We start from the raw sequence: 144,179 nt of genomic DNA on the forward strand, positions 1-144,179 counted from the left end.
GCTGGTTTAACTCAACGGGAACGAACCAGGCACATTTTGCCTTTGTTTTTGGAAACCACATCTGCAGTTCCCTGTGTCCAGCAATATTGACAGGTACATAAATTCATAAGTTGTAGAAGCTGAATGAGGCCATTCGGTCCATCAACTGTGCTCCGCCATTCAATCATGGTTGATTTATCTCTCCCTCCTAACCCCATTCTCCTGCCTTCTCCCCATAACCCCTGACACCTGCACTAATAGACAATTAGACAATAGATGCAGGAGTAGGCCATTCGGCCCTTCGAGCCTGCACCGCCATTCAATGTGATAATCCCCGTTCCTGCCTTCTCCCCATATCCCCTGACTCCGAGCCCTATCTAGCTCTCTCTTGAAAGCATCCAGAGAACCGGCCTCCACCGCCCTCTGAGGCAGAGAATTCCACAGACTAACCACTCTCTGTGTGAAAAAGTGTTTCCTCGTCTCCGTTCTAAATGGCTTGCTCCTTATTCTTAAACTGTGGCCCCTGCTTCAGGACTCCCCCAACATCGGACAACGTGGGATTGTGTTTAAGGCAAGAGATGCACTTGCATCACAAGTCCTACTTTCAGTCTGAACAAGGGTCCCGACCCGAAACATCTCCGAACCCTTTTTCTCCAGAGATGCCGTCTGTCCCGCTGAGTTACTCCAGCACTTTGTGTCTATCCTCGGTATAAAGCGGCATTTGCAGGTTCACGCTTATCGCAATGAAAATCCGTCCACGTTGGAAGATAATTTGCGATTCCATCACATATTATCCCGAAGGCTTGGTCATCTTCTCTTTTTGCATCAATATCTCCAGAACACTCCAGAGCCCAGTTGAAATGTAAAGTCCCCCCGCTGCCAGGCATCGTTCTCTCCCGTTTACTGGTGGAGATGGTTCACCGGCTGCAAACGGAGAATCTCTGTAAACTGAACGGGAATTCCGAACACAAACACTTCCAGCTATTGTGTAGAAAACAACTGCAGATGCTGGTTTAAATCGAAGGTAGACACACTATGCTGGAGTAACTCAGCGGGACGGGCAGCATCTCTGGAGAGAAGGAATGGGCGATGTTTCGGGTCGAGACCCTACTTTAGACTTATCTGCTGTACCCGTCCTTGTAAGCGCCCCCTTTATGAAAGCGATCTGTTAAATCATTGAAGGACAAAAATCAAAATCCACCAGTCATTCCTTGCTCTGCTTCATAAGTGAGAGAAGCGGGATTAATTAGGCCATTCGGCCCATCAAGTCTACTCTGCCATCCAATCATGGCTGATCTATCTCTCCCTCTTAACCCCATTCTCCTGCCCTCTCCCCATAACCCCTGACACCGGTACTAATCAAGAATCTACATTATCTATCTCCTTCGATCTCCCATGGGTTTCGCCTGAAGAATGTCCTCAATCTCCTCCGCACTTGTCAACTAACAGAGTAAGCAAAGTACTTTCCCGCCAATAGAGTCATAGAGCATGGAAATAGGCCCTTTGGCCAACTCGTCCATGCCGACCAAGATGTCCCATCCACACTAATCATGCTCATAAGGGATTGAAGAAGAATTAGGCCATTCAGCCCATCAAGTCTACTCTGACATTCAATCATGGCTGATCTATCTTTCCCTCTTAACCCATCTTAGTCCTACATTTGGCCCATATATCCTTCTAAACCTTGCCTATCCATGTACCTGTCTAAACCTCGTCTAACGCTGGTATACTACCTGCCTCAACTACCTCCAACGGCAGCTCGTTCCACCACCCACACTCTGAGGGAAAAACTTGCCCCTCAGGCTCCTCTTAAATCTTGCCCCCTCTCACCTTAAACTTCCCCTCTCATCTTAAATAGACCAGAGCCTTCCTGCTAACAATGCAAAAAAAAAAACAAACACAAGGGCCATGAAACTAGTTTTCTACACATATCATATTTGCTAAATCGCAAAAGAAAAATCACCTTGTTTATTTTGTAGAGGTGGCACGATGGCGCAGCGTTAGAGTTGCTGCCTTACAGCGCCAGCGACACGGGTTCGATCTTGACTACGGGCGCTGTCTGTACGGAGTTTGTACGCTCTCATAAGTTCATAAGTGATAGGAGCAGAATTAGGCCATTCGGTCCATCAAGTCACAGTTTAAGGATAAAGGGGAAATCTTTTAGGACCGAGATGAGAAAAACATTTTTTACACAGAGAGTGGTGAATCTGTGGAATTCTCTGCCATAGAAGGTAGTTGAGGCCAGTTCATTGGCTATATTTAAGAGGGAGTTAGATGTGGCCCTTGTGGCTAAAGGGATCAGGGGGTATGGAGAGAAGGCAGGTACGGGATACTGAGTTGGATGATCAGCCATGATCATATTGAATGGCGGTGCAGGCTCGAAGGGCCGAATGGCCTACTCCTGCACCTATTTTCTATGTTTCTATGTCCACTCCGCCATTCAATCATGGCTGATCTATCTCTCCCTCCTAACCCCATTCTCCTGCCTCCCCCCCATAACCCCTGACACCCCGTGACTGCCTGGGTTTTCTCTGACATCTTCGGTTTCCTCCCGCACTCCAAAGGCTTGCGGGTTAATTGGCTTGGTATAAAATTGCAAATTGTCCCTAGTGTGTAGGATAGTGTTAGTGTACGGGGGGTCGCTGGTCGGTGTGGACTCGGTGGGCCGAAGGGCCTGTTTCCTCACTGCATCTCTAAACTAAATGATTTGTTATTATTAGTTTCCGGGCCACGTTTGGTGCTGTCCTTCGCTTTTGATAGCATCTTCTAGTTATATTATTTTCAGTGCAGGGGATATTTGCCCGGTAAAATGCTTTTCCAGTGGGATTCTAGGGGTTAATGTCATGCAGCCAAATTTAGCAGCTGCATCAATCACTTTATATATAGCCAGATTCATGAAGCATGCTGCTGCAACATTAAAAATAGTCACAAATAAGTATCTCAGGTTACCGCTGCCTCAGTTGCAGGCAGCATGCGAGAATACTATTAATTATCAATGGTTCTAGACTCCCCTCTCGAGCACTTTTTTGTACAGAATCAGTCATATAACATGGATACAAGCCCTTCGGCCCAACTTGTTCCCTCTGTGCTAGTCCCACCTGCCTTCGTTTGGCCCATATCCCTCTAAACCTGTCCCATCCATGTACCTGTCTAAACATTTCGATAGCCCCTGGCTCAAATACCACATTCAGCTCATTCCATACACCCTTTGTGTGAAAAAGTTACCCCTCAGGATCCTCTTAAATCTTTCCCCTTTCACCTGAAACCTTTGTCCTCTGGTTCTTGATTCCAGTTATTGCGGTTCTCTGTATTACCAAATTGGTGCAGAATTTGCCTGGAGCACCAAGGCAAATTCCTTGTATGTGAATACTTGGCCAATAAACTTATTCATTCATTCATTCGTTCAATTAAAACCTAAAATGAAATCTCCTCCCTCGACTCTGTCCAGGGACCCCGACAGTCCTTTCAGGTGAGGCAGAGGTTCGCTTGCACCTCCTCCAACCTCATCTACTGTATCCGTTGTTCAAAGTGTGGACTCTTATACATCGGCGAGACCAAACGTAGACTGGGCGATCGTTTCACCGAACACCTTCGCTCAGCCCGCCCGAACCTTCCGGATCTCCCAGTTGCCAAACAGTTTAATTCCCCATCCCATTTCCACACTGACTTTCTGTCCCAGGCCTCCTCCATTGTCATAGTGAGGTTAAACACAAATTGGAGGAACAGCATCTCATATTTCGCTTGGGCAGCTTACAATCCAGTGGTATGAATATTAATTTCTCTAACTTCTCTAAGTAAGCCTTTCATCCTCCCTCTTTCTTTCCCTCCCCCAACCAAGTCGATACCAGTTTCAAAGTCGTTGTTGAGCCTCATTGTCTATACCCACCTAGCCCACAGCTATGAATGGCCTGCTTCCTTTATCATTGTCACTTTTTTGCAATATCTTTCATTCATTTGTTCTATATCTCTCCTCATCACCATCTATATCTCTTGTTTCCCTTTCCCCTGACTCTCAGAAGCAGGGTCTCGACCTGAAACGTCACCTCCAGAGATGCTTTTTGTGTCTATCTTAGGAAATCAACAAAATTCTTTGTGGTATTGGAAATAAATTCAGCAAAAGTAGAAACGTAGAGTAAATTGAGTTTTATTTTTCATGTACATAAAGTGACAATGTTTGATATGACCTATTTGTGACATGTTCTCACCAAGGCGAAAATATTTTGCAGTGTAATATTGAAATCCAATTAAAATACACTGAAACCACATGGTAAACATCCAGCTGCATGAACTGACCTGAAAATGGAATCTGGTTTGTAGTTTGAATGGTATTAGACTTACTGAGGCATACTTTAGGTTAAAAAAAAGTCATAATTCATGCTCTATTTCTTTGCACTATTCACACTTAAAAAAAATCTGTGTTGGCAAAAGTTAATTCTCCTGGGATACGGCATGTGATTCACCAAATGCGCTGGAATGGTGAGGCAGAATCTTTCACTACTCTCCCTCCCGCCCCTTTGTGAACTTGCACAGTAGTTGGACTTGCAAGATACAGCGCAGAAACAGGCCCTTCGGCCCACCAAGTCCGCACCGACCAGCGATTCCCGCACAGTAACACAATCCTACACGCACTAGGAACAATTTACATTCATACCAAGCCAATTAACCTACAAGCCTGTACGTCTTTGGAGTGTGGGAGGAAACTGGAGCACACCAGAGAACACCCACGCAGGTCACGGGAGAATGTACAAACTCCGTACAGACAGCACCCGTAGTCAGGATCGAACCCAGGTCTCTGGCGCTGTAAAGCAGCAACTCTACCGCTGCGCCACCGTGCCATTCTATAGTCCTTGACAGAAACTATAGAGTTCTGGGAGATACAAGGGGAACTGTATCGGGCTTCCCCCAATATAACACACACAAAAACCTAATGATACAGAGCCCATTACATTTCCAACATTAGACTCAAGATTCAAACTTCTGTTTGTTGGTGACTTTCATGCTTTGGAATGGGGCTAAACATTGCCATGCAGCCAAACAGATAGACTTCTGTCAAACCACAAAACAAACTCCAGTTGGTCATGAAATGATGTCAGATATTTGTGGAGAGAACTTTAAACATCAAATGGCTTGTTTCATTCAGCATATCTAAATAACCATGAGAGAGACTTAACAATTCTAACTGGTGATCTTATAGAGATGTAGTGTATAAAAGCACGAGAGGAATAGATCGGGTAGATGCACAGAGGAGGGGAATCGAGGACCAGTGGACATAGGTTTAAGGTGAAGGGGGAAAGATTTTATGGGAATATGAGGGGTGACTTTTTCACACAAACGCAGGCAAGTGTAGATGGGACATGTTGGTCGGTGTGGGCACGTCTCTTGCCCAGAAAAGGGTAATCGAGGACCAGAAGACATAGGTTTAAGATGAAGGGGGAAAAGATTTTATAGGAATACGAGGGGTAACATTTTCACAAACGTGGGCAAGTGGGTCTAGTGTTGGTCAGTGTGGATAAGTTGGGCCGAAGGGCCTGTTCCCACACTGTATGATTCAAACAGTAGTATCTACATGTATGAATTGTATTTAATCCAAACCAATCCCACTCTAAATACAGTATTGGCAACTACCAGGTTTCAATGCCTCCCAGAAAATTATACAGGGACAATCGCTGAAATCATTCATTTTTAGTTTCATTTATGCATTTATGGCCAATGATTAAAAGTCTCAGGGGATCGGCAATAACAAGATGATTTCATATGAAACAAAAACAAACCAAAAATGAATCAAACCATAACAACAAGGAGGGGGGGGGGTGGTGGGTCGAGTGGATGAGGAGAGGATGTTTCCACTAGTGGGAGAGTCTAGTACCAGAGGCCACAGCCTCAGAATAAAAGGACGTACCTTTAGAAAGGAGATGAGGAGGAACTTCTTTAGTCAGACAGTGGTGAATCTGTGGAATTCATTGCCACAGATGGCTGTGGAGGCCAAGTCAATGGATATTTTTAAGGCGGAGATTGACAGATTCTTGATTAGTTCGGGTGTCGGGGGTTATGGGGAGGAGGCAGGAGAATGGGGTTAGGAGGGAGAGATAGATCAGCCATGATTGAATGGCGGAGTAGATTAGATGGGCCGAATTCTGCTCCTAGAACTTATCATGACGCTCTCTGTCAATGGGGATAAAGAAACCACTGGAATATTAATGCATGCCCAATTTGTCACATGTTCTGATTCCTGTATGAGATCCTGGCATTTCTGGAAAGGTCGTCTCTTCCTTCCTGGAGAGTGAGATTAGAACTTGTTTGCCAAGTGTCGAGTTTTTTCTTGCAACATATCACTTAGTCCACACTACTAATATTACACTACCGAGTTCCGAAAATCCCATTTAGCAGCACACACTATTTTGTTTTGGATGCCTTCCATTCTTCAAGATACTCTATTCTAAATTCTGTCTACAGGTATTCTTGCCGTCACTTTTTCGACAACGATTAAATGCGAAGAGGACAGCGTCTCTTCTCAATCGATCCACTGCAGCTGCAGAGTCTGTGCAATGAAAGCGAACATGTCGGACACCTCCTGAATGACTTTAGCCGTGGGTTTCCCCGCGCCGTGCCCGGCTTTGGTGTCCACGTAGATGAACAGGGGGTTGACCTGACTCGGGCTTCGCCCCACCACGTGCTGCAGGGTGGCGATGAATTTCATGGAGTGGAGAGGGACTACCCGGTCATCGTGGTCTGCGGTCATCAGCAGCATCGCTGGGTACTGTATCCCCTCACCGGCCGGCACCTTAATGTTGTGAAGTGGAGAGTATCTAAACAAATAAAAAATACAAATACTTTCAGAGTGGTAGAACGCAGAAACAGGCTCTTTGGAGCATTGAAGGTACACAAAATTGCTGGAGAAACTCAGCGGGTGCAGCAGCATCTATGGAGCGAAGGAAATAGGCGACGTTTCGGGCCGAAACCCTTCTTCGGACTGGTCTGGTCTGGTCAGCCCCTTACAGGAAGGAGTGTGGAGGCTTTGGGAAAAGGTGCAGAGGAGGTTTACCAGAAGGCTGCCTGGAGCAGAGGAAATAAGCTACAAGGAGTGGTGGAACAATCTTAAGATTGTTTCCTCTGGAATTTGGGAGGTTGAGGGGACGTGTCAGTCATACAGCGTGGAAACAAGCCCAGGGGCCCAACTTGCCCACACCGACCATCTACAACAGTCCCACCTGCCTGCGTATGGCCCATATCCCTCTAAACCTGTCCTATCCACCATGTACCTGTCTAAATGTTTCCTTAAAGAAGTAATAACGGCGCATTTGTATATCAGTAAAAGGATTGGTCTCCTAATTTGAGGAAGGACATCCTTGCTATTTAGGCAGCGCAATGTAAATTCACGAGGTTAATGGCCGGGCTGTCATATGATGAAAGATTGGAAAAACAGTGCTTGTATTCACTGGAATTTAGAAGGATGAGGGGGTATCTAGATTCAAGATTCAAGAGAGTTTATTGTCATGTGTCTCAGATAGGACAATGAAATTCTTGCTTTGCTTCAGCACAACAGAATATAGTAGGCATAAATAAATACAGAACAGATCGGTGTGTCCATATACCAATGAATATATATATATATATATATATATATATACACACACACATAAATAAACAGATAAAGTGCAATGGGCTATTTAACGATCAGAGTTTTGTTTGAGTTGAGTTTAATAGCCTGATGACTGAGGGGAAGCAGCTATTCCTGAACCTGGATGTTGCAGATTTCAGGCTCCTGTACCTTCTACCTGAAGGTAGCGGAGAGATGAGTGTGTGGCCAGGATGGTGTGGGTCTTTGATGATGCTGCCAGCCTTTTTGAGGCAACAACTACGATAGATCCCCTCGATGGTGGGGAGGTCAGAGCCGATGATGGACTGGGTAGTGTTTACAACTTTTTGCAGTCTTTTAAGCTCCTGGGCGCTCAAGTTGCCGAACCAAACCACAATGCAACTGGTCAGCATGCTCTCTATTGTGCACCTGTAGAGAGAATCCTTGTTGACATACCGACTCTCCGTAATCTTCTCAGGAAGTAGAGACACTGATGTGCTTTCTTTATAATTGCATCTGTGTTCTTGGACCAGGAAAGATCCTCAGAAATATGCACGCCCAGGAATTTGAAGCTCTTGACCCTCTCCACCATCGACCCGTTGATATAAACGGAACTATGGGTCCCCATACTACCCCTTCCATAGTCCACAATCAGTTCATTGGTTTTGCTGGTGTTGAGAGCCAGGTTATTGTGCTGGCACCATTTGGTCAAATGGTCGATCTCCCTTCTATACTCTGACTCATCTCCATCAGTAATAGATCCCACAACAGTGTCGTCAGCGAACTTGATGATGGAGTTCGCACTTTGACCGGCTACGCAGTTATGAGTATAGAGTGAGTACAGCATATGTTATAGAAACATATAAAATTATAAAAGGACTGGACAAGTTAGAAGCAGGAAAAATGTTCCCAATGTTGGGGGAGCCCAGAAACGGGGTCAGCGCCTAAGAAAAAGGGGAGGCCATTTAAAACTGAGATGACAAAAAATGTTTTCACCCAGAGAGCTGTGTATTTGTGGAATTCTCTGCCACGGAGGACAGTGGAGGCCAATTCACGGGATTAATTTAAAAGAGTTAGATAGAGCTCTTGGGGCTAACGGAGTCAGGGGATATGGGGAGAAGGCAGGCACGGGTTACTGATTGTGGATGATCAGCCATGATCACAATGAATGGTGCTGGCTCGAAGGGCTTAATGGCCTCCTCCTGCACCTATTTTCTATGTTTCTAAGCACAATTACCCCAGTCAGTACAGAGTCCATACGCAGGAGGCGCCATTTATTGTCCCAGCAGCAGCCGGCCACAAAGGCCCGTTGCAGCCGTCGCCTCCATTTCAGTCGTCCCGCGAACCATTGTCCCTCTCCTTGCCCAGCCTTTTCAGCCCCTGTTCCCGGGACCTTTCTCTGCTCTTTTTCCTCGATGCTTCATGCATTACATAGCTTCCTCCTGTAGTAATCTCCATAGTCAGTGGAAAGAGAAACAATCTTGTTTGCAACATCCGCACATTTTGCATTGCAGGAAAAGATAAAAAGGAAGTGGTGGAAATTAGCAGCAGGGCGGCACGGCACGATGGCGCAGCGGTAGAGTTGCTGCCTTACAGTGCCAGAGAATGCCAAGAACTTCAAATTCCTGGACGTGCATATTTCCGAAGATCTTTCCCGGTCCCAGCACACTGATGCAGTTATAAAGAAGGCACATCAGCGCCTCCACTTCCAGAGAAGATTACGGAGAGTCGGTATGTCAAGGAGGACTCTCTCTAACTTCTACAGGTGCACAGTGGAGAGCATGCTGACTGGCTGCATTGTGGCTTGGTTTGGCAACTTGAGCGTCTAGGAGCGGAAAAGAATGCAGAAAGTTGTGACCACTGCCCAGTCCATCATCGGCTCTGACCTCCCCACCATCGAAGGGATCTATAGCAGTCGCTGCCTCAACAAGGCTGCCAACATCATCAAAGACCCGCGCCATCCTGGCCACACACTCATCTCTCCATTGCCATCGGGAAGAAGGTACAGGAGCTTGAAATCGGAAACATCCAGGTTCAGGAAAAGCTTCTTCCCCACAGCCATCAGGCTATTAAGCACGACATCAAACAAACTCTGAACAATAACAGCCTATTGCACTTTATCTGTTTATTTATTGTGTATATATATATATGGTCTATAGTATATAGACACACTGAACTTTTATTTCCTGTTGTGTATTATGTTTACATATTCTGTTGTGCAAGAATGTCATTGTCCTATCTGGGACACATGACAATAAAACTCTCTCGACTCTTGAGACCCGGGTTGGATCCTGACTATGGGTGCTGTCTGTATGGAGTTCATACGTTCTCTCTGTGACCGTATGGGTTTTTGCCAGGTGCTCCAGTTTCCTCCCACACAGCAAAGACATGCGGGTTTGGTTAAATGACTTCAGTAAAGATAGTAAATCGTCCCTATGTGTCGGATAGTGCCAGTGTACCAGTAGTGCAGTGTGGTAGTTGCTGGTCAGCGTGGGCTCGATGGGCCGAACTGCCTGTTTCTGCGCTGTATCTCTAATGGTATCCATCTATCTGTGATCGCTGGTCAGCACAGACTCGGTGGGCCGAAGGGCTTGTTCCCACACTGTGTCACTAAAGTCTAACTACTTTCCTTACAAATCCTCTAAACCAGAGATCCATAGTTGAGTTCCTGTTGATGAGGTGATCATCCAACTACCCTGGCCCGAGAAGGACACATGGTACTGGGGTTACCCAGCGGGACAGGCAGCATCTCTGGAGAACATGGACATGCGACGCTTCGGGTCACGGCCCTTCTTCAGTAAGCCAGCACCTGCGATCCCTTGTTTAAGCATTTTCGCCTGCCCTGGCCAGTGAGTGGATTTCAGAGATTCCTGGCCCGCGTGGCACACAGAATATACTTCCCGAGCCTTTCGAGTGTATCGGAGAAGTTCGACCTACAACTTACTTGATCAGGTAGTTGAACTGCTCCTTGACCTCTGAGCAGCCAAAGTCAGTGGTCCAGGCGTGGCCAATGGTGAACTTGTGAAACTTGAGCATATCCATGACTCCCACCTGTGCCACGGCGCAGCCAAAGAGGTCGGGACGTTGATTCACGCAGGCCGCTGTTTTAATGGAAACGATAAAGAATCGTGAGAGCGGTAACTATTAACCAAGGTTCAAAAGCACTGGAATGGAAAACTTCACTTGGAGAATTTGTTCTCAACGCATATATGGACATAATTCGTGATAAGGAAAATAAATAAATGACAATTGAATGCAATTCAGGATCTACAGCAGAATTGTATAGGACTGTTTAGGAAGGAACTGCAGATGCTGGTTTATACCGAAGATAGACACAAAATGCTGGAGTAACTCATCGGGACAAACAGCTACTCTGGAGAGATGGAATGGGTGACGTTTCGGGTTGAGACCCTTCTTCAGCCTGAGAGTCAATGAGGAGGGAGACAGAGATGTGGAAGGGTAAGGTGTGAAAACACAGATCAAAGGGGACGATGATCAAGGAAATGTAGAATGGCACATTGTTAGCTGAGGGGAAGTTGACAACGAGGCATACAATGAGTAGTACTTAATCAGGAGGACAGTGGAACTAATCAGAGAACTAGGATGGGGGGAGGAGAGAGAAAGTAAGGGTTCCTTAAAGTTAGAGAAGTCAATATTCACACCGCCATTTAAAGTTAGACCAAAGGACCTAGGAGGGAGAGATAGATCAGCCATGATTGAATGGCGACTAGTCTTGATGGGCCGAATGGCCTTAATTCTGCTCCTATCACTTATGAACATGAACTTTATTTAGGAGATAAGGAGATACAGTGCAGAAACAGGCCCTTCGGGATGTGGACAAGGAATTGTCGACATACATTTGGATGTCAGGCTTATCACATGAGGAATGATTGAGCAGGTTGGCCCTGAAACATCAGAGTTACAAGAGCAAGATCATTTATTTCAATGTAGGATTCTGACAGGGCTTGACAAGGTAGATGCTGAGACATTGTTCGATTGTTTCAGAAAAGGAAGTGGCCATTAAAAAGGAGATGAGGAAGAATATCAGTTACCACAGCCTCTTTACTCCAGAGGATTATATCTAACATACATTTGGGGATTTGAGAAGAATCAAAGATACTAGAAAAGATGCAGGTTAGAAGTTGAGGCCCACAAAGTTTCCCAGTGATCGAAGTCACGCGCGCGCACAAATAAATGAACATACCCACTAAGAGACCACCATTGGAGCCTCCATTTATGGTCAACTTCTTTGAAGTAGTGTAGCCCTCCTTGATAAGAACTTCAGCAGCACATTGAAAATCATTGAAACAATTTTGCTTGTTTTCCAGCATGCCACCTGCAATGAAAGCACAGAAACATTGAGACTTGGTGACCTTTCTCCCCGTCAATATCATTTCTGTAATCAATTAAGGAATTGCCCAATGCATCTGAATATGTTTCTTGTCCGCTCCCAGGTGCAGTCCAAGTCTGCAGCATTCGAGTCAAATGATCCCGAGCAGTGGAAGAAATCTATCTGCAACCTTCACAGAGCATTAAGGTGGCCACGAGGAAATGCTGAATCAAGCTGGAGCTGTGATGCAATGAAATTGAGTTGCTGCCGTACAGCGCCAGACCCGGGTTCCACCCCGACTGCGGGTGCTGTCTGTACAGAGTTTGTACGTTCTCCCCGTGACCTGCGTGGGTTTTCTCCGAGATCTTCGGTTTCCTCCCACACTCCAAAGACATACAGGTTTGTAGGTTAATAGGATTGGTAAATGTAAAGATTGTCCCTAGTGTGTGTGTGTGTAGGATAGTGCTAATGTGTGGGGATCGCTGGTCAGCGTGGACCCGGTGGGCCGACGGGCCTGTTTCCACGCTGTATCTCTAAACTAAACAAAAAGGATAACCATAGACTGCGGCAAGGATTGCATTCTATAACGCACTACAAAGCAAAGGTGGGCAGTGCTGCTGGCATCAACGGGTGGGCCCAGATGAACATAACGCACCCAATGCCCAGTTTGAACAGCTGATCGGCGAGAAGAAGCGCCATCATCCCCTCCTGTCTTGGGTGTGCCTGTACCAATGGTTACTGTGGCCTTCCTGAGAGTGAAACCGTGGATAGCAACCGGTGGTCCCTGACGGCATCCTCAGGACCTGAGCAGTTCAGCTAGCGGAGGCATTCGCAAACATCTCCCCACTCCATTCGGAGGTCCCCACCTGCTTCAAGAAGACCACTATTACCTTGGTGCCCTAGAAAAGTAATGTAGCGTGCCTTAGTAACTACCATTTTAGTTTCGAAGGATGAGGGGGAGGGGGGGGGCCTTGATGAAACTTACTGAATGGTGAAAGACCTGGATAGAGTGGATGTGGAGAGGAGTGGGAGAGTCTAGGATCAGAGGTCATAGCCTCAGAATAAAACAACGTACCTTTAGAAAGGAGATGAGGAGGAATTTCTTTAGTCAGAGGGTGGTGAATCTGTGGAATTCATTTTGGAATCTGTGGAGGCCGTCAATGGATATTTTTAAGGTGGAGATTGACAGATTCTTGATTAGTAAGGGTGTCAAGGGTTATGGGGAGAAGGCAGGAGAATGGGGTTGAGAAGGAAAGATAGATCGGCCATGATTGAATTGGGGGAGTGTACATGATCGGCCGAATGGCCTTAATCCACTCCTCCAACTTATGAACTCATCCAATGGCTCTGACATTCACCATCATGGAGTGCTTTGAGAGTCTGGTGATGGAGCACATTGGCCTCCCAGCCAAGCTTGACCCACTACTGTTCCCTTACAGTCGCAACAGATCCACGGCAGACACCATCGTCCTGGCCCTCAACTCATTTCTGGAACACCTAGACAACAAGACTGTGAAACAAGATTCGGAAACTCCAAGCCGCTGAGAGTGTTCTCCGTTCTGACGCCGGAGCTCCCATCCGATCATCCCAGCGAGAGGGAATGAAGGCCCCCACCACAGGTGGACGATGACTGAACTTTATTGCCTTCCATCACAGTGGGAAACGTTGATTCTGCTGTGTGTGGGGATGTTCATGTTAAACTCTATCGTGTGTTGTGTTATTTTTATTCATATAGCTGTATGGTAACTCAAATCTCACTGTACCAATTGGTGCATGTGATAATAAATGTCTCTTGAACTCTTGACATTAGACTCTGACATCGACCATAGCTCCCGATTCAACGCCATTAACTCATCCAAACTCATCATTAATCTCCTGGCCCTCGAAATCAGTAACCACCTCTGCTACTGGATCCTCGACTTTCTGACCCACAGACCAATTCAATGTTACTTTGAGTCACCATGTATCTGGCGCAGACTAAGTTACAAAAGTACTCATTAGCGTCCCGATGGTCCCTCTTTGTTCTAGGCGGCCCCACCCCGCTGGGTTCCTCCTTTGTTCTCTAATAATAAAACAACTAAAAAATGTACTTCTGAAATGTCCCAGGTCCCTTGGAGCGCAGCAAGCCGAGTGGTGATCTTATAGAGGTTTAATTTAGAGATGCAGCATGGAAGCTGGCCCTTTGGCCCACCAAGACCATGCCGCCCATCGATCACCTTTTCACACTAACTCTATGTTATCCCACTTTCTCACCCACTCCCTACACACTAGGGCAATTTACAGAGGCCAATTAAGTGGGATAGATGGAATTGCTCTGCTCGGAGCCAACACAGAATCGGTGGGCCAAATGGCCATCTTTCTGTGCCACAATGATTCTACCATTTCCAAATTAAACCCATTTTGGACTAAAATCCCACAGCACAAACCTACTGCTTGGAGTGGCAGACAAGACTCTGTACCAAACATTGCTAAAATACATCTCTTGATGCTGCTGAATGGCATTCTTGCCATAGAGGGAGTACAGAGAAGGTTCACCAGACTGATTCCTGGGATGGCAGGACTTTCATATGAAGAAAGACTGGATAGACTTGGCTTGTACTCGCTAGAATTTAGAAGATTGAGGGGGGATCTTATAGAAACTTACAAAATTCTTAAGGGGTTGGACAGGCTAGATGCGGGAAGATTGTTCCCGATGTTGGAGAAGTCCAGAACAAGGGTCACAGTTTAAGGATAAGGGGGAAATCTTTTAGGACCGAGATGAGAAAAACATTTTTCACACAGAGAGTGGTGAATCTGTGGAATTCTCTGCCAGAGAAGGTAGTTGAGGCCAGTTCATTGACTATATTTAAGAGGGAGTTAGATGTGGCCCTTGTGGCTAAAGGGATCAGGGGGTATGGAGAGAAGGCAGGTACAGGATACTGAGTTGGATGATCAGCCATGATCATATTGAATGGCGGTTCAGGCTCGATGGGCCTAATGGCCTACTCCTGCACCTATTTTCTATGTTCCTATGAACACATCATCAGTGATGTAACCTGGGGTCATTGGGTGTTTCGGGTCTTTCAACATCAGCCACCCTTGCCCAGGCGACCCAGCCGTGGTTGATCAGACCATGACTTGTGTTCAGGTGGCATTCGCTCCCCCCCCCCCCCCCACCCATGGACCTCCTCTCCTGATCCAGAGCCATCTCGAGGCTTCTGTGGTGTTCTTGATGGCTCTTCTCCTCGCCATTCCATTGATGCCCAGTGCACTCAAAGCTATGTAGAGCGATTGCCCTGCAAAACCTCTGTAGCCAACCTAGACCTCATTAAAAATCACTGAAGACCCAGTTGCAAAGAATGCACTTGGTATTCATAGAAAATGCATTGTCACCTTTTTACAGTAGATTACATTTCACAATATGGATAAAATTAATGTTGGTTTAATTTTATTCTGCAATTAACTTCTCAACTGTCTAATAAAGCCATGCAATTAGCTACTGGAGATTAAATGCTGAAAAAAATGGGGGAAAGTACAATTAATCAGGAACTTGTTTGACAGCTTGGACCAGTGTGCAAATTCAGAAAATGATTTGTGGTCAAAACTATCAAGACAAAGAGTAATTAAAGTCAAGTAAATAAAGCAGCTGAATATCTTTAAGGAATAACAGCAGATGCTGGAAAAATCAAAGGTACACAAAAATGCTGGAGAAACTCAGCGCGTGAGGCAGCATCTATGGGGCGAAGGAATAGGTGACGTTTCGGGTCGAAACGTCACCTATTCCTTCGCTCCATAGATGCTGCCTCACCCGCTGAGTTTCTCCAGCATTTTTGTCCGCCAGCTGAATATCTTGCACCTTCTCGATAACAAATCCACCTCCTCTTATTGATGCGAAACATCCCAAAGGCTTTATATATGTAGGAAGGAAATGCAGATGCTGGTTTAAACCAAAGATAGACACAAAATGCTGGAGTAAGTCAGCGGGACTGGCAGCGAAGGCATGGGTGACGTTTCGGGTCGAGACCCTTCTTCGGACTTAAGAAACTGAAGAAAGGTCTTGACCCGAAACGTCACCCATTCCTTCTCACTGGAGATGCTGCCCTTCCCGCTGAGTTACTCCAGCATTTTGTGTCTATCCCAAAGGTGGTATTAGCTTTAGTTTAGATTAGAGATGCAGCACGGAAACAGGCCCTTTGGCCCACTGAGCCTGCGACGACTGGTGATCACCCCGTACACTAACACTATCCTACACACTAGGGACAATTTACAATTTTACTGAAGCCAATTAGCCTTCAAACCTGTACATCTTTGGAGCGTGGGAGGAATCTGGAGAATCGTGAGAAAACCTGTCGCGGGGAGAACGTACAAACTCCGTATAGGTAGCACCCGTAGTCAGGATCAAACCCGGGTCTCTGGCGTTGCAAGTGCCGTAAGGCAGCAACTCTACCGCTGCGCCACAGTGCAGCCCTTTATTTTAAGTTTATTATATTATTTTAAATTATAATCGCATTATTTTAATAAAGTTGAGACCGCCTGATGCTTTTGTTATTCTTTATTTGAATTTTTCTGGTAACTGTCACGTACCTGTTGGATCTTCCTAATCAAGAATCTGTCTATTGGCAAGTAACATCAAAGGTTTGCAGAGAGGATTGTTTTTACACCTAACCCAACACAGCCGCATATATGTACCAAGCCTCGCACTGAGGCTACCATACAGTAAGATGCCTGTCATCGATCAAAAAGACCAGTGCAACCATAAAATAAAAAGTGAATCTGCACTTCTCCGGCCCTTCTTAGAAACTAATAAAAATCCAAATGCACTTTAGGGTGATCAAAGTGCTTTTGCAATGATACCATATCGGGAAAGGGATCATAAACCTGTACTTTCGACTTTAGAAGGTACACAAAATTGCTGGAGGAACTCAGCGGGTGCAGCAGCATCTATGGAGCGAAGGAAATAGGCGACGTTTCGGGCCGAAACCCTTCTTCAGACATAGATGCTGCTGCACCCGCTGAGTTCCTCCAGCAATTTTGTGTACCTTCGATATTCCAGCATCTGCAGTTCCCTTTTGAACACTTTCGACTTTAGAGGTACAGAGCAAAAACAGGCCCTTCGTCCTGCAAGCCCATGTCGACCAACGAACGCCCCGCACACTAGCACCACTCGACACACTAGGGACAATTTACAATTTTACCACAGCCAATTCACCCGCAAACCTGCACGTCTTTGGAGTGTGGGAGGAAACCGGAGCAGCCGGAGAAAACCCTCACACGGTCACAGACAGGTCAGTATCAAGGATACAAGGCTCGCACCAGACACCTGAAACACGTACTTCAAGTTTCATCTCAGCAAAAGAAAACCAAGGGAATGGAACCAAGTAGTCTGGATGGAACCCGGGTCTCTGGCGCTGTAAGGCAGCAACTCTACCGCTGTGCCACCCTGCAGATCATTCAAGGCAGAGATAGATAGATTCTTGATTAATAGGGGTGTCAGGGATTATGGGGAGAAGGCAGGAGAATGGGGTTGAGGGGGAAAGATAGATCAGCCATGAGTGAATGACAGAATAGACTTGATGGGCCGAATGGCCTAATTCTGATTTTAGGATTTATGGTAGGATCACAGGCTTTCTACTGCCCTGTGCATTCTCCACTGCCCACACATTTACCCGCCCTCATGCTCTAAGAGATTGAAACGCTCAAAGCTGATTTAAATAATTCAGGATAAAAGGTATGGATAACGCATCTCGGATGCCGCTTTTCCATTTTCATATCATCGGCTGAGGTTTCCCATGAGTGAGTCTTATTTTTCAATGAATAGATCTTCGATTTCCTTGGTTTTCTTTTGCTGTGATGGAAATTGAAGTACTTGTTTCAGGAGTCTGGTGTGAGCCTTGTGGACAATGAAGCTGCCCATCAGAACCAGAATTGAGTGCAATTAGAATCTTAATGTCGAGAACATTGGCCTTGTTCATATGTTCATGAGCAGAATTAGATTTTAATTCTGCCCAATCTTAGATTAGATTAGATTAGATTCAACTTTATTGTCATTGCACAAATACGAGTACAGGTACAACAAAATGCAGTTTAGCATCTAATCAGAGTGCAAAGTAGTAAAATACTGGTTAAAACAATATGTACAATGTGGATAAGTTGATTTAGTACATAGGCAAATAAATATATACAGATAAAAGGGTATAAAAGATAGCTAGCGTTGGGCCTGTGAGTTCAGCAGGGTAATGGTATTTTGGAAGAAGCTGTTCCTCAGCCTGCTGGTGCGAGACCTGAGGCTCCTGTACTGCCTCCCTGATGGGAGGAGGGCAAATAGTCCATGGTTGGGGTGTGAGGGGTCCTTAATGATTTTGCCAGCCCGTCTCAGACACCGTTTTCGGTGGAGGGCATCCATGGCAGGGAGCGGGGCACCAATGATATGCTGAGCGGTTTTCACCACCCGTTACAGTGCCTTCCTGTCAGCTGTGGTGCAGCTGCTGTACCATACCGTGAAGCAGGTGGTCAGGATGCTTTCGATGGTACAGCGGTAGAAGTTGGACAGGATCTGGGGGGACAGGTGAACTTTCTTAAGCCTCCTCAGAAAGTAGAGGCGCTGCTGCGCCTTTTGAATCAGTTTGGTGGTGTTGAGGGACCAGGACAGATCCTCTGAGATATGTATCCCGAGGAATTTGCAGTTGGAGACGCGCTCCACCTCAATCGAGTCCACTCCGCCATTCAATCATGACTGATCTAACTCTCCCATCAACCCCATTCTCCTATCTTCTCCCCATAACCCTCAACACCCGTACTAATCAAGAGCCTGTCAATCTGCTCCTCATAAATTCCCATTGACTTGGCCACAGCCCTCTGTGTCAATGAATTCCAGATTCACCACAATCACCACCACAATTCCTCCTCATCTCCTTATTAAAAGTGCGTCCTTTTGTTCTGAGGCTTTGGCCTCTGGTCCTAGACTTTCCCACTAGTGGAAAAATCCTCTCCACACCCACTCTATCTAGGACTTGATGAAACAATAGACTTCTCCTCATATCCCCTGACTCCACTATTTTAAGAGCCCTATCTAGCTCTCTCTTGAAAGCATCCAGAGAACCTGCCTCCACCACCCTCTGATGAGCTGATGATAATCATCATTTGCTTTCTTGGCCAGTGGAGTTGAAGGATGGTGTGGAACATTTCGAGTGCTCTGAGGTACCCGATGTAGTTGTCTTCGTCACTGAAGCATTTGGGGTTTCTGGGTTGGGGATGGGGAAGAAAAAAATTCACTGCTTTTCAGTAGACCCTTTGAGGCGAAGTTTCAGTTCAAGACCCTTCTTCAGACTTTACCCTTCTATATCTCTAGACTCCCTCTCCCCTGACTCTCAGTCTAAAGAAAGTTCTCGATCCGAAATGTCACTTATTCCTGCTCTCCAGAGATGCTGCCTGACCCGCTGAATTTTGTGGCTATCTTCGGTGTAAACCAGCATCTGCAGTTCCTTCCTACACATTTAGAGTTGAAGTCCTGGATAGGAAAGGTTTAGATCAGGGGTGTCAAATTCATTTTAGGCCATGAGCCCCGCCGCCATCTTGCCTCTTTTGACGGCCATTGCCCGGGGCAACCGTCCCCTTGGCAACCACGGGCCAATCGCGGAGCAGCGGACGGGAGCGCCCCCTGCCGGCACAGACAGCGGTGGGAGAGAGAGATGGCAGCGAGAGAGACAGCGCAGCTGCTGTACAGATACATAATAAATGGTCATGAATATACAGGCAAATGGGACTAGCTTAGATCATGCCGACCCACATCATGGTTGGCATGGACAAGTTGGGATGAAAGGCCCGTTTCCATGCTGTAAAACTCTATGACTTATCCTTGAAAGATTATATTGGTAAAGTGGAGTGGCAAATACCAGTGTCAATGCCTGCCTTTGCCAGGAGCTGGCTCCTGAACGAGGGAGGGGGTTAGATAAATCAATGGTTCAAGAATGAAGGGAACTGCAGAAAGTGGTGGACATTGCCCAGTCCATCACCATTTGAGGTATTTGAGGGAGCACTGTCTCTAGAAGGCAGCCAATATTGTAAAAGACCCACGCCAGGCCACGCTCTCATCTCATCACCACCATTGGGAAGGTGCAGGAGCCCAAAAACCGTGACCTCCAAGTTCAAAAACAGCTTCTTCCCATCGACATCACAATCTTGAAACACACTGCACAATCTTGATCACAATCCTACCCCAGCAACGAACTACTACTGTTGACTTTGAGGATTGACACAAAAATGCTGGAGTAACTCAGAGGGACAGGCGAGAAGGAATGCGGATGGGGAAGATTTTTTTTTCTCTCTGGAGAAGGAATAGGCAACGTTTTGGGTCGAGACCCTTCTTCAGTCACTCCAGAGAAGCGGCCTGTCCTGCTGAGTTAATCCAGCATTTTGAGTCTATCCGGTGTAAACCAGCTTGTGCAGTTCCTTCCTACTTTGTATATGTTGTACTTCGACTTGCACTTTGTTGGCATGGCTATCTAGTGTTATTGGTAACTTTATATTGTACAATTCTAGATGTATTTAATGCAGAGTGGCGATAATGTGAAGCTGCAGCAAGTAAGAATTGCAATGTTCTGTTCTCAGTGCATATGACAATTAAACACTCTTGATTCACATGTTCTCGGACCTCAATGACTTCTACCATGAGTGCTGGCAGAGGACCTTTGCATTGAAGATACTTACCTCAAGGCCCATTCCTTCATAAACATCAGTGAACAAGATGCCCGGGAGCCGTGGCATCAACTGTGTGCAGATGCACGCATTATCCCTCTACTACACCTTGATGACTGATATTGGAGTGACTGTGAAAGTGGTAAAAGTCGAATATTAATTCCACTTTCCTAGGAAACTTATTGGAAGCAAGGTCAATATAGCCGTGCTAATGGTGAGCAATGCACAGAGTCAGGCAACTTCTGTGGAGGAAATGGATAGGCAAAGTTTTGGGTTGGGACCCTTCTTGTATTGTGGTATGGCCTGAGCTAAAGGGAGAGGTTGAACAGGCTGGGACTCGATTCATTGAAGCAGAGGAGAATGAGTTGTGTGATCTTATAGAGGCGTATAAAGATGTGAGAGGAATAGATCGGGTAAACGGACAGAGTCTCTTGCCCACAGGAGGGGAATCGAGAACCAGAGGACATAGATTTAAGGTGAGGGGGGAAAGATTTAATAGGAACCTGAGGGGTAACTTTTTTTTTTTTACACAAAGGGTGGTGGGTATATGGAAAAAGCTGCCAGAGGAGGTAGATGAGGCAGGTGCTATGCAACATTTAAGAAACATTTAAACAGATATATGGATGGGATTAGAGGTATATGGACCAAACGCAGGCTAGTGTAGATGGGACATGTTGGTCGGTGTGGGCAAGTTGGGCCGACGGGCATGTTTCCACACTATATGACTATGACGCTAATTGAATTACTTGATTGCTCAGTCCAGCTATGAATGCAGATTTACTGACAGGATATCTAATTCCTCCAACTGGACCAGTGATGTTCGACTTCAACAATGACTGCACAGCTTCCAGAGAGATTTAATAATGCATGGCTTTAGGAGTTTTAGAAACAGATATACCAGGAAATAGCCCGAGCTGCTGGTCGCTGTAAAAGCTTAACAGGTTTTAAAAGCTTAGCAATCTATTGGGGTTTAGGAGAATGAGAGAGGAGTTGATTGAAACATAAAAGACCTTTTGGGGTATTGCAGGATGGACATGAAAAGGAATTAAAAACTATGGCTTAATGTTTTAAGAGAGCACCCACTTACGACACATGAAATATTTTCTGAGGAACAATTGGGACGCACTTCCTCAGAGGTTGGTGAAAAAAATTATTTGCAAGAAAGTTAAGGCAAAGGCAGATCATTTAGTTGCTTCCAATATGACGCCCAACCCAGGCGACTATCTGTGTACAAGCCACAGAAGCAGATCTACAATCACATATTACAATCGCTCCGCAAGTTTAAATCTCTACTCCTGCAGATCATGTATCTATACATTGTAAATGGTTTCATTGGAATCATGTTTTGTCTTTCCACTGACTGGTTAGCACTCGGACAATAAACTAAATGTTGAGATTTAGTTTAGTTTCATGGTATAGCATGGAAACAGGCCCATCGGCCCACCGAGTCCACGCTGACCAGTAATCACCTGTACACTAGTCCTATCCTACATACTAGGGACAATTTACCCAAGCCAATTAACCTACCAACCTGCATGTCATTGGAGTGTGAGAGGAAACCGGAGCACCGGGAGAAACGTGCAAACTCCGTACAGACAGCACCCGCAGTCAGGATCGTACACGGGTTCTGGCGCTGTAAGGCAGAAACTTTACCGCTGAGTCACTGTACCGTTCCTGATTCCTGAAAGGCAGGGGAATGATACAGCATGGAAACAGGCCGTTGGATGGCCGTGTCCACAATGACCATCAAATGCCCTTTCACACTTGTTTGACATTATCCCATTCTCTCTGTAAGAAAAATTGCCCCCAATATACAGGGAATGGGTGAGAGAATGGGATAATGTCAAACAAGTGTGAAAGGGTATTTGATGGTCATTTCGACTCGGCGATCCAACGGCCTGTTTTTACAAACGTTCTTACAAATCCCTGACAAATGTGCTGATTTGTAGGTTAATTTGACTTAAAAAAAAAAAAAAAAAAAAAAAAAAAATTGTGATGAGGGAAGAAATTGGATTGTGATGTGGCAGGAAATGTGAGCACCTAGAGGAAACCCACGCCGTCACTGGGAGAACGTGCAAATTCCACAACAGCACCCGAGATCAGGATTGAACTGGGTCTTTGGGGCTGTGAGGCAGCAGCACCTACTGTGCCGACCTAGATTTTTAATAGGCAAAGGAATGAATGGATATTGCAGGGAGGCAGGGCCACAGAGTAGAGGTTGCAATCAGATCAGACAGGGCTGTATTCAGACCGACTCTATGGCTAAGTGGCCAGACGTATATTCCTATATATTTCAGGAGAGGAAATAACCCAAAATAAATTCCCTGCCACAGAGAGCAGTGGAGGCGGGTTCTCTGGATGCTTTCAAGAGAGAGCTAGATAGGGTTCTTAAAAATAGCGGAGTCAGGGGATATGGGGAGAAGGCAGAACGGGGTACTGATTGTGGATGATCAGCCATGATCACATTGAAGGCGGTGCTGGCTCAAAGGGCCGAATGGCCTCCTCCTGCACCTATTGTCTATTGTTACAGTTGTGCAAGATGTTGATGAGACTACGTTTGGAGTACTATGTTCACTTTTGCTCACCCTGCTATAGGAAGGATGTCTTTAAGCTGAAAAGTCTGCAGAGAAGATTTAGGAGGATGTTCCCAGGCTTGAGGGGCTGAGCTATAGGCTTTATTCTTTGGAGCGCAGGAGGCTGAGGGGCGATCTTATAGAGGTATATGAAATCTTGAGGAAGATAGGGCGATTGCAGTCTTTTACCCAGAGTAAGGGAATCAAAAACCGGGCTCTTTTTTTCCACTCAGAGGGTGGTGGGTATGTGGAACAATCTGCCAAAGGAAGTAGTTGAGACATGTAATATAACAGGATTTAAAAGACACTTGGACAAGTACATGGATAAGAAAGATTTATGAGGCCAAACATGGGGAGTTGGGCTAGTTTAGATGGGGCATCTTAGTTGGCATGGATGAGTTGGGCCGAAGAGCCTGTTTCTCCCGCTGCCTGACTCTAAATAAACATTGTAGACTTCCGAAGGAACAAAGAAGATCACTAGATTTGAATGAATGGTGTTGAGACTTATTGTGGAGGATATGTTGTTGCTTATACTCACTGATTGAATTATTGAACTTTTATTTATTATACATTATATGTGTGTGTTTACAGGCCTGTTAAGCAGTTACAAGTCTCTTATGGTCTCTGGGCCGGGAAGTTGAGGGGGGGGATCTTATAGAGGTGGAAAATATCATTAGAGGAATAGATTGGGTAGACACACAGAGTCTCTTGCCCAGAGTAGGAGAATCGAGAACCAGAGAACAGGTTTAAGGGAGGGGGGGGGGTGGATGGGAAGATTTAATAGGAACCCGAGGGGTAACTTTTTCAAGCAAAGGGTGGTGGGTGTATCAAACGGTAGGTGAGGCAGGTAGTATCGCAACGTTCAAGGGCCTGTCCCACATAGGCGACTTTTTAGGCGAGTGCTGGAGACTCTGCGCTGTTCGCCGGTGGCCTCTGGTGAGTCTCGTTCATGGTCACGAGGAGTTCCCGCATTCTGGGAACTAGTCACGGCCTCAGTATGGTCACCGCAAATTTTTCAACATGTTGATAAATTTTCTGAGGCCAAAAATTGGTCGCTATGAAGAAAATCGATAATCCTGTAGTCGTAGGTGCAGTTGTAGTGAGGTCGCCATGTAGTTATGGGCAGTCGAGGTAGTCGTAGGTAGTTTTAGTTAATCGCCTTTCCTGACCGGGCATTTTCATTGACTCATTGGGGAAAAAAAACGCCAGCACAAGTTTTTAGAACCAAGGATAACCGACCGGTAATGTTAAATTCCCACCAAACTTCATAGCTGAGTATCTCTGGCTTATTAAAAGTTGCCTGGCTTCGTAAAAGTGTCTCCATTCCTTCTCGCCCCTTCTCCCCTCCCCCCTCTTTTAAAGGACTTAGCGTACACTGTGCTAGCCGCCTTAACCTTCCTGTGTGTCTGTATCACCTTGGCTTTGCACCGTGTGAATTTCAGACAGCGCTCCCCCGCTTTCCCTGGCCCCCGCCTTTGCGACGTGTTTGTGTGTGTGTGTGTGTGTGTGTGTGTGTGTGTGTGTGTGTGTGTGTGTGTGTGTGTGTGTGTGTGTGTCCCACCCTGACAGTCGCCGTTCCAGTTCCCAGTTTCTCAGGCGAGTGCCGCAAATTTAAAACACTCGCCGGCAGTCAGCTAAAAAAAATCGCCTATGTGGGACAGGCCCTTTAAGAAACATTTAGACAGATACATGGGTAGGACGGGTTCAGAGGGTTATGGACCAAATGTAGGGAGGTGGAACTAGTGTAGTTGGGACACGTTGGCTGGTGTGGACAAGTTGGGCCGAAGGTCCTGTTTCCCTGCTCTCTAACCATCTATAATTTGAGGATTCAGTTGCAAGGTGGGTGCTGAGTCCTTGGTACAGTAGTTTGGGAGTTTCCTTTGTAGGTTTCAGAGAACAAGTAAACACAAAACTTAATTAAGATGCATGTTGGATTATTTTACGACTATTATTGCACAACACATGTTTACTGCCAAGTTATTGCAGTCAAACTAATGCTCTAATTGCAGCTATCTGCTTTGTAATTAAACTCAGCTCTTGACAAATTATATTAAAAAGAACAAACATTAATTACAGCTAGTAATTTGAGAACAAATCCAATTTGCATAAAACATACAAATATTCCATAATTTGTTTCTGGAATGTCCACAAAATATTTTTTTTTTGCATTTTCCAGTTTTATTCCATATTTATAGTTAGCACACCATTTTCCAACAGTACACATATGACACAAGAGATTTTACTGTGGTTATTTTTTATTTTTTACACAAATGTCATAAGTGATAGGAGCAGAATTAGACCATTCGGCCCATCAAGTTTACTCCACCATTCAACCATGGCTGATCTATCTCTCCCTCCTAACCCCATTCTCCTGCCTTCTCTCCATAACCCCTGGCACCGGCAAACATGGGCCCCACAGCCACGCTTTCTACCGGACTTACACAACATCGCACGAGACCTGGGTACCATCACACGAGGCTCAGCGGTGGGGGGAGCGCGGGATTATTCTCGATTAGCACGGACGTCAGGGGTTATGGGAAGGCAGGAGAATAAGTGGTAAGCCATTTAGAACAGAGACGAGGAAACACTTTTTCACAGTTGTGAGTCTGTGGAATTCTCTGCCGGTTCTCTGGATACTTTCAAGAGAGAGCTAGATTAGGGCTCTTAAAGATAGCGGACGGAGTCAGGGGATATGGGGAGAAGACAGGAACGGGGTACTGATTGGGGATGATCAGCCATGATCACAGTGAATGGCAGTGCTGGCTCGAAGGGCCGAATGGCCTACTCCTGCACCTATTGTCTATTTTCTATTGTCTAATCAAGAATTTATCTATCTCTGCCATAAAAATATTCATTGATTTGGCCTCCACAGTCGTCTGTGGCAAAGAATTCCACAGATTCACCGCCCCCTAACTAAAGAAATTTCTCCTCATCTCCTTCCTAAAGAAACTCCTTTAATTCTGAGGCTATGACCTCTGGTCCTAGACTCTCCCACTAGTGGAAACATCCTCTCCACCTCCACTCTATCCAAGCCTTTCACTATTCGGTAAGTTACAATGAGGTTCCCCCTCATCCTTTTAAGCTCCAGCAAGTACAGGCCCAGTGCCCATCATATGAGGGTAATGGGTGCCTGGATCGTGCTGCCACTGGTGGTGGTGGTGGAGGCAGATACGATGGTGGCACTTAAGGGACTTTTGGATGGACACATGGATGTACGAATGAAGGGGTATGTATCAGGTATAGGTAGATGAGATTAGTTGATCTTGGCATCATGCTCAGCCCAGATATTGTGGGCCGAAGGGCCTGTTCCTGTGCTGCATCGTCTGTAATCTACCATCAACCCTAACGTAAAAGACTTTAATTGAGAATATCGACTCGGATAACGGTATTAAGGGAGAGCTGCACTTTTGAATGAGCTGATAAGCCATATGCCTTCACAGATAGGTTCCTGGCCAATATTTATCTTTTGAGTTTAAAATCACTAAAGCTGGTTATCAAGTCATTATCGCAGTGTTTAATGGCACCTCTCTGCAAACTGGCTACTGCATTTCCTAGATTACAACAGAAACAATGCTTTAAAAGGACGATCAATCATTTTGGAATGTCATGGGATCGTAAAAGCACATTGTAAAATATTTTTTGGCAAACGTATCTTCAATCACTTAATACCAACGCTTTGAATTCCACCCACCCAACCTCCAAACCACCCCCTTTCTTCAATTCTATCACTTTTTGCATGCTTTGTTCATTCTTCCTAATACAAATTTATTTGGCTGGGCATCGAGATTTTTTCATTGATTTTATGTTGTTTCCATGACCTTTAAATAAACTAAAGTGAAATGTATAAAGTGCCTCGTGCTAAAGTACGACGTATAAATACGTTGTGTTTAAGAAAGAACTGCAGATGCTGGAAAAACTCAGCGGGTGAGGCAGCATCTATGGAGCGAAGGAATAGGCGACGTTTCGGGTCGAGACCCTTCTTCAGACTTGTTCAGAAGGGTCTCGACACAAAACGTTGCCTATTCCTTCGCTCCATAGATGCTGCCTCACCCGCTGAGTTTCTCCAGCATTTTTGTCCACCGTTTATGTATAATACGTTGTTCTGTTGAATTTTCCCTCTGAATTTGCTTTGGGTTCTGTCATTTTCCAGACTTCAATTAAACAATAAATATATTAGAACTGCATTTTTTTCTCCAAATCTGCACTAAACATGCATCCAATTCATGCAAATTTCATTCCACACAGGTTTACCATAGAAATTGTGTACCAGTTGATTCTAGAGCACACCTCCAGATTCAAGGAGTTTCTTCCCAGCTGAATCAGGCAACTGAACCATCCTACCACAACCAGAGAGCAGTCCTGAACTACTATCTACCTCGTAGGTGACCCTCGGACTATCCTTGATCGGACTTTACTGGTTTCACCTTGCACTAAACTGCAGTTCGCTTACCACCACAACAGATCAACGGTGGATGCGATCTCGCTGGCCCTCCACTCCGCTCTGGACCACTTGGACATCAAAAACTCGTGTGTCAGGCTGTTATTCATCGATTACAGCTCGGCATTTAACACAATCATCCCCTCCAAGCTGGTTACCAAACTCGCAGAACTGGGTCTCTGCGCATCCCTCTGCAATTGGATCCTCGACTTCCTCATTCACAGACCACAGTGTTCGTATTGGTGGAAATGTGTCAGCCTCGATAACAATCAGCACGGGAGCACCTCAAGGCTGCGTGCTCAGCCCCCTGCTGTACTCACTCTATACTCATGACTGCGTAGCCAGTCACAGTGTGAACTCCATCATCAAGTTCGCTGACGACACCACTGTTGTGGGACGTATCACTGATGGGGATGAGTCAGAGTATAGAAGAGAGATCGAGCAACTGTCCATATGGTGCCAGCGCAATAACCTGGCCCTCAACACCAGCAAGACCAAGGAACTGATTGTGGACTTTGGAAGGAGTAGGAGGGGGACTCACAGCCCCATTTATATCAACGGGTCGATGGTTGAAAGGGTCAAGAGCTTCAAATTCCTGGGCGTGCACATCTCTGAAGATCTTTCCTGGTCCGAGAACACTAATGCAATTATCAAGAAAGCTCATCAGCGCCTCTACTTCCTGAGAAGATTACGGAGAGTCGGTTTGTCAAGGAAGACTCTCTCTAACTTCTACAGGTGCATGCACAGAAGAGAGCATGCTGACCGGTTGCATCGTGGCTTGGTTCGGCAATTTGAGCGCCCTGGAGAGGAAAAGACTACAAAAAGTAGTAAACACTGCCCAGTCCATCATCGGCTCTGACCTTCCTTCCATCGAGGGGATTTATCGCAGTCGCTGCCTCAAAAAGGCTGGCAGTATCATCATAGACCCATACTATCCTGGCCACACACTCATCTCCCTGCTACCTTCAGGTAGAAGGTACAGGAGCCTGAAGACTGCAACAACCAGGTTCAGGAATAGCTACTTCCCCACAGCCATCAGGCTATTAAACCAGGCTCGGACAAAACTCTGATTATTAATAACCCATTTTCTGTTATTTGCACTTGATCAGTTTATTTATTCATGTGCGTATATATTTATATTATGGTATATGGACACACTTATCTGTTTTGTAGTAAATGCCTACTATGTTCTGTGTGCTGAAGCAAAGCAAGAATGTCATTGTCCTATACAGGGACACATGACAATAAATTCACTTGAACTTGAACGTGTACCTGTACACTGTGGCTGGCTCGATTGCAATCACGTATTGTCTTTCTGCTGACTGAAACTGGATTTGTGGAGAATGATGGTGTTGGAACTGCGTTGTTTGATAAATTGGGAGAGATGCATTCACTGAAACTGTCAGACATGAGATTTTTGCAATGAGGCTGTTTTCACTTGTTCAGTTTAGAAATACCGTGCGTGGAAACACGCCCTTCGGCCCACCAAGTCCGTGCCGACCAGCGATCCCTGTACGCTACCCTACACCCTAGGGACAATTTACAATTTTACCAAAAGGTTATTCTGGAAGTTGGACTTCTCAGGAAACTTCAATATCAAAATTGTGAGAGCAAAATAACAGAATAATTTAGCCCAGAAACAGGCCCTTCGGCCCACAATGTTTGTGCTGAACACGGTGCCTGGTTAAACTGATCTCTTCTGCTTGCACATGATCCAAGCTGTTTAATGCGGTGAAATGCATAAAGAACAAGATATACTCAAAAAATAAATAGAAACCATGCAGTGTAGTCTGCAATCAATGACAATTAGTTTAGTTTCGAGATACAGTTCGGAAACAGGCGCTTTGACCAACCAGTCCGCACTGACCAGCAATCCCCACACATTAACACTATCCTACAAACGCTAGGGGCAACTTATACATACTAAGCCCATTAACCTACAAACCTGAATACCTTTGGCATGTGGAAAGAAACCGAAGATCTCGGAGAAAATCCACGTGGTCATGGGGAAAAACATATACGAACTCCGTACAGACAAGCACCTGTAGCCAGGATTGAAGCTGGGTGTCTGGCGCTGTGAGGCAGTAACTCTACCGCTGCAGCCCTTTCCAGTTGCAGAATAAAGTACTCAGATTGATATCAAGACTGATGAAATAATTAGTTTCAATAAAATCCCATGGAATTGTGGAGAGAGAGGTTACTGGAACAAATGATGAACGAGGAGGAATTCTATCAGCGTGAAAAAAGGCTCCGACCCGAAACGTCACCTATTGCCTTTTCCCAGAGATACTGCCTGACCCGCTGAGCGACCCCAGCAATTGTGTCTATCCTTGGAGAATTGATTACAATATTGAGCTAAATGGCTATTCCACACTCCTACATCCTAAGTCTAATCCAAATAGGATCTGGAAAGATTTGTGTATTAAGCAATTCAATTTTGAAAAAAAAAACCCATACTAATTTAGAAATCAGGCAATATATGAACTGCTTACTAAGGTAAACAAACAAACAATCAATCCTTCCTACATTTACATGTCCATACCCAAACTATTTAATGTTGTGGTGCTGAGAAGCATTGCAGAGCAATTAGTACATCAGTAGATCACAAAATTGATTTTCCATTCCAGGTCTGTACACTGTATGGAAATGTAATAAGGGATGAAAGCTCCATAAACTATTGTAGATGACACAAACGTGGGTGGTATTGCAGATAGTGCAGAAGGTTGTCAATAATTACATCAGGATCTTGATCGGTTGGGGAGGTGGGCTGATGAATCGTTGATGGAATTTAATACTGAAAAATGGGTGTTGTTGCATTTTGGGAACACTAACAAGGGCAGAACCTACACAGTGAACAGTAGGGCTCTGGGGAGCGTTGTGGAGCAGAGGGATCTAGGAGCACAGGTACATAGTTTGTTAAAAGTGGCATCACAGGTAGATAGGGTAGGCTGTCCTATCCATATATCTGTCTAAATGTTTCTTAAACTTTGTGATAGTACCTATCTCTGAACTAACTCCTCTGGCAGCTTGTTCCATACACCCACCACCCTGCGTGAAGAAATTACCATTCAGGGTCCTATTAAATCTTTCCCCCGGCACCTTAAACCCATGTCCTCCTCGTGCGTCTACCCAATTTATTTCTCTCATGATTTTATACACCTCTATTAGATCACCCCTCATTCTCCTGCACACCAAGGAAGAGCTGTAGCTTGCTCAACCTCTCCCTATAGCTCAGGCCCTCTAGTCCCGGCAACATCCTCGTAAATCTTCTCTGCACCCTTTCCAGCTTGACAACATCTTTCCTATAACATGTTGCCCAGATCTGGTCACAATACTCTAAGTGCAGCGCCAACAACATTTTACATGACTGCAAAATGACCTTCCAACTTCTATATTCCCAAATGACTTTCCTTCTAATGCACAATACGCTACAAAAAGGCATGCTGACTACTGATAATGCAGACCGCTTATACTTACATCCATAATGCAGCAGATATTATATATATATATATATAGATAACATTTATGTTTACTGTTTAATAATTCTGCAACAAGGACAGGTGACGAAAATCAATGCAAAAATACCAAATTCAAATGTATGTGAAATACATACTAAACAAGCAAAGCACAGAAATGTACCACAATTGTTTGATCATTTTAAAAGCTCGATAACCAGCAGTAAGCATAAATTCTGACATTCAAAACGATTTAAGGCACAATTCCAGGAATGACAACGTTTGGTCGAAGATTGACACCGGGACAAAATGCTTGCGGGCTGTACGAGATTCTATAAATAAAATCTAAAAAGGGAACAGTTATCATGGGGGGAAAAAATCATCACGGGCTTGGAAGTAATAACTTTCAAACCCCGAGATCTGGGAGGAGGTGGCTAAGCGTGCGAATGAAAGCAATTTAATTGCTTGCAGGGGTGTTTAGCAAAGCTCTTGATGAGGCTGAAATTAAGACTTATGAATTACACAATTAATTGCTGAAATGAATTAAGAGTGGATTATCAAATGAAATGCACAGGATTATCAAATGAAATACACAGGAAAGCGAAAGGACTGTCATTGAAAGACAATACAGAGGCATGCAGTTTTATATCAAGCATAAGGAACAATATAAACTGTAAAATGATTGCACAGTATTTTCTGATAACTATTCCATCTTCTAGGGAAGAAATGCAGATGCTGGCTAAAATCGAAGGTAGACACAAAATGTTGGAGTAACTGAGCGGGTCAGGCAGCATCTCTGGAGAGAAGGAATGGGTGACGTTTGCGGTCGAGACCCTTCTTCAGACCCCTTCTTCGAAGGGGTCTGAAGAAGGGTCTCGCCCCAAACGTCACCCATTCCTTCTCTCCAGAAGGACTGAAGAAGGGTCGCGTCCCGAAGAGTCACCCATTCCTTCTCTCCAGAGGTACACAAAATTGCTGGGGAAACTCAGCGGGTGCAGCAGCATCTATGGAGCGAAGGAAATAGGCGACGTTTCGGGCCGAAACCCTTCTTCAGACCTCTCTCCTTCTCTCCAGAGATGTTTGCTGCCTGGCCCGCTGAGTGACTCCAGCATTTTGTTTCCATTCCATCTTTCAGGTTGGCGGAAAACATGATTTAGTATCACATGGCTATGCAAAGAAATCAGAGAATAAAGAAGCAACACAACCTCCACAGGAATATATATCAGGCATGTTATTAGGCAGTAAATAATGTGTCATTTATATCAACTGCCTTACCTTTGTGCCAGCACTCTCCATATTCTCCACCTCCTCTGATATTAGCAATAGCTAATACACCACCAAGATGCCTCACAAAAATAAGCCTCGAAACACTGCAAAAATTAAAAAGGATATCTTAATTTTTAGAATTATTTCTGCAATATTTAAAAAAAATGTTTAGCATCAGAGTAATGGCAAATTTCCAACTTTTCCAGCGTCCTCTTTTCCAGTTGCCATGACTACACAGGTAAGTAGGAGGGGAGCTTCGACCGCCGGTCCTGCGGTCTGCTGAGCTTCTGGCTGCGGCGCGGCCTTTAAATCTTTACCCGCCGGCCTGCGGCCAACACCAACCTAAAGCCGCGGTCTCCGGTGGGGAAGAGCCGACTCTGGACTTACCTGGACTTTTACCTTGTCTGTACATCTGGACGCCCGCAGCGACGGCTGTGGAGGGTTGAGGTCCAGACCACGGGGGAAAATGGAGGAGGACTGGCCAAATTTTGTGCCTTCCACCACAGTGCTGTGGTAGATGTTTGTGTTAAATTTTTAGTGTGTTTTGTGTGTGTTCTTTATCATTGTACCGCTGCTGGCAAATTAATTTCACTTGCACTTTATGTGGAATGTGACGAATAAAACTGTATTGTATTGTATTGATCTTACGCAGACCTAATAGACCAGATCTTCCAGTCGTTATTCCCAGTCTATTAGGTCTGCGTAAGGTTGGTTACTCTATTGGTTGTTTATTGAAGTAGCTTTACAAACAAAGAGATGAATGTACCAAGTTTTCCGTCTTCAGTATGCAAGTTGTGGCTGACTGTTCTGTCCCTGGTCTGGTGAGAACTGTATGCTCACCCTGTATGCTGCCACTTCCTGTCCCCTGTGCCCTTACATATACACCACCCTGTGTATTTAATGACTGCCCCCAAGTGTCCAAAATAATACGGCAAGATATAGCTGGACAAAATAATATAACATGCCAACAGTAGCTATCCTAAATATAAATGTCTCTTACAATCAGTTTCCTTTCTAGATGTTTAATATAAAATAGACTCTGGCAAGCCTTAAGTGTGGGCAACTCTAATCCTCGTATATGTGTCGGAAAGAACTGCAGATGCTGATTTATACCGAAGATAGACAGAAAAGGCTGGAGTAGCTCAGCGGGTCAGGCAGCATCTCTGGAGAAATAGGAATAGGTGACGTTTCAGGTCTCGACCCAAAGAACGGTTCCAACCCAAAACGTCACCTACTGCTTTTCTCCAGAGATGCTGCCTGACTCACTGAGTTACTCCAGCATCTTCTGTCTTATAGTTTGGGTAATCAAACAGAAAAATATAGTCTTAAGAGTACAAGCCTATGGAAACAGTTTTCAAGGCACAATGCGGGGCCAAGCAAAAGATGGCTATCTTAGATACTACAATGGGATTATTAAGGAAACTTCATAGTGAAGGCTATTCTTGGGAAGAGTAATCATAATATGATAAATTTATAGAATTATATTTGGTTTACAAGAAACTGGATTTAAAACTTTGGAGGCAAATGTAAATAAAGGCAATTACATAGAAAAGAGGAAATTGTCTTGAGGGTGGGAAGATTAATTTTAGTGAGTTTAAAAGTTCATGTGCAGGTAAGGAGGTTATTTTCAGTCGCAACAGCCTTACCAACAAGTAAAAGGGAACAAGTATTTATTTAGGAAGAGTATTTAGGAAACAGTAAATCATAAATCTTAAGTTTTAAGATAGTTATGAATAAGGATCACTCTGGACCTTGTGGGGAAAGTACAAAGTTGGGGGAGGGAATATTGCAACATTATGCATATAGGCAGCACAGTGGTAGAGTTGCTGCCTGACAGCGCCAGAGAACTGAGTTCGATCCTGACCATGGGTGATGTGTGTGTGTGGAGTTTGTACTTTCTCCCTGTGACTGCATGGGTTTTATCCGGGTGCTCCAGTTTCCTCATACATCCCAAAAATGTACAGGTTTGTAGCCAATTCCTGGGATGGTGGGACTGACATATGATGAAAGAATATGTCGACTGGGCTTGTATTCACTGGAATTTAGAAGGATGAGAAGGGATCTTAGAAACATAGAAAATAGGTGCAGTAGTAGGCCATTCGGCCCTTCGAGCCTGCGCCGTCATTCAATATGATCATGGCTGATCATCCAACTCAGTATCCTGTACCTGCCTTCTCTCCATACCCCCTGATCCCTTTAGCCACAAGGGCCACATCTAACTCCCTCTTAAATATAGCCAATGAACTGGCTTCAACTACCTTCTGTGGCAGAGAATTCCAGAGATTCACCACTCTCAGTGTGAAAAATGTTTTTCTCATCTCGGTGCTAAAAGATTCCCCCCTTATCCTTAAACTGTGACCTTATAGAAACATTTAACATTCTTAAAGGATTGGACAGGGTAGATGCAGGAAAAATGTTCCCGATGTTGGGGGAATCCAGAACCAGGGGTCACAGTTTTAGAATAAGGGGTAGACCATTTTGGACTGAGATGAGGAAATACTTCTTCATCCGGAGAGTTGCGAATCTGTGGAATTCTCTGCCACAGAAGAGAGTGGAGGCCAATTCACTCGATGTTTTCCAAAGAGTTAGATTTAGCTCTTAGGGCTAAGGGAATTAAGGGATATGGGGAAAAGGTAGGAACGGTGTACTGATTTTAGATGATCAGCATGATCATACTGAATGGCGGTGCTGGCTCGAAGGGTCAAATGGCCTAATACCGCACCTATTTTTCTATGTTTCTATGTAATTGGCATCTGTAAATTCCCCCTAGTGTGTAAGACAACATCGAAGAAGATGGTACTGGCTCCCACCAATTGGTAGAACATCTGCAGCATCTTACTGCAGATGTTGAAATAGCAGTCTCCTCAGAAAGTACAGATGGCTCTGTCCCTTCTTACACAGTGCCTCAGCATTCCTGTACCAGTCCAGTTAAGTGTCTAGGTAAACTCCAAGGTACTTGGTAAGCGGCACATAGCAAGTCATGGACTGATACAGCGTGGAAACAGGCTCTTCGGCCCAACTTGCCAACACCGGCCAACATGTCCCAGCTGTACCTATCTAACTGTTACTTAAATGTTGGGATAGTCCCTGCCTCAACTACATCCTCTGGCAGTTTATTCCATACACCCACCACTCTTTGTATGAAAAAGTTACCCCTCAGATTCCTATTAAATCTTTTCCCTTCACCTTAAACCTATGTCCTCGGGTCCTCGATTCACCTACACCAGAGGCAAGAGACTTTGTGCATCTACCTGATCTATTCCTCTCATGATTTTATACACCCCTATAAGATCACCACTCATCCACCTGCGCTCCAAGAAATTTGAGTCCTAGCCTACTCATCCCTCCCGCTATGACTCCCTATACCCCCCCCCCCCTATAGCTCCTCTATAGGGAGGGACAAGGATGGCAAGGTAAGGATACCTTGGATGACAAGATAGGTCGTAAATTTGGTCAAAATGAAAAGGGTAGCACGTGTGAACTTTCAGAAAGCGTGATCAGATATGGATTATAAAGAACATAAAGAAACCAGGGAAGATCTCAAGGGGCGGCACAATAGCGCAGCGGTAGAGCTGCTGCCTTACAGCGCCGGAGACCTGGGTTCAATCCCAACTACGGGTGCTGTCTGTTTGTACGTTCTCCCCGTGACTTTTCTCCGAGATATTTGGTTTCCTCAGACATTCCAAAAACATACAGGTTTGTAGGATAATTGACTTGATATTTGTAAATTGTCCCTAGTATGTGTAGGTTGGTGTTATGTGCAGGGATCGCTGGTCGGTGCGGACTCGGTGGGCTGAAGGGCCTGTTTCCGCGCTGTATCTCTAAACGAAACTAAACAAGGAATTAGGAAGACTAAAATGGGTCATAAAATGTCCTTGGCAAGTAGGGTTAAGAGAATCCCCAGGCATCTACATGCAAAGTTAACTAAGGGCAGTTTAGTTTAGTTTATGGTCACGTGTATCAAGGTACAGTGAAAAGCTTTTGTTGCATGCTGTCCAGCCAGTGGAAGGACAATACATGATTACAATCGAGCCATTCACAATGTACAGATACATAATAAAGGGAACAAGGTGAATAGCATTTAGTGCAAGATAAAGCCAGTAAAGTCAGATCAAAGATAGTCTGAGGGTCTCCAATGAGGTAGGTCAGGACTACCCTCTTGTTGTGATAGGATGGTTCAGTTGCTTGTTAACAGCTGGGAAGAAACTGTCCCTGTATCTGGAGGTGTGTGGATAGGATAGGGTTGTAGGATCTACTGAATCCCACGACAGAAAGCAACGAACAAACAACACTTATCTGAGCCAGCCACCTTGTGTCACGTTTATTCCAAAAGCCCCCTTTTACCTACATTCTCACCGTTCATAACCCGTGTGCAGTTCAGGCCAATTAGTGCGCCTGACCTTGGAGTTGTTATTGAGTTGTGGCTGGGCCTTCTCGTGAGGCTGGTGGCGGGTCGCCAGCGGTGACAGGCTGTATGCAATGCGTGAAGACTCCACAGCACCACCCAAGGATGAAGGAAGGAATTTATACTTGGAATCATACGTCGATTTGAATCGAGTCCGCGATAGATTCCGGTCCCCCATCCCATGTTAATATTCTGTTATTTATATTGTATCCTTGTTTATTGTTATTTTTTATTTCTAATGACTGAGCAAAAGATTTTTTTTCCATACTCAGTATTGTCAATGACATTAAAGTGAATGATTGTGAATTGAATTGACAATGGTCGAGGTAGTAATAGGTGCAATCTCCCTAAGGAGATATGTGATAGTGATCAACGGGGGTTACTGATTATAGGTTTTCTATGGAGCATTGGAGGCTGAGGAGAGACTTGATGGATTTAAACAAAATTATGGGAGGTACAGAGAGAGTAGTCAGTCTAAACCCTTTTCACCAGCGAGGAAATTTCAAATACTAAAGGACATAGAGGGGAAAAGCTTTTTATTTATACCACAAGTGGGGTAGAATGCCTTCTAGACTTGCTGCCCAGGGTTGGTGGTGGACACAGAATAATGAAAGGCCTGGATAGAGTGGATATGGAGAGGATGTTTCCACTAGTGGGAGAGTCTAGGACCAGAGGCCACAGCCTCAGAATAAAAGGACGTACCTTGAGAAAGAAGAAGAGGAATTTCTTTCGTCAGAGGGTGATGAATCTGTGGAACTCATTGCCACAGAAGGATGTGAAGCCCACGTCAATGGATATTTTTAAGGAGTAGATTGAGATTCTTGATAAGTACGGGTGTCAGGGGTTATGGGGAGAAGGCAGGAGAATGGGGTATGAAAGGAAAGATAGAACAGCCATGATTGGATGGCGGAGTAGACCTGAATGGCCCAATTCTGCTCCTGTAACAGCAATGGCAGGAAATTTTGGGAATAATCCGGATGATGCAGGATCTTTTCATTCCAAAGAGGAAGAAAAATTCTAGGGGGAGAAAGAGGTGACCGTGGCTGACAAGGGAAGTCAAGGACGGTAGAAAAGTAAAAGAGAAGGCGTATAACATAGCAATGATCAGTGGGAAGCCAGAGGATTGGGAAGCTTTTAAAGAACAGAAAGATAACTAAAACAGCAATACGGCGAGAAAATATGAAATACGTAGGTAAGCTAGCCAATAATAATATAAAATATAGCAAGAGTTTCTTCATTTAAATACATTGTAAGAAAGAGACAAGAGTGGACGTTGGACTGCTGGAGAATGATGCAGGAGATATGATAATGGGAAATAAAGAAATGGCAGAGGAGTTGAATAACTTTTTTGCATCAGTCTTCACAGTGGAAGACACCTGCAACATACCTGAAGTTCAAGTCAGGGGGTGGAAGTTATTGGAGTGGTTATTACTAGGGAGAAGGTGCTTGGGAAGCTGAAAGGACTGTAGGAGGATAAGTCACCTGGGCCGGATGGACTGCACCCTAGGGTTCTGAAAGAGGTGGCTTTAGAGAGGCAATGTGGAGGCAGTGACTGTGATATTTCAAGGATCACTAGAGACAAGTTTCTGTGGCCAAGTTGGCAGTTGATACGAAAATAGGTGGAAGGGCAGGTAGTGTAGAGAAAGCAGGGACTCTGCAGAAGGACTTGGACAGGTTGGGAGAGTGGGCAGAGAAGTGGCAGATGGAATATAGTGCACCAAAGTGCGGAGTCATGCATTTTGGTAGTAGGAATAAAGGCGTAGACTATTTTCTAAATGTGGAGCGAATCCAGAAATCGGAGGTACAAAGGGATTTGGGAGCGCTGGTGCAGGATTCCCAAAAAGTTAATCTGCAAGTCTAATCGGCAGTAAAGAAAGCAAACTCAATGCGAGAAGATAGACACAAATAGCTGGAGTAACTCGGTGGGATAGGTAGCATCTCTGGAGAGAAGGAATGGGTGATGTTTCGGGTCTTTTGTGTCTATCTTTGGTCTAATGCAGCATCTGCAGTTCCTTCTTATATCAACTCAATGCTAGCATTTATTTCAAGAGGGTCTGTATACAAAAACAGGGATGTAATTCTGAGGCTCCATAACGCGCTGATAAGGCCGCATTTTGAATATTAGGAGCAATTTTGGGCACCATATCTGAGGAAGGATGTGCTGGCTCTGGAGAGGGTCCAGAGGAGGTTTACAAGAATGATCCCAGGAATGAGGTTAACCTATGATGAGCGTTTGTCAGCACTGGGCCTGTACTCGTTGGTTTAAAAGAACGAGGGTGGACCTCATTGAAACATACAGAATAGTGAAAGGCCTGGAATGAGTGGATGTGGAGAGGATATTTCCACTTGTGGGGGAGTCTAAGACTAGAGGTCGTAACCTCAGAATTAAAGGACGTTCTTTTAGGAAGGAAATGAGGAGAAACTTCTTGCACCCGTGACCACACTGTGACCCCTACCTCTCGTCACCGGGACACGTGACCCCCCAAGAGCTGAAGGTTATGTATAGTGCGTGGCCCACCAACCAGAGCCGCCACATTGAGTAGAATTAGGCCATTTGGCCCATCAAGTCTACTCCACCATTCAATCATGGCTGATCTATCTCTTCCTCCTAACTCCATTCTCCTGCCTTTGCCTCATAACCTCTGACACCGGTACTAATCAAGAATCTATCTATCTCTGCCTTAAAAATATCCACTGACTTGGCCTCCACAACCTTCTGTGGGAAAGAATTCCAGATTCACAACTCTCTGGGTTAAAAAGTTGTTCCACCTCTCCGTTCTAAATGGCCTACCCCTTATTCTTAAATTGTGGGCCCCTAGTTCCGGACTTCCCCAACATCGGGAACATGTTTCCTGCCTCTAGCCTGTCCAATCCCTTAATAATATTATATGTTTCAATAAGATCCCCTCTCATCCTAAATTCCAGTGTATACAAGCCCAGTCACTCCGTTCTTTCAACATATGACAGACCCGCATCCCGGGAATTAACCCTGTGAACCTACGCTGCACTCCCTCAATAGCAAGAATGTTCCTCCTCAAATTGAGACCGAAACTGCACACAATACTCCAGGTGTGGTCTCACCAGGGCCCTGTACAACTGCAGAAGGACCTCTTTGCTCCTCTATTCAACTCGGCTTGTTATGAAGGCCAACTTTCATCAGGCAGGTGTATACACAGGAATTGAACGATATGCTAATATGCAGGCAGAAGGGATTAGTTGAACTTAGCATCATGTTTGGCAGACATCATAGGCAGAAGGTTCTGTATTGATCTCAGGTAATGTTGCATATTGAGCAAGGCTGGAATCAATAGTTCATGTCAAAACTGCAGATTTCTAGGCTAATTTAAATAGGTAATGGCGGTGACATTTTAAAGTGTGTTATTTTTTCTTTTAGTATTTTTTATTATTCATTAAGAGGGTCATTGTTTCTAGGTACTGGACAGGTTGGATTTCATATTATTATGGGCACACTTACTGTCAGATTTAAACTCAATATGAATTCTCTTTTATGAGCTATTAACACGACATGAAGAATGCTCAGAAATATTTTCGCAGATGGTCTTCATACATTTCGTTAAGATAAACACTGGCATTAATCTTGAAAGATGCGAATTGTTTGAAGGTTGCATGACCTTTTGAGCAAAGTATTAAAAGTTTCATGTGACATTTCCATTGGTAATATGTTCCAGCTGTCAATAATATCTCTGAGGAACATCAGCAAAAGACTCCACAGCATTCCTTTGTGCAGGTCTTTCACAAATCTTATCAGTTGATGCCAGTGAAATGCCATTTCATTTGGATGCACAGAATTCATTTGCGATGAACTAAATAACTGCGGTTGGGGTTATTTAATGGAATAATTAAAATGCATACTTTGTTCTGGCAGAAATACAATTCAATATTTACTTAATATTCCAGTTAAAGGTCAGCATCATTTTCATGAATTTCGTCATGTAATAAAAAGTAAAGTTTTGGAGGATTATTCATAAGTGATAGGAGCAGAATAATCACATCTACTCCACCATTCAATCATGGCTGACCTATCTTTCCCTCTTAACAGCATTATCCTGCCTTCTCCCCACAACCCCCGATAGCCTGTGCAGGAAAGAGCTGCAGATGCTGGTTTAAATCGAAAGTAGAAACAAAAATGCTGGATTAACTCAGCGGGACAGGCAGCATCTCTGGAGAGAAGGAATGGGCGACGGTCTCGACCTGAAACATCATCAATTCCTGCTCTCCAGAGATGCTGCCTGTCCCGCTGAGTTACTCCAGCATTTTGTGTCTGCCCCCAACACCCTATTCTATTATTCTATTCGCTGGCAGCAGCACGATGTTTTGCACATTCAAAAAAATATATAGTAATGACGGTGAATGGCAGTGCTGGCTCGAATGGCTGAATGGCCTACTTCAAAGCTCATTCAAAGTGTATATTATTCTATTTAAAGTTGCCCTCTGTGGAATATGATTTAAATTATAATTTCATGATTTGTATACATCTGCCTCCATGCCGATTTTGTAGTAAATGAATACACCTGGAAGTACTGGTCTAAATGTCCATTATTTCTGCACACTTTAATGTTTTCCGTTTTGTTGTAAGGTCTCTTTTCACGGTCAAAATATCTTAAATTCCCCAGTCTCTTTTCATGAATTAATTTCAAATACGAGTCAGAGTGCATGGTTATATATGCTGCTTTCATATTGAAATATTGAGTAGAAAAGTTGGGAGGTCATGTTGCAGTTGTATAAGCTATTGGTGAGGCCTCGTTTAGAGCATTGTGTTCACTTCTGCTCATCATGTTAGAGGAAGGATGCTGTCAAGGTGGAAAGGGTGCAGAAAATATTTACGAGGATGTTGCCAGGACTCGAGGGCCTGAGCTATAGGGAGAGGTTGAGTAGGCTAGGACTCCTTGGAGCGCAGGAGGATGAAGGGCGGTCTTATAGAGGTGTACAAAATCATGAGAGGAATAGATTGGGTAATCGCAAAGAGTCTCTTGCCCAGAGTGGGGGGATTGAGAACCAGAGGACATGGGTTTAAGGTGAGGGGGGAAAGATTTAATAGGAACCCGGGGAGTCACTTTCTTTTTACACAAAGGACGGTGGGTGTAAGGAATGAGCTGCTGGAGGAGGTAGTTGAGTAGAGGTACTATAGCAAGTTGGGCTGGAGGGCATATTTCCACGCTGTACTACTCTATGACTCTCTATATGTGAACCGATACAGGATGCTGGCAAATTATTTGACTTTGAAAGCTATCGAGAATACTTGTCACTTTCCAATGGTGGTTACTGAAATAATGGTTCATCTCTTTTTTCTCTCTGGTCTTTGTCCAAACATTTTTGCCCAATTTCTGGTTTTTGTCCAACCCATCCAACCGCAATCCTCTTCTCTTCACAATCTGGTAGGCGGCGCGACTCTCGTCTGCAGCGGCCTCTGCAGTCCGTCTGCGTTTTTATTATTTTATGTCTATGTTTTAATGTAGTTTTTGTTATTTTTGTTGGGGTATGTGTGTGGGGGGGGGGGGGGTGGGGTGGTGTGGGGGGGTTGGGGGTAACTTTTAAATCTCTCCCTGCACGGGAGACCCGACCTTTTCTTTGTCGGGTCTCCGTTGTCGTTGGGGCTGCAACGAGGAGCGGCCTCCAACAGGAAGACCGGGGACTCTGGTGCCAACTACTCACCTCACCGTCGCGGAGCTGGCCGAGTCCAGAGCGGGTGGAGCTGTGGTGGACGCTGCTGCGGCCCGACCCCCGGAGATTCGGTGGCTGCAACTGCGGGTTTGGCGGACGGCACCGGGAGCCCGCGGGTACCTGGAGGGAGACCGCTTTTCAGGGCTCCCGCAACGGCGACTTCTCCCGCCCGAGTTGCGGGGTTGAAGAGCTCCTGGAGCGGGGCCTACATCACCGCCCCGCGCGGCTTGGAATGGTCGCGGGAGTTTGCGAGCGCGCGCCGGGGGCTCTAACATCTAGACCCGGTGTGCGGCCTTGCATCACCCGGCGTGGCTTAAATGGCCACGGGACAATCGCCATCGCCCGCCGGGGGCTTTGACTTTGACTCTGACATCGGGGGGGGAGTGCAGTGGAGAGAGAAGTTTTTTTGGCCTTCCATCACAGCAATGTGATGGATGTTTATGTAAAATATGTTGTGTCTTGGGTCTATTTGTTTGTAATGTATGGCTGCAGAAACGGCATTTCGTTTGGACCTCAAGGGGTTCAAATGACAATAAATTGAATTGTATAATTGTATTGTATTGTATCTTGAAGGATTTTATTTGTGATTTATGTATAATTTATATTTTGTGTGGTGTCTGAGTCCATATGTGTGTGGTGCTGCTGTAAGCAAGTTTTTTTTTAAATTGCACCTAAATCCCACTGTACTTCTGCATATATGACAATAAATTTGACTTGACTATTCATTTTTATTGACATCAAATAAGTCTTTACCTGAACACGTAATCCAGCCAATTATTTTGAGAATATAAAATGAAACAGAGTTAAAAAAAAAACTAGGCTTACATTCACATTTACCTCAACACATTGAGTTTTATAGTTCTACATGAGAATATTGTATACATAGTCTCAAAAAGTTAATAAGCGATAGGAGAATTAGGCCATTCGGCCCATCAAGTCTACTCCGCCATTTAATCATGGCTCATCCATCTCCTCCTCTGAACCCCATTCTCCTGCCTTCTCTCCATAACCCGTGACACCCGTACTAATCAAGAATCTATATTTCTCTGCCATAAAAATATCCATTTACTTGGCATCCACAGCCTTCTGTGGCAATTAATTCCTCAGATTCACCACCCTGACAAAATAAATTCCTCCCCATCTCTTTCGTAAAGGAACGTCCTTTAATTCAGTGGCTATGACCTCTGGCCTTAGACTCTCAGTTCCGTTCTACCCAGGCCTTTCGGTAAGTATCTAAGTTCCTCATCCTTCTTAACTCCAGTGAGAAGAGGCCCAGTGCCGTCAAACGCTCATCATATGTTAACCCAGAAAGTTTTGCCGCAAAGATTTTTTCAGATATGCTTTATTAATATTCAAGGTCAACTTCACTTTCCTTGGCACGGAGATGTAAGCATGACCAATTATGTGCCTTAAATGCTGGAACAAAAACAGATTTCACAAACCTAAATTTAATTAATTATGCTTGTCCTGCAGTTATTACTTTACTTAGAACTTTGTGTTATTTTCTTGATTAGAGCGCTTGGTCACATGCCGAGTTATGAAAAAGTGACCCTAGAGAATTCCTTTGTTTTTAGAAACTAACTAAATATGACATTGGTTCTCATACAACTATACTCTTTGCAAGTCAACCAAACAAAAAGCTCAAGGACAAAATACAACCTCGCGTTTCCTCTTTTTGCCACGCCAATTTATCATGTGGCATATTTTAGCAATCATGCCCAGTCTCTGTGGGACTAGATCTAAATTTTGACTCTTTTCATTTGCCTTCCCATAACACATACTTTTTCTTTCAACGATGAATCCAAGAAAGGGATTTTTAACACATTCCAATTAAAAAATTCTAAAGACCCTTCAGGTTATTTCTAAAAATATCCAGTGACGTTTACATTGGAGGCTATTAACATTTAAACAAGACCAAGCTCTGTTGGCCCAACCTCCCCTTATAGCTACTCCCCTCTAATCCAGGCAGCATTCTGGCAAATTTATTTTGCACTCATCCCAAAGCCCCCACATCCTCCCTGTAATGGAGGTGACCAGACCGCATGCAATAGCCCAAATGCGACCTAACCAAAGATTTATAAAGCTGCAAAAATACTTCCTAGCCAGTGCAGTGTACCCAAACGTACAACATAAGCATGCCATATGCTTTCTTTACGTAAGAGGGGGGGGGTACAAACCTTAACCCCTTGATCTCTCTGCATACTAATGCTGTTAGGTCCTGCCATTAACTTTAACTTTACATTTGACCTCAGAAGGTGCAATACCTTACCCGTGCCTGGATGAAATTCCATCTGCTAGTTCTCCCCCAATATCTCCAACCGATATACATCCTGCTTGGGATATACATCCCGCATGGGCAGTCTGTACCCCAGCGCCTGAATATTGACTTCTCCAATTTCCGGTAGCCCTTTGTTGTCTCCTCCCTTTCTCAGCCCTCTGGCTCCTCCTCTTCTGTTCTTCTCCCCCCCCCCCCCCCCACCCTGCATCAGTTTGAAGAAAGGTTCCTTCGCTCCATAGATGCTGCCGCACCCGCTGAGTTTCTCCAGCATTTTTGTGTACCTTCGATTTTCCAGCATCTGCAGTTCCTTCTTGAACGATATACATCCTGCGGTATTTTTTGACAGCCTTCTTTACTTTCCACAACTCTGAAAAATGTTTTGCTGTCCACAAACTTACTGACCAGTCCATCGACATGTTGGTCAAAGTCATTGATCCATATCACAAACTTGAGACTTTTAGACTTTAGCGTGGAAACAGACCTGCCAGCCCACTGAGTCCGCACTGAGTCCGCTCCGACAAGCAATCCCTGTACACTAACACTATTCTACACACTAGGGACAACTTACAAAAGCCAATTAACTTACAAAGCTGTACGTCTTTGGAGTGTGGGAGGAAACCAGAGCTCCCGGACAAAACCCAACGCAGTCACAGGGAGTACGTACAAACTCCATACCTGTAGTTACATCAAACCTGGTTCTTTGGCGCTGTAAATCAGCAACTCAACCGCTGCCCCACTGTGCTGTAATGGAGGACCCAGCACAGATCCAAGTGGAACACAGAGTTGCAAGAAGAATAACAACTTTCCACTTCTACCCTCTGTCTCTCTCACTGGAAAGCTAATTCCGAATTCAAATTACCAAGGCAAGGTGGATCCCATTCATCGTAATCTTCTGGATCAGGCACCACGAGGGACCTTTTTAAACGCCTTACTAAATTCAACCTTACGTGCATCCATTATAAGGTGCAGCTTTTAGACTTTAGCAATACAGTGCAGAAACAGGTCCTTCGGCCCACCGAGTCTGCGAGGACCAGCGGCCAACCCCATATGCTAGAACTATCCTGCACACAAAGGACAATTTAACCAATTTTTTTTTACCTAGACACCTGTACGTCTTTTGAATGTGGGAGTTAACCGGAGCACCCGGAGAATACCCACGCTCCCCCCATCGCCATCAAATCATATGGAAGCACTTTTATGGACCCAATGATTAACACATAGGAGCCATGCTTGTATCTAGATACAGATTCATTACCAACCTGTAGCTCGGTGTAAGTGATATATTGAAGCCTCCGTATCCATAAAGAAATGCAGGGTGAGATTTGTCAAGTTTTATTCCTTTCTTGTGGACAATAAACATGGGTATTTGAGTCCCATCTTGGCTTGGATAGAAGATCTGCATAGAATCAAAAAGATATAATAGAAAACATTTTGATTAGAATTAAAATGTAAAATAAGGTCAATCTCAGAAGTAGCCAACCTATTTATCCATTTCTACGACAAACTGTTTTATTTCTCTGTAGAATAGATGATGTAAGTTGTTATTATAAGCCACATAGATTTTAACTTTGTTTGCACCTCAAGTTACTGAGCCTAATCCGTTTTACGGATTCTTATTGTGGAATAAAACACTGCTGAGATTTACCCTCAAAAGCAGGTCACTCCAAACCGCTCGGTCCTCAAAACCAAATCAAAGCCAGTCATGTAGAAATACAAGTTAAACCCCTTTCCCACTGTACAAGTTCATTCAAAGGGTTCTCCCGAGTTTGCCCTGATTCGAACTCGGAGATTTACGGTAATGGCCGCTCGTCGGTACTCGGGGCTCTCGTGGACATTTTTCAACATGGTGAAAAATTTTCACGAGTCTTCCCAAGCTTACCTGCCGTTAACGAGTCTTCCCGAGTACCTGCCATTAGCGTTACGAGATGTCCCCGAGCTCCGACGCACCCGCTACGTTCATTCTCCGTGCTTACGAGTTTGATTTATTTTTCAAACTCGGAAGAGCTCTTGAATTAACTCGCATCGTGGGACAGGGCCATTAGTATCCAAGAATGGAGCCATACGAGGGCTCCAGGATATCCCACGGATGTAGATCTTGACCCAAGACGTCACCCATTTTTTCTCTCAAGAGATGCTGTCTGTCCTGCTGAGGTACTCCAGCTTTTTGACCCTGGGTTACAGGGTTCGATCCTGACTACGGGTGCTGTCTGTACGGAGTTTGTACGTGCTCCCCACGCACGCGTGGGTTTTCTCCAATATTTTTAGTTTCCTCCCACACTCCAAAGAAGTGCAGGTTTGCAGGTTAATTGGCTTTGTATAAATGTAAATTGTCCCTAGTGCGTGTAGGATTGTGTAACTGTGCGGGAATCGCTGGTCGGCGCGGGCTTGGTGGGCTGAAGGGCCTGTTTCTGTGCTGTATCTCTACACTAAACAGCCCTGTAAACCCAAGGCCACTTTTGCAAAAATATAACATGTTTATTTACTTGCTTGAGGTTAAATTCACCAGCTGTCATTAATTGAATTTGAACCCTTGTAAGGGTTCAAAAGTCTAGAATATTAGATTCTGAATATGAGAATAGCAACTAAATCACAATGTTGCTTGCCATCTAAGTAATTAACTCATAGTTTTCTTTTGATAAAGATTTTCTCAGAAGGTACTTCTTGTCCTTTTCCCATCCCCATTGACGTAAGTAGGGCTGAAGAAGACTGGTGTTGCTGATAGGCAATCTTGAAATGCTTCTGACCGGGGACTTCTCAAAGCTTTCCCATCAGAGCGCTCAGTCATAGAATGCAGTACTTTTGTTTTGTTTAGAGGCACAGCGCGGAAACAGGCCCTTCGGCCTGATCAGTCAGCGAACAGGCCCTACGCCCACCTGCGATCCCCGTACATTAGCAACATCCTACACTCTAGGGACAATTTATAATATTTACCTAAGCCAATAAACCTACAAACTTGTATGTACTTAGAGTGTGGGAGGAAGCCGGAGAAAACCCTCCCAAGGTCATGGGGAGAACGTACAAACTCCGTACAGACAGCACCCATAGTCAGGATTGAACCCGGGCCTCTGGCGCTGAGAAAGCAACTCTACCGCTGCGCCACCTTGTTGCCCTTTAGTGGTGACTGGAGCAGCTTTACAAAGCTGTATTTTTGGACCACGTTCGGTACTACTTGGGCAAGTGTCAGGTTGAGGTGAGGGGGAGCAGGTTTAAATGTGCCACTCCTAATACATTATCACCATTTTCATGGGGAGGGAGGAACGCATTATCATGAGATTCAGTAACTAAGCTTATCTAGGGCACAGCAAAAAATGAACAATGCATTGAAAGCCATAATTATACAGCATGAAAACAGGCTCTTCAGCCTAACTTGTCCACACCGACCAACATTATCTAAACTCGTCCCAACTGGCGGTGTCTGGTCCATATCCCTCTGAACCTGTCCTGTCTATGTACTTGTCTAACTGTTTCTTAACATTGTGATAGACCCCGCATCAACTTCCTCCTTTGGCAGCTTGTTCCATACACCCTTTGTATGAAAAAGTTACCCCCCAGGTTCCAATTAAATCTTTCCTCTTTTACCTTAAACCCATGTCCTCTGGTTCTCGATTCCCCGACTCTGGGCAGAAGACTCTGTGCGTCTCCCTGATCTCTTCCTCTCATGATTTTGTGCACCTCTATAAGATCACCCCTCATCCTCCTGTGCTCCAAGGAATAAACTCCCAGCCAGCTCAACCTCTCCCTATAGCTCAGACCCTCGAGTCCTGGGAAGATCATCGTAAATCTTCTCTGCACCCTTTCCAGCTTGACATCTATCTTATAACATGGTGCCCTGAACTGAACACAATACTTGAAATGCGGCCTCACCAACGTCTTATATAACTGCAACATGACCTCCCAACTTCTATACTCAATACTGTGACGGATGAGGGCCAATGTGCCAAGTCTTTTTTGACCACCCCATCTGCCTGTGACACCACCTTCAAGAAGCTATACAGCTCTATAGCACTCCCCAGAGGCCTACCATTCACAGTGTAGGTCCTGCCCATGTTAAGACTATCCCTTAATCATTTGCTACTTGGTGAACTTGGTAAGCCATTTAGAACGGAGACGAGGAAACACTTTTTTACACAGAGAGTTGTGAGTCTGTGGAATTCTCTGCCTCAGAGGGCGGTGGAGGCCAGTTCTCTGGGTACTTTCAAGAGAGAGCTAGATAGGGCTCTTAAAGATAGCGGAGTCAGGAGATATGGGGAGAAGATTAGGACAACCCTGCTGATCACCGTGCAGCGGCAGGCAGTAGGCAGAAATGTTCGGCGAGCTTTTGTAACTTAGCCGGCAGCAAAACATGGTGACACTTGTGCACTGCCTAGGTGAGGTCTGCCGTGTATGCAAAATAAAGCATTCCACTATAGTGCAGTGTAGGTTCACCAGATTGGTCCCTGGGATGGCAGGACTGTCATATGAGGAAAGATTGAAAAGACTAGGCTTGTCTTTACTGGAATTTAGAAGGATGAGGGGGAATCTTATAGAAACATATAAAATTATAAAAGGACTGGACAAGCTAGATGCAGGGAAAATGTTCCCAATGTTGGGCGAGTCCAGAACCAGGGGCCACAGTCTTAGAATAAAGGGGAGGCATAAGTGGAGGAATAAATTTAAGACTGAGATGAGAAAAAACTTTTTCACCCAGAGAGTTGTGAATTTGTGGAATTCCCTGCCACAGAGGGCAGAGGAGGCCAAATCACTGGATGGATTTAAGAGAGAGTTAGATAGAGCTCTCGGGGCTGGTGGAATCAAGGGATATGGGGAGAAGGCAGGCACGGGTTATTGATTGGGGATGATCAGCCATGATCCCAATGAATGGCGGTGCTGGCTCGAAGGGCTGAAAGGACTCCTCCTGCATCTATTTTCTATGTTTCTATACTTAGGTACATGTGACTAAAGACAAAGTATCATTGAATTGAATCACTAAATGTCAAGGATAGTTGGTCAGCCTCTGATGTTGCTGTAGGCAATTACGTGTATGTGTGCATATGACAACTTGACTTGTTTGAGATGATTATTGTGGCATGAATGTTATTTGCCAATTATGAGCCCCTGTCTGTATGTTGTTCCATGTCTTCCTGCATGGAAGTAAAAGCTGCTTCGCTGAGCTGCAAATGGAACTGAACACTATGCAATTGTCAGTGATATTCCCAGTTCTGCCCTGACGATGCTATTGTGAGCGAGTGCTGCTGCATGCACTGTTGATGACAGCTTCTGTCACTTTGCTGGCAATTGAGGGTAGATTGATTACACAGTAGTCAGAATGATGGGACAACCCGTCCCTTCCCACCCAAACCATCCCCCCCCCCCCCCCCCCCCCGGGTACTTTCCCCAGCAACTGCAGGAGATGTAACACCTGTCCCTATACCTCCCCCTCGGCTCCATCCAAGGACCCCTTGCAGTCTTTTCAGGTGAGGCAGAGGTTCATTTGCACCTGCTCCAACCTCATCGACTGTATCCGCTGTCCCAGGTGTGGACTCCTGTATACCGGTGAGACTAGGCGCAGGGTTGGCGATTGTTTCGCTGAACACCTCCACTCAGTCCGCCTCGGCCTACCCGATCTCCCGGTTGCTAAACACTTTTAACTCCCCCTCCCCCTTCCCATTCCCACACTGACCTTTCTCTACTGGGCCTCCTCTGTTGTCAGAGTGAGGCCCAAAGCAAATTGGAGGAACAACACCTCATATTTCACTTGGACAACTTACAACCTAGGGGCATGAATATTGATTTCTCCAACTTTAAGTTGGAAAAACCCTTGTTTTCCCTCTCTCACCTGATTGTATGCCTTGTTGTCACCTTCCCCTCAGCTAACAACGTGCTACATTTCCTTGGTCATCGTCGGCCCTTTGATCTGTGTTTTCATACCTTACCCTTCCATTTCTGTATGTCTCCCCTGACGAGCATTTTGTGTCTATTTTTGGTGTAAACCAGCAGCAGCTGTTCCTTCCTGCTGATTAGATTTGTTCTGTTTTGTGTGCTATAACTAAGGTGGGGGGGGGGGGGGGGGTTCTGGTGAGGGGATATTTAGAAAGTTAAATGGAAAGGACACAGCAATAGTTCTGGGTAACTACATGATAACCAGAGTCCACTGGGAAGGGGCTACGCACACAAACAGAATATCCTTCCAATGAATCAGGGAAAGATCTGAAAGCTATTCACGTGACTGGAGATATAATTTGTAACAAGATGGTTAATCTAACAGGACAAACAGGAATTAATTGATTAGAGCCTTGCAGCTTAGAAGCAGGGCCTTTCGCCCAACTTGCCCATGCTGACCAAGATGCCCCATCTTCACGAGTCCCACCAGCCTGCATTTAGCCTACATCCCTCAAAACCGTTCCCATCTATGAACCTGTCCAAATGACATAAGGTCATATGTGATTGGAGCAGAATTAGGCCATTCGACCCATCTAGTCTACTCTGCCATGCAATCATGGCTGATCTATCTCTCCCTCCTGACCCCATTCTTCTGCCTTTTCCCCGTAACCTCTGACACACATACTAATCAAGAACGTGACTTTTAAATGTTGTTCTAGTACGTGCCACAACTGCCTCCTCCGGCAGCTCGTTCAATACATCCACCAGCCAGTTCTCCTCAGGTTCCTATTAAATCTTTCCCCTTTCATCTTAAGCCTTTGTCCTCTGGTTGATGATGCCTCTACTTTAGGTAAAAGGCTCTGTGCACTTACCCAATCCTGTGGGACAGGCCCATAAAAATGACTCTCAAGGGCCATGTGCTGTACGGTTATAGCTAGCTGCATATCAAAGGATGACTCAAGACCCTTGCACTGTATGGTTTATAGCTAGCAGTACATCAAAGGATGCCTATCAAGAACCTTGTGCTGTGCATCAAAGTATGTCTATCAAGAGTCTTGCGCCACACGTCCATAGAAGTCCAAAGATCCTTGTGCTATACAGCTATCTTAATCTTTGTCATACTGGAGCTTCCACAGCAGGCTGCTTTAAGATTTACTATTGCACAGAGTGGACAGTTAATTAATAGTCTCACAGTTAACGTGCCTTTCGGAATCATAATATGATTACATTTTATAAAAATATTACAAATGATTCAATTCAACTCAAAACAACGGTCTTAAATCTCAACAGTGCAACCGACCAAGCTAAGCCATGAGGTTGGAAAAATAGATTCAACAGCAAGACCATAAATATTCGCTGGTTAGTGCTTTATAAGTATACTTCTCCAAGATACAAAACCCAACAGCAAAAGTGGTTTCCGTTGTGGTTAACAAGAGAAAGTTGTAAATAGTAGATTGACACAAAAAGCTGGAGTAACTCAGCGGGACAGGCAGCATCTCTGGAGAGAAGGAATGGGTGACGTTTCATGTCGCGACCCGTCTTCAGACTTTTTTTATAAATAGTATTAGATTAAAAGAAAAACGTTTTTAGATACAGCTATCAGGTATGGAATTGGGAAAATTTCAGAAGTTTAGTTTAGCATTGTCACATGTACCGAGGTAAAGTGAAAAGCTTTTTAGTTGCGTCCCATCCAGTCAACGAAAAGATTATACATGATTACAATCAAGCCGTTCGCAGTGTGCAGATACAGGATAAAAGTTTATTGCAAGTTAAAGTCCGATCAAAGATAGATCAAAGGTCTCCAATTAGGTGGATGGGAGGCCAGGACCCGTCTCTAGTTGGTGAAAAGACAATTCTGTTGCCTGATAACAGCTGGGAAGATGCTGGGCAGCAGATGAGGTAACACTTTTTCACACAGAGAGTTGTGAGTCTGCGGAATTCCCTGCCTCAGAGGGCGGTGGAGGCCAGGTTCTCTGGATACTTTCAAGAGAGAGCTAGATAGGGCTCTTAAGGATAGCGGAGTCAGGGAATATGGGGAGAAGGCAGGAACGGGGTACTGATTGCGGATGATCACATTGAATGGCGGTGCTGGCTCAAAGGGTCGAGTGGCCTTCTCCTGCACCTATTGTCTATTTGACATTGATAAGAAAGGGTTAAGCAGAATAAAGAATGATCTGGCAAGAAGCATACGAGTGAACTGCAAAAGCTTTTATGTATATGTAATTAGAGAAGGGATAGCAAAAGTTATTACAGATTGAGAGGAGTAATTGCATTGGGGAATATAGAGATGAACAGAAATTAAACAAATATTTTGCATCCGCCATTACTAATGACATGATAAATCACCTAGAAATAGTGCAGATAACAGGTCTGCAGTGAATCAGTTAATCAAAATTAGCATTAAGGTCAGAAGTGATAGGAGTAGAATTAGGCTATTCGGCCCATCAAGTCTACTCGGCCATTCAATTATGGCTGATCTTTCTCTCCCACCTAACCACATTCTTGCTCCTTCTCCCCATAACTACTGACACCTGTATTAATCAAGAATATATCTATCTCTGCCTTAAAAATATCCACTGACAGTGCCTCCACAGCCTTCTGTGGCAAAGAAATTCACAGATTGACAAAATAAACTCCTTCCTAAAAAAATGTACTTTAATTCTGAGGCAATGACCTCTAGTCCTATACTCGCCCACTAGTGGAAATATCCTCTCCACATCTACTCTATCCAAGCCTTTCACTATTCTGTACGTTTCAGAGGTCCCCCCTCATTCTTCTAAAATTCAGTGAGCACAGGCCCAGTGCCGACAAACGTTTATCATAGGTTAACCTATTCATTCCTGGGATCATTCTTGCCAACCTCCTCTGGACCCTCTCTGGAGCCAGCACATCCTTCCTCAGATATGGTGCCCAATTAATGCATGGAGAAAAAACATGTCCAAAATTAAAGGACTGAAAGCCAATATATTCTAAGGAAGATCATTATCTTCACCCCAAATTTTTGAAAGTGATGGCTTAGAAGATAGGTGATACATTGGTAGTCATCCGCCAAAATTGGGGAACATGGAAAATAAGGGAAGTGGGTAGTGTTAAGATGGATTAGTAAATTGAAAATTATGTTTTCTGATGTTTTAACTGGCAAAATAGTTGAAAAGCACGGAATGTGTGGTATTTTGTCTATCAAATGGCCTTCTGTAGGGTACCACTTAAAAGGTTATTAAGTAAAATCACTTTTCATGGCACTGAGATTATTTGCTGGTGTGGTTGAGAATTGGTTGATGGACAAAACAAAACCGAAGGAAAATGTGGTTCATTTTTGGATTGACATTCATGGTTTGGGAACAGCTCCATCCAAGGCCGCAGGGAGTTGCAGAAAGTTGTGGACACAGCTCAGTCCGCCACGCAAACCAACCTCCCTTCCATTGATTCCATCTACACTTCACGCTGCCTCGGCAAGGCCACCAGCATAATCAAGTGCTAGTCTCACCGCGGTCATTCTCTCTTCTCCCATCAGGCAAGAGGTGCAGAAGTTTGAAAACGGGTATCTCCAGATTCAGGGACAGTTTCATCCCAGTTGTTATCAGGCAACTGAATCGTCCTCTCTCGAACTGGAGAGCGGGCCTGACGCCACAGCTACCTGATTAGAGACCTTCAATTTATCTTTAATTGGACTTTATTTTGCATTAAATGTTATCCCCTTAATCCTGTATCTGAACACTGTGTAACCATGAATAGACTTTTCGCTGACTGAATAGCACGCAAGAAAAAAAGCATTTGACTCTATCTTGGTACACCTGATAATAATAATAAATTAAACTAAAGAATCTGAATAACATCAGGCAGCGAAGGCAGCAATTTGTCATCTTTGCATTCTCTGCCACTGAGTAAGAACATGGCCCATAATTTAACTGTTAAGGGCCTGTCCCACTTATGCGACTTGCCGGCACCCATCATAGTCGCAGCAGATCTCCGGATATTTTCAACACGTTGAAATTCCAGCGGCGACCAGAATAAGGCACAACTTTTTGGGCGACTACTCATGACCATACAGGCATCCCCCCTCGACAAATGGCCGCCGCTGGATTTTCAACATGCTGAAAATTTTCGTGGACCTGCTGCAACTCACCTATTTCTTTGGATTTCCTGATTGTCTTAATATCTATCGATATTTTTCCTAAATATACTCATTTTGAGCAAGGTTAGTTGATTCCACGAGGGCATGAACTTAAACATGAAAATTCCAATAATTAATAAAAAAAGAATGTTCTACTAACCTGAACAGTCTTATAATCAGATGGATTAAATCCTTTCACTGTTACTTCTTTAAAAATTATTGGCTCCAAACTGTCTTTGGTCAGATCACAGTGATAAATGATACCTAGAACAGATTTTTCCAAAATCAGCTTCAAATGCCATAGGAATAATTTAAAATACAAAGTAAACTTGAGTATTTTAGATTCTTACAAAATTAACTGCCAGCAATTTTCTTTTAATGCTGAATACTTTCCCGACATTGATTTAAAAATTGTTGCAGGTTACTTTGTAGCTTGTAAAAAAACAGAACTATTTTAAAGCCTATAGGCTCCAAACAATATAGACGGGGACATGATTTTTGCACTATTATTGTCTAATTATTTGTTCTTTTTTAAAATACATACTGAACCTCTGTTGTCTATTATGGGTTTTACAGAGTACTATGTTTACATATCTGCTGTGCCACTGCAAGTAAGAATGCCATTGTTCCGTTTCGGGACGGATGACAATAAAACACTCTTGACTCTCAGCTCTAACTTTTTTTTAACACAACCCACAATTGCAATGTTTACAGAAGATAATGCAACATGATATCACAATATTATTTTACAAAAAAATCCCAGTTTTTGTATACAAGCCCACTTGAAATAAATGCTAGTTTACACCGAAGATAGACATAAAATGCTGGAATAAATCAGCGGGTCAGGCAGCATCTCTGGAGAAAAGGAGTAGGTGACTATTCTGATCGAGTCTGAAGAAGGGTCTCGACACGAAACGTCACCTATTCCTGTTCTCCAGAGATGCCTGACCCGCTGATTACTCCAGCACTTTGTGTCTACCTTTTCACTCTACCTTGTGAGATAATACACTTAATTCAGTAAGTTGACAGCATTACGATCCATCTGCTATCCTGCCCTGTCCACATCCGATTGCAAAATCTATACATTTTCCTTGAAGCCAAATTTCCCATTTAGCTTTAACATCAGTAACTTCATCCTTTCAATAAAGTTAATGAATATTCATGGTAATTAGCTGACTTCCAAGCACACAATTCTTTTTTCCCCAAACAGCTGTGACATTGCAACCCGTAGTTTAAAGTACTTTGGAATGCAGCTAATCAATGTAATAAAACTAAATGTCACAGTATGCCGCTACAATTTATATGCCACGAGTTCTATTATAGTATTTAAACGATTCATTTACTCTTTTTAAGAATTGTAACATTTTATCATCACTGAAGAGAATGTTGCAATTAAGGAAAAGACCACACTGTGCAGGAAGCAGCAATGTACAAGGCACGTCTCATTTGTGTGTCATTACGCAACATCATTTACGTGTCCTCTCCCCACTTGCCTTCAGAGATTGAGATGAGCCACTGCCTTAACTGTGACCGACACAAAAATGCTGGAGTAGCTCAGCGGGACAGGCAGCATCTCTGGAGAGAAGGAATGGGTGACGTTTCGAGTCGAGACCCTTCTTCAGCCTTAACTGTGACAGTCCTTCTGCACATCCACAATGTTATTGCACGAGGAAATCTAAAATTTGACCCAGCAATGGCGAAGAGGAGGCAAGATAATTTCCAATCGGTATGAAGGGTCCCGACCCAAACCTTCACCTACCCAGGATCTCCAGATTTGCTGCCTGACCAGCTGAGCTACTCAACCTCTTTGTGTCATAAATTCATGTTCATAGGTTATAGGAGTAGAATTAGTCCTTTAAGTCTACTCTGCCATTCAATCATGGCTGATTTAGCTTTCCCTCTCAATCCCATTCTCCTGCCTTTTCCCTTACTAATCAAGAATCCTTTTATTTCCAAGTTTAGTGGTTGAGTTCCAATGGACGGATGACCCACGTTTCTCAAGGTTGTGGAGACCAGGGTATAGGAAGTGCTGCCAAAGGAGTTTTGTTGAGTAACTGCAATGCATTATCCAGATGGTACACACACTACAGCCACATGGCTACTGGTGTAGGTAGGGAACGGTTAGGTCGAAATATACAGAATTAGAGGTTACAGGTTTAAGGTGAAGGGGAAAAGATTTTATTAGAAGCCGAGGGGTAATTTTTTCATGGAAAGTACTGCCAGAGGAGGTAGGGACTATCGCAATGTTTAATAAGCAACTAGGCAGATAGGACAGGTTTAGAGGGATATGGGCCAAGCGCAAGGCAGGCGGGACTAGTGTAGATGGGACATGTTGGTCGGTGTGGGCAAGATGGGACGAGGAGCCTGTTTCCAAGCCGTATGACTGTGTAACAAATAAAGTAGAACGATCTATCCTTGTTCCTCCAGTGTTGCTGGAGCGGCACTCATTGGGTAATGTGGCAGGTATTCCATCACGTTGCTGACATACAGTGGGTGACCAGGCTGTGAGGAGTCACTCACAGTAGGATACCCAGCCTCTGACTTGACGCAGCTGTAGTATCCATGAGGCTGGTCCAGTAATGTTTTTCATCATTGACGTAGAGAATGGTTCAGTGGAGTTTACTTGTCACATGTGGAACTGCAGAGTGAATTCTTTTAGCATATATTTCACATGCGGTGCCGCCATGTTTTGGCTCCTTTTCCAAAGTCAGGTCAGCCCGCACGCTCGGTCTACTGGATCGCTGATTCAGTACTTGCTGCCTTACGGCTCCCGATCCAGGTGAGCCCCAGGCTCCTGCAGGGCCTCCCTCCGTCATCTATGAATGGATCGGCCCGTGAACTGACGCCTTTCTCCTCTCGTCGCCTGGCCATCTTTGTGTCCCGGGCGAGCCTCCTGCAGCTGACCTTGAAGGCTCTGGAGGCTTTACCTCGGTTCACCCTCCTACCGGCCCTCGCTCCTCGCGTCCGACGTCTCCAGCCCTCGCGGTCCGCCGAGCCCACGTGTTTTCGGGACGGGTTCCCGGTTCCGCGGCTGCAGCACCTCAGGAAGGTCTCTGCCACGCAGCGCCTTGACAACATACAAGCTTGTGATGATAAATGGCAAGAAATTTTCCGAATGTCGACAGTAGAAGATTCAATGTTGGCAATGTTGAGGAAGGAGAAAGGTGGGTTATTGGAATGACATTAGAAATGATCATCACCTCGCACTTGGTAGTTGGGGAAGTTTCTTGCCACTTATCATCACAAGCCTGGATGTTGTCAAGGTCTTGCAGATTAACCAGATTGCATTTTCCATGCTTTTTGATGGATAAAACAGAACCATATTGTTGTATGGGTGTCAATGTTGAAACCTGTGGGTGGCACAGCTGCTGCCTCAGTGCCAGAGGCCTGGGTTCGATCCTGACTGCGGGTGCGGTCTGTGTGGAGCTTGTGCTTTTCTCCCTGTGACTGTTGTGGGTTTTCTCCGGGTGCTTCAGTTTCCTCCCACATCCCAATGACGTGCAGATCTGTACGTTAATTGGCTTCTGTAAATTGTCCTCAGTGTGCAGGATATGACCGGGTGATCACTGGTCAGCCAGCGCTCGGTGGGCCGAAGGGCCTGTTTCCATGCTATGGCTCTAAACTAAACATCTGCGTCACATCTGTGTCAGGTCTCTTCAAGTCGAGATCAGACTGAAGAAGGGTCCCAACTCAAAATATCATCTATCCATTCCCTCCACAAAAGTACCTCTAGCATTTACTTCTGGAGTCATGGAGAGAATCGTGAGTTATACAGTGTGGAAACAGGCCCTTCGGTCCAACTTGCCCACACCGACCAACTTGTCCCATCTTCACCCATTCCACCTGCCTGCGGTTGGTCCATGTCCCTCTAAACCTGTTCTATCTATCTAGGTCCTGTCCAAATGTCTCTCAAACATTGCGCTACTACCTGCCGCACGTGAATCTGCTTCTTCACTAACCTGGTGTCAGGAAACTTGTAAACTGATAGAAGATTTCAGTGTCCTTCTTTTGTCCGCTGTACCCCACAACGCTGCCCACTTCCAAAGGAAAGGTCTTCAAATGAGCTCCCGTGGCCAAATCGTGTAGCTGCAGGACATGCTTCACATGGTGGAGGTAGCACAAAACCAGATAGTTTTCCCTGACACATCCGGACCATTCTGAAAACATAGATGAACAGTAAGATGCAACGCAGAAAGAAAATGGTACATAATTATCAATAGTAAGCTCGTGAGGCAACAATCTAAAAATGACGACTGATGTCTAGGGATACATCACTAGCTCTGGAAACCTGCATATAGTTACAACCTATAACACAAGTAAACAGGAATCAGTGATGAAGATTAGTAGAAGGAACTGCAGATGCTGGTTTATACCAAAGGTAGACAAAGATTTCTCGAGAGGTGCTGCCTGACTTGCTGAGTTACTCCATCACGGTGTCGATCTTCAGTAATTAAGAATGCTAAAAGCCTCACTAATTTTCAGATGTATAGGTTTCAATGTCAGGTTAAACCAAGATCTGTGCCTCACAGTCCACATTCATAAATTTGTATGTCTTCGGAACAGAATTAGGCCTTTCGGCCCATCAAGTCTACTCTGCATTCAATCATGGCTGATCTATCTTTGCCTCTCAACCGTATTCTCCTGCCTTCTCCCCATAACCCCTGACACCCTTACTAATCAAGAATTTAAAATTACTTAAAAAAGCCGCTTTAAAAATACCCAATGAATTGGCCTCCACAATCGTCTGTGGCAAGTTCACTTGGAAGATGATTAAACAACCCCAAGAATAATTAAAAGGCGATTTGCTTTTTATATTCTGGACATGGGTCTTTTTGCCTATAACATATCACATCTGAGTTTAGTTTAGTTAAGAGATACAGTCCCTGCGGCCCACCGAGTCCGCACTGACCAACAATCCCCGCACATTAACATTATCCCACACACACTGGGGACAATTCTGCATTCATACCAAGTCAATTAACCTACAAGCCGGTGCCTCTTTGAAGCATGGGAGGAAATCGAAGATCTTGGAGAAAACCTACGCAGTCACGGGGAGAACACATAAACTCCGTACAGATAGCACCCGTAGTCGGGATCGAACCTGGGTCCGACGCTGCAAGCGCTGTAAGGCAGCAACTCTACTGCTGTGCCAACTAACGAATAGCCAAATAGCGCGCTGCACGCCCAAGCCATACAGTCATAGGATTTTGAATTCTTACTGGTGTTGGGGTCCCTGCAATGGCAAATCATTAATTTGGGGACTTTGACAATGATTAGTGCTGGTACTCCTGTTGTTTGGGTTGCATATTAACAACTTGGATGTGAAGGTAGGAGGAATAATTGTTAAGTTTGCAGATGAAACGAATATTGGAAATGTCGTGGACGCCGCTGAAGGTTGTCAAAGGTTAGAACAGCTTATAGATCAGATTTAGAGTTCAGAGATACAGCGTGGAAACAGGAGTGGCCGGGGCGGCGACACAGGCCAGTGCAGCATCGGCAGCCCAGCCTGGCAGTCAAGGGCAGTCCATTACAACTGAAATCCATGCCGAAGAGGTCCGTAACAAAGAGGTTTACTGCATTCTTAAGGGCCTGTCCCACTTGGGCGACCTAATCCACGAGTTCTGGCGAGTTTGCCCTCGACTCATACTCGCAGCATGGTCGACATGAGGTCGTAGGAAGTCTTTATAACTCTCCTTCATGCTCGAAACCGGAGCTCCGGGAGGAAACCCACGGGGAGAACGTACAAACTCCGTACAGGCAGCACCCGTAGTCAGGATAGAACCCGGGTCTCTGGCGCTGTAAAGCAGCAACTCTACCGCTGCGCCATCGTGCCGGACAATTAACCCACCAACCTGCACATATTTGGGACATGTGAGGAAACTGGATCACCCGGATGAAAACCCACACCTTCACAAGGAGAACTGGCAAACTCCACATTGACAGTAACCCATTGTCAGGATTGAACTCGCTGAAAAATTGTTTGGCGCTTTGAAACACTATCTCCACCACTGTGCTGTCCCCAGGGCTTGGGTTAATGGATATTGAGATGCTAACGTTTATTGAATGGGTTGGATGAGTTGAAGGCACAGATAGACATATGAAAACATGATGAAGCTATAAAGAAATATGGCTTAAAAAGCTCAACTGGAATTTCCTCAGGCAGCTGAGGAAATTCAGAGTCTCTGAGGATCCTTCAGTGCTTCAACTCTGGGGCTGTAGAAAGCATCCTTGTCCGGCAACATCACAATCTGGTTGGGGAACTGCTCTGCCTAGGACAGGAAGGCTCTGCAGAGAGTAGTGCGTTCGGCCAAACGCACTATGGGAACTTCACTCGCCACCCTGCAGGACCTATACATCAGAAGGTGCAGTTCCAGAGCCAGCAACATTATGGGGGACCCTTTCCACCCCAGCAACGGACTGTTCCAGCTGCTACGGTCAGGCAAGCGCCTCCGCTGTCATGCTGTGAAAACAGAGAGGATGAGACGGAGTTTCTTCCCACAGGCCATCAGGACTGTAAACTCTTATCTCACCAGGGACTAATTTACTGTTGTGTTGTGTCTTTTTTAAATCGCTGTTTTTTTTGGGGGGGTTTTCTAATTTGTAAATACTGATTCTGTTCTATTCAGTTCTGTAGTTTTTTGCACAATCCGCAGGCATTGCCACTTTCATTTCACTGCACATCTTGTATGTGTATATGACAAATAAAGTTGACTAGACTTGACTTGAAGATTTCACAGTTCACAGTGATCGGGCTTTTGAATAAAATAAATAATCCAGGAGAAATGTAGCTGGAATTCACTGACTTGGGGAGAGGTGAAGGCTGAAACTTTCAACACCTATGAACACGCATTCGAGGAAGCACTCCCTGCTTGGATCTGCAGTGCTATGAACCTTATGCTGGAAGACAAGATTGGAATTTCAATACTGTGATCTACACTGACATGGTAGCCTGCATAGTCAACCTGTGTCAGACATTTTCCATCATTCTGGTTCTAGTTTTTAAATCGTTGCATCAGTGAACAATTCGACTGTAGGAAGGAGCAAAATGTGTTCAATGACTCGCGGTTTTTAATCTTTCCATGGAAAGTCACCCTTACGAAGATAGACACTGGAGCGAAGTTTTGGGTCGAGACATTTCAGACCCGAAACATCACCCGTTCCATCTATCTGTCTGTCTCGCTGAGTTACTCCAGCATTTTGTGTCTATCTTTGGTGTAAACCAGCATCTGCAGTTCTTTCATACACAAGTCAGATTAGACGTTCAAAGGCAATTAACGTTTTGATGGGCAATGCCAGGGTAGTTACCGGATACACGATCATCTTTAAATTTCTTCATAACCTCAATTCAGCCCATTTGGGGAAAAAAAAGTCATGCGTCTATGTGAATAGTAGGTCATTTAGCCCCTGAAGCCTGCTCTGCCATTCATTGGATCACAGCTCATCATTAACACTTGCCTTGTGTTCCAGCACAGCTTTCATTCCAAATTTGCGGTCAGAGTCCCTGCATTCTTAAATCCTGTTCCAAGTTTTCCTAAATATATTATCAAACAACTCTACTTCTACTCATACATTCCCTTTTCCCAATTCCACAATATGAAGGTATTAGATGGTTCGCTGGGCAGATGAGCAGGAGCCAGGGGTAATGAGAAGAATAGGGTTGAGGGGGAAAGATAGGTGGCAGAGTAGATTTGATGGGCCGAATGGCCGCATTCTGCTCCTAGAACTTCTGAACTTACGAGTGTTTCTGTGATCATAAATTCAAAGGGTGGTGCACCGGTAGAATTGCTGCCTAACAGCGCCAGAGACCCGGGATCGATCCTGACCATGGGCGTGGTCTGTACCGAGTTTCTACATTCTCCCGGTGAGCGCGTGGGTTTTCTCTTGGTGCTCCAGTTTCATCCTACAATCCAACGACGTGTGTGTTTGCAGGTTAATTGGCTTCTGTAAATTACTCCTTGTGTGTAGGATAGAACAGGTGATCATTGGTCGGCGCAGACTCAGTGGGCCAAAGGGCCTGTTTCCACTGAATCTCTAAACTAAAATACTTTCAATATCTCCCTTGTCAACCAGCTAAAAGCTTGGAGATGATTATGGAATATGATATAATTCATCTTTCATACTCCCTCATTTAATTTCTAATTGTAGATACATTTTAAAGATGGCTCGGTTGAATTACATGGATGTGAAAAAGGAAATTTTCAATTTTGTTCCATTATTTAACAATGAGTGGCCTCTGTAAAATTGGAGTGGATGAGAGAGTTGGGGTAACATAGAACTAGTGTGAATGGGTGATCGATGGTCTGTGTGGGCTTGATAGGTCAAAGGGCCAGTTTCCATGTATCTCTAAACAAAACTAAAATGTGATCATATAAAAATTGTACTGGTAATGTTCCATTAAACGGTAATTATTATAAATAGAACTGTAATTTTTAGTTTTTTGTTTTAGATACAGGCCCTTCAGCCCACACCAACCAGCGATCCGCACACACTAACACTATTCTACACACACTAGGGACAATTTACATTTATACCAAGCCAAAAGAGGAAGAAGTTTGGACTTTATTGCTTTCCATCACAGTGAGGAACGTGGGGAATCCGCTGTGGTGGATGTTTATGTTAACTTTTATGTAGTTCTCTGTCTTTTTGCTTTTTTTTAAAGTGTGGCTGTATGGTAATACGAATTTCACTGTACCTTATTTGGTACGCGTGACAATAAACTGACCTTGAAACCTTGAACCTACAAACCTGTACGTCTTTGGAGTGTGGAATGAAACCGAAGATCTCGGAGAAAACCCACGCGGTCACGGGGAGAAGGTACAAACTCCGTACAGATAAGCACCTGGAGTCAGGATCGAACCTGGGTCACTGGCGCTGTAAGGCAGCAACTCTACCGCTACCCCACTGTGCCGTAATATTTCACTAAAATTATTACACTCAGTGCAGTTATTTGCCTGTAAATTAATAGATATATTCTTTGAGGTTGTATTAACGGAAAGAGAAGAAACAAAATCAGTGAGTGCTATCCTGGATGGTTGCAAAACTGGAAGTAAAACTAGAAAGTGTTTACCAGCCGAGCCCTGATACATCATTCAGCTGGATAGATATGTAACGTGCAATTTTCATTATTCGTTTTCATACAGCCCACGCACCATGTTCACAAAAATGTGCATGAAAAGACTAAACAAAAAAACAATTATACCTACCAAGTACATCCTTCTGCTGCTCTGCAATTAAAGTTGTCCATTTCGAAGGGTCAGGGTCACTGAAGTCAATATTAATTAAGCTATAACAAGGAGTGTCGAGGTTTGTTTTGAATGTGAATACTGTTCCTTCATTGGTGACATATTCATATTCTGCATCAAAGTTATCCACAAGCTTGACCCAAGGCAGGACTCCTATTAGAACAGAACTTGATTAATTCATGTCTCTGACAAGGTGTTTTTCATATTAACTGTTTTCAGATAAAGATGGGAGACAGTAAATGGAAATCAAAAACATTTTGATTGCTATAAATCTGAAGCAAAAACGGAAAATAGTGAGAACACTCAGCAAGTTTGCATGTGTGAAACAAAGGAGTTAACCTTCATGGTTCAAGATCCTTTTAGTCGTAACAAAAGCTTTTCACTGTACCTCGGTACACATGACAATAAATAAACTAAGAGATTAAAGAAACAAACTAAGGAAACAAATAACAGATTGATTCCTGGGATGTCAGGACTTTCATATGAAGAAAGACTGGATACTCGGCTTGTACACGCTAGAAATTAGAAGATTGAGGGGGGATCTTCTAAATGGCGGTGGCGGCGTGACTCACTGTTGCAGCGGCCCCTACAGCCTGTCTGTCTTTTTTTTATTTTTTGTCTAGTTAAATGTAGTTGTTTGTGTTTTTTAATAGTGTTTTTAACTGTGTATATGTGGGGGGCGGGGGAAACTTTGTAAAAATCTCTTCCCTGTACGGGAGACCCGACATTTTTCCTGTCGGGTCTCCGTTGTCGTTGGGGCCTAGCACCGTGGAGCAGTCTCCAGCCTGAACGACCTAGTGGCTCCAGTCACGGAGGCTGCGGAGCTGCGGACTACTCACCATCGTGGGGCTGGCCGGCATCGGAGCGTGGGGAGCAGTGGTGACTCGCTGCTGCGGCCCGACCACGTAGCTCGGAGGCTCCAGCTGCAGCCGCAGGTCCGGTGGACTGTCGGGACATCGGGAGCTCGCGGGTGGAGAGACCGCTTTCCGGAGCTCCCGCAACGAAACTTCTCCAGCCCGTGTCGCGGGGATGGAACGACCCGGAGCAGGGCCGTACATCGCCCGGCGCGGCTTCATGGCCATGGGACATTTCAGCGCCCGCCGGGGGCTCCATCTTTGTGACATTTAGACCGGGAGCGGGGCCGTACATCGTCCCGCGCGGCCTAAAATGGCCGTGCGACTTATCATCGCCCGCCTGGGGCTTGGACATCGGGAGAGAAATGGAAAACAGGGGAGAGAAAAGACTTTGCCTTCCATCACAGTGGGTTCACTGTGATGGATGTTTTTGTAAATTGAATTGTGTGTATGTCTGTAGGAAATTGTCTTTGTTTGTATGGCTGTGGAAACGGAGTTTCGTTTGAGCCTCACTGAGGTTCAAATGACATGTAATAAATATTGATTGATTGATTGATTGATCTTATAGAAACTTACAAAATTCTTAAGGGGTTGGACAGGCTAGATGCAGGAAGATTGTTCCAGATGTTGGGGAAGTCCAGAACAAGGGGTCACAGTTTAAGGATAAAGGGGATGAGAATTTTTTTTTTTACACAGCTAGTGATGAATCTCTGGAATTCTCTGCCACAGAATGTAGTTGAGGCCAGTTCATTGGCTATATTTAAGAGAGTTAGATGTGGCCCTTGTGGCTAAAGGGATCAGGGGGTATGGAGAGAAGGCAGGTACAGAATACTGAGTTGGATGATCAGCCATGATCATATTGAATGGCGATGCAGACTCGAAGGGCCGAATGGCCTACTCCTGCACCTATTTTCTGTTTCTATGTTTCTATTATTGAGCTAGAGACAATGTACACTCAACCACTAACTTGAAACAGAGCAAAAACAATGACAATCCATATCATTTACAGAGGGCAATTCTGAGGTTAAGTTTTGCAAAACTGTGGCAAAAATTGTTTTATCTTAGAAAAAATGAGCAAAACAGTTAGCAGATGAGTAATAATGATTTCTAGGGCCAAACATGTTCCAGAAAACAAAATATTAAAAATATTTAGTTTTGTTTAAAAATACAGCGTGGAAACAGGCCCTTCGGCCCACTGAGTCCCCAACCCGCGTCTCTGGTGCTGCAAAGCTGTGCCACCGTGCCGCCCTGTTAATGCTGAGTCTTGAACGATTAATTAATCGGATGTATAAATAACTGAATCAGAGACAAGTAGTTCCAAGATGATACAGGTGACCCCACATTAAGGGCGTTTACACCACATTATGTTCACACTGTACATTGGGGATGGAATGATTGTAATCGTGTATAGTCTTTCTGCTGACTGGTTAGTTAGCATGCAACAAAAACGCTTTGTAATGTTGGATGCAATGTTGAGGCTGTGGCTCCACCTGGGGGTTAGGCCATTTACTGTGCGAACCCTCGGCATTCGGAGGCAGGGTCATGTGACTGGGTATGGCTGGAAGGAGTCGTCGTAGGGTTCAGGGGTGTCCCCTGGTACATACAGTGAATCACGGGGTAACGTTCCCCCATTCGCGTGTGTACTGTTCTCTTTACTTTGCCAATAAAGATCCCTTTGTTTCACCACGCGTGGCTTGTTTATTCGCCCGCCATATTGGTGACCCCGATGATCCAAAGCGGTCAATTTGGATTTGCATTATGGACGCAGCCAGCGATCAACCCCAACAGCCCTAAGTTGCTGTCTCCCTTAAGCTGCCCGTGTTCTGGACATCGCAGCCCCAAGCGCGGTTCCCGCAGGCCGAGGCACAGTTCCACATTCGCCGCATCACGGCTGATGACACTCGGTATTATTATGTGGTCGAAGCGTTTGATCAGGAGACGGCCGGTCGTCTGGTCCATTCCCCATGCGCGCCGCCGGATGAGGACAAATACGACGGCCTCAAAGGGCTACTCCTGCATACCAATGGGCTGAGCCGCTGGGACCGCACAGTGTGGACAACGCACATGGGCGGACTCAGCGATCGCAAGCCATGAGTGAGATGCTCACCCTTATGGACGGTCATCAGCCCTGCCTCCACTTCAAACATGCCTTCTTGGAATGGATGATGGATGACATCCACCTGCTTCACGCCGGTGAGGATTTTGGTGAGCCCTTGCAGCTAGCGGAGCATGCGGACGAGTTGTGGCAGTCCAAGCAGCAGGGCCGCGGTTCGATCGATCAAGTGTCGGCTGTGCCTTGGAGGGCCCAGCGTCCACCGGGAGCTCGGCTGCGCCGCTTGTCCCGGGCGACCCCGGTAAGGGGAAGCATTGTGACTACCACCATCGCTGGGGTCCCGCGGCCCGTCAGTGCCGCCCGCCCTGCTCGTATCCGGCAAACGCTGGGGCCGGCTGCGAGTAGTTGCTGCGGCGGTTGGCCAGAAACACCGCCTCTATGCTTGGGACCGACATTCGGGATGACGGTTCCTCGTTGATACGGGTGCGGAGGTTAGCGTTTTGTCCCTATCGGGGGTCGACACTCGTTCCGGCAAGTGGGGGCCTTTTCTAACTGCCGGAAATGGCAGCTCCATACGGACGCATGGGGTTCCCACTCATCTTTGCCCCGCCATTTTAGAAACATAGAAAATAGGTGCAGGAGTAGGCCATTCAGCCCTTCGAGCCTGCACCGTCATTCGATATGATCATGGCAGATCATCCAACCCTGCCTTCTCTCTCTCCATACCCTGATCCCTTTAGCCACATCTAACTCCCTCTTAAATATAGCCAATGAACTGGCCTCAACTACCTTCTGTGGCAGAGAATTCCAGATTCACCATCTTTGATTTTCTCATCTCGGTCCTAAAAGACTTCCCTCTTATCCTTAAACTGTGACCATAGTTCTGGACTTTTACGGTGGCCGGCGTCTCCCAGCCGTTGCTGGGCGCAGATTTCCTCCGGGCTCAATTCCTGTTGGTGGATGTGAAGGGGCAATGCCTCGTTCGTCTGCCGCATTTCGTGCCACAGGTTCTGGGGGAGGGGTCCTGAGGCGCCACCTGGGGGTTAGGCCACTTCCCTGCGAACCCTCGGCATTCGGGGGCAGGGTCACATGACTGGGTTTGGCGGGAAGGAGTCGTCACAGGGGTATGCCCTGGTATATATAGTGATCCCCGGGGTAACGTTCCCCCATTCGCGTGTGTGCGGTTCTCTTTACTTTGCCAATAAAGATCTCTTTGTTTCACCACGCGTGGCTTGCTTATTCGCCCGCCACAAGGCTCTATAAGGCGCTGGTAATGCCACATTTGGAATATTGTGAGCAATTTTGGGCCCCATATCTGAGGAAGGGTGAGCTGGTTCCAGAGAGGGTCCAGAGGAGGTTTACAAGGATGATCCCAGGTTAACCTATGGTGAGCGTTTGTCGGCACTGGGCCCGTCTTCACTGGAGTTTAGAACAACGAGGGGGGACCTCATTGAAACATACAGAATGTTGAAAGACTTGGATATAGTGGAGATGGAAAGGATGTTTCATTAGTGGGAGAGTCTAGGGCTAGAGGTTTTAGCCTCAGAATTAAAGGACATTCTTTTAGGAAGGAGGTGAAGGAGGATTTTCTTTAGTCAGAGGGTGGTGAATCTGTGGAATTATTTGCTGCAGAAGTCTGTGGAGGCCAAGTCAGTGGATATTTTTAAGGTAGAGATAGATAGATTCTTGATTAGTACAGGTGTCAGAGGTTATGGGGAGAAGGCAGGAGAATGGGGTTAGGAACGAGTGATAGATCAGCCACTATTGAATGGCGGAGCAGACTTGATGGGCCAAATGGCCTAATTCTACTATTCCTTGTGACCTTTTCACTGTACCTCGTTACACATTCCAACAATAAACTAAACTAGCCTGAAACTAGTTTCCGAGTTATGAATATTCAATATTACTGAATTCATAAATCATTACCCTAAAATATCACCTTGGAATAAAATTTGCGCTCTCACAATGTGTGAAAAAATGTAAATAAAAATCAACACCAACTTTATTTTTCTCAAATCGTGTCTCCTGACACAAACACAGATGACATAGCCCATTTTCTAGAAACACAACCCAGCCCTCTCCCTGCTAACGTGGAGGTCTGTATAAATCTTGATGACGATGAAAACTGCGATAGGCAGCATTAAATACTGAAATTTTACTTGTTTCTCTTTCCACAGACGCTGTCTGATTTGAGTATTGCCTGTGTTTCCATCTGTAGTTCAGACTTCCAGCAACTATAATCTCTTCTTATAAAGAGATTATTTGTTTTGACAGACATGTTACGATAGCTGCATTTATGATGAAAATATAGGACATGTTACATTTGAGAGGAGAATTAAGGGCCTGTCCCACTTACGCAACCGTTACAGGCGACTGCCGGCACCCGTGATAGGTCTCCTATGGTCGTGAGAGGTCATGAGAGGTCTCCTAAGGTCGTGAGAGGTCACCCGCGACATGTCGCCAGGGGTCGCCTGTATGGTCGTGAGAGGTCTCCTATGGTCGTGAGAGATCTCCAAAGAGTCGTAGCGTCTTTCTGGTCGCCGCTGAATTTTCAACATGTTGAAAATTTCGGCAACCTATCACGGGTGTCGGCAGTCGCCTGTAAAGGTGGCGTAAGTGGGACAGGCCCGTTACAGAATTCCTGAGGGACCTGCATGTTGCAAACTAAAACATTTTGAGTTATTTACCTTCGATACCATCAGGTAACTTTTTCAGATCACAGTACCAAAGTCGATTGACTGGGTCACAGCCTTGTCGAATAGACAAGAGAACATATTGCCCATCATCTGATATCTGTATAAGAGACAAAGAATAACTTATGAGGAGGTCACATTAGGATCTGTTGCAATTAGGTGAATTCATTATACAGTCCTCCCATTTCAGCGCACCATAATGTTTGGGACACAGCAATGTTAAATCAAAGTACTCATGTTTAGTATTTTGTTGCATATCCTTTGCATGCAATGACTGCTTGACGTCTGCGATTCATGGACTTCACCAGTTTCTGGGTGTCCTCTCTGGTGATGCTCTGCCAGGCCTGTATTGCAGCCATCTTCAGCTTATGCTTGTTTTGGGGGCTAGTCCCCTTCAGTTTTCTCTTCAGTATATAAAAGGCATGCTCAATTGGGTTCCGATCGGGTGCTTGACTTGGCCACTCAAGAATTGACCATTGAAGCTTTGAAAAACTCCTTTGTTGCTTAAGCAGTATGTTTGGGATCATTGCTGTAGAATGAACTGCCAGCCAATGAGTTTTGAGGCATTTGTTTGAACTTGAGCAGGTACAATGTGTCTGGACATTGTGCCTTCCCCCACAGTGGTATCCATTGTTGGGGGGATGATTTTTTGTCTGTATGGTAATCCTGTTAGTCTTTGTCCAAGATGGCTGCCATGAAGGGAGAGTGGACGCTGGCACGCTTTAGCTGCCGCTGCTCTCTCTTCACATTGTTTTTTTGATTTTTTGTTTTTGGACTGAATTCTGTTTTTAATTTGTGTTTCTGTGTTGTCTTTATTATTATTTATTTTATTCTGATTATATGTTTATATTCCTGTTAATCTATGTAAGGTGTCCTTGAGATGTCTGAAAGCCGCCCAATAAATAAAATTTATTATTATTATTATTATTAAACACTTCAGAATTCATTATGCTACTACCATCAGCAGTTGTATCATCATTGAAGATAAGTGAGCCAGTACCTTCGGCAGCCATACATGCCCAGGCCATAACACCCCCACCACAGTGTTTCACAGATGAGATGGTATGCTTTGGATCTTGGGCAGTTCCTTCTCTCCTCCATACTTCGCTCTGTCCATCACTCTGATATAAGTTAATCTTCGTCTCATCTGTCCACAAGACCTTTTTCCAGAACTGTAGTTGGTCTTTGAAGTACTTCTTGGCAAACTGTAATCCAGCCATCCTATTTTTGCGGCTAACCAGTGGTTTGCATCTTGCAGTGTAGCTTCTGTATTTCTGTTCATGAAGTCTTCTGCGGACAGTGGTCATTGACAAATCGACACCTGAGGAGTGTTTCGGATCTGTTGGACAGGTATTTGGGGGGGTTTCTTTATTATAGAGAGAATTCTTCTGTCATCAGCCGTGGAGGTCTTCCTCAGTCCCTTTGTGATAAGAAAGCTCACCAATGCTCTCTTTCCTCTTAATGATGTGCCATGTGTCCCAAACATTATGATGCCCTGAAATGGGGGGGGGGGGGGGAGACTATGTATAAACACAGCTGTAATTTCGGGGTGGGAGATTGTAATCTTCACGTGGTCTGCACTGTTTCGACTATTGCAATTAACTGGATGTGCACAGGCAGAAGATCAAATAGAACAAGTTGTCCAACATCTTTAGGCTGTGCAAGCAACACGAAAGAAGAAGATGTAATTTCCACACGGTGAAACCAAAAATGTATAAAAATACCCTTTAATAAAATCTGACAATGTGCACTTTAACAACATGTGATTTTTTTCTATTACAAATCTCAAACTGTGGAGTTCAGAGGCAAATAAATACATGACGGGTCTTTGTCCCAAACATTATGGAGGGCACTGTATATGACCAAAATATTATTGTGAGAAGAGACTTTTAGATAGGCAATTGGATTTGCAGGGCATGGATATGGAAAATATGCAGACAGATAAAATGTGGTCTTGGCAGCATGCTCAGTACAGATATTGTGGGCTGAAGGGCCTGTTCCTGTGCCATACTGTTCTATGTTCTGTCTAACAACCATTTTAGGGTGACCTTTATAGCCATAATACTGTTTTGTATATTTACATTACATTTATTTTAAAAATTCTGCTTCCAGGCATGAATGCAATGGCTTTTATTTGGAACTACAGCACCTAATCAGGTCGCAGCAAAAAGCTTCAGGTAGTGTTGTGTAATTCAGAAGGACTAGGGCCATGCACTGATACTGCACTTCAGATATTCTTTACTCTTATAAAGTCAAAAGACAAAACTGTCAAAAGGTTTGCAATGAACCTTTACAATGAACCTTACAAAATGAACAAAGTATAGCAAATCACAGTAACATTTTAGGAGATATCATTGTTTAACAATACCTCAGTTCCACCCATCCATTTTGGATAGTCTGGAAATTCAGCACATAATATATCTTCAGATTGTGGAAATCCTAGCTTGTGGTAATACAATTTCTGGTGAAGGTTCATAGAGGTTTCGGTACCTGATAAGAAGAACGGGAAGAGATGAAGTTGCCATTTTCTTACCTTGTAATCCAAAGTTTTCATGCATGCAATACAATTATTTGCCGAGAATAGAACAGAGCAGTACGTTCCTTTAGGAAGGAGATGAGGAGGAAATTCTTTAGTCAGAAGATTGTGAATCTGTGGAGTTCACTGCCAGAGAAGGCCAGGTCAATGGGTATTTTTAAGGCAGAGATAGACAGATCTCTGATTAGGTAGACAAAAGTGCTGGAGAAACTCAGTGGGTGCAGCAGCATCTATGGAGCGAAGGAAATAAGCTTCTTCAGACTGATGTAAGGTGGGGGGGGGGGGGTGGGGGGGGGGGGGGGAGAAAGGAAGAGGAGGAGCCCGAGGGCTGAGGGAGAGCTGGGAAGGGGAGGAGACAGCAAGGGCCACCGGAAATTGGAGAAGTCAATGTTTATGCCGCTAGGGTGCAAACTGCCCAAGCGGAATATGAGGTGCCGCTCCTCCAATTTCCGGTGGTGCTCACTCTGGCCGTGGAGGAGGCCCAGGACAGAAAGATCGGATTTGGAATGAGAGGGGGAGTTGAAGTGCTGAGCCACAGGGAGATCAGGTTGGTTAATGCGGACCGAGCTGAGGTGTTCGGCGAAACGATCGCCAAGCCTACGCTTGGTCTCACCGATTTCTGATTAGTATGGGTGTCACGGGTTGCGGGGAGAAGGCAGGAGAATGGGGTTTAGAGGGGAAGATAGATCAGCCATGATTAAAATGCGAAGTAGACTTCATGGACCAAATGACCCAATTCGATTCCTTTCACTAATGAACTGATGAATCGTACAAATTCATTTTATGTTTTTAAACAGAGATGGTAGAGAATATTAGTTAAGATTAGTTTATTGTCATATACACGGGGCTTTTATTTTCTCCACCTTCAAATAGTTTCCACACAAAGCTGTCAAAATAACATCTAAGCTTATCATTATTTTATCTTTGTCACATCTGGAAACTTTGACTTAAAGGAGTTGCACATATTAAGCTGATTTGTTTCTTGATCATTAAGCCGAGTTGAAATAGATATTGAAAATGACCGCTCAATACATTAACCAAATGTTACCATATTGCCACTATTTCCTTTTCATTCAATTTGATACCATTTGAAAATATGTTGTCAGATTTAATTTGTATTTGTCTAAAAAAAACGATGACGTTTTCTGTTTTTTAATATTGGTTTTAATAGATCTCATCTTACCATCAATCTTTCCATCTTGTTTTAAGTAACAGTTATAAAACATTCCTTTAGCATCATGGGTCCAGGCCATACAGCTGAACTTCACTCTCTCCAAGGTGTCTGGGAGTTCTGTAGCACCATCGACTTTTAAGAACTTGATCGTTACCCAATCTGACCCACTTGTACTCAGCCCGTATGCAAAGTATTCGCCATCTTCGGAGAATGCATATCCTGCAATCAGAAGTGTGTTAAATTGAAACAAATTACTGAAACAGTCAGTACATGTTCAGCAATTGTGCACAACAAATGCTCTCAGAGGAGAGCAAGCAAGTCAGTTTATCTTTGGACAGATTTCATTTCACCTGTACAGTTTCAAATTTGCAAATATACTTTCTCCTATGAAGTGACATCACAGGTAGATCAGAGTGGTCTAAAGGCTTTCGGCAGATTGGCCTTCATCGGTCAGTATAGAAGCTGGGAGGTCATGTTACAGTCCGAAAAATACATTGGTGAGACCACATTTAGAGTATTGTGTTCAGTTTTGGTCACCATATTATGGGGAGGATTTTGTCAAGCTGGAAAGGGTAAAGAGAGATTTATGTGGATATTGCCAGGGCTCGAGTTCCTGAACTATAGGGAGAGGTTGCGCAGGCTAGGATTTTATTCCTAGGACCGCAGGAGGATGAGGGGGAATCTTAGAGGTGTAAAGAATCATGAGACGAATAGATTGGGTAAATGCAGAGTCTTTTGCCCAGAGCAGGGGAACTGAGAACCAGAGGACATAGGTTTAAAATGAGGGGGAAATATCTAATAGGAAGCTGAGAGGCACCTTTTTTTTTGACACAAAGGTGGTAGGTGTATGGAACGAGCTGCCAGAAGAGGTAGTTGAGAAAGGTTCTACCACAATGTTTAAGAAACATTCGGACAGATTCATGAATAGACAGAGAATCAAAGCTGATTCTTGTTATACCCAACCGAATAAACTCATTTATCTACCTTACAACAAAAATCTCAATTTTTAAGTTGGTCTTCAGAAGATTTAAAAATAATGAGCAAAATTACATTTGCATCATTCCAATGTTTTCCTTTTGCAAGAAAGTCAAAATTAAAAAAAAAACCTCAGATCAATCCTACATACGTAAAATTAATAACCAGTGACGACAGAACAAAGATCCTTAGGATACACCATAATTAGTACGGGTGTCAGGTGTTATGCGGAGGGGAATGGGGTTAGGAGGGAAAGATAGATCAAACATGATTGAATGGTGGAGTAGACTTGATGAGCCGAATGACCTAATTCTGCTCCTATCACATATATATGAACATTAATTCCTCTTCCAACAAAACTTAAAAACTCGAAACTCCCTTTCTTTGTTCTTTAACTACATCTCACAGTGCTCAACCTAGCCTATTAGTTTGATGTTCAGAGTCGTACAGCAATGCTGACCAAGATGCCCCATCTACACTAGTCCCACCTGCCCGCGTTTGGCCCATATCCCTCTCAACCTTTCCTATCCATGCACCTGTCCAAACGATATTTAAATGTGGTTATGGTACCTGCCTCAACTACCTCCTCTGGCAGCTCATTCCCACCAACAGTCTAGACAGCAGTGGTCAGAATAGGCTGCACAGAAGAACTCAATATAGACTTTAATTTCAAGTTGATTTGAACTCACTGGGCAGTGTACAATTATAAATGAACCCACCACAAGAAAACAGATGAAATTAGCGACCCTTTAATTTTACCTCCAGTAGACAAAACTTGATGAAATTACATAAGGCAAATGACAAATCTACCAAAGATTTACGAGGAAATCTGGAGGTAAGTATTTTTATCCTATCTACACAAAATTTGACAATTAAATTACAGAATGCTAAAAGTAAATTGTCCAAAGATTTACAAGGAAATCTCGAGTTAAGTATTTTTAATGACCTTTAAAAAAAGCAGTTTCATTTCATTGGAAACATGTAATTTTATAACTGCGCCTAATAATATAAACCATTAAGATGAATATTTTCATTCTTCAGAGACTGAATTAAAGAGCTGAAGCAACTCTGCTTAGACAGTTATCAAAAATGAAAACTTGCCAATGCTGCATCAATTAGTTCTGATTTGCATCAATCTGCAGTATGCATGGTTAAGCATATATGTTACCATGGTCCAGGATTTATTGACACAGGTTGATCATATGCTGAATAATCCAACCACATTTTTGGCAACTCTGCCTAGACAGTTATCAAAAATGAAACCTTGCCAATGCTGCATCAATTAGTTCCGATTTGGCAATCACTTGACATGATGAAGAGCAGCAGAATTTAAGGTAGAGTGCAGTCAAATACCATCGAGGTTAATTCGTAAGACAGCATACAGCTGCTTGCTGCACTTCTGAACTCTCATCGTCACATTTGGCATCTGCTTCGCACCATGTATATTAAGAACTCTGATGAAGGAATAAGTTAGAAATTCATTTGAAAATGCATTAAAGTGAGGTAGAGCATTAGGAATTGTACTGTGAATTACATCTGGCGGTGCAGCAGTAGAGTTACTGCCTTACGGCGCCAGGGACCCAGATTCGATCCTGACCACGGGTGCTGTCTGTACGTAGTTTGTACGTTCTCCCCGTAGGTTTCCTCCCACACTCCAAATACACACAGGTTTGTAGGTTAATTGGTTCAGTATAAACGTAAATTGTCCCTCGCGTGTGTAGGATAATGTTAGTGTGTGGGGATCACTGGTCGGTACGGACATGGTGGGCCAAAGGGCCTGTTTCCTCGCTGTATCTCTGAACTAAACTAAACATTAAGACACTGTACAGTACATTAAGAACTGTAAGAAGGAACAAGAGGTTCCGATCCGAAACGTCACCCGTCCTTTTTCACCATACAGGTGCACAACCTTTTATCCGAAGATCCAAATAACGAAAACCTCCGAATAGCGGACATTTTTTCGGTCCTTGAAGAAAGGTCCTTGAAAACGTTCACCGAGGGCGGCCCGCAGAGGTGACAGCGGAACCTCCGGTCGGTCCTCCAACAAAGGGGAACTAAATCCCCATTCATAAAAGAAAAGGTGAGAGTATATTGGGTGAGTGTATATTGCGCGGGAGGGTAGGAATCGTGGTAAATCATTGCTTAAATGTTAGTCAGTTAGTTTGGTGGGCTTTTGGGGGGAACTTTAATTCTTAGTCCCCTACCTGGTCGGAGAAGCGGGGAGCGGGCAATGCCTTACCGGGTCGCCGTGCAGTAAGCTCCGGACCCCTGTGCCGCGGCTCCCAACATCGTGGAGCTGGGGCTGTGGCCGGCTGCGCTGGATTTGGATTTGTAGCGCCGCGCAGCCAGGGGTAGAGTTCGCCGTGGTCGGAGCTACAACCGGCGCCGCCCGTGGCCGGACCACCGCAGCCCCAGCTCCACGATGTTGGGAGCCGCGGCCCACAGCGGTCCGGGCTGCGGTGGTCCAGCCACGGGCGGCGCCGGTTGTAGCTCCGACCACGGCGAACTCTACCCCTGGCTGCGCGGCGCTACAAATCCAAATCCAGCGCAGCCGGCCACAGCCCCAGCTCTGTGATGTGGGAGCCGCGGCACAGTACTGCACGGCGACCCGGAAAGGCATTGCCCGCTCCCCGCCTCTCTGACCAGGTAGGGGACTAAGAATTAAAGTTCCCCCCTTCACCCCCACCACATAAAATCCCTCCAAACTTACTGACTAACATTTAAGCAATGATTTACAATGATTCCCCGGTCTCCGGGGAGGAGGCAGCCGCTCCAGACTTTCCAAGCCGCCAGCGCTACCTACCTAATCTACGCTAAAAATCTTCCATTCCGAAACCCGAAAATGTCCGATATCCGAAATGTGTCTGGTCCCAAGGCTTTCGGATAAAAGGTTGTGCACCTGTATAACCATATAACAATTACAGCACGGAAACAGGCCATCTCGGCCCTACAAGTCCGTGCCGAACAACTTTTTTCCCTTAGTCCCACCTGCCTGCACTCACGGCGGCGCGGCTCTGGCTGCAGCGGCTCTCCGGCAGTCCTGTTAGTTTTGTGTTTTTTGGTTGTTTATTTTCGTTTTGGTTAGTCTAGTTTTGGTTTTTAGTTTGTGTTTTGGGGGGGGGGGGGGGGGTTGAAACGGGGCTTGCTGTCTCTCCCTGCGGGGGAATGCGACTTTTTTGTCGTATTCCCCTTCTCTGCCTCCGTCTGCGCTGAGGCCTAATGGCGGAGCTGGCGACCTCGAGGCTCAGGAGGCAGAGCCCGCCAGGACTCGCACTGAGCTCGCTCCCGTGAGGACGGCCCGGCTCGGGGCTGGAACAGGGCTTTCGTGAGGGGCTGTGACGGCCGGCCCGAGGAAGGAACGGTGCTCCCGTCGGAGTAGCCGAGCTCGGGGAGGTACGGCGTTCCCAGCCTGAGGGAGGAGCGGCGCCCGGTCGGGGCGGCCCAGCCTGAGGGAGGAGCGGCGCCCGGTCGGGGCGGCCCAGCCTGAGGGAGAAGCGGTGCCCGGTCGGGGCGGCCCAGCCTGAGGGAGAAGCGGTGCCCGGTCGGGGCGGCCCAGCCTGAGGGAGGAGCGGCGCCCGGTCGGGGCGGCCCAGCCTGAGGGAGAAGCGGTGCCCGGTCGGGGCGGCCTGGCCCGAGGGAGGAGCGGCGGCCTGGCGCGAGGCTGAGACGGTGGCAGTACTCACGTGAGGGCGATCCGGCTCGGGGCTGGAACGATGCTCCGGGGGCTGGGACGGCAGTTCTGGTGGCGGTGGCCTGAGACCGGGGGTTCGGCCGCGGGCCAGCGGCTGCGTCAGCAGGTCTGGTGAGCGGCAGCTTCGACTACCCCGGGCCGCGGTGTTTGAGCCGCGAGGACAGGTTTTAACATCGCCCGGGGGGTATCGCCTCAGCGCAGAAGGAGAAGAGGAGGGAAGAGACTGCAGCCCTAAGGCTTTTGCCTCCATCACAGTGAGGAGATGTTGGGTGGATTCACTGTGGTGGATGTTAATATGTGTTTATTGTTGTTTTTTATTGTATTGTATTATATGTATGACTGCTTAAATTTCGTTCAGACTTCGGTCTGGATGACAAATAAAAGGAATTCAATTCAATTCAATTCAAAAAAATTCAATACCATAACCCTCCATTCCCTTCTCATCCATATGCCTATCCAATTTATTTTTAAATGATACCAGCGAACCTGCCGCCACCACTTCCACTGGAAGCTCATTCCACACCGCTACCACTCTCTGAGTAAAGAAGTTCCCCCTCATGTTACCCCTAAACTTCTGTCCCTTAATTCTGAAGTCATGTCCTCTTGTTTGAATCTTCCCTATTCTCAAAGGGAAAAGCTTGATCACATCAACTCTGTCTATCCCTCTCATCATTTTAAAGACCTCTATCAAGTCCCCCCTTAACCTTCTGCGCTCCAGAGAATAAAGACCTAACTTATTCAACCTATCTCTGTAACTTAGTTGTTGAAACCCAGGCAACATTCTAGTAAATCTCCTCTGTACTCTCTCTATTTTGTTGACATCCTTCCTATAATTGGGCGACCAAAATTGTACACCATACTCCAGATTTGGTCTCACCAATGCCTTGTACAATTTTAACATTACATCCCAGCTTCTATACTCAATGCTCTGATTTATAAAGGCTAGCATACCAAAAGCTTTCTTTACCACCCTACCTGTTCAACTGTATTCTTCAATTCCCTACCATTTATCATGTACGTCCTATTTTGATTTGTCCTGCCAAGGTGTAACACCTCACATTTATCAGCATTAAACTCCATCTGCCATCTTTCAGCCCATTTTTCCAAATGGCCTAAATCACTCTGTAGACTTTGGAAATCCTCTTCATTATCCACAACACCCCCTATCTTGGTATCATCTGCATACTTACTAATCCAATTTACCACCCCTTCATCCAGATCATTGATGTACATGACAAACAACAAAGGACCCAACACAGATCCCTGAGGCACCCCACTAGTCACCTGCCTCCAACCCGACAAACAGCCATCCACCATTACCCTCTGGCTTCTCCCATTCAGCCACTGCTGAATCCATCTTGCTATTCCTGCATTTATACCCAACAGTTTAACCTTCTTAACCAACCTTCCATGAGGAACCTTGTCAAAGGCCTTACTAAAGTCCATATAGACAACATCCACTGCTTTACCCTCGTCAATTTCACTAGTAACCTCTTCAAAAAATTCAAGAAGATTAGTCAAACATGACCTTCCTGGCACAAATCCATGTTGACTGTTCCTAATCAGACCCTGTTTATCCAGATGCTTATATATATTATCTCTAAGTATCTTTTCCATTAATTTGCCCACCACTGAAGTCAAACTAACAGGTCTATAATTGCTAGGTTTACTCTTAGAACCCTTTTTAAACAATGGAACAACATGCACAGTACGCCAATCCTCGGGGACTATTCCCGTTTCTAATGACATTTGAAATATTTCTGTCATAGCCCCGGCTATTTCTACACTAACTTCCCTCAATGTCCTAGGGAATATCCTGTCAGGACCTGGAGACTTATCCACTTTTATATTTTTCAAAAGTGTCAGTACTTCTTTTACTTTGAAACTCATAGTATCCATAACTACTCTACTCGTTTCCCTTACCTCACATAATTCAATATCCTTCTCCTTGGTGAATATCGAAGAAAAGAAATTGTTCAATATCTCCCCCATCTCTTTTGGCTCTGCAGATAGCTGCCCACTCCGTTTCTCCAATGGACCAATTTTATCCCTCGTTATCCTTTTGCTATTAATATAGCTGTAGAAACCCTTTGGATTTACTTTCACCTTACTTGCCAAAACAACCTCATATCTTCTTTTAGCTTTTCTAATTTCTTTCTTAAGATTCTTTTTACATTCCTTATACTCCACAAGCACCTCATTTACTTCATGCTGCCTATAATTATTGTAGATCTCCCTCTTTTTCCGAACAAGATGTCCAATTTCCCTTGAAAACCAGGGCTCTTTCCAATTTTTACTGTTTCCTTTCAACAGAACAGGAATATAAAGATTCTGTACTCTTAAAATTTCCCCTTTAAATGTCCACCATTTCTCTTCTACATCTTTCCCATAAAACAAAATGTCCCAGTCCACTCCTTTTAAATCATCTCGCATCTCATCAAAGTTAGCCTTTCTCCAATCAAAAATCTCAACCCTAGGTCCAGTTCTGACCTTCTCCATAATTATATTGAAACTAATGGTATTGTGATCACTGGACCCGAAGTGCTCCCCAACGCATACCTCCGCCACCTGTCCCGTCTCATTTCCTAACAGGAGGTCCAGCACTGCCCCTCCTCTAGTAGGTAACACCAGAGACGCTGCCTGACCCGTTAAGTTACTCCAGCATTTTGTGTCTATCTAAGTGGTTATAACAACTGTGTGAAAACACCAAGTATTTTGGTGGCAAAAACAGGAAAGCAGACTATTATCTAAATGGTGGCCGACTAGGAAAAGGGGAGATGCAGCGAGACCTGGGTGTCATGGTACACCAGTCATTGAAAGTGGGCATGCAGGTGCAGCAGGCAGTGAAGAAAGCGAATGGTATGTTAGCTTTCATAGCAAAAGGATTTGAGTACAGGAGCAGGGAGGTTCTACTGCAGTTGTACAGGGTCTTGGTGAGACCACACCTGGAGTATTGCGTACAGTTTTGGTCTCCAAATCTGAGGAAGGACATTATTGCCATAGAGGGAGTGCAGAGAAGGTTCACCAGACTGATTCCTGGGATGTCAGGACTGTCTTATGAAGAAAGACTGGATAGACTTGGTTTATACTCTCTAGAATTTAGGAGATTGAGAGGGGATCTTATAGAAACTTACAAAATTCTTAAGGGGTTGGACAGGCTAGATGCAGGAAGATTGCTCCCGATGTTGGGGAAGTCCAGGACAAGGGGTCACAGCTTAAGGATAAGGGGGACATCCTTTAAAACCGAGATGAGAAGAACTTTTTTCACACAGAGAGTGGTGAATCTCTGGAACTCCCTGCCACAGAGGGTAGTCGAGGCCAGTTCATTGGCTATATTTAAGAGGGAGTTAGATGTGGCCCTTGTGGCTAAGGGGATCAGAGGGTATGGAGAGAAGGCAGGTACGGGATACTGAGTTGGATGATCAGCCATGATCACATTGAATGGCGGTGCAGGCTCGAAGGGTCGAATGGCCTACTCCTGCACCTAATTTCTATGTTTCTATTTAGGTGTCAACACACATATCTCTGCACATCAGTACAAAAAACACTCAAATGTCAACATTCTATTCATTTTATTATCTCAAGGGAGTTCAAAAGTTTAGAAAACACATTAAATTTGTTTTGTATTCTTACAAGTTTAGAAGGCCAAGGGGTAATCTACCTGAGGTCACTAAAATAATAAAGGGTTCAACATCTATGGATATCTGTGGTAAAGGAATAGGTGACCTTTTGAGTCAGAACCTTGCTCCAGACTAAGGAAAGGTCACCTATTCCTTTTCTCCAGAGATGCTGTCTGACCTGTCTGACCTGCTGAGTTACTCCAACATTTTGTGTCTATCTTCGGTATAAACCAGCAACTGCAGTTTCTTCTTACACAGATAATAAATCCAATGGTTTGGATTTTCATCTTAAAAATGTTATAAATGAAAAACAAAGACCAAAACATTTCAATATAAAATAGCTTGAAAACAAAGCTTAATTTCAACAAAACATTAAATATTCGTTTTATGATTTAAAAAAAAAAGATATGAAGGAAAACATTTAGCAAATTTCAGAAAGCCTTTAATGCTAACCTCTTAAAGCCACAGTTCCGTCTTCTGAGAATTTATTGGGATCAAGGAAAACCCGAGGGTCATCATCTAGTGACTTCTGAACATACATCACACTCTGATTCTGCAAACCAGTGTTGAAGAAGTGAAAATACCTGCAAAAGAAAATTTATGAATACAAGTTCAGTTGGAGAAAACAGTTTCGCTGAACACTTGCGCTGTTCCGCCAAGGCTGGTTGGATTTCCCGGTTGCTGACCACTTTAACTCCCTTTCCCATTCCTGTCCCAAAAATTTGGCAATGGAGGAGGCCCAGGAGACCAAGTAAAGCCACGCACAAATTGGAGACACAGAACCTCATTTGGTTTGGGTTGCAAACCAATGGTATGAACCATTCCAAATCCAACAGCACTCATCTTCCCCTCCAATTCCGAATCCGACCTTCCTGTCCTGGACCTCCTCCATGGCCAGAGAGAGCACCACCGAAAATTGGAGGAGCAGCACCTCATATTCCACTTGGGCAGATTGCACCCTAGCGGCATAAACACTGACTTCTCCAATTTCCAGTAGCCTTTGCTGTCTCCTCCCCTTCTCAGCTCTCCCTCAACCCTCAGGCTCCTCCTCTTCCTTTCTTCCCCCCCCCCCCCCCCTCCCCCCACATCAGTCTGAAGAAAAGTTTCGGCCCGAAACGTTGCCTATTTCCTTCGCTCCATAGATACTGCTGTACCTGCTGAGTTTCTCCAGCACTTTTGTCTACCTTCGATTTTCCTGCATCTGCAGTTCCTTCTTCAACAAACGGTATGAACAGTGAATTCTCCAATTTGGGGGACTCTTCTTCAGACTCCGACCGGCAGAGTTACTCCAGCAATCTGCATCTATCTCTGGCATATGCCAGCATCTGCAGTTCCTTTCTACACGTTTATGAGCAGTGACTGGGTATTAGCTGTTAACTACTTTCAAAGAATTATGATCGGTATTTCAGTGTCTACATTCAGGGACATGCAAATGTTTTAAATTAAATTTCACACTGAATACATTTTGAATCCTGAAAATTAGCAGAGTGAACTGCGGGGTCAGATATACCACATTTGGCATAAAGCCGAGGGATTGGATACAATATGAATCAGATCAGTATGTTTGGGTACTGCCCTGTGTCTCAGTGCTCTGTCAAGTAAGGAACCTGAAGGTCATCTGAGCTAGTGTTTGACCTTCAGCTCATGCCTGACTTCAGCACCAGAAAGCAAATGATAGTAACTGGGAACAAGCAGATCCATCACTTCAGTTAGCTGGCATATTTCTACAGAATCAGCAGATAAAGATAGCCTTTCGACTTAAAAGATACAACGCGAAGCCAGAGTCTGCGCTGACCATCAATATCACCAGGACTATCCTACAAACAAGGTACCAATTTACAATTTTTACCAAAGCCAATTAACCTACAAATCAGTACATCTTTGGAGTGAGGGAGGTAACCGGAACAACCGGAAAAAAACACGCCGTCACAGGGAGAACGTACAAACTCTGTCAACATCCGTAGTCAGGATCGAACCCAGGCCTCTGGCACTGTGAGGCAGTGACTCTGCCGCTGTGCCACCACACAGCTCAACTCGAACCACTTCATCTATGGTTCTTTTTAAAAAGCCAAATAAACACTTGGTTTCCTGCTCAGGAGCTAACAAGAATTTTGACTTTATGAATGCACAAATCTGGGAAAAAATTTATTAAGGTATGATAATCATCATATAACTAAGCACATCCATGCAAAAAATGTATGCATTGTTCATTTCTCTCCAGAGACGCTGAGTTACTCCAGCATTTTGTGTCCATGGTAAACCAGCAGCTGCAGTTCCTACCTACACATGCATTGTTCATTGTTGTTTTGGGACATATGACAAGGGCACACCCTTAGTGTTGGAGTAACTCACTGGGTCAGGCAGCATCTCTGGAGAAAAAGGATGAGTGAAATTTCGGGTCTGAACCGAAATGTCGCCCATCCTTTTTCTCCAGAGATGCTGCCTGAACGGCTAAGTTACCTCAGCACTGTGGGTCTATCTTCGGCATATACCGGCATCTGCAGTTCTTATCTTGACCCGTGCCATATCAGAAAAAAAATTGCTGTTTCAGTGTGCGTGGTTTTAAAATTTGCGTACAAAAGATTCCCCATAGCGCTACGATTTTTCGCCACCTTACTCGCCATTCACCTGTGCTGCAAGTCAAATAAGTTTTGTTCCGATCGGTGAAATAGTACAAAAGTTATGAAGGCTTAAAAAAGGCACCCGCTGTCAATCATGGCGGCAAGGAGAAAAAAAACCGGAAGGAGCGGAGTGTGTTGAGCAGCGTGCGGTGAGCGTGAAGCGTGCGGAGAGTGAGCAGCGTGTGAGCAGCGTGCGGGCTGCGTCCGCAGCGACCAGCACGACGAGCCGGAAGGTGCTGAGTTGAACTGGAAGCCTCTGAGTGAAGCCGGAGTGGGACGGGTGAGGGCGAAAGCTGAAGGTGCGGGGTGAGCAGAGTGCGAGCTGCGTTTGCTGCGACCACCCCCCTCCCCACGCACCCCTTTCCCCTCCCCCCACCCCTCCTTCCCCACACCCCCCCTCCCCCCCCTTCAGAATGATGTTATATTTCACAAGTTATTGACACATAACTTTAGAAATCCCCACTTTGAGAACAATCACTTCAAGCGCTGTGACAGTTTGTGGTAGATTCTGGCAGTTTGCAGCTATGATGTCGCAATAGGATCTCATTTACATAAGCTGCCCGTCAACGATGTTCCACCCAGTGCAATGAGAGATTTGTTACATTGTTGGAACGAGAGGGAGGGAGTCGGGGAGGGGAGGAGAAGAAATGTTATTTAAACATTGTGTTTAGTGGGGGAGTGCAATAGGGGAGAGCTGAGGGAGGGAGTGGAAGAGGTGAGGAGGAGAGGGGAGAGAAGAGGGAGGGTGAAGAGGAGGGGGAAGGTGTGTATGAGCTGTTCCTGCTAAGTTGGGGGCTATGGGTGACTGGAGGAATATTGCATTGGGGGTACGGGTGAGTGGTGGAATTTTGCGTTGGGGGAACAAGGCCCAACGAGTCCCACTTGGTCTAGTTCATGTTTTGATTAGATCTCCCAAGCCAATAAATTGTTTCAATTTCATCACAGGGCCTTTCCGCTGACACAGACAATGGCAATGGTCTTTCTTGAGATCCAGTAAAATGAGAAACACAATTTAAAAACTTAAGACTCGAAAAGCATGGAAACAGGCCTGTCGGCCCAACCTGTGTATGTCTACCAATATGCCACATCTACACTAGTTCTACCTGTCTGTTTAGTTTAGCTTAGAGTTACAGCGCAGAAACAGGCCCTTCGGCCCGTCAAGTCTGCACCATCCAGCGATCCCCGCACATTAATACTATCCTACTTTGAATATATAATTTTTAATATATATACCGAGCCAATTGACCAACAAACCTGTACGTTTTTGGAGTGTGGGAAGAAACCGAAGTTCTTGGATAAAACCTACGTGGTCACGGGGAGAACATATAAACTATGTACAGCCAAGCATTGTAAGACAGCAACTCTACCGTTGCGCCACCGTGCCGCCTGTCTTTTACCCAGGGCAGGGGAATCAAAAACAAGAGGGCATATATTTAAATTGAGAGGGGCAAGATTTAATACAAACCTGCAGGGCAAGGTTTACTCAGAGGGAGATGGGTATATGGAATGAGATTATAGGACGATTATTTGTTATTTCCAAGATTAAATTATAATACTGCAACACTTTTTTTGAGCATCAGCAAAAGCATTTTGTTTCAGGGAACATTGACCATTTAAACTGACCATTTTCCGTTGGCTTGGCACTTCATTCTACACTATGACTCAATCACATCTCTGCTTTTCAATACATAGAGACAGAGTCAAACAGCGTGGAAACAGGCCCTCCAGCGTGGGTGCCCACGCCAACTAACATGCCCCATTTACACTAATCCCTGCTGCCTGCGTTTACCCATTTCCCTCTACACCGTTCCTATCCACGTACCTGTCTAAATACTTGTTCAACATTGAGATAGTCCCTGCCTCATCTACCTCCTCCGGCAGCTCGTTCCATACACCCACCACCTTTGGGTAAAAAAGTAGCTCCTTAGGTTTTGAATAAATCTTTCCCCCTCACCTTAGATCTACGTCCCCTGGTTTGCAATTCCCCTAAGGTTGTTTCCATAAGGGCTCTTATTTTAGCTCCTGCCTCTGACCCCTCTGTTTCTGTCCCATGCCTGGTGGTATTGGATAAGTTTGTGCCTGTAACATTGTCGTGTTTAGAGGATGTGGCTAGCCATATTAAGCCATCGGGTTCCCCTTGTGACGCTGTCCCTCCTCATCTTTTTAAAGAGGTTTTCCCTAGTATAGGTCAGTCGGTTCTTGCCATTATCAACAGCAGCTTGTGTTCTGGGGTTGTCCCCGTAAGTTTTAAACGTGCAGTAGTGCAACCACTACTTAAGAAACCTGGCCTGGATCAAACTGTTCTGGCCAATTTTAGGCCGATCTCCAAGCTGCCTTTTATCTCTAAAATTCTGGAGAAAGTTGTTTATGCTCAGCTAAAACTCTTCTTGGACGAGCATAATATTCGGGAGGTTTTCCAGTCTGGGTTTAAAACTATGCATAGCACAGAGTCAGCATTGCTAAGGGTTTTTAATGACATCCTCCTAGCTAATGATTCTGGTAATTATGTGGTTCTTGTCCTGCTGGACCTATCTGCCGCCTTTGATACAGTGGACCATGGTATCTTAATATCTCGGTTACAGTACCTAGTGGGCATTTGTGGCAGTGCCCTGGGATGGTTCAGGTCTTATCTGGCAGACAGAACTATGTGTGTAAGCCTTGCTGATTTTGAATCCTCCTCCGCTCCTCTGTCATATGGGGTTCCACAGGGCTCAATTTTAGGGCCCCTGCTTTTCTCACTGTACTTGCTTCCTCTGGGTTCCATTCTTAGAAAGCATGGCATCTCTTTTCACTGTTATGCTGATGATAGCCAGCTATATATGCCGCTGAGGAAGGAAGATGCTTTCTCTGTCAAATCACTTCTGTTATGTCTTGATGACATTAAATCCTGGATGGCCCTAAACTTTCTAGGATATAATGAAAAGACAGAGGTGATATTGTTTGGTCCCAATGGCTGCCGTGAACCTCCCCCTGTTGACTTGGGTCCCCTGGCACGGTATGTGAAGCCAACAGTTTTAAACCTGGGTTTTAGGATGGACAGTGATTTTAAATTAGATCATCAAATAGGCGCGGTGGTAAAGTCCAGCTTCTTTCACTTAAGGCAGCTGGCAAAGGTGAAGCCCATTCTTGAGCGGCAGCATTTTGAAACAGTAATCCATGCCTTTATTACATCTAGGCTGGATTACTGTAACGCACTCTATTTTGGAGTTGCTCGATCTTCACTGGCTCGTCTCCAGTTGGTTCAAAATGCTGCTGCTCGCCTTTTAACTGGAACTCGAAAGAGGGAGCACATAACGCCAATTCTGGCCTCCCTCCACTGGCTCCCGGTGTACTTTCGAGTTCATTTTAAAATTATTTTATTTGTTTTTAAATCTTTAAATGGGCTCGCCCCGCCTTACCTCTCTGAGCTGCTTCATCCATACGCTCCTGCCCGGTGCCTCAGGTCAGCTGATCAGCTGCTCCTGGAGGTACCGAGGTCTAAGCGGAAGCTCAGAGGGGATAGAGCCTTCTCTGTTGCTGCTCCGGCACTCTGGAACACCCTGCCGTTGCACATCAGACAGGCCCCCTCACTGTCCATCTTCAAAACCAGTCTTAAAACACATTTATATTCCTTGGCTTTTGACCCTGCTTGAGACTTTGCTCCTGTTTTAGTGCTTTTAATGTTTTTAATTTTATTGCTTTTATTCTTTCATTTAATGTTTTTATTGTCGTGTAATAATTTCTTGTCCATGACTAGTCATGTACAGCACTTTGTGGCAACAGTGGTTGTTTTTAAAGTGCTCTATAAATAAAGTTATTATTATTATTATTATTACTCTGGGCAAAAATACATTTACCCGATCTATTCCAACTTTGTGAAATTGGCATACAGTCAGAATGGTTTGTGATATTATCTGTCTTTGTTCCGCAGTCATGGGAATGAACAGGACTGTGGAACAAAGACAGATTATATTACAAACCACCTCAATTTTAAAGAAAAATTACTTTCATGTGATATTACCATAATGGATATCCTGAAACCATTTGTCAGCACTAAATATCTGTGGATAAACACAGTAAATTTACAGATTCATACAATCGCAGAAAACAAATCTGGCAGTAAACCCCAAAAAGGTAACCGATACAGAAAGTGGGTTAAATAGCCAAGCAAATCTGTTTAAACAGCAAAGCAAATATACATCAAATACTACGAGAGATCAAAAGAGCGGTTAAGAACTGGACTTTTTTCACCAACGTTGCTACCTGTTAAATGGGTATATTCATGTGATAGGAGCACAATTAGGCCATTCGGCCCATCAAATCAACCCCACCATTCAATCATGGCTGATCTATCTCTCCCTCCAAACCCCATTCTACTGCCTTCTCCCCATAACTCCTGACACCCACAATAATCAAGAATCTATCAATCTTTGCTGCAAAAATATCTATTGACGGTCCCGACAGCAATGAATTCCATAGATTCACCACCCTTTGCTTTGAAGCTGTAACCAATGTGGGCCTCAAGGTTAAAATAATGACAAAGATAGACACAAAATGCTGGAGAAAAGCCCGTCCCACTTACGTGTCCTTGGCAGGGTAATTACGCGACCTCATGGTCGCGTTGAGGCGCGATGGTCCTGTGAAGGTCGCGGGTGACTTCTTGCGTCCGCACAGCCGTCTGGAGAGCGTGACGTCATTTGAAGATGGACACAAAATGCAGGAGTAACTCAGCGGGACCGGCAGCATCTCTGGATAGAAGGAATGGATGACGTTTCGGGTCAAGACCCTTCTTTCAGACTGAAGTCCCGCTGAGTTACTCCTGCATTTTGTGTCTATCTTCAATTTTCTTGGCCCCGCTCTGGGAGTAGAAGTGGGGGCGGATCGGGACCGCAACGGCCGTGAGCCCCAGGCCGAGCTCAGCGATCGTTTGCCTGCTTCTGCTGCTGTTGGAGGTGAGACGTTGCGTCTCACCAGGGTCTTGGGCCTGTCCCACTTTGGCTGTCAGTTACGCGACAGGCCGGTGACGCGCGAAGATTTCATTCGCTACAAAATTTCGGAGCCGTGCACAAGTCCATACCCCTCCGCGCTTCTCAGTGGGACCGGCCCCGCGCGGCCACACGATGCCCGTGCGCCTCAACGCGACGACGAGGTCGCGTAATTTGCGTGCCATGGACACGTAAGTGGGACAGGCCCTTAACTCAGCGGGTCAGGCAGCATCTCAGGAGAAAAAGGATGTGACATTTTGGGTCCGGACCCTTCTTCAGACTGAAGGTAGGGGGTGGGAGCAGGAGGTGAAGAGCTGGAGATGAGAAAAGACCAGGACCACAATTGACCTTAGGTAACGGAAGGTAAGAACTCAAGAGAAACAATGTGGAAAACAGTGAAACAGTGGAAGAACGACCAGGAAGATGCTGCCTGACGAGTAACTCGATGAGTTCCTCCAGCACTTTGTATCTATCTTTGGTATAAACTAGCTTCTGCAACTCTTTGTTTCTATAAAATAATGGCAAGATGGGGACTATCTGGAACATGGAGCCAAGCATGAAAAATGAAGTTATTATTCAAACCAGCCATTTGATAATTAAATAGATAATAAAATAACTTTATTTGTACAGCACTTTTCATACAATTGAATGCAACCCAAAGTGCTTTCCTCAAAAACACAGGTCTAAACAAAAATACAATTTAAAACAGTAAGGAGACAGTTAATAGCATAAAAAGCACAGATTTATAAAAAAATAAAAAACAAAAAACTGAGAGTGTAAAAGGACAAAAAACAAAACACTGAGGTCAAATACAGCCCCATATACTATATGAGCACACAAGTTGCTGAAGGGTAAGTTGAGATAAATATCATAACATATCCTAAATATCAGGCTTTCCACACCACCACCTGGTGACGTGTGGGCAGCCATGCTAGTTAGTTCAATATATGATTCGGAGCCTGCAGTACACATTTGGATGGTTTCTGTATGTATCCAAATTAAAGTACTTGTTATGATATATAATGACTCTGTATCATTAGTACTTTGCACATGGTTAAGCTGTCTCTGCCTTGTTCATTCTTGCCTGGGTTAACTGGGAGATAAGGCCTGAGTGCTTCGAACCTGACCTTGTAGTGCCATCTGCTGCTGTCTTCGGTCAAGTTTGCCATGGATGCAAGAGGCGTAACCATTTCTGGGGATGCTGTGGATCCCGACCTAACAGAGAGCAGACAAAGCAGCCCAGAAATTTGCTGTGAGCAGAGCCCGTCAGACTTGTCCGATAGCAGCATGGACGAGAGGCCAAAGGTCGATGAAATGTGTACTGCAGGCTCCAAATCATATATTGAACTAACTAGCATGGCTGCCCGCATGTCACCAGGTGGTGGTGTGGAAAACCTGACATGGATTATGGATCAGGTCATCAGCAGCAAAACCAGACACGGATCAAATCAGCAAAACTGTTTGATCTACACAAGAGAATAAAGGTAATTTTCACAATGTCATCAGAAGTAGTAAAGTCAGTTAAAAGCTTGATTTAAAAGAGAAGTTTTTAGCGACCGTTTAAAAATGTTAATTGAGTGGGCGTCCCTCATAGCTCTGGATAAGGTATTCCACAGCTTGGGCACGTAATGGAAAAATGCTGCTTCACCAATTTTCTTATTGCTGCGGCATTGAGAGGCTAACAGGCCAGCATCAGAAGACCTGAGCGCTCGAGTAGGGGCATCGGGACGGAGGGACTCTGTAAAACATGCTGCTCCTAAGCCATTTAGGGCTTCATGGACAAGGAGGAGAAATTTATAGTATACCCTGGATCTCACAGGGAGCCAATGAAGGAAGTATAATACTGGGGTGATATGTTCCCTTTTCTTGGTATTTGTTAAAAGCCAGGCTGCAGCATTTTGAATGAGCTGTAGCTTGTTGGTGGATTTAAGGCAGACCGGTAAATAAGGCATTACAGTGGGCAACTTTAACTCTTATGGTTTTATGGATAGGTTGTTGGTCCAAAAGATCAAAGTTGAAAGGATTTGGGGCAGCACAATGGCGCAGCAGTAGAGCTGCTGCCTTACAGCGCCAGAGACCCGGGTTCGATCCTGACTACGGGTGCTGACTGTACAGAGTTTGTACGTTCTCCCTGTGACCGCATGGGTTTTCTCCAGGTGTTCCGGTGTCATCCCACACTCCAAATGACATGTAGGTTTGTATTAATTGGCTTTGGTAAAATTGTAAATTGTCCCTAGTGTGTAGAAATGTGCTGGTGTACAGGATGATCGCTGATCAGCACAGACTCAGTGGGCTGAAAAGGGCATGTTTCTGCACTGTATGTTTAAAGTCTAAAAGTACATTGTACATTCGTAACACATTCCTAAACTGGCAGATGCTGCTTTATAAAGTACATTCAAATACTTTGCCCAAGATGATGCTCCACTGGACATAACGCAGCTAAAGCTACAATGTATTTAGATAATAGGATCGAAAGAGAAAAGTGCACTTGCTGTAAGACAATAATTTTTTTGTGTAATTGCACCTTCGTTACAGCAAGCAACCAAACAAGAAGAGACAGCCTCCAGAACAATGCGTCACTGCAAAGTAAACACTTCTGAATAAAAGATTCTACATGACAATAGTTGTAAAATGTTCCAAAAATAATAGACACCAGGCACACCTAACTGCAAAAAATGTTTTCATGCCAAGTGCTAAAAATGGATTTTATGACATTTCAAACAAAACTATAATATTGTGTACCTGTAATATACTACTGTTTACTCCCTCAATAGGAAGAATGTCCTTCCTCAAATTAGGGAACCAAAACTGCACACAATACTCCATGTGCGGTCTCACCAGGGATCTGTACAACTGCAGCAGGACCTCCTGGCTCCTAAACTCAAATCCTCTCGCTATGAAGATCTGGGAGTAAACACACGCAGGTCACGGGGAGAACGTACAAACTCTGTACAGACAGCACCCGTAGTCAAGACTGAATACAGGTCTCTGGCACTGTAAGGCAGTACCTCCACACCACTGTGCCGCCAGAAGCAGTTGTTTCTTTTAGTTTAGTTTTAGCGAGGAAACATGCTCTTCAGCCCACCGAGTCCTCGCCGACCAGCGAACCCCGCACATAAACAATATCCTACACACAACTAGGAACAATTTATAATTTTACTGAAGCCAATTAACCTCAAAACCTGTACGTCTTTGGAGTGAGAGAGGCAACACGATTACCCGGAGAAAACCCACGCAGGTCACGGGGAGAATGTCCAAACTCCGCACAGACAAGCACCTGTAGTCAGGATTGAACCAGAGTCTCTGGCGCTGCAAGGCAGGAACTCTACCGCTGCATCACCATGCTGCTTATGGGGGTAATAGGTACAAGTATAGGTTGGACAGATTTGGATTGTTTTCTCTGGAACGCTGGATGTTGAATGATGACCCGATAGAAGTACATCAAGTTACAAGAAGCATAGATAAGGTAGACAATCATAACCCTTTTCCTCGGGTGGAAATGTCAAGCACTAGAGGGCATAGCTTTAAGGTAAGAGTGGCAATGTTTATAGAAGATGTGTGAGGCAAGATCCTGAGGGTGGTGGGTATGTGCTGTGGTGGTGGAGGCAGATTCAATAGTGGTGTTTAGGAGTATTTTAGATAGGCACATGGATTGAATGGAATCCAATACTTTATATGCAGGGAACAGAGAGATATAGGTCACTTGCAGACAAAGGAAAGTAGTTTATTTCAGCTTCATGCTCAGCACATTCTGTTCTATGTCCTCATGCTGACCTGTCACTGAAAATGAAAACACTTAGATCAGATGGTATTGATAGAAAGAGAAACAGAGGTATAATGTTCCTATGTCAGAAAAGGAAATGCAGACCTAGAGATGTATAATATTATAAGAGATCATATGTGATTGGTGGGCCAAAGGGCCTGTTCCCCCTCTGTATCTCTAAAGTTTAAAGTCAACTATCCCTGTGTCTTGACTGATGATGTTGATCTGCTGAGTTCCTCCAACAGTTTGTTTTATTTGATACCATAAGTGAACTGGCCTGATATTTTGTCATACGAAGACACAAAATGCTGGAGTAACTCAGCGGGCAAGGCAGCATCTATGGAGAGAAGGAATTGGCGACGTTTCGAGTCGAGACCCGTCTCATACATTTTTCCATTTTTTCCTATTGCCGAGAAATGGAAGTTGCTTTGAAAATACAAATGAGCAAAATCACCTCAACTTGCTCTGGGATGTAATTAAAACCCAGCACAGAAAATACAAGTACTTTAGCACTTTCCAACTGTACCTTGGCCCTTTTCGAAAATGGCAGCTATACTTTGGATAATCATACAGTTCTGTCATTCTTGCTTTAAACTTCCCTCTGACTGGGCACTTCTCCAAAAATGGCAATGTCAGTTTATTCTGAGCTTCCACATAACACTAGAACAATTGGACAAAAAGAGAAAGTGAAATAAGATGGATAAGAAATAAGATGGATAAGAAATAAGAGTGAACAAAATACAACATGCACTATTGACCACATATTACTGTCATTCTTTACAAACAATAATACCTCGTTTGTTCATTACATTCGCAAATTACAGATCAGAGCCATTGATGGCCTAATTTATGTACGTTTAACATTTTAAATAGAATTTGAAATTATGCTGTGGCCAATTCAACATTCAAAAGAACGTCATATTATCGCAAAATGATAACAATTCAGGCTCAATATTCAGCATAAAATATTTAACACTTCAGGGAAAAAATTCCATATTAGTCGCATTTAGTCCACGACTAGCAAACATGACAAATACACATGCTCAACACAAACATATTTGATCTATATATCATTGAATCATAGATAGAGCCATGGAGTGATACAGTGTGGAAACAGGCGCTTCAGCCCAACTTGCCCACACCAGCCCAACTTGCCCACACCGGCCAACATGTCCCACGTGCCTGCATTTGGTCCATATCCCTCCAAACCTGTCCTATCCATGTACCTGTCTAACTGTTTCTCAAATGTTGTGTTAGTCCCTGCCTCAACTACCTCCTTTGGCAGCTTGTTCCATACACCCACCACCCTTTGTGTGAAAAAGTCACTCCTCAGATGCCTATTAAATCTTTTCCCCTTCTGTTTAAATCTATGTCCTCTGGTCCTCGATTCATCTAATCTGGGCAAGGGACTATATGCACCTACCCGATCTATTCCTCTCATGATTTTATACACCTCCATAAGATCACCCCTCATCCTCCTGCACTCCAAAGAACAGTCCCAGCCTACTCAATGTCTCCCAATAGCTCAGACCCTCGAGTCCTGGCAACATCCTCGTAAATACTTTCTAAATACCTTAGCACAGTACCTCACAAATGCAAAACACTACATACTAAACAGATTCAGTCTAGGTTATTGTCACATGGTACAGCGTACCAGGTACAGTGAAACCATTTGATTAACAGTGAAGAGCAGATTAATATGACACTATTTAAAAAAAGAGATAAAACATACAAATGTAACTGTAACAAGTTAAACATTTAAAAGCAAATAGGGGCAATGTAAAGCATACGAGATCAACAGTAGAAATCTCTCGGATTGATTAAATTATGGTCATAGAGTGAATTGAATTGAAAATTAAAAATATAGTAATATGCTGCATGGTTCTTTTTAGTAGAATAACGATTCACATAAACAGTAGTTACAACACCAAAGCATCAAAAAAATCAGCGCCTCTACTTCCTGAGAAGATTACGGAGAGTCGGTTTGTCAAGGAGGACTCTCTCTAACTTCTACAGCTGCACAGTAGAGAGCATGCTGACCGGTTGCATCGTGGCTTGGTTCGGCAACTTGAGTGCCCTGGAGCAGAAAAGACTATATAAAGTAGTAAACACTGCCCAGTCCATCATCGGCTCTGACCTCACTTCCATCGAGGGGATCTATCGCAGTCGCTGCCTCAAAAAGGCTGGCACTATCATCAAGGACCCACACCATCCTGGCCACACACTCATCTCCCCGCTACCTTCAGGTAGAAGGTGCAGGAGCCTGAAGACTGCAACGACCAGGTTCAGGAATAGCTACTTCCCCACAGCCATCAGGATATTAAACTCAACTCAAACAAAACTCTGAACATTAATAGCCCATTATCTATTTATTTGCACTATCAGTTTATTTATTCATGTGTGTATATATTTATATAATGGTATATGGACACACTGATCTGTTCTGTAGTCATGCCTACTATGTTCTGTAGTAGCAAAGCAAGAATTTCAAGCAATTGAAGCAAAGCAAGAATTTCATTGTCCTATCAGGGACACATGACAATAAACTCTCTTGAATCTTGACATATTAGAAACATAGAAATTAGGTGCAGGAGTAGGCCATTCGGCCCTTCGAGCCTGCACCGCCATTCAATATGATCATGGCTGATCATCCAACTCAGTATCCCGTACCTGGGCCACAAGGGCCACATCTAACTCCCTCTTAAATATAGCCAATGAACTGGCCTCAACTACCCTCTGTGGCAGAGGGTTCCAGAGATTCACCACTCTCTGTGTGAAAAAAGTTTTTCTCATCTCGGTTTTAAAGGATTTCCCCCTTATCCTTAAGCTGTGACCCCTTGTCCTGGACTTCCCCAACATCGGGAACAATCTTCCTGCATCTAGCCTGTCCAACCCCTTAAGAATTTTGTAAGTTTCTATAAGATCCCCTCTCAATCTCCTAAATTCTAGGGTATAAACCAAGTCTATCCAGTCTTTCTTCATAAGACAGTCCTGACATCCCAGGAATCAGTCTGGTGAACCTTCTCTGCATTCCCTCTATGGCAATAATGTCCTTCCTCAGATTTGGAGACCAAAACGGCACACAATACTCCAGGTGTGGTCTCACCAAGACCCTGTACAACTGCAGTAGAACCTCCCTGCTCCTATACTCAAATCCTTTTGCTATGAAAGCTAACATACCATTCGCTTTCTTCACTGCCTGCTGCACCTGCATGCCTACTTTCAATGACTGGTGTACCATGACACCCAGGTCTCGCTGCATCTCCCCTTTTCCTAATCGGCCACCATTTAGATAATAGTCTGCTTTCCTGTTTTTGCCACCAAAATGGATAACCTCACATTTGCAGAGAGTTGTAGAACAAATGAATGAAAGATATGCACAAAAGTAACGATGATGAAGAAAACAGGCCATTGTTAGCTGTGGGCTGGGTGAGAACGGGAACTTGGTGCAACTTGGGTGGGGGAGGGATGGAGGGAGGAGTGCAGGGGTTACTTGAAGTTAGAGAAATCAATCTTGTTTACTCTAACTTCAAGTAACCCCTGCACTCCCTCTCTCTCGATCCCTCCCCCACCCAAGTTACACCAGCTTCCCGTTCTCACCGAGGAAACAGCTAACAATGGCCCGTTTCTTTAATCATCGTTACTTTTTTGCATATCTTTCATTCATTTGTTCTACATCACTGTCTTTATCTCTCGTTTCCCTTTCCCCTGAAGAATCTGAAGAAGGGTGTTGACCCGAAACGTCACCCATTCCTTCTCTGCAGAGATGCTGCCTGTCCCACTGAGTTATTCCTGCATTCTGTGTCTATCTTCGGTTTAAACCAGCATCTGCAGTTCCTTCCTACACATTCAACATATTGCATGCCAGGGTTTGACCTACCTCTCCTCTCTTCCAGCTTTCTTCCCTTCCCCACTAAAATAAAGGGTCTTGACCCAAAACGTCGCCTATCTATGTTCTCCAGAGATGCTCCCTGACCCGTTGAGTTACTCCAGCACTTTGTGTTATAAGATGTGTATCTTGATCGTCTCTGATCAAGTCCATAAAATTTTAAATGGATCTAATCATAAATAATAATTTAAGCCTGGGAGTTCAAATGAGCACATTGCACAGGCATGGCTCACCCCCAAAATATCGAGTCTCTGATCTTAACTGCGGATTTTAAAAAAAGTACAAAAAGTGCCAGCAGAAGAAATTAGCATATTAATTCTGAAGAGGGAGGTCTGAAGAAGGGTCGCGACCCAAAATGACACCCATTCCTTCTCTCCTGAGTTGCTGCCTGTCCTGCTGAGTTACTCCAGCATTTTGCATCTAACATCAATGTAAACCAGCATCTGCAGTTCCTTCCTACACGTATTAATTCTTAAAATGTTTGTATGAAATGTTTTGCTCCTACTTTGGAGAATGCTTTGATTGAAACAGTTAGTAATTTGTTCTGCAATATGTTTGACCTTATTTAAACCCCAGATATTTAATTACAAAAGAGAAAAGCAAACTTGCTATTACATCAGTTCAATACGTCAAACTGACAAGATAGTTGTGTGTGGGTTACAGCTGATGCGTGATCCAGAAAGGGAAATGGATGGAGTCCAATATATACAGAATACGAAATAAACCAAAAAACATTGGCACAGCGGTAGCGTTGCTCCCTTACAGCGCCAGAGACCTGCGTTTGATCCTGACTATGGGTGCTGTCTGTACAAAGTTCGTACATTCTCCCCATGACCCACGTGGGTTTTCTCCGTGAAGCTTTGGTTTCCTCCCACACTCCAATGACATACAGATTTGTAGGTCAATTGTCTTGATATAGATTTAAATTGTCCCTAGTGTGGGTAGGATAGTGTTAGTGTGTAGGGATTGCTGGTCGGTGTGGACTTGGTTGGCTGAAGTGCCTGTTTCTGCAGTGTATCTCTAAACAAAACTAATGAATTTAACCCAGCGTGTTTGTGCTGGTACATTGGTAGAATTATCCAATTAGTTTTAGTCCCTCAATCTTCACCTGGAACCCAGACATATAATTCAATTCTATTTTAAGCATCTTTAAAACGGCTTTGAACACTTTTCCAGGAACTGTAAATCTTAATTTTCAATAATGATGAATCTAAATTTAGTTTTTTTCTTTCCTCAACAAAAAACATAAATCTAAAATGCAAACTTAGACAAACTATATATTCAATAATGATTGTATTTAAATGTTTTAACGGTGTCTACATTGTCACGTGTGTACCATACAGCTCAGCACGACTAACCCAGTGGTGCATAAACAAAATCTCCCGGTTAGTACAGATGTACAGAACAGCTCCATATGGTCCATATGCAAGAGCGGCCATTTTACAGTCCCAGCCGCAGCTGGCCAAAGGCCTGTTGCAGCCGTCGCCTCCATTTTGATTGTCCTGCAAACCAATGTCCCTCTCCACGCAGGTCTTGTACACACCTGTCTTTCATTATTTATAAATCCTTTCAGGAATGTATTAAAAATGATAATTTATTTACCTTAGTCTCATCACTATCAGGATTTTCCAGCCATCTATAGGGGTCAGCAATTTTACAGCCATGATAGTCATCACTCTGTCAACAGATAATAACAATAATTAATGAAATAAATCCTCATTATGGCACTTTAATTTTGCATACTTGTAGTCATAGATTCATACCGCATGGAACCATGCCTTTCAGCCCACTCCGACCAACATGCCCAATCTACACCCGATCCACATGCCTGCATTTGGCCCATATACCCCTCTAAACCTGTCCTATCAATGTACCTGTCTAAATGTTTCTTAAATGTTGCAATACTACCTGCCTTAACTACCTCCTCCAGCAGCTCGTTCCTTATACCCACCACCCTTTGTGTAAAATAGTTTGTTTCAGTTTAGTTTCATGTAACGTGTACCGAGGTACAGTGAAAAGCTTTTGTTGCGTGCTAACAAGCCAGCAGAAAGACAATACATGATTACAATCGAGCCATTCGCAGTGTACAGATACATGATCAGTGAATCACTTTTAGTGAGAAATGTTGCTGTAGGAGTAGAGATTTAAAAGTGAGGAGCAATTGTAATATGTGATTGTAGATCTGCATCTGTGGTTAGCGCACAAATAGTCGCCTGGGTTGAGTGCCATCTTGGAAGCAACCCTCAGGTTCCAATTAAATCTCTCCCCCCCCCCTCACCTTAAACCTATGTCCTCTGGTTCTCGATTACCCTACTCTGGACATAGAAACATAGAAAATAGGTGCAGGAGTAGGCCATTCGGCCCTTCGAGCCTGCACCGCCATTCAATATGATCATGGCTGATCATCCAACTCAGTATCCTGTACCTGCCTTCTCTCCATACCCCCTGATCCCTATAGCCACAAGGGCCACATCTAACTCCCTCTGAAATATAGCCAATGAACTGGCCTCAACTACCTCTGTGGCAGAGAATTCCAGAGATTCACCATTCTCTGTGGACAAGTGTCTACCCGATCTATTCCTCTCATGATTTTGTTTCTTTAAAATGATTTTTTGCTGATCTAATAATTCTACACAAACACTTACTGATTTTGCAAATCAAAATGTTTACAAAATCTGTAATATTCAGATACACTCAACTAAATTCACATTTTTGTAAAAATATTTTCAGTGTGGACTGCATAAAATGTAGTAAGCATCAACCTAGCAATTTACATAAAAAGAGTTCCTGGATTTCACACCAATGCCTGTGGTCAAAGTAAAGTTTGCTCCATTTATTCACCCCTTTCTTTTCTCCTCTATACTTCCGCCACTACTACCCCCTTCTTGTCAAGGACTAATCCACGTCAAGAGATGCCATTTCTCCACCTTGGAGACACGGCCCAGAAAGTTAATGGATTAGGTATAATTTAAATATGAACGATAAATTAGTCATAGAATTATACAGTATGGAAACAGGCCAGCTTGCCCACACCGACCAACATGCCCCATCTACACTAGTTCAGTTTATAGATACAGCGCAGCCCGAGTGAGCGCCAACCAGCGATCCCCACACACTAACACTATCCTACACACTAGGGACAATTTTCATTTACATCAAGCCAATTAACCTACAAATCTGGACGCCTTTGGAGATGTACTGGCCTGCCTCCTGCCCATATCCCTCCAAACCTATCCTATCCATGTAGCTAAGATAGACACAAAAGGCTGGAGCAACTCAGCAGGTCAAGCAGCATTTCTGCAGAAAAGGAACAGGTGGCATTTTGGGTCGAGACCCTTCTTCAGACTCTGCAGTTCCTCCCATCTGTATCCATGTAGCTGTCTAAATGTCTCTTAAATGTTGTGATAGTACCTATTGATTAATAGTCTGAAGAAGAGTCTCGACCCAAAACATCGCCTATTTCCTTCACTCCATAGATGCTGCCTCACCCGCTGAGTTTCTCCAGCATTTTTGTCTACCTATTGGTTACATTAATTAGTTAGCATATATGAGTTTTCAAATTAAAGACATGTTTTTTTCCATGTATTATGGTTGCTTTCAATTACAACATTAGAAATTTGCAAGGATATGTTTAAAACTACAGGAAAAAAAGGGTTTTCAATGATGGTTCAAACAGTATCACAGTCAATTTCTGCCTCAACTATAATGGATGCACTTAGATCTCTGCAATTGGTTTTGATTTTATGCACTGAATTAGTTATCTATTTTCATTGTTGACAAACCAATGGTGTTCTGAAGCCTGGCAGATCTTTCTAATAGTCACTCCAGGAACAAGATGATAGTTTGAAAGCTCAGTGTGCCAATGTTCAAGGATGATATTTTCTTACATGTAATCAGTGCAAGATAACATCTAACAATCCTATCAAGTTACAAGGATATGTGTAGGGAAGAACTGCAGATGCTGGTTTAAACCGAAGACAGACACAAAAAGCTGGAGTAACTCAGCGGGACAGGCAACATCTCTGGAGAAAAGGAATAGGTGATGTTTCAGGTCGAGACCCTTCTTTAGACTGAGAGTCAGGGGAAAGGGGAACGAGAAATATAGACTGTACAGGAGCAATTGCAGAGGGCGTGCAGCATGAGAGTGTTGCAGAGCTCTCGTCGGAGAGAAGAGAACTTCTTCAAAGTAGGCATACCTTGAGGATAGTTCGCAGTTGAGCAGACAAAATGTGTAGGGAAGAACTACAGACGAGAGCAACACTCTCTGTTGCTGCACCCTCTCTGTGATTTCTCCTAAGTGCCAACTATATCTCTTGTTCTGACTCTTCTGACTCAGTTTGAATAAGGGTCTCTACCCGAAATGTCACCTATTCTTCAGAGATGCTGCCTGACCTCCTGAGTTACTCCAGCTTTTTGTGTCTGTCTTAAGTTACAAGGATAGATTGTATAAGGTCTGCTACTGCCTTGCCATGGTGGATTGTGGACATGCAATTAACAAGCACCCTTAGTTCCAGAGCCTTTCTGGATTATCCGTTTTGCCAGATCAACAAAGGTCTTGGCCTCCGAGATATCGGTCTTGACATTGGCTATGGGAACGGATCTGCCGGCTCCGGCCGGTCGGGAGTCACAGAGCCCCGGCCGCAGGGGGCAAAATAGGCCATGGCTGTCGGCAATGGGAACTGATCTGCCGGCTCCAGCCGGGCTGGAGCTCCAAATCCCCGGCTGCAGGGGGCAAATTTGACCCGCTGATCTGCGCGGAAGCTCCAGATCGGGAACGACTGCCTCACCCAGCCTAGGCGCCACAATTTAGGGGGGGGGGAGGGGGAACGGACTTCCACGGGGGTGGGGGGGATTTAAAGTGCTCTCTGTAATTTTGTCCAGATTAAAGAAACAACCATTACTGGAAAATGGATGATGGACCTGGATGGACCTATAGATTATCTTTGAGTAAAACACAAAAGCAAAGTATATACTGGATATCTATTATGCTTGCAGAAGATAGCTAACATTTTGAGCAATCCAATTTTTTCATGAACTGAAAATCATGAGAATATTATAAAATGGGAAAAGAAGGTTTTTCTTAATTGATTGCCGTTTCATTATCTGGACATTGCTGACATGGCAAGCTTTCATCCAGTTGGCCAAGACGGTCTGAGCATGTGTTCAGCAAAACAGTCGCCGAGTCTACGCTCGGTCTTGCCGATGTCAGGAGGCTATGATCGGGAACACCACATGCAGGAGATGATGTTAGAGAAGGTGCATGTCTACCCTGGAAGGGCTGCTGGGTTCCCTGGATGAAGGCGAGGGAGACTGTATAGGGATAGGTTTTACATGTCCCCGACAACTCTTATTCTCACCAACTTCTACAGATGTGCTGCCGCGTAAAGCATTTTATCGGGATGCATCACAGCATGGTTTGGGAACAGCTCCATCCAACACTGCAAAAAATTGCAGAGAATTGTGGACGGAGCCCAGAACGTCAACAAACCAACCTCCCTTCCATTGACTTCTTTTATACCTCATGCTCCCTCGGCAAGGCCAGCAGCATCATCGAGTCGCAACCTGACCATCCTTCTTCACCCCTCCCATCGGGCAAGAGGTTTTGAAGTGAGAAAACGCACAACTCCAGATTCAGGGACAGTTTCTTCCCAGCTGTTGTCAGGCAACTAGAGAGCAGTCCAGAACTACTTTCTACATCATTGGAGATCCTCAGACTATCTTTAATCTGACATTTCTGGCTTTATCTTGCACTAAATGTTATTCACGTTATACCTTTTATCATGTATCTGTACACTGTGAATGGCTCGATTTTTACCATGTATTGTCATTCCGCAGACTGGTTAGCACGCACCAAAGGCTTTTCACTGTACCTCAGTACACGTATCAATAAACTAAACTGCATATCAGTTGATGGAAAGGGTTTAATGCTCAATGGAATGACAGTTGCTTGGTATAACAGATCAACCTAACCAAAATAAAACTGAGGGGAAAAAAGCATAAAAAGCAATAAAGTGCATCTGAAAGACAAAGGTTTATGAATAATGAAGGCTGATAAAGGTTGTGGAAAAGATGAGAAAATGGGTTGACTGAAGATCTGTGGATCGGGCATTAAATTAGCATTGAATGTTGATGCAAAGAATAACTCCTTCGAGAAATGCTGATTTTCCATAGATGTTTTGTTTAGTTCATTGCCATGTGTAGTGAAAAGCTTTTGTGCCGTGCTATCCCGTCAGTGGAAAGATGATTACAATCGAGCCATTTACAGTGAATCGATATATAAGGGAATAACGTTTAGTGCAAGGTAAAGTCTGACCAAGGATTGTCCGAGGGTCAACAATGAGGAAGATAGTAGTTCAGCTGATTGAAGCTTATCGGCCTATTGGGCATTCATAGGTTTGACCAGAAGCAACAATTTTACATCCATAACATTGGCTTGTCTGTCGCTTCTGATCATTATTCCAAATTATATTTTCAATTTGCATTTCAGATTTCTAGTTATTATTCCTATTTTAATTATACCCTGGATACTTCCTTTTTATAGAGTCTGAAGAAGGATCCCGACCCGAAACATCACCCATTCCTTCTATCCAGAGATGGTGCCTGTCCCGCTGAGTTACTCCAGCATTTTGTGTCTACCTTGATACGATTAATGTTTTTTCATGTCTTTATTTTCAATAAGGACAAAACTTTGAAATACTAACTGCCCACTATTGCTGAATGGCTATATTCAAATCTTTCTGGATTTGTTCCAAAAATCCACCACTAGTTGTGCACGTTTTTGGAGCCCAGCACAGTCTGACGTTATTCAATTAGATCGTTTTTGAATCAAACTTTTGCGACATCTACCTGCCTTTGATACATATTTCTAAACATCATCCCAGCTTCCTTTGAAGGCTCAGGAAGTTGGGCATGTCCCCAACAACTCTCACCAACATCTACAGATGTGCGTTTTATCAGGATACATCACAGCATGGTTTGGGACCAGCTCCGTCCAAGACCGCAAGAAATTGCAGAAAAAGCCCCGGCCATCACACAAATCAACGTCCCTTCCATTGACTTCATTGACACCGCACCCTTCCTCGGCAAGGCCACCAGCATAATCGCACTCCCTCTCCTCCCCTCTCCCATGGGGGGAAAAAGGCATAGACGTGTGAAAACACGCATCTCCAGAGTCAGGGACAGCTTCTTCCCAGCTGTTATCAAGCAAGTGAATCATACTGCCAACAACAAGAGCGGTCCTGAACTGCTATCTACCTCATTGGAGAACATCAAACTATCTTTTAATGTACTTTACAGGACTTTATCTTGCACTAAATCCTATTCATGTTATTCCCTTGATCCTGTATCTGTACACTGTGAGTGGCTGGATTGTAATCATGTATTGTCTTCCTGCTGACTGTTCAGCACGCAACAAAAGCTGTTCACTGTACCTCGGTACACGTGACAATAAACTAAGCTAAAACAAAAATCAACCATGTCTTGTACATTTCTCGTCACCAGCTTCCTTAGTCCAACAAAAGAGATGCTCCCAGATTTCACTCCTGAATGATCAAGCTCTAATTTGGGCTGGATCTGCTGATTAAATTAAATTTACCCGTTCTTTATCAAATACTTTTGTCATTCGAAAGAGCCCATGGGGTACCCAGAACTATTTTAGTTTAGTTTATTATTGTCGTTTGTACCAAGGTACAGTTAAAAGCTTTTTGTTATGTGCTATCCAGACAGCGAAAAGACTATACATAATTACAATGACGCCATCCACAGTACACTTGCAGGATAAAGGGTGTCATGTTTAATGCAAGATAAAGTCCAGTCTGATTAAAGATGGTTTGAAGGTCTCCAATGAGGTAGACGGGAGGTCAGGACCACTCACAAGCCATCAGCACCTAAGTTAAAGAGAAAGGTTGAACAAGTTAGGTCTTTATTCTTTGGAGCGCAGAAGGTTAAGGGGGGACTTGATAGAGGTCTTATGAGAGGGATAGACGTGGATAAGCTTTTTCCATTGACGTGGATAAGCTTTTTCCATTTCAAACAAGAGGGCATGATTTGAGAATTAAGGGACAGAAGTTTAGGGGTAACATGAGGGGGAACTTCTTTACTCAGAGAGCGGTAGCTGTGTGGAATGAGCTTCCAGTGAAAGTGGTGGAGGTAGGTTCGATTTTATCATTTAAAAATAAATTGGATAGGTATATGGACGGGAAAGGAATGGAGGGTTATAGATCTTATAGAAACTTACAAAATTCTTAAGCGGTTGGACAGGCTAGATGCAGGAAGATTATTCCCGATGTTGGGGAAGTCCAGAACAAGGGGTCACAGTTTAAGGATAAGAGGGAAGTCTTTTAGGACCGAGATGAGAAAATCATTTTTTACACAGAGAGTGATGAATCTGTGGAATTCTCTGCCACAGAAGGTAGTTGAGGCCAGTTCATTGGCTATATTTAAGAGGAAGTTAGATGTGGCCCTTGTGGCTAAAGGGATCAGGGGGTATGGAGAGAAGACAGGGATGGGATACTGAGTTGGATGTTTAGCCATGATCATATCTAATGGCGGTGCAGGCTCGAAGGGCCGAATGGCCTACTGCTGCACCTATTTTCTATGTTTCTGTTATGGTCTGAGTGCAGGTAGATGGGACTAGGTGAGAGTAAGTGTCTGGCACGGACTAGAAGGGCCGAGATGGCCTGTTTCCATGCTGTAATTGTTATATGGTTATATATAAGCTGGTGAGAGGATGTTTCAGTTGCCTGATAACAGCTGGTGAAAAACTGTCCCTTGAATCCAGAGGTGTGTGTTTTTACACTTTTGTACCTCTTGCCTGAAGGGAGAGGGAAGAACTGAATGCAGTACTTCAAAAAGGGGCCGAAGTGAAAGACAATATTCTCTGAATGAAACATCACCTATCCATGTTCTCTAGAGATGCTGCCTGACCTCCTGAGTTACTCCAGCACTCTGTGTCCTTTTGTGTGTTAACCAGCTCCTGCAGTTCCTTGCCTCTACAATATTCTCCACCTTGAATTCCAATCCCCTTGAGATAAAGTCCATTACCAAATTAGCAGTTTTGCTTGTTATTTGCACCTGTGCACTAGCTTCTGCCGATTTATTTTCACTTTTTCATCTCTCTGGTTCTTCCTGATTCCCAGTTTATGACATATAGATTCTTATTTCTTACCATAATTAAAAGTTAAACATCCCAAACATCAGAATTCATCTTACCCTCCAACAAACACCCAGGTCGCCGTAACCCTGTTAACAACATCCCAGCCCCTCCAGGTCAGGTTTCCGAGTCATCTCCGTGTCAGCTTCAACCCTACATGGCTCTCACCTCTCCCTCACAAAGATTTCAACACTCTGGAGAAAACACTCCTGAATTACAAGAAAGCCTCTTAACCTCCGTCCCTCGAAATACAAGATTTCCCCCCCACAAATCTTCCACAGCCCCCAAACACCCAACCGCTATTTGCCCAGTGCCACCCCACCACATTCCCCGGGGGAACACAAGAGTCAGGGAAATGTGGGGAGGGGGTTGGGGCAAGGATCAAGGGTGGAAGGGGTGAGGGACATTGGTGGGAGCGCGGAATTGAAGATGGGGGTTAGAGAGGGGGAGGAAGATGGGTAGAAGGGATAATGGGAGTGGGGGGGGCAGGGAGGATGGGGCTAGGAAGATAGGATAGGGTGGGGGCGTGGGGATAAAGGGAGGGAATGGATGGATCTGAGGTGAGGGGGTTGGGGGGGGGGAGGAAAATGATTGGGGTTTGGGGGGGATGGAGTTGGGATGGGGTGGTTGGAGGGGGATGGAGTTGGGGGATGGAGTTGGGGTGGGGGGAGGGGGATGGAGTTGGGTGGGGGGGGTGGGTGTTTGGTGGGTTGGGTGGGGGATGGAGTTGGGTGTGGTGGGGGGGGGTGGCGTTGGGGTGGGGGGGGGGGATGGCTTGGGTTGTGGGGGGGGCTGGCGTTGTGGGTGTGGGGTCGTGGTGCTGGCGTTGGGGTGGGGGCTGGATGAGTTGGGGGGTGGGGATGCTGGGTTGGGTGGGGTGAGGCTGGTGGATGGAGTTTGGGTGGGGGTGGGGATGGATTGTTGTTTTGGTGGTTTTGGCTGGCGTTGGGTGGGGCTGTTGGCGTTTGGTTGGGGATGGTCTGGATTGGGTGTGGATGGGGATGCTTTGGGTGTTGGGGCCGGGGTTGGCTTTGGGTGTTGGGGCTTTGCTGGCTTTCGGGTTGGTTTTGGCTGGGTTGGGTGTGCTGGGTTGGGTGGGGGGGTTGTGGGGCTGGCTTGGCTGGGGGGCTGGCTGCGTGTTGTTGGTGGTCTGGTTGTGCTTTGTGTGGGGTGGGCTGGGCTGGGTGGTTGGGCTGGCGTTGGGTTGCGATGTGTGGTGGGGCGTGTTTGGGGTGGGGTGGGGGGGGTGAGAGGGTGGGTTGGGGTTGCGGCGCGGCCATCTGCACGGCTGCCAGAACAAAGCCGCGGTGGGCGGGCGGGCGGGAGACAGACCCCTGGCCCCGGCCAGAACCCCGACCCTCAGCCCGGGCTGGTGCTGGTGCTGGTGCTGGTGCTGGTGCTGGTGCGGCCGCTGCCCCCGCCGTGCCCCCGGGTCACACTCACGCCGTCGAGCCGCTGGGCCTCCGGGTAGGGGATCGCCATTTCCTCGCCGTCTGGGAGCGCGCACCGACCCAACCGCCACGCCACGCCGCTCCGCCCGGCTTGACCGCGAACGTACTCACGTCACCCGGCGTGACCGCGCACGTACTCACGTCACCCGGCGTGACCGCGCACGTACTCACGTCACCCGGCGTGACCGCACACGTACTCACGTCACCCGGCGTGGCCGCGCACAGGCAGCGTCGACGGGCGTGACCACGCACGTAGTTGCGTCAGTGAACGTGAGCGCGCACGCCATCCGCTCAGGTCGGGTCGGGGTTACTGAATGTGGGGATGGGGATGGAGTATCTTTGGTTGTGTCCGCTCACAACATCCCCACATCCCCCCCATCCCCATATCCCCCCCATCCCCCCATATCCCCATACCCCCCCCATCCCCATATCCCCCCCATCCCCATGCACCCACCCCCATCCCCATATCCCTCCCTCCCCACACAATCCCCCTACCCCCCCCCCATCCCCATATCCCCCCGCCCCCCCATATTCCACCCATATCCCCATTCCACCCCCATCCCCTACCCCCCATATCCCCCCATATCACCATATCCCCCCCATCCCCATTCCCCCCCAATCCCCCAACCCCCCATCCCCATATCCCCCCCCCATATCCCCCCCATCCCCATATCCCCCCATATCCCCCCAATCCCCATACCCCCCTCCCCATATCCCCCCCATCCCCATATCCCCCCCATCTCCCCATCCCCATCCCCCCCACCCATCCCCCCCATCCCATCCCCCCCAGCCCATATCCCCCCCTCCCCATATCCCCCCCCACCCCCTATCCCCCCCCCCCCCATCCCCCCTCCATCCCATTCCCCCCATCCCCATATCCCCCCCATCTCCCCCAATCCCCCCCATCCCCATACCCCCCCATCCCCATACCCCCCCATCCCCATTCCCCCCCATCCCCATATCCCCCCCATCCCCATATCCCCCCCATCCCCATATCCCCCCCATCCCCATACCCCCCCCATCCCCATATCCCCCCCATCCCCATATCCCCCCCATCCCCATATCCCCCCCATCCCCATATCCCCCCCATCCCCATGTCCCCCCCATCTCCCCAACCTCCCATCCCCATATCCCCCCCCATATCCCCCCTCATATCCCCATATCCCCCCTCATATCCCCATATCCCCCCCCATATCCCCATATCCCCCCCCATATCCCCATATCCCCCCAACCCCATACCCGCCCCATCCCCATCTCCCCATCCCAATCTCTCCACATCTAACCCTATCTCTCCAACCCCATCTCTCATCAGGTCATGACAAAAGTGATAGGACCAGAATCATGCCAACTCCGCCATTCAATCGTAGCTGATCTATCTTTCCTTCTCAACCCCATTCTCCTGCCTTCTCCCCATAACCTCTGACTCCCGCACTAATCAAGAATCTATCTATTCCTTAAATATATCCACAGACTTGGCATCCACAGATTCACCACCCTCTGACTTAAGAAATTTCTCCTCATCCCCTTCCCAACAGAACATCCTTGATTTCAGAGGCAGTGGATAGAGTGGATGTTCCCACTGGTGAGAGAATCTAGGACTAGAGGTCATAGCTTCAGAATTGAAGGACGTTCTTTTGGGGAGGCTATGAGGAGGAATTTATTTAGTCAGAGGGCAGTGAATCCCCCATCCTACGCACTCTTCCCCAACCCCCCCCCCCCCCCCCCCCCCCCCCCCACCTCTATCCCCCAACCTCACCACTATCCTACACACTAGGGACTATTAACAATTTACAGAAGCCAATTAACCTACAAACCTGCTCGTCTTTGATCCCAAAGAGCTTATGGAAAGACTGTTCACATGGATGTAGACATTAGAAACAACTTTGAAACAGGCCCTTCGGCCCAGCGAGTCACCCCGTATGCTAGCATTATCCAACCTACACTTGGGGACAATTTACAATGTTACCGAAGCTGATTAACCTGCAAACCCGTGCTTGTACCGAGTGGGGGAGGAATCCGGAGCATCCGGAGAAGACACGCAGTTATGGGGAGAACGTACAAACTCCGCACAGCACCTGTACTCAGGATCGAACCCTGGTCTCTGACGCTGTGAGGCAGCAACTCTTATGCTGAGCCGCTGTGCCATCTTAACCAAATGTTATTAACCAAATGATCCAGTACAAAGTGGAGAGCCAGCAAGAAAGGATTCCCCTGAGGATCTGTTATGGCTGTAGATGAATTGTAGTGGGTCCAGAACAAGGCTGGTTGACATGCATTGTCTTCGTCGAAATGGATGTTAGTGCCACCTGTTGGGTGTTATTGAGACGTCACCTCCTACTGGTGAAAAGATCACTGGAGATTCTCTGAGAGGACGTAGTACTGAATACTTTCAGTATTTTCTTTTTAGTTTAGTTTAGTTTTGAGATACAGGACGTAAACAGCCCTTCAGCCCACCGAGTCCGCACTGACCAGCGATCCCCGCACACTAACGCTGTCCAACACACACTAGGGACATTTACAATTTTTTACCAAAGCGAATTAATCTACAAACCTGCACGTCTTTGGACTGTGGGAGGAAACCGGAGCACCCGGAGAAAACCCAAGCAGGTCACAGGGAGAGCGTACAAACTCCGCACAGACAGCACCCACAGTCAGGTTCAAAGCCGGGTCTCTGGCGTTGTAAAGCAGCAACTCTACTGGAGTGCCACCATGCCGCCCCTCTCTCTTCTTGTATTTAAGGTTTAGTTTAGTTCAAGTTCAAGTGAGTTTATTGTCATGTGTCCCTGATAGGACAGTGAAATTCTTGCTTTGCTTCAGCACACAGAACATAGTAGGCATTGACTACAAAACAGATCAGTGTGTCCATATACCGTAATATAAATATATACACACATGAATAAATAAACTGATAAAGTGCAAATAACAGATAATGGGTTATTAATAATCAGAGTTTTGTCCGAGCCAGGTTTAATAGCCTGATGGCTGTGGGGAAGTAGCTATTCCTGAACCTGGTTGTTGCAGTCTTCAGGCTCCTGTACCTTCTACCTGAAGGTAGCAGGGAGATGAGTGTGTGGCCAGGATGGTGTGGGTCTTTGATGATACTGCCAGCCTTTTTGAGACAGCAACTGTGATAAATCCCCTCGATGGAAGGAAGGTCAGAGCCGATGAAGTTTAGAGATACAGCGTGGAAACAGGCCCTTCGGCCCACCGGGTCCGCGCCGACCAGCGATCCCCGCACATTAACACTATCCTACACCCACTGGGGACAATGTTTACATTTACCAAACCAATTAACCTTAAAACCTGTACGTCTTTGGAGAGTGGGAGAAAACTGAAGATCTCGGAGAAACCTCACGCAGGTCACGGGGAGAACGAACAAACTCCGTACAGACAGCACCCGTGGTCGGGATGGAACCCGGGTCTCCGGCGCTGCATTCGCTGTGAGGCAGCAACTCTACCGCTGCACCACCGTGATGATGAAAAATTGCAGTGGACAAATACAAGCTAAATAAATGTGTAAGAGGTTAAGCCAAAGATAGATACAAAATTCTGGAGTAACTCAACGGGATAGGAGAAAAGGAATAGGTGACGTGTCGGGTCGAGACCGTTCTTCAGACTGAGAGTCAGGGGCGAGGGAAACTAGAAATATGAAAAGGTACAAAATGCCCCCAAAAAAGGCAGCTGCGATCCCTCCTCAAAAGATTGAGGAGGGATCTTATAGAAACTTACAAAATTCTTAAGGGGTTGGACAGGCTAGATGCAGGAAGATTGTTCCCGATGTTGGGGAAGTCCAGAACAAGGGGTCACAGTTTAAGGATAACGGGGAAGTCTTTTAGGACCGAGATGAGAAAAACATTTTTCACACAGAGAGTGGTGAATCTGTTTAATTCTCTGCCACAGAAGGTAGTTGAGGCCAGTTCATTGGCTATATTTAAGAGGGAGTTAGATGTGGCTAAGGGGATCAGGGGGTATGGAGAGAAGGCAGGTACGGGATACTGAGTTGGATGATCAGCCATGATCATATTGAATGGCGGTGCAGGCTCGAAGGGCCGAATGGCCTACTCCTGCACCTATTTTCTATGTTTCTATGTGGTCCTAATTACATCTACTCCAGACATGCCAACCCCCCCCCCCACCCCCTTTAACCAGTATCACCACAAGGTGGGGTGAGAGATTGCAACCTTCACGTGGTCCACCCTGTTTCAACGAATGCAATCAACCTGGCGTGCACAAACAGAAGATCAAACGGAACAAGTTGTCTTACAACTTTAGGCTGTGCACGCCATACGCAAGATGAAGAAGCTCACAAGGCCAGTCATTTAATTTCCTCAAACCTCTACCCTTCACAGATCTTCACTTTTGTTCGCTCTGCTCCTTCACCCTTTCCCCACTATTAAAACTTGTTTTATTTCTAACTTTTCCCAGTTCCGGCCAAAATGCCACTAACGGAATGGTCAAGGGTTCCTTATTTGCAACATGTACACATGTACAGCAAAATTCTTTTGTTGCGTACAGTTCAGTGAAATATCGGCAAACCTAAGCACTGTCCCCGATTAGTACAAAGAGAATCGAAATAGTCAGTTCTGGGAGCAAAATTAGGCCATTCGGCCCATCAAGTCTATTCCACCATTCAATCTTGGTTCTTGGTTTCTTGGTCCTCCAAAATATTCCAAATGGAATTTAAACTGGAGGTGGTGAAGGGAGGGCTTAAGCCAGAAAGGGTTATTGGGAAGAAAGAGCTACTTTAAATTTAGTTGCATCTGGTTGGGTAACTATAGTTGGGTGGAGATTATTCCATGCTTTAATTGTGCGGGGGAAGAACAAATTGCTGTACACATCTGTCTTTGTAGCTGGGATCACAAATTGGATCGAATGCCCTCGTCTGCTCCTAATTGGTTTGGGTTTGGTGTAGGTCTTGTAGTCTATGTCGATCTGACCATTTAACATTTTGTAAAAACAGGTCAAACGGTGAGCTTCACGTCTGTCTTGGAGAGGGTTCCACCACAGAGAATTCAGAAGTTTGGTGACACTCGCTTCTCTCTCATAGGTGTTAGTAACAAATCGAGCTGCCTGTCTTTGGACACGTTCGATGGAAGAAATTTTTTTATTTGTGTATGGGTCCCATGCTGCAACTGCGTAGTCCAAATGAGGTCTAACGAGGGTGAAGTATAGCTTCTCCTTGACAGAAGTTGAACAATGATGGCTGATCTATCTTTCCCTCTCAACCCCATTCTCTTACCTTCACCCCATAACCCCTGACAGCCTTAAAACCCTGTCCCATGGTATGAGTTCATTCCAAGAGCTCTCCCGAGTTTGCCCTGATTCGAACTTGGAAATTTACGGTAATGGCCACTTGTCGGTACTCGGGGCTCTCGTAGACATGAGCCTTCCCGTGCTTACTTGCTGTTAGCGAGTCTTCCAGAGTACCTGCCATTAGCGTTACGAGCCGCTAAGAGACGTTCCCGAGCTCCGACGTACCCGCTACGATCATTCTCCGTGCTTACCACAAATTAGATTTTTTTTTTAACTCGGGAGAGCTCTTGGAATGAACATGTACTGTGGGACAGGGTTACTAGTCAGGAATCTCAATCTGCCCCTTAAAATGTCCATTGTCTTGGCCACTGAGACCGCGTGCAAGAGACAACAGGTTTTGGTGCCATTTTCAAAGTGACCTGTGTTTCTGTCTTCCAGAGAAGCCTAATCAGTTGAATATTTCCAGGTTTTCTGTTTTTGTCAGTTTTACTGAAAAGAGGGTGAAGTAAAGGCATTGCATCTATTCACAGATCTTGCTAGACCTTACTTCTAGCTTTTGTCGGCACAGTGGCGCAGTGGTAGAGTTGCTGCCTTATAGCGGCAGAGACCTGGGTTCGATCCTGACTACGAGTGCTGTCTGTACAGAGTTTGTACATTCTCCCCGTGACCTGTGTGGGTTTTCAACAGGTGTTCCGGTTTCCTCCGACACTCCAAAAACATACAGGTTTGTAGGTTAATTGTCTTGGGTAAAATTGTCCCTTGTGTGTATTTGGTGGGCTAAACGCCTATTTCCGCAATGTATCTCTAAAGTCTAAAGTAAAGTTTTCTGATTTTAGTATGTGTATAGATGGAACTGTATATACAGTGCCCTCCATAATGTTTGGGACAAAGACCCATCATTTATTTATTTGCTTCTGTACTCCACAATTTGAGATTTGTAATAGAAAAAATCACATGTGGTTAAAGTGCACATTGTCTGATTTTAATAAAGGCCATTTTTATACATTTTGGTTTCACCATGTAGAAATTACAACTGTGTTTGTACATAGTCCCGCCGTTTCATGGATGAGGTGGTATGCTTTGGATCTTGTGCAGTTCCTTCTCTCCTCCATACTTTGCTCTTGCCATCATTCTGATATGTTAATCTTCGTCTCATCTGTCCACAAGACCTATTTCCAGAACTGTGGTTGCTCTTTTAAGTATTTCTTGGCAAACTGTAACATGGCCATCCTATTTTTGCGGCTAACCAGTGGTTTGCATCTTGCCGTGTAGCCTCTGTATTTCTGTTCATGAAGTCTTCTGCACAGTGGTCATTGACAAATCCACACCTGACTCCTGAAGAGTGTTTCTGATCTGTAGGACAGGTGTTTGGGGATTTTCCTTTATTATAGAGAGAATTCTTCTATCACCAACTGTAGAGGTTTTCCTTGGCCTGCCAGTCCCTTTGCGATTAGTAAGCTCACCAGTGCTCTCTTTCTTCTTAATGATGTTCCAAACAGTTGGTTTTGGTGAGCCTATGGTTTGGCTGATGTTTCCAACAGTTTTATTCTTGTTTCTCAGTCTCATAATGGCTTCTTTGACTTTCATTGGCACAACTTTGGTCCTCATGTTGATTGGGTTGGGGTTGGACAGGCTAGATGCAGAAAGATTGTTCCCGATGTTGGGGAAGTCCAGAACAAGGTGTCACAGTTTAAGGATAAGGGGGAAATCTTTTAGGACCGAGATGAGAAAAACATTCAGTGGTGATTCTCTGGAATTCTCTGCCACAGAATGTAGTTGAGGCCAGTTCATTGGCTATATTTAAGAGGGAGTTAGATGTGGCCCTTGTGGCTAAAGGGATCAGGGGGTATGGTGAGAAGGCGGGTACAGGATACTGAGTTGGATGACCTACTCCTGCACCTATTTTCTATGTTTCTGTTTCTATACGGCAAAAAAAGTTTCCAAAGGTGATTGAAAGCCTGGAGGAAGACTAGGTGCTGAGAGCTCTCTTAAACCTGCATTAAGGAGGTACCTGTGCAATTACAAACACGCATGAAGCCATGTGTCCCAAACATTATGGTGCCCTGAAATGAGGGGACTATGTATAAACACAGCTGTAATTTCTACATGGTAAAACCAAAATGTATAAAAATGACCTTTATTAAAATCTGACGATGTGCACTTTAACCAAGTGTGATTTTTTTTTCTATTACGGATGTCAAATTGTGGAGTATAGAGGCAAATAAATAAATGATGGGTCTTTGTCCCAAACATTGTGGAGGGCACTGTAAAATAGAATAGTTGAATAATTCACCCCACAAGATGGCAGTATTGATCTATTTAAATGCAATTCATGTAACCTGTATATCATGAAACTGTTATCATGCGTTCTGGGAGCTTTAAAAGAAACTTTGAAAGGAAAATGAAAATTATGAAAGATATTGATGTTCTACTTTACACAGAAATTACATCATGCATACTGGGTGCTTTAAAATGCTGTCTTCGGGATGTTGTCTGACCCGCTGAGTTACTCCAGTACTTTGTGTCTTTATTTTTGTAAACCAGCATCTGCAGTTGCATGTTTCTATGAGGCAAGTTCAAAACAACTCAAATGGATTTAATATACTTTCAAACGTCCGGGGCTTATGAAAGACGCCACATAAAAGTCAAACTTTCCCCCCTTTGATAAGAATTTCTTGCAATTTTTTTATAAAAGAAGGAAAGTTGCCAATACGTTGCATAGTTTTTTGTCTCTCAGTTTACATAGAAACATAGAAACATAGAAAACAGGTGCAGGAGTAGGCCATTCGGCCCTTCGAGCCTGCACCGCCATTCAATATGATCATGGCTGATCATCCATGGTCCAGCAGGTGGCAGAGGCCAGAACTCTGAACAAACTAGGTTCTATAATGACCAACCCCACTCACCCACTCCATGCCCTGAAGGTGATCAAGAGCAGCATCTTCAGTCAGAGGCTGATTGCACCAATGTGCAAAACTGAGAGACATAGGAAGTCCTGTTTACCAGCTGCTATAAGATTATATAATGCGCATAAATAACTGCACTTTTTTTTTAAATTAATTGTATTTTAACTTGTATTTTAACTTGTATTTTAACTTGTTAAGTATGGGAGCCATTTGAGGAAATGTGTGGTGTTATGTCTGTCTTGAAGCTGTCGTGGCACTGTAATTTCCTGTAAAGGATTATTAAAGGTATAATCAATCAATCCAACTCAGTATCCTTCTCTCCATACCCCCTGATCCCTTTAGCCACAAGGGCCACATCGAACTCACTCTTAAATATAGCCAATGAACTGGCCTCAACTACCTTCTGTGGCAGAGAATTCCAGAGATTCACCACACTCTTTGTAAGTTTCTATAAGATTCCCCCTCAATCTTCTAAATTCTAGCGAGGACAAGCCGAGTCTATCCAGTCTTTCTTCATATGAAAGTCCGGACATCCCAGGAATCAGTCTGGTGAACCTTCTCTGTACTCCCTCTATGGCAAGAATGTCTTTCCTCAGATTAGGAGACCAAAACTGTACGCAATACTCCAGGTGTGGTCTCACCAAGACCCTGTACAACTGCAGTAGAACCCCCCTGCTCCTGTACTCAAATCCTTTTGCTATGAATGCTAACATACCATTCGCTTTCTTCACTGCCTGCTGCACCTGCATGCCTATTTTCAATGACTGGTGTACCATAACACCCAGGTCTAGTTGCATCTCCCCTTTTCCCAATCGGCCACCATTCAGATAATAGTCTACTTTCCTGTTTTTGCCACCAAAGTGGATAACCTCACATTTATCCACATTATACTGCATCTGCCATGCATTTGCCCACTCACCCAGCCTATCCAAGTCACCTTGCAGCCTCCTAGCATCCTCCTCACAGCTAACACTGCCCCCCAGCTTCGTGTCATCCGCAAACTTGGAGATGTTGCATTCAATTCCCTTGTCCAAATCATTAACATATATTGCAAATAGCTGGGGTCCCAGCACTGAGCCTTGCGGTACCCCACTAGTCATTGCCTGCCATTCTGAAAAGGACCCGTTTATTCCTACTCTTTGCTTCCTGTCTGCCAGCCAGTTCTCTATCCACATCAATACTGAACCCCCAATACCGTGTGCTTTAAGTTTGTATACTAATCTCTTATTTTAGTTTAGTTTAGTTTAGAGAGATACAGCGTGGAAACAGGCCCTTCGGCCCACCGGGTCCGCGCTGACCAGCGATCCCCGCACGTCAACACTATCCTACGCCCACTAGGGACAATTTTTACATTTACCAAGCCAATTAACTTACGTACCTGTACGTCTTTGGAGTGTGGGAGGAAACCGAAGATCTCGGAGAAAACCCACGCAGGTCACTGGGAGAACGTAGAAACTCTGTACCCGTAGTTGGGATCGAACCCGGGTCTCCGGCGCTGCATTCGCTGTAAGGCAGCAACTCTACGGCTGCACCACCGTGAGCGCCCTATCAGTTCATAAAGGTGGTGCAGCTAATGGAGTCGCTGCCTGACATTGCCAGTAAACCAGGTCTCAGGTGTTGTCTGTGTGGAGTTTGCACATTCTTCCTGTGACCACGTAGGTTTTCTCCCACAGTCCCAAAACGTGTGGGTTTGGAGGTTATTTGGACCATGTAAATAGCCCCTGGTGTGTAGGGAGTGGATAAGGAAGTGGGATCACATTGAAGTAGTGTGAATGGGTGATCAATGGCCGGCATGGACTCGATGGGCTGAAGGGCCTGTTTCCATGCTGTATATCTGAACTAAACTAAACGCATTAGCCGCCAGTGTTTCTTTACGACAGTATACACCAGTAGGGGGCAGTGCTGTTTGCTGTAAATAATTTGTATAGGACCGTTTCAATAAAAGTGTTGTAATTATTCCTCTTAGACTTAATGGAAATATCTAGATATTTTCCACTGCAGCAGATATTTATAAATAAATGTGTCATACTATTATATTTAGTTCACATGGATTTAGTAGCACATGGATTTCCCCAACAAAAGTAAATAACATAAAATTAGCAAAAAGATGTGTAAACAGCTTTCTGTGCTACATACAATAAAAAACCACCGTGGGAATGGCAGGGGTTGGAGTTGAAGTTTAGATGAAGGTGAATATTAAAGATAGACACAAATTGCTGGAGTAACTCAGCGGGTCAGGCAGCATCTCTGGAGAGAAAGGATGGGTGACGTTTCGGGTTCAGACTTGATCCGAAATGTCAAGGTTGGAACTGGAGGTAAGAAAAGACCAGAACAAATCAGGGCCGGCAACAGATGACCAAGGCAGGGTGGAGCCCACAATGGCCCATTGTTGGCTAGGGAAGGTGTGACAGTCTAGGGTACAGGGAACTAGTAGGAAGACTAGGGTGGGGGAGGGGGGGGGGGGGGGGGGGGGGGGAATGCAGGGTTTACTTGGAGTTAGAGAGAACAACGTTCATACCCAATGGGTTGTAAGCTGCCCAAGCAAAATATGAGGTGCTGTTCCTCCAATTTGCATGTGGCCTCACTCTGGCAGTGGAGGAGGCCACTGAAAATTAAACGTTGCATCACAGCTGCTAATACAATGGCTCCATGCTTCAAGGATGCCTTTATTGTCATGTGTGCAAGGTGCTAACACAATAAACTTCTTTATCTTTCAAACAGTCCATGAAGAGTGTTGCCATGCCCCCATATACCCCCGGCATGTTGGCCTTTATAACAAGAGGTTGAGTATAGGAGCAAAGAGGTCCTTCTGCAGTTGTACAGAGCCCTAGTGAGACCACACCTGGAGTATTGTGTGCAGCTTTGGTCTCCTAATTTGAGGAAGGACATTCTTGCTATTGAGGGAGAGCAGCGTAGATTTACAAGGTTAATTCCCGGGATGGCGGGACTGTCATATGCTGAGAGAATGGAGCGGCTGGGCTTGTACACTCTGGAGTTTAGAAGGATGTGAGGGGATCTAATTGAAACATATAAGATTGTTAAGGGCTTGGACACGCTAGAGGCAGAAAACATGTTCCCAATGTTGGGGGAGTCCAGAACCAGGGGCCACAGTTTAAGAATAAGGGGTAAGCCATTTAGAACGGAGACGAGGAAACACTTTTTCTCACAGAGAGTGGTGAGTCTGTGGAATTCTCTGCCTCAGAGGGCGGTGGAGGCAGGTTCTCTGGATACTTTCAAGAGAGAGTTAGATAGGGCTCTTAAAGATAGCGGAGTCAGGGGATATGGGGAGAAGGCAGGAACGGGGTACTGATTGGGGATGATCAGCCATGATCACATTGAATGGCGGTGCTGGCTCGAAGGGCCGAATGACCTACTCCTGCACCTATTGTCTATTGTCTATTGATCCCCAATAAGCTAGTGTACAGAAATAGTCTACTGAGCCTGCATGCAAGAGGCGCCATGTTTTGGCGTCATTTTCAAACCACACCCTCTAGTTGGTATGAGCGGTGTCCATTCCAGGTGAGCCCCAGCCTATTGTGGGCCCCCAGCCGTCTCCTTCCTTGGACGCCACGTCCCTCTCCTCTCCTCGCCTCGCCCGTCCACCATTGTTCCCCAGGGACGGGGGGGGGGGGGGGGGGGGTGGGTGCCTCAGTGGGCCAGACCCCGGTTCCCTCTCCTCTCCCACCGGCCTCGCTCTTCGCCCGTCACGCCCGTCGTCATCACCGGCTCCATCCCCCCGCTCGCTGGTCTTCGGGGGACCAGCAGGGGCCGGCTCGGTGGCTCCCCCTGCAGGCTGGGGTCCAACAGGTCATATATAACCATATAACCATATAACAATTACAGCACGGAAACAGGCCATCTCGACCCTTCTAGTCCGTGCCGAACACGTATTCTCCCCTAGTCCCATATACCTGCGCTCAGACCATAACCCTCCATTCCTTTCCCGTCCATATAACTATCCAATTTATTTTTAAATGATAAAAACGAACCTGCCTCCACCACTTCCACTGGAAGCTCATTCCACACAGCCACCACTCTCTGAGTAAAGAAGTTCCCCCTCATGTGACCCCTAAACTTCTGTCCCTTAATTCTCAAGTCATGTCCCCTTGTTTGAATCGTCCCTACTCTCAGTGGGAAAAGCTTATCCACGTCAACTCTGTCTATCCCTCTCATCATTTTAAAGACCTCTATCAAGTCCCCCCTTAACGTTCTGCGCTCCAAAGAATAAAGCCCTAACTTGTTCAACCTTTCTCTGTAACTTAGTTGCTGAAACCCAGGCAACATTCTAGTAAATCTCCTCTGTACTCTCTCTATTTTGTTGACATCCTTCCTATAATTAGGCGACCAAAATTGTACACCATACTCCAGAATTGGCCTCACCAATGCCTTGTACAATTTTAACATTACATCCAAACTTATATACTCAATGCTCTGATTTATAAAGGCCAGCACACCAAAAGCTTTCTTTACCACCCTATCTACATGAGATTCCACTTTCAGGGAACTGTGCACAGTTATTCCAAGATCCCTCTGTTCACCTGCATTCTTCAATTCCCTACCATTTACCATGTACGTCCTATTTTGATTTGTCCTGCCAAGATGTAGCACCTCACACTTATCAGCATTAAACTCCATCTGCCATCTTTCAGCCCACTCTTCCAACTGGCATAAATCTCTTTGTAGACTTTGAAAATCTACTTCATTATCCACAACCCCACCTATCTTAGTATCATCTGCATACATACTAATCCAATTTACCACACCATCGTCCAGATCATTGATGTACATGACAAACAACAGTGGACCCAACACAGATCCCTGTGGCACCCCACTAGTCACTGGCCTCCAACCTGACAAACAACCATCCACCATTACTCTCTGGCATCTCCCATTCAGCCACTGTTGAATCCATCTTGCTACTCCTGCATTTATACCGAACAGTTGAACCTTCTTAACCAACCTTCCGTGAGGAACCTTGTCAAAGGCCTTACTGAAGACCATATATACAACATCCACTGCTTTACCCTCATCAATTTCCCGAGTAACCTCTTCAAAAAATTCAAGAAGATTAGTCAAACATGACCAAACATGACTATTCCTAATCAGACCCTGTTTATCCAGATGCTTATATATATTATCTCTAAGTATTCTTTCCATTAATTTGCCCACCACTGACGTCAAACTAACAGGTCTATAATTGCTAGGTTTATTCTTAGACCCCTTTTTAAACAATGGAACAACATGCGCAGTACGCCAATCCTCCGGTACTATTCCCGTTTCTAATGACATTTGAAATATTTCTGTAATAGCCCCTGCTATTTCTACACTAACTTCCCTCAATGTCCTAGGGAATATCCTGTCCGGACCTGGAGACTTATCCACTTTTATATTTCTCAAAAGTGTCAGTACGTCCTCTTCTTTGAATCTCATAGTTTCCATAGCTACTCTACTTGTTTCCGTTACCTCACATAATTCAATATCCTTCTCCTTGGTGAATACCGAAGAAAATAAATTGTTCAATATCTCCATTTGAAACGGGTCAGGGGGCAGAGGCACACATTTTACAAACTCCAACCCATCCAGCCCATTTACAGAATGTGTTTCCCAGTCTGGGAGTCCCTCTACCAAGGGTCAGCTCGGTGGCTCCCCCTGCAGGCCAGGATCCAAAGGGTCAAGTTTGGCCACGGGGGACCGGCTCGGTGGCTCCCCCTCCAGGCTGGGATCCAACGGGTCAAGTTTGGCCATGGGGGACCGGCTCATCGGCTCTCCTTGCAGGCGGCAGTCCGCCGGGTCCCACTAGCAGGGGCTGACTCAGTGGCTCCCCCTGCAGGCCAGGGTCCAATGGGTCCCACTAGCAGAAGATGACTCGGTGGCTCCCCCTGCAGGCTGGGGTCCAATAGGTCCCCCAGCAAGGGCCAGCTCAGTGGCTCCCCCTGCAGGCTGCGGCCCGCCGGGTCCAACGAGGAATTTTACAGAGGCCAATTAACCTACAAACCTGCACGTATTTGGAATGTGGGATAAAACGGAGCACCCGGAGTAAACCCACGCGGTCACGGCGAGAATGTACAAACTCCGTACAGACAGCACCCGCGGTCAGGATCGAACCGGGGATTCTAGCGCTGTGTGGCAGCAACTCTACCGCTGCACCACTGTGCTGGTTAAGTCAGTACGTTCTTGTCATCTCTCTCACATCAAAATATCATGGTCAGATATTTTTCACTTATGTAAGATCGCCGTACAATGACAAGTAACAACAAAGACTTTAGGTTCTACTTGGCTGAGCTTGAACCCTGTGCGCGGAAAATGATCGACACGAGGAACTGCAGTTGCTGGAATCTTGAGCATAACACAGAGTGCTGGAGGAACTGTGGTCAGGCAGCATCTGTGAAGGGAATGGACTGGCAACATTGTGTTTCTGAAGCAGGGTCACAACCTGAAATCTCACCTACCACAGATGCTGCCTGACCCACTGACTAACTCCAGCACTTTGTGGTTTTCTTGGAACACTAATCTAATTAAGCCCAAGTAAGTATGTTATTTTTGTATATTTTGGTTCTGCTTGAAAGCAAATAAGCTGTGCCAAATCTTTAGAAACCACACAAGATGGACACAAAATGCTGGAGTATCTCAGCGGGACAGACAGCATCTAGGGTTGCCAACTTTCTCACTCCCAAATAAGGGACAAAAGGTCAAAATACGGGACAAATTCCCCACAGCAATTCGTGAATGAATGATGAGTTGGCCCGGGTGCTGGACTGTAACACAAAGCCCAGCCCACGGGCCAGCTGAGGAGTTTTGGTCCAGCATGACGCCGCTCGCAAAGTCCGGCGCCCCCATCCAACTCATGAACCGATGATCGGCCATGAGAAGGAGGGGTGGTGGTGGTGTCGGCGGTAAGCGAAAGTCCGAAGGTCGGACAGCTGGCCGGGCTGCCGACCGATGGGGCCACGGGCGAGGCGCTGCTGCTGCTGCTGCACTCCACGGGCTGCACTACGTCGGGACGGGTGAGGCGGGGCCGGACGCAGTGCTCTGACTCGTCAGTCCCCTCGACCCGAGTAGTAGCGGTCAAATATGTGTCAAATGTGTGTCCAAACTAGGTTTGGACACGCTAGAGGCACGAAACATGTTCCCGATGTTGGGGGAGTCAAGAACCAAGGGTCACAGTTTAAGAATAAGGGGTAAGCCATTTAGAACAGAGACGAGAAAACACTTTTTTCACAGAGAGACTGGTGAGTCTGTGGAATTCTCTGCCTCAGAGGGCGGTGGAGACCGGTTCTCTGGATGCTTTCACGAGAGAGCTAGATAGGGCTTTTAAAGATAGCGGAGTCAGGGGATATGGGGAGAAGGCAGGAACGGGGTACTGATTGTGGATGTTCAGCCATGATCACATTGAATGGAGGAGCTGGCCTACTCCTGCACCTATTGTCTATTGTCTAATACGGGACAAGAGTGGTCCCGTACGGGACAAACCAATTTAGCCCAAAATATGGGATGTCCTGGCTAATACGGGACAGTTGGCAACCCTAGCAGCATCTCTGGAGAAAAGGAATGGGTGACGTTCCGGACCGAGACCCTTCACGTTGACCCTTTTCTGAAGTATTGTGGTGTATTATGCACACCATGCATTAATAATAATAATAATGGATGGGATTTATATAGCGTCTTTCTAATACTCAAGGTGCTTTACATCGCATTATTTATTCACTCCTCAGTCACACTCGGTGGTGGTAAGCTACTTCTGTAGCCACAGCTGCCCTGGGGCAGACTGACGGAAGCGTGGCTGCCAATCTGCGCCTACGCCCCCTCCGACCACCACCAATCACTCACACACATTCACACACATTCACACACAGGCAAAGGTGGGTGATTAGGGAGGATGTCTTGAACCTAGATTTGGTGCAGAAGAGATTTACTAAAATTATACATGTAATGAGACTCCTGGAGAGCAGAAAAGATTTTCAGATTTAATAAACGTGTCCAAAATCATGTTACGTTGTGAAAAAGTAAAAGACAATACGAGAATGATCCCAGGAAAGATTGGGTGAGCGTTTGACGGCACTGGGCCTGTACTCGCTGGAGTTTAGAAGGATGAGGGGGAGACCTGATTGAAACTTATCAAATAGTGAAAGGCCTGGATAGAGTGGATGTGGAGAGTTTTTAAGAAGGAATTGCAGATGCTGGAAAATCGAAGGTACACAAAAATGCTGGAGAAACTCAGCGGGTGCAGCAGCATCTATGGAGCGAAGGAGACGTTGCCTATCTCCTTCGCTCCATAGATGCTGCTGCACCCGCTGAGTTTCTCCAGCATTTTTGTGTACCGTGGATGTGGAGAGGATGTTTCCACTAGTGGGAGAGTCTGGAACCAGAGGCCACAGCCTCAAAATAAAAGAACGTACCTTTAGAAAGGAGATGAGAAGGAATTTCTTTGCTCAGATTGTGGTAAATCTGTGGAATTAATTGCCACAGACGACTGTTAGTGGATATTTTTACGGTGGAATTTGACAGATTTTGGATTTGTAAGGTGTGTCAGGGATTATGAAGGCAGGAGAATGGGGTTGACAAAAGGAAAGATAGAGTTCAAGTTCAAGTTCAAGTTCAAGTTAGTTTATTGTCATGTGTCCCTGTATAGGACAATGAAATTCTTGCTTTGCTTAAGCACACAGAAAATAGTAGGCATTTACTACAAAACAGATAAATGTGTCCATATACCATGATATAAATATATAGATCAGCCATAATTGAATGGCAGGGTGGACTCAATGAGCTGAATGGCTTAATTCTGCTCCTCGAACTTGTGGACTAATGCCCCTGTCCCACTTAGGAAACCTGAACGGAAACCTCTGGAGACTTTGCGTCCCCACCCAAGGTTTCCGTGCGGTTCCTGGAGGTTGCAGGTGGTTGCCGGAGGTTGCAGGTAGTGGAAGCAGGTAGGGAGACTGACAAAAACCCCCGGGAACCGCACGGAAACCTTGGGCGGGGCGCAAAGTCTCCAGAGGTTTCCGTTCAGGTTTCCTATGTGGGACAGGGGCATTATGAACTAAAAGTTTTTTCACTGTGGGATGTAGTTGAACTAATTGGCAAAGATGTTAGGAAAAGAAGAGACATTATTTTTCAGTGTTTTGGAATCCACTGATTAAGAATGAATTTCAAAGAGATTTTGGACATCAACATGACTGAGAACAATTTCAAAGGCTATGAGGAAATAGTAGACTAATTTGGCGCCCCTGATTCCAATCATTTCCCTTTCTTTCTAGGGGAGTCCTTTAATTAAGGGACCACATTTTATTTTATATTTCCTCTGATGCATCATTACAGACTCATACTCATATGGAAACTCAGAGTTAGTACATGTACTATGGAATGAACAACCTTTTGTGTTGCAAAAACAGAAATGGCTGGGGATTTTTTTCAGAAGGTCAGGCAGTATCTGCGGAAAGAGAAACGGAAGTTGATGTTTTAGCTACGGACCTTTTGTCTGAACAAGTTCAAGTTCAAGTGAGTTTATTGTCATGTGTCCCCGATAGGACAATGAAATTCTTGCTTTGCTTCAGCACAACAGAACATAGTAGGCATTGACTACAAAACAGATCAATGTGTCCATATGCCGTAATATAAATATATACACACATGAATAAATAAAATGATAAAGTGCAAATAACAGATAATTGGTAATTAATAATCAGAGTTTTGTCCGAGCCAGGTTTAATAGCCTGATGGCTGTGGGGAAGTAGCTATTCCTGAACCTGGTTGTTGCAGTCTTCAGGCTCCTGTACCTTCTACCTGAAGGTAGCAGGGAGATGAGTGTGTGGCCAGGATGGTGTGGGTCTTTGATGATAGTGCTAGCCTTTTTGAGGCAGCGACTGCGATAAATCCCCTCGATGGAAGGGGATTCGTGCCATATCAATGCCTTAACTATTGAATCCTTATTTCTACCTGCATCCTCACCCCTCAACCTCGAAGGGTCGAGTGGCCTACTCCTGCACCTATTGTCTATTGTCTCTCTCCAGGAAGCATGGTGGAGTAAATGCCCCAATCAGCATCACTGGTTGACAGAAGGTAGACACAAAATGCTGGAGTAACTCAATGGATAAGGGAGCATGGTGGCGTAGTGGTAGAGCTACTGCCTTACAGCACCAAAGACTCAGGTTCGATCCCAACGGAATCTGTACAGACTTTGTACGTTCTCCCCATGACCTGCCTGGGTTTTCTCCGAGATCTCCGGTTTCCTCCCACTCTCCATAGACGTAAACGTTTGTAGGTTAATTGTCTTGGTGTAATGGTAAAATTGTGTGTAGGTGGTGTTAGTGTGCGGGGTGATCACTGGTCGGCGCAGACTGAGTGGGCCGAAGGGCCTGTTTCTGTACTGTATCTCTAAAGTAAACTAGAAAATGTCTGGAGGAAAGGAATAGGTGACGTTTCGGGCCGGAACCCTTCTTCAGAGAGCTTCAATAGACAATAGACAATAGGTGCAGGAGTAGGCCATTCGGCCCTTCATGGCTGATCATCCACAATCAGTACCCCGTTCCTGCCTTTTCCCCATATCCCCTGACTCCGCTATCTTTAAGAGCCCTATCTAGCTCTCTCTTGAAAGCATCCAGAGAACTGGCCTCCACCGCCCTCTGAGGCAGAGAATTCCACAGACTCACCACTCTCTGTGAGAAAAAGTGTTTCCTCGTCTCCGTTCTAAATGGCTTACTCCTTATTCTTAAACTGTGGCCCCTGGTTCTGGACTCCCCCAACATCGGGAACATGTTTTCTGCCTCTAGCGTGTCCAAACCCTTAACAATCTTATATGTTTCAATAAGATATCCTCTCATCCTTCTAAACTCCAGAGTTTACCCCAATTAAGTAAACCCCAGTTACTTCAAGTTCCTTTGGCGTAAATATCACCAACGTTCTGTCTTGGACCAACCACATTGAAGTGACGGCCAAGAAGACACACCAACTCCTCTACTTGCTCCGGAGTCTAAAGAAAAACAGTATGTCCTCTCATCAGGTTTCTCAACAGTCCTTGCACAAATTCGGGTCCTGCCCGATTCACCTCTACCCCATTGTGGACATTGGACTCTGTCCACGGACCTGTGGAGGCCAAGTCATTGGGTATTTTTACAGCGGAGATTGACAGGTTCCGGATTACTGAATGTATCAATGATTATGGTGAGATGGCAGGAGAATGGGGTTGAGAGGCAAAGATAGATCAGCGATGATTGAATGGCGGAGTAGACTCGATGGGCCGAATGGGCTAATTCTGCTCCTATGACTTACAGAGGCAGAGTCATACAGCATGAAATCAGGCACTTCGGCCCAACTAGCCCACACTGACCAACGTGTCCCATATACACTGGTCCCACCTGCCTTTGTTTGGCCTCTATCCCTCTAAACCTGTCCCATCCATTTACCTGTCTGATGGGCCTGTCCCACTTTGGCGATTTTTTAGGCGACTGCCGGCAACTGTCATAGTTGTAGCAGGTCGCCGAGAAACAGGCGACTGGACCCACCCTACGACAATGTCTACAACAACCTACCAACTAGTCGATGTCAAGCTACGGCAGGCTACCAACAACCAGCGACCATTAGGACGTCCACCTACGACCACACCTACGACAACCTGCGACAAGCGAAGACAATTCAGTCGCCGGTACCTGTCGCCGGTTGACGTAGGTTGACGTAGGTAGTCGCCGATGGAATTCACCGTAGTCGACACCGTGCGACAACCAACGTCATCCTGGCGACAACCTACCTTAACCTACGTTAACCTACCACAGCACCTAACTCAGGAGGAGTCAAGCTACGCTCATATGTGTCAAACGCACTATCGGCGAAATTTTTTTCAACGTGTTGAAAAATTTGCGGTGACCAGAAAGACGCTATGACTCATTGCGCGACTGAGGAGACTACTCACGACCGTACAGGCGACACCCCGACAGCCAAGTCGCCTGTGGTCGCCTAAAAAAATTGCCTAAGTGGGACAGGCCCAAAAATGTTTCTTAAAAGTTGCGATAGTATCTGCTCGAGAACTTAGGATGCTCAACCCTGACCCCTGGGGCCAGTATTTCTGCAGTTGAACCAGTTCAGTTTCCAGTCAAGGGTTCCCCCATGGTGTTAATAGCTTAGTTTGGTTTAGTTTATTAGTGTCATGTGTACCAAGGTAGAGTGAAAAGCTTTTGTTTGCGCACTATCCAGTAAAATAAAAGACGATTCATGAAGACAATCAAACCACTCCACAATGCATGGATACAGGACAAGGGTCGGGTACTTTTCGGCACCACTGTTTTTGATTGTCCCCCCGTTTAATATAAATGTAGGTTTATATTGTCCCCTATAAATTGTGTCATGAATTTTCCGATGCCCAAAATTAAAATAACCATCCGGTAACTAATCTTAATTCATCTAAACTTTCATCTTAATGAAGTATATAACTGTAATAAACCTGAAGCTAAACCAGTAGGATGCATTTCCAGACTTATTATATAATAATCTACCGTCTACTTTGTTAATGATTGCACTTTAAAAATGATTTGGTTTTACCCTCAATCTTCTGCTCTGTACCTGGTTGTAGCAGATACTATCGTGTTTAATGGGACGTTCTCATGAATTAGCAAAAGATTGGCGCCTCCAAACGGCGGCGCCGAATGGTACCATTCCGAAAGGACAAAGTGCAAAATATAACAGTGAATTATGATAAATATGAATAAAGATATTTCAAAGGTCGATAAAAATGCTGGAGAAACTCAGTGGGTGAGGCAGCACCTATGGAACGAAGGGATAGGTGACGTTTCAGATCGAGACCCTTCTTCTTTCCGCCCCCCCCCCCATCCCCACATCAGTCTGAAGAAGGGTCTCGACCCGAAACGTCACCTATTCCTTCGCTCCATAGATGCTGCCTCACCCGCTGAGTTTATCCAGCATTTTTGTCTACCTTCGGTTTTTCCAGCATCAGCAGTTCTTTCTTAAAAGATAGTTCAAAGGTCTCCAATGAGGTAGGTGGGAGGTCAGGACCACAATCTGGTTGTTGGTAGGACGGTTCAGTTGCATGCTAACAGCTGAGAAGAATCTGACCCTGAATCTGGAGGTGTGCGTCTTCATATTTCTGTAACTCTTGCCTGATGGGGGAGGGGAGAAGAGGGAGTGAGCGGGGTGAGTGGTCCTGGACATGACTACAATCAAGGCGTCCACAGTGCACAGATGAAGGATAAAGGGCACAACATTGAGTTCAAGATGTAATGTATAAAGTCCGATCAAAGATAGTTCCCTTTATCATGGATCTTTTCACTATAAACGGCTGGATTGTAATCATGAATTGTCTTTCCGCTGACTGGTTAGCCCGCAACAAAGCTTTTCACTGTACCCCAATACACGTGATAATAAACTCAACTCAAACACAAACAGCTCAAATGTCTCCAATGAGGTAAATGGGAGGTCAGGACCGCACTTTAGCTGAGGAGAGGACCATTTAGTTGTCTGATAACAGTTGAGAAGAAACTGTCCCCGAATCTGGATGTATGCGTTTCCAAATGTCTGTACCTCTTGCCTGATGGGGAGGGGGGAGAAGAGTTGTATTATTATATATTTTAATAGTGTGAGTTATGGCGGTGCTATTGAATGTCAGTGATAGGTAGTTAGACGTCTTTTTGTTGGAGATGGTCTTTGCCTTGCACTTTATTGACCTGAAGGTTACTTGCTATTTTAATGCCTGTTGCCTGAACGATTCCTCAATCTGACTACAGATAGGGAAAGAGGCTATTAACACACAGCGGTAGAGTTGCTGCCTTACAGCGCCAGAGACCCGGGTTTGATCCTGACTACGGGTGCTGCCTGATGGAATTTGTACGTTCTCCCCGTGACCTGCTGTGTGGATTTTCTCCGGGTATTCCGGTTTCCTCCCACACTCCAAAGAAGTACAGGTTTGTAGGTTGAATGGCTTGGTACAAAAGGAAATTGTCCCTAGTGTGTGTAGGATAGGGTTAGTGTGCGGGGATCGCTGGTCGGCGCGGACGTAGTGGGCCGAAGGGCCAGTTTCCACGCTGTATCTCCAAACTAAAACTACTAAGTCAAGTCAAGTTCAGACTTAGTTTTCCGCAGGATGATAAGATGCCGCCTGCGTTAGCAATTTATTAGTAATTTTGTACCATGCACCCACGGAAGTGGTTACAGCCCGTGTGGGTGAAGTATGTTGATCAAGGTTGGCAGGCTGGAATGCCACCCACTCCTCACTCTATCTATTAAAAACACACGAATGAAAAGGTGCAACGAAAAACAAAGTTCACGTCAATTCACAAGAATGGAATGAGCACGTGACGCAGTCCATGGATGCCACTTGCTCCAAGCTGTCACATGGCCTGGATAGAGTGGACGTGGACAGGATGTTTCCACTAGTCGGAGAGTCTGGGACCAGAGGCCACAGCCTCAGAATTAAAGGATGTTCCTTTAGGAAGGGAGATGAGGAGGAATTTCTTTAGGCAGGGGGTGGCGAATCTGTGGAATTCATTGCCACAGACGGCCGTGGAGGCCAAGTCAATGGATATATTTAATAATAATGCATTTTATTTTCGGGCGCCTTTCTGGACACCCAAGGACACCTTACAAAAATTAACAGAAGAGAAAAAAAACATATAGTCGGAGAAAAATAAATAATAAGGACATCATCAATACACTAATTAAAGATAGAAATCGCTCCAAAGACACAAAATCAAAAAATCAAAAAAAGCACAATGTGAAGAGAGAGCAGCGGCAGCTAAAGCGCACCAGCGTCCACTCTCCCTTCACGGCAGCCATCTTGGACACAGACTAACATATTAAATTACACACACAAAAAAAAAAATCATCCCCCCACAATGGATACCACTGTGGGGGAAGGCACAATGTCCAGTCCCCATCCCCAGTTCACCCAAAGTCAGGCCTATTGAGGCCACCGCTATTGCCTCTACAGAGGCCCGATGTTCCTGGCCGTTCTGGCCGGGTGGTGTTGCCCCGGCGTCGGGAGAGTCCTCACAGTGGCTGGGCCACCTGGAACGGCCGCTTCCTAGCAGGGGATTGTCGGCTTCCGAAGCCGACAGGGCCGCGCCGGATTGGTGCTCCCAGGCTCCCGATGTTAAAATCGGCGCCGCCCGCTCCGCTCCGCAGACCCGCAGCCCGGAGGTGTTGATCTCGGCGGTCACAGCTCACCGGAGCTCCAGCGCGTCGATCCAGCGCGGCGATCCAGGCAAGGCATCACCCGCTCCGCTCCACGATAGCGCTCCAGCGCTGTGCCGCCAACGAAGCCGAGGTGCTGGGCAGTCCCCGCCAGGAAACGGCGCTCCACGCCCGCTGGTAGGCCACGAGGACGGGTCGACGGGCAGCCCGGAGAAAAAAGCTGCCTCACCGACCAGGTAGGGACCTAGAAGTATAATTACCTCCTTCCCCCCACATTAAGAAGTCCATTTCTCCAACAAACGAAGAACAAGACTTACTAAAAACTTTTTTTTAAATGAATTAAACGGACGGCTGCTAGTTAGCAGCCGTTCCCCAAGATGGCTCCCAAACGTGTATTTAAGGCAGAGATAGACAGATTCTTGATTAGTACAGGTGTCAGGGGTTATGTTGCGAAGGCAGGAGAATGGAGTTTGGAGGGAGAGATAGATCAGCTGGAGTAAACTTGATGGGCCGAATGGAAAAGTAGGCTTGATGGGCCGAATGGCCTAATTCTGCTCCTCGAACTTTTGAACTTATGAACTAATCTAAAATGATGAAACCATTAGTCCATAATAGTTCCACATTGTCATAAACATCTAATTTGGCGCCATGCTATAAAAACTCCTGATTTCGCATGGGTAGTTTCATTTTCATAGCAATGTGACCCCTTGCAGAATTGTGTTTGTGAGCTTGGAGACGATTTGGGTTAGAATAGTAAGGTTAAACGAGAACTTACCAGTTTGAAGTTTGATCGTTATTTTATGAGGAGTAACGTTGAGGAAATACGTGAAGAACCCCGCCAGGACGCATGCGTGTCATTCTTCAAAGCAGCGGTGTGAAATCACAGATAACTGTAATGACTAAACATAGTAAGATTAGAGAAGAGATACCAGTTGAGTATATGATCAAGGGTGGGAGCGGAGGGCACGTAATCCCTCAACGTTACTCCTCATAAAATAACGATCAAACTTCAAACTGGTAAGTTCTCGTTTAATCTTACTATTTTACTTCGGAGTCACGTGAGTGACTACGTGAAGATTTTAAAGCTCTGTGATTTCATGCCGTGGAAACGAGTCCATGCATCACATCTGCCTTGATTATGGGGAGAATAGAGTTAACATCATTAGACGTCAATACGATATTGAAACCCAACGATAAATATATTAACACCAATTATTGCCCCTATTTATGGGGTAAATTATATTACAGAACTTAAATTTGTTTCTGCAAATGTTCCAGGTTCAATGACTGGTTTGTTATAAAATCGTTGGAAAGTTTCCTCCGTTGACCATCCTGCTGTCTTGAGGAACGTCCAACATCATAGCTGCCGATGTAGCTGCAGCCCTGGTGGAGTGAGATTTAAAAATGCTAGTGTCTACTCCAGCCTTTATTAGGACCTGTTTTAGCCATCTAGAGATGGTCTGGACTGTCACTGTTTTGAGTGGCTGTTTGTAGCTGATTAAAGTGACATTTCTTTCCTTCTGATGATCTTAGTATACTCCATATATAATAGTAAGTGTGTTACAATACAGAGACGACCATCTGTCGGGTAGGCCCTGAATTCTGTTTTTAGGCCTGCTGACCCCTGTCTGTTCTGTTTGACTATTTCATTGATGTGAAAAGTTAAATTTCCAGATGAAATAATCATGTTGTCCAGCCTTAGTTTCTGTAGTGACTGGACCCTTTGTGCCGTGACCAAGGCCATCCGCATGACTGTTTTCATAGTCAGTTTTTGTAGGGACAGAGCTGTAGCTGGAGACCAGTTTCTTAACATGGTCAGTACAATGCTCACATCCCATATTTGGGAGTACCTGGTTCTTGGGGATTAACATTAAAATGCCCCTCATGAGTTTGGTTACCAGGGTGTGTCCCAACAGAATGCCGCTCTGTTCCTTGCCACAGGTATGTTGACAGAGCACTTCTGGCGCAGTTGATGGCACTATGACTGAGCCTCTCATCGTAATGGAGGCTTGCCAGGAATTGCAGAACAGACGGGATGTTCATAGATCTGTGGGTGATGTTTATTGTTGTGACAGTACTTCCCATTTCTTGATGACACCAAGTACTGTTTTGTTTTTTTGGTCAACTGTCTGTGGGCCGCTGAAATAATATCCACTGTTCAGTCCGTCAGTCCCAGGTGTAGCAGAGGGGTTTTCAACTCTATAAATTAATAGGTTTATATAATTATGACATGGGTAACTACCCCTTGTTGCAGGAAGAACCAGTAAATTAGGTCTATGATGGATGGTGATGCATGGTTCTAAAACCATGTCGTGTATCACCGGGACCCATGGTTGAGTAGGCCAATCGGGTACTATCAAAATATCAGACGCGGAGTCTACTGTATATTCCTAAATACCCGACTGATGAGGCAGAAGGAGGGAATGCATAAATAAATAATCCCCCAATGCAGCAAAAATGCATCTGTAGCCACTGCCCCAGGTTCTGGTTCCCAAGAACCTAATTCGATAACTGGTGAGAGCATGGATGTGAATAGGTCGTTATCTGGTGTTCCATACCGTGCTGTAATTCCAGCAATACATTTTTAATCCAACATCCATTCAGTGTTTTTCATAGAATTAGCGTAACCTGTTGTCTGCCATTAAATTCAGTTTACCTGGTAAGTAGGTAGCTGATATCCAAATATCTCTCTGGATACACTATTGCCAAATTGTGTTGGTCAGTTTGCCACATGATGTCGATATGTTTCCACCCATATGGTTGATATATGCTACCACGGTGGTGTTGTCAATTTGTAGTCTAACATGCTGGTGATATAACCCAGAACAATATGACTTAAAGCCATGGAATGCACTTAACATTCCCAGGTAGTTTATGCCCAGTGTTTGTAATAATGATGCCTCCTGTGCATTCCATCTCCCCCACAGCTGGAGATGGAATTGGTAGCATCCCATCCAAGTGCACTGGCATCAGTATGTAGTTCCATAGACGGGTAGCTGATAATGTTTGGATCGGAACAATGCCTAATGTTATGTTTCCACCATTTTAGTTCCATTGTGGCCTCTGTTGGTAGCTTCATTGGTCTGTCAGAATGACCCCCATAATTTTTGAGTGCACGAATGTTTGCCCTCTGTAATTTTTGATAATGTAAAGGTCCGATTTGTGTGGCTGGAAACGCAGCCACTATAATGCCAATTATTCTTGCTACCAGTCTGATGGATGGTTTTGTTTTGCTGCAAGCCTTCATTAAGGCTGTAACCTTTTCTTTCGGCAAAGTCACTTACATGTGAACTGTGTTAAAGGTGAACCGCAGATGATCCATTGTGTTAAATAACATCTGTGGTCACCTCTAATGGGTACTGTATAGTAAGCATTTTTTAATACGATGCTTGCCATGTAGTAACCTAGGAAACAATTGCTTAGCAGTAACAAAGGTTCCCATCTAGTAATGAATATAAAGTACGAAAGTATTCAAATGAGTCAAATCTATGATGATGTGGCAACCACCATCTATTTTATGATAAAGATTTTGGACACGAATTCCTGTGATTCGTGTTGGATATCCTCCATTACTCCTTTTTTATATGGCCACTGTAGTTCAGCATGCGCTTTTGATTTTTTTTTTTTCTTTTTCTTTGCCTGTAAGCACGAACATTCGGTTCGGTACATGCTGAACTGGAGGATTATGTTTTGTATAAATTCTATGGTATAACCCTATACTTCTGAAAATATAAGTGTCGGTAGTTAATTTATTCCATGCATCCAGATAGAACTGTAATCTCCCACCAACCTCGTAAGGAACCAGACCCACCTACCTCCATGGTTACTATTAGTAGGTTTGTTACTTTTTCGGCATCCTCCGTGGACGTTGAGGTGCCGGTGTCTAGATCTGTAGTTGGGTCGGTGTTGAGGATTAGCGCATTCCCCAGGAAGTAGTTTTTAGACGTTGCTTTAATGAGCCCCAGGGTTTTACCCTCTTTGTCAAGTTCTTTTACCTGTTTTGATAAGTTGCCTCCAAATAGTAATATTGGTGGTTTGGAGGTTCCAGGTTTGCATAGGCCTGCAAATTAGGGTCTAAAGCCGGTTGGATGGCACTTCTTCCTAATGCTGTTTACTCGTATTGGTAGTTGCAAAATAAAGCCAGTGCATCCTGGTGATCTTGTGTCATGTCTTTTTTGTTTATTGTGCGGGCGAAACCCGTAATTCCCGCTGTTAGGACTTTCAGAACTTTCTATTGTTTCAAGTCCCTGGCCCTGCCATGTTTTCAAATACACTGGTTAATACTGGGAACATTCAGTGTTTTGCAGTTCCCTGATGGTAAGTGTCTTCCAATAGGTTTTCTTGCACCCCATGTGCACTAGGGGTATGTTCTGCACCCCTCTTCAGGTTCAGCCCAGAATTGACCCCCTACAAGAGGTACTGCTGTAGGACTTACTAGCTGCCCCCTGTGACTAGTCTCCATCTCCCAGAGCCTGCCACTTACCTGCTCCAACAGCCGCTCCAGCTGGCTCCGATGCTCTCGGGCACTGGCCACCTCATGGTCACTGGCCATCGCGGCTGCTCCTGAAGCCGCTACTCCTGAAGCCGCTCCTGCTCCAGCTCCTGCAGTCAGCCCAGGATTGACCCTCCGTGCTCCCCTCTGATGAGGGAGAAACACTGTGCAGCCCCACAAGAGGTACTGCTGTGGGGTTTACTACCTGCCCACTGTGGCTAGCCTCCATCTCCCGGAGCCTGCCACTTTGGAGTATTTCCTCCAGCAGCCGCTCCAACTGGCTCTTATGCTCTCGGGCACAGACCACTCGCGGCTGTTGCTGATCCTGCAGCCGCTCCAACTGGCTCCAATGCTCACAGGCACTGGCCGTCACGGCTGCTTCAAGCTGTTCCTCCTGCAGCCGCTCCAACCGGCTCCAATGCTCACGGGCACTGGCCGTCGCGGCTGCTCCTGAAGTCGCTCCTGCTCCAGTTCCTGCAGCCGCTCCAACCGGCTCCAATGCTCACGGGCACTGGCCGTCGCGGCTGCTCTTGTTCCCCGCTCCCAGCCGCTCCAACCGGCTCCAATGCGCACGGGCACTGGCCGCTCGCGGCTGCTCCTGAAGCCGCTCCAACCGGCCCCAATGCTCACGGGCACTGGCCTCTCGCGGCTATTCAGAGTCGGACTCATCGGAGTCAACGACTCTGTTAGCTTTTTGCTTCGCTCTACCGCCCGGCCGTGGCCGGTGCGGGAGCGAAGTCGGGCACAGCTGTTCCCATTACGGGAGATTGGCGTGCCGTTGGCTGCTGCTGCCGGCTGCCCGCAACTCCGCGGTTCGCCCCCGCCAGATTTTCCGCATCCTTCGTGGATCTGGTCCATGTCTCCACCTGTAAGGTAAGTAGAAGGAACGCAGAGTCTCCTTACCTGCTGTTCCCGACTTTCAAATTCTGGAACGCAGAGTCTCCTTACCTGCTGTTCCCGACTTTCAATTTTTGCCGCCAAGGGGAACGTCGTTCCCCCTGCTGTGACTCGTTGCAATGCGTGTAGCGATATGACACGCATGCGTCCTGGCGGGGTTCTTCACGTAGTCACTCACGTGACTCCGAAGTAAAATCCCTCATCCTTAATCGTAAGTACTAGTTTAGTTTAGTTTAGTTTAGAGATACAGCGTGGAAACAGGCCCTTCGGCCCACTGAGTCTGCACTGACCAGCGATCCCCGCACACTAACACTAACCACCTACACACACTCGGGACAATTTACATGTACACCAAAGCCAATTAACCTACTAACCTGTACGCCTTTGGAGTGTGGGACGAAACCGAAGATCTCGGAGGAAACGTACATACTCCGTACCAACAGCACCCGTAGTCATGATCGAACCCGGATCTCTGGTGCTGTAGCTCTACATAGCGAAAGCATTTGAGTAAAGGAGCAGGGAGGTTCTACTGTAGTTGTACAGGGCCTTGGTGAGACCACACCTGGAGTATTGCGTACAGTTTTGGTCTCCTATTCTGAGGAAAGACATTCTTGCCATAGAGGGAGCACAGAGAAGGTTCACCAGACTGAGTCCTGGGATGGCAGGACTTTCATATGAAGAAAGACTGGATAGACTCGGCTTGTATACTCGCTAGAAGTTAGAAGATTGAGGGGGGATCTTATAGAAACTTACAAAATTCTTAAGGGGTTGGACAGGCTAGATGCAGGAAGATTGTTCCCGATGTTGGGGAAGTCCAGAACAAGGGGTCACAGTTTAAGGATTAGTGGGAAATCTTTTAGGACCGAGATGAGAAAAACATTTTTTACACAGAGAGTGGTGAATCTCTGGAATTTTCTGCCACAGAAGGTAGTTGAGGCCAGTTCATTGGCTATATTTAAGAGGGAGTTAGATGTGGCCCTTGTGGCTAAAGGGATCAGGGGGTATGGAGAGAGGGCAGGTACAGGATAATGAGTTGGATGCTCAGCCATGATCCTATTGAATGGCGGTGCAGGCTCGAAGGACTGAATGGCCTACTCCTGCACCTATTGTCTATGTTTCTATGTACTGCTACACCACCATGCAATAAATGCTACAATGATATGTGGCTTATACTTCACTCTGAAATTAATTTTCAGGTACAATCGCAACGTTTAAGAAACATTTGGACAGGTACATGGATAGAGCCGGTTTCGAGGGATGTGGGCCAAACACAGGCAGGCGGGACTAGTGTAGATGGGACGTGCGGGCAAGTTGGGCCGAAGGGCCTGTTTGCACACTGCAAGACTCTTTGACTCCATCACTCTATATATTTACGGCTGAAATAGAATAACTGTTATGTTTACTGCAGGCTTTAAAAAAATATTTTATCTTGCGAGGCACTTTGAATACGATCTGGCTCTGTAGCGCAGTCATTAGCACTGTATGGTTCCAGGACTTGAAAGTGAAAGCTTTATTTTAGTCCAGTTAATTTTAGTGAATCATCAGAGATTTACATCAACCGCTCCCTGCCAAACAAACCATCAGACAAGCAGATGCCTGGAGTCTCTGTGTGTGGTTCTCTTTATTTATGTCCTCCCCCCCCCCCACCCCCCCCTCCACTCCATATTCTGCTGCTGCTGCTGCTTTCAATCAGAACACCAGAGAATATTTCCATTGCTTGAAAGGGAAGGAGGGATGTGGTTTGACCACTTCAAGAGCTAAATCATGACCCAAGAGTAGTTTGCAAAGGCGGACCCTTGACAATGCAGTCACATTGGCAACATTCAAGGTTTTATTGCTCTGCCACGGGCTCCTCAATGTATGATTGGGACTAATGCCTGTCTCTACCTCACGTGCTAACGGGTGCTTAAAACGTCAGTGCAGCAGACAGGAAGCGCCCGTTAATTAATTACCGGATGGGAGCGCGCAAGGGATGATATTGTCTGTGGAATTCTCTGCCTCAGAGGGCGGTGGATGCAGGTTCTCTGGATGCTTTCAAGAGAGAGCTAGATAGGGCTCTTAAAAATGGCGGAGTCAGGGGATATGGGGAGAAGGCAGGAACGGGGTACTGATTGGGGATGATCAGCCATGATCACATTGAATGGCGGTGCTGGCTCGAAGAGCCGAATGGACTGCTCCTGCACCTATTGTCTATTGTCTATTGTCTATTGACCTGATGAGTTACTCCAGCACTTTGTGTCTTTTCTACAGTACCTTCTGTCACATATTTCAGCACCTCATCACTGGGAGTTTCTCAGTGGGGCCCAGTGGGGCCCAGCATGCCGGAGGCACAAGTACTAAGGTGCAGCACGGTGGTGCAGCGGTAGAGTTGCTGCCTCACAGCGCCAGAGACCCGTGTTCGAATCTGACTACGGGCGCTGTCTGTACGGAGTTTGTACGTTCTCCCCGTGACCCGCGTGGGTTTTCTCCGAGATCTTCAGTTTCCTCCCACACTGCAAAGACGTACAGGTTTGTAGGTTAATTGGTCCCCACACATTTACACACACTAGGGACAATTTACACTTACACCAAGCCAATTTATCTACAAACCTGTACGTCTTTGCAGTTTTTTTTGTTTTTTTTAATCAAAAAAATGTATTCAATTATTAAAAATAATATTTACACTACAATAAAACAAGCCAGAACCCACCACCATAATACAATACAAACATGTAATAAACTACTATACAACTATGATACAATCCTTATTGAGGATACATTCAACACCCTGCGGAGCCCAGCGGTCCCGGAACTCCCTCAGGGTGCCCGCAGACAGGGCGTATTCCCTTTCTAATCCCACCCGGGCACGGACGTAACCCCGGAAAAGGGGCAGGCAGCCGGCTCGGGTAGAGCCCTCCACCGTCTGGCGCCGTGACTCGCGGATGGCCAGCTTGGCCAGGCCCAGGAGCAACCCAACCAGGACATCTTCAGCCCTACCCTCTCCCCTACGCACAGGGTGTCCAAAGATGAGGATGGTGGGTGAAAAATGCAGCCAGAAGGCAAGGAGCAGCCCCTTTAGATATTCAAACAGTGGCTGCAGCCTCACGCACTCCATGTACACGTGGTACACAGACTCTTCCAGCCCGCAAAAGTGGCAGGCGGCTGGCAAGTCTGTGAACCGCGAGAGAAACAGGTTGCAGGGAACACCTCGGTGCAATACCCTCCACCCCAGGTCCCCAATGTAGAGGGGGAGAATCCCTGCGTAGAGGGACCCCCACTACGTCTTTGCAGTTTGGGAGGAAACCCGAAAACCTCGGCGAAAACCCACGTGGTCACAGGGACAATGTAAAACTCCATACAGGCAGCACTCGCGGTCGGGATTGAACTTGGATCTCCGGCGCTGGAAGCGTTGCAAGACAACAACTACACTGCCGCGCCACCGTGCTGCCCCATGTGTATCTATGGAGCTTTCAAAGAAGCAATTTGACTCAGGCCTGCAAGACGAAATTGAAGGAATTGGATGCAATGTTGCCTTATGTCTTGCCCGATCCTTCCCGTACAGGCAGCACCCGAAGTCAGGATCCAAGTCGGGTCTCTGCCGCCTATCTTTCAATCAATTAATCAATTAAATGTTCCATTATCCTAACGTGTAGGCAGGAACTGCAGATGCTGGTTGAAACCGTAGATAGACAAAAAATGCTGGAGTAACTCAACAGGAACTCTGAAGAAGGGTCTCGACCCGAAACATCACCCATTCCTTCTCTCCAGAGATGCTGCCTGTCCCGCTGAGTTACTCCAGTACTATGTGCCTATCTCCATTATCCTAATCTGGTTTGAGGTCTGAAGAAGGGACTCGACCTGAAACGCCACCTATTCCATAATGACAATAGACATTAGGTGCAGGAGTCGGCCATTCGGCCCTTCGAGCCAGCACCGCCATTCAATGTGATCATGGCTGATCATCCCCAATCAGTACCCCGTTCCTGCCTTCTCCCCATATCCACTGACTCCGCTATCTTTAAGAGCCCTATCTAGCTCTCTCTTGAAAGCATCCAGAGAACCTGTCTCCACCGCTGCCTCAGCCGCTGATGCTGCCTCACCCACTGAGTTTCTCCAGCATTTTTGTCTACCTCTGGTTTGAGGTGCTATAGACAATAGACAATAGACAATAGGTGCAGGAGTAGGCCATTCGGCCCTTCGAGCCAGCACCGCCATTCAATGTGATCATGGCTGATCATCCCCAAGGTTATCCCCAACGCAACACATCCCCAAGTGTTAGGTTATGACATGGATTTTATATAAGTGGGGAGGCCTCGAGCTAAAAGCGATGTCATACTTAACTTGTTACTTTGTGACATGCGTAGTATGTATAAAATTAAAAGGAATGTTAAGCTATGAACTATTTGCTTAGAATTTTAGTACAAGGAACTGCAGAGGCAAGGTAATTGCAAATAGTTCTTATACAACATGCAAATATGTCACTTTCATTTTGGTTTCAAAATCGTTTACTGATCAACATATTTTAAATTAGTTAGATTAGTGATACAGTTTAATTTAGTTTAGATTAGTGATACAACAGGCCCTTCGGCCCACCGAGTCCGCGCCGACCAGCGATCCCCGCACATTAACACTATCCTACACACACATGGGACAATTTACATTCATTACAAGCCAATTAACCAACAAACCTGTACATCTTTGGAGTGTGGGAGGAAACCGAAGATCTCAGTTTCGGGTCGAGACCCTCCTTCAGACTGATGTCAGGGGAGGGGGTGGAACAGAGGTGGAATGTAGTCGGAGGCAGTAAGACTGGTGGGAGAACTGGGAAGAGGGAGGAAATGGAGAAAGTGGGAAAGCAAGGGCTTGTGTTTATATATATATGTAAACAGTATATATATACACAGACATATAAAATAAACAAACAGTAATAGTGCAACAAGACAAAGCCAATGCCTCTGTCTATGTAGTTCAGAGCTTATTTGGAGGTTGCGGTGTTTAATAGCCTGAAGGCTGTTGGGAAGAACCTGGATATTCCAGCTTGTACCTTCTTCCCGATGGCAGGGGTGAGACGAGAGCGTGGCCAGGGTGGTGTGGGTCTCTGATGATGCTGGCTGCCTTCTTGAGGCAGCGACTGCTGTAGATCCCTTCGATGGTGGGGAGGTCAGTCACTACACGTTATGGACTGGGCAGTTTCCAGTCTTCCTCTCTCTGCACTGTATCCATGATGTATGACTCGATTGTTATTTTGCTTCATCCTATGGGAATGAGCGGCCTTGGACAATGGCCGGCGGTAATCTAGAGCGAGGCTGCCTACACAGATCGCCCACATGAAGTGTCATCACTCACGTGGGCGCAGAGACACAAATTACTAATGAATCACTAATCCCGGTGGCATCTTATTGTCCAGTGGAAAATCCAAACCATGGTTTTATTTTCAGTTCCCAGTGAAATTTTAATTCTACAACTTTTAAAATTTAAGGCGTGAGGGGCAAGATTTAACAGGAACCTGCAGGGCTGAAGTTGGATCAAAGGGCCTGTTTCCACCCTGTGTGATTCTATAATAACTCGGGACGACAGATGGCACAATGGGCTAAGTGTTCGGCTGGCAACCGGAAGGTAGCCGGTTCGAATCCCGCTTGGAGTGCATACTGTCGTTGTGTCCTTGGGCAAGACACTTCACCCACCTTTGCCTGTGTGTGAATGTGTGTGAGTGATTGGTGGTGGTCGGAGGGGCCGTAGGCGCAGATTGGCAGCCACGCTTCCGTCAGTCTGCCCCAGGGCAGCTGTGGCTACAGAAGTAGCTTACCACCACCGAGTGTGACTGAGGAGTGAATGAATAATGCGATGTAAAGCGTCTTGAGTATTAGAAAGGCGCTATATAAATCCCATCCATTATTATTATTATTATAATTACAGCCTCCTCTTATTGCAGCGAGACTGAGACACAAGGATGTGCAGATGCTGGAATCAGGCCCTTTGGCCCAACATCCCCTCACCAGCCAACATGTCCCACCTACACACGTCCCACCTGCCCGCGTTTGGCCCACATCACTCTAAACCTGTTTTTTGCACGACTTCTCCTGACAAACTACTTGCCTGTATGTAGTTGCCTAAAAATAATTGCTACAGTGGGACAGGCCCATAGCTCCTGGCAACATCCTCGTAAATCTTCTCTGCACCCTATCCAGCTTGACAACATCTTTCCTATAACACGGTGCCCAGAACTGAACACAATGCTCTAAATGCTGCCTCACCAGCGGCAGCAGGCAGTAGACAGGACTGGCCGCTGAACCTTTGTAACTTTGTCAGCGACACTCGTGCGCTGCCTAGGTGAGGTCGGCTGTACGATTTTACCGGGTTGTATGTAAAACAAAGAATTTCATTGTATCTAGGAACATGTGACAATAAAGTATCATTGAATCAAGAATCAAGAGAGTTTTATTGTCATATGTCCCAGGTAGAACAATGACATTCTTGCTTGCTGCAGCACAACAGAATATGTAAACATAGTACATAAACATTATCTTTTTTTCTATTTTATTCTTTTGTCATTTTATGTTGCATGGTGAGCCAGATACAACGAAATTTCGTTCAGACTTGCATTTATTGGTGTATTTTTGAATGACAATAGTCTTTGATTGATTGATTGATTTATTGATTGATTGATTGATTGATAAACGAGAGAAAAAAAGGTTCACTCTGCATATATACACATACACACATACTCAATAAACAAACAAATATAGTGCAATAATAATAATAATCTGTTGTAGTTCAGAACTTATTCGCTGTTGTGGTTAATCACCTGAAGGCTGTGGGGAAGTAGCTGTTCCTGAACCTGGACGTTACAGTTTTCAGGCTCCTGTACCTTTTTCCTGTTGGCAACGGTGAAATAAGTGTGGCCAGGATGGTGTGGGTCTTTGATGATGTTGGCAGCCTTTTTGAGGCAGCGACTGCGATAGATCCCTTCGACGGTGGGGAGGTCAGAGCCGGTGATGGACTGGGCAGTGGTCACAACTTTTTGGAGTCTTTTCCGCTCCTGGACGTTCAAGTTGCCGAACCAAGCCACAATGCAACCAGTCAATCAATCAATCAATCAATCAACCTTTATTGTCATCTTGCAAGCAACAGTTGTACAGTGCAAAATGAAAAGACGTTTCCCAGGGAATAGCGAAGCATCGCACATGAAATTTAAAACATTTCACACATAATAACACTTAAAACAATCCAGTCCCTGATGGAACAGTATAAATAGTTAAAAGCAGGTAAAACACAACGTTAAAATACAATAAACCAATCATAAAATGTCCGGGGCAGCTGATTTGAGTGGCCAGTGCCAGTTATTAAAGTGGCCAGTGCCAGTTATTAAAGTGTCCGTGCCAAGCCGCAGAATCAAGTGGCTGTGAGTACAGAGTGACTGTTTAGCAGCCTCACAGCCTGTGGCAGGAAGCTGTTTAGCAGTCTTGTAGTCCGGGCTTTGATGCTTCGATATCTCTTGCCTGATGGCAGGAGATCCAGGTGTATGTGGAGGGGGTGCAGTTTGTCCTTAGCAATTCTCTGAGCTTTTTTTCAGACAGCGGCTCTGCAACAGTTCTTGTACCAAGGGTAGGGAGTCAATATGCTCTCTACTGTGCACCTGTGGAAGTTTTTGACATACCGACTCTACGTAATCCTCTCAGGAAGTAGAGTGGCTGATGTGCCTTCTTTATAATTGCATCAGTGTCTTGTTCCAGGAAAGATCTTTGGAAATATGCATGCTCAGGAATTTAACGTTTTTGACTCTCTCCACCATATAAACAGGATTGTAATACTTTCCTCAGTAGCTGGATGACTTTAACCCTACAGCTCCAGAGCATCAGCGTTGCTGTTTGTGCAATCTAAAATTAATTTCATCACCCGAACTACTGGTGCTGTCTGTACGGAGTTTGTACGTTCTCCCCGTGACTGCGTGGGTTTTATCCGGATGTTCCGGTTACCTCCCACACTCCAAAGACTTACAGGTTTATCGGCGAATTGACTTTGGTAAAGATTGTAAATGATGTCCAGTGTGTAGGATAGTCCTGGTGTACCGGTGATCACTGGCCGGCGTGGAATCGGTGGGCCGAAGATCCTGTTTCCACGCTGTATCTCTGAATTATGTTCCTGATGTTGGGGGAGTCCAGAACCAGGGGCCACAGTTTAAGAATAAGGGGTAAGCCATTTAGAACGGAGACAA

General features: G+C 45.4%; 1 protein-coding gene across 1 annotated transcript; it reads right to left on the minus strand.

Moving 5' to 3' along the window:
• Positions 1-4,107: 4,107 nt before the first annotated feature.
• On the minus strand, positions 4,108-107,443 carry LOC116973657 (prolyl endopeptidase). Its single transcript, XM_033021924.1, has 15 exons — positions 107,298-107,443; positions 98,306-98,380; positions 93,341-93,474; positions 81,920-82,050; positions 73,190-73,399; positions 71,839-71,960; positions 69,465-69,570; positions 63,832-64,023; positions 58,588-58,785; positions 54,789-54,892; positions 45,915-46,051; positions 32,300-32,394; positions 11,760-11,891; positions 10,500-10,656; positions 4,108-6,785 (listed from the first exon to the last, which is right to left on the minus strand). Exons 1-15 carry the CDS (start codon positions 107,334-107,336, stop codon positions 6,491-6,493), a joined length of 2,127 nt encoding a protein of 708 aa, XP_032877815.1. The 5' UTR covers positions 107,337-107,443; the 3' UTR covers positions 4,108-6,490.
• Positions 107,444-144,179: the final 36,736 nt, after the last annotated feature.

The sequence above is a fragment of the Amblyraja radiata genome, chromosome 5 (genome assembly GCF_010909765.2).
Source record: "Amblyraja radiata isolate CabotCenter1 chromosome 5, sAmbRad1.1.pri, whole genome shotgun sequence".
Lineage (NCBI taxonomy): Eukaryota > Metazoa > Chordata > Chondrichthyes > Rajiformes > Rajidae > Amblyraja > Amblyraja radiata.

Coding starts and splice junctions, on each gene's coding strand:
- LOC116973657 (XM_033021924.1), bottom strand. CDS start 107,336: ATGGCGATCCCCTACCCGGAGGCCCAGCGGCTCGACGGC. Junction 11,892..32,299: donor TGGAGAGTGCTGGCACAAAG/GTAAGGCAGTTG, acceptor CTTTCATTGCAG/GTGGCATGCTGGAAAACAAG. Junction 6,786..10,499: donor CAGTTCAACTACCTGATCAA/GTAAGTTGTAGG, acceptor TTATTTGTTTAG/ATACTCTCCACTTCACAACA.